The following is a 140,756-nucleotide window of genomic DNA, read 5'->3' as shown; positions in this document are numbered from 1 at the left end:
AACAGAAGGCGGTTCTCCAAGAGCCGGTTGGGAAGCATGTGCTGCCGTTAAGTCCTTCTAATCAGAACCATTTGCGCGCCGATTACTAGGAGCGCCTCGCTTCTGCCTTCACAGCTCCCCAAAACACCTGCACCTCACTGCCTCAGCAGCACCAACACACCCAAACACAAAGCCAGACTTCATCACATTCTCACAGCTGCCATGAAACACGCCCCAATGCATTTGATATAACATAGTCAGAAGAGTATGTGACACCTGTCATAACATGTAGTGACAGATTATAAAAATTTTGCCAATTGACATAACCCTGCAATTGTGATCCATTTAATGTTAAACAAAGATTCAAATGTTTCATATTTCGCAGTGATGCATGTGTCAGGTGGTGTCATGACTGATAGATCCTCCATTCTCATGAAGTGTTGTGCAGGAACTAGGAAACCAACTTCAAATGTGGTACGCCATAAATCCACATTGTGATTCATACAGGCTGCAGTTTATTCATTGATTTGAGATCCATGTGGGTCAAGCTTGGGAGGTCTACCCACATTGGTGAAATGTAAAGGCACTGGTATGAATGACTAGAGGTCATGCTCTCAGTGGGTAAAGTTGACAGGGGACACGTGGATAACATTTCTATGATATATTTGCCTGAATTTTGGAACATAATGGTCTAAGCACGTTTCGGTTTACCACACATAAACTAGTTGGAAAAGTGTGTTGTCAACCAACAATGATGCAGCACAGTTTGTCACGTACCCTGTTGTGATTCCCCCGTCTAAGCGCCATAATGCCTGATCAGGGTTCAGTGGGGGGCCAGTTGCTACAGATTGAATTAATGGTGTCCACCTGAAGGCATAAGGACCCTACTGTTGTCAACAAGTTGTTACATTTAGCAGACACTCTTATCCAGAGTGACTTACAGATGCAATTAGGGTTAAGTGTCAACACTGTGGGCCTATACTACTATACATTTGATGGGTGACAACCAAGTGTAGAGTATAACTATTTAAGAATTGTACAATGATGTAACCCTCCACGTATATATCTTTAGAGGCTGCTAATGTCCAGCGTGAGATATGTGACACTTGTCAGGATTTGGCCAGGGTTGTTCCGGGTTTTGGTCAGTAGATGCCCCCATTGTGCTTTTTGTCCCTATGTTTTTCCCTTGATCCCCATTATTATTTGCACCTGTGTCTCGTTTCCCCTGATTGTATTTAAACCCTTTGTTTCCCTCAGTTCTGTGCTCTGTGTTTGTATGTTAGCACCCTGCCCTAGTGTTCTGTGTGCTCTTGTCGATTCCGGGTGACGTTCTTGTGGTATTCTGTTTTTTGTTTTTGTTTATTTTTTGGTGAGTTTCTTGAGTTCTTTTTGTGTTTTACCTACCACCTTTTGGATTTGCCATTTTTTGTATTTTAGGATTTTTTCTTTATTAAATACACCGTCTTAAGTACTGCTGTGTCTGCCTCATCTTCTGGGTTCTGCTGTCTATTCGTGGCTCAGTTGGTTAAGTGACTGTTTCTCACTCCGGAGACCCAGGTTCGAAACCGGGTCCTGACAACACTTTTCACAGAAATGTATCACTATATTGTCAAGGCGCTAGATGACAATATTGATAAAGATCTGGGTTAACCAACTGACTCCTCAACGATGTGCAAATTGTTCAGAAGTTTAGCACTTCTAAATCTGTCAGTCTACGGAAGTCTTAAAAGGCTGAAGGTCCATTCGAGCTTCTTCGATTGCCATGTCAAAGGCTGCTTTGTACTGCATTTTGACCTAAACATAGTGAGTAGCTTCTTATTTTTAATAGTGCAAAAATGAATCATCTGTTCAACATAAAATGTGAGGTTAGTACCTTACAATTATGTTGGTGATGTTTGCTCGGTATTCAACACCGGTGGATAAGTTGAGAACTTAGACGTGGCCTGTTTGTAATGGTTGGAGGAGAAAAGAGAAGCTGAGGTAATGTCCTGGGGCACTAACTTGCAGCAGGTTGGCCTGAGAGCAGGGAAGGAGAAACGGCGGCCTCTGTCCCGGGGGCTCATGCGTACGCCTGGGTGGCCTGGCCGCCGTGTCTCTCAAACTGTGGCCCTCTCGCCATTCGTGTCAACATCGATGACTTCAATGGCATGTCCTTGTGAGCTCACCTTCCTAGGAGAGATACAGGAAGCTGACATTAGAGCAATGAAAGTGTGGAGGGGGAGAACTGCGTAATACCTGTACTGGGGAGAATTCTGTGTATTAGTGTGTGTGTGTGTGTGTGTGTGTGTGTGTGTGTGTGTGTGTGTGTGTGTGTGTGTGTGTGTGTGTGTGTGTGTGTGTGTGTGTGTCTGTGTGTGTGTGTGTCTGTGTGAGTGTGTGTTATCTGTTTCATCTGTGTTTATCATAGAGATCTCCTCTCCGAGCAGAATTGACAGAAGTGCCTGTGTTCTCGGAACACACTGGGACAGTTGTTAAGTGCTGAGTCTGTTGCTGGAGGAGTCAGTCACAGACAATTTCAGTCAATTACGGCTCTATTTCATCTTCTAGTACAGTATTCTACACTGTTACTGAGCTAACATGTACTGTAGCAGTGATATCACATTGTTTTCACAGAATTATTAGAAATAACTCTTTATGGAATCAACTAAGGTATGATATTTACTTGATTCCTTGTGGAATCAATGTGTTTATGTGGCCCATTTTACAGAAAATATCACAGATTTGACCAATTTAGGTTCAAAAAGGAAACTGTTAAAGATTTCAAAGTCAGAGATAGAATTCAAATTTGACATTTCCCGTTTTAAGCAATCAACAAATGATCATGTACAGGTTCATTTCAATTAATCGCATAATGATGGGTGACAATGACTGGTATTAGATTACTGCAAATATATTCCTCCACAAGCCCTTATTTGCTAGATTTAAAAAACATGACTGAGTAAATACTAATGCACTATCATATTGGAAATGTAATTTTATTCGACATTCAAAACTCTGAAACGGAATCGTTTACGTTGAATCCTTCCCACTGGTTTTGTTACCCAAATAGGCACTTTTTCTACATGAAATCAAAACCTTGTGGGTGTGCGGAAGCTTGTATGAATTCTCCCTCCCTCGCGATGATGACTAAAATGCTGACAAAAAAATTGTGTTTAAATGGAATGTTGTATGTTGGTAAGAAAATGGATCAACTCAGAGACAGTTGAGAAAATATTGATCATAGAGTCTGGTGTCAGTGTGATCCTGAACGTATTGCGCACGCCTGTGCACGCTGTAAACGCTTGTTATTACAACATTTGAATTATGGAAATACAATGGCCACACATTTGAATCTTGTACAATCAAAAGGTTATGAATAAAACGAAAGACTAACCATTAACTTGTTTTTGTTTGTTTGTTTGTTTTTAAACCAAAAGGGCAACAGATTGTGGGTCAAAATTAGGGAATAGGCTATCAAATAATAGGATCACAACAGTTAGTTTTATCAAGCTATATGAATCATTTACATCTGATTAGCAATACACCTACACTGAGTGTTCAAAGCATTAGGAACACCTGCTCTGTCCATGACATAGACTGACCAGGTGAATCCATGTGAAAGCTATGATCCCTTATTGATGTCACTTAAATGCACTTAAAGCAAACTCTGCTGGGTTTTTTTCACGCTAAACAGTTTCCTGTGTGTATCGAGAATGGTCCACCAAGTTCATCTAGCCAACTTGACACAACCGTGAGAAGCAATGGAGTCAACATGAGCCAGCATCCTTGTGGAATGCTTTCACATGCCCCCACGAATTGAGGATGTTCCGAGGGCAAAAAAAGGAGGGGGGGCTGCAACTCAATATTAGGAAGGTGTTCTTAATATTTTCTACATTGTATATATGTTTATTATCTGTCTAATTTCTCCGTATGCTGTATTCCAAGTAGGCTATACTTTATCGTTAGAATATTAGGCCTATAGTAGCATTGTAGTAGTTTACTACTAAGTAATCATAATAATATTGTTAATGTTGTTATTATCATTATCATTTTGAATATAGTATTTTCATTGCCTACTTTCATATACCTGCCACTGAAATAAAATAATGAATATATTTTCATAACATGCAATTCCAGTAACCGATTCATGCACGTTATTATTTATATTTCCTAAAATGTGTTCACGACCAGAAGTAATGTGAGAAACTGTTGCACTCATAACCATTTCAGAAAATGTTCAAAATGTTTATCTTCTTGTCTGCCTAGTTAGAATATGCGCATGAGCAAGTCCTCCGGGAACAGGGAGGGTTCTTGCGAAATGGAAACCTATCACGTCTAGCTTCGACATTAAACCCACCTCCAACCAATTACCAGTCGCTAAATGTATATATCATAGTTTATGAACCTGGGCATGTGTTGGAGATACTGGTAGGGACTCTTGTTAAAAGAAGACAAGACAATCGAAGACCAAATATAAAATAATTAGACAGTTTATTTTTTAGAAATAGTAGGCTATTTTAAATGATTGCCAATTTGTTGGAATATTTAAATGTAAGGTAGACTTATTGGTATAGGAACTTTAGTCAATTGTACTTAGCTCGAGTGAGAGAAAAAAACATCGGTAGGTGGACGAAATGTTTCAGTTTGTGCATTTATCTCAAAATCCGTAAACGCGCTTTCAATTCACTGGACGTGAAACGGGGGCACCGTGAACCTATGACATTGCACATACACTGAGACTGGGGCTGCAAATGGGCGGCATAGGTGGCAATCTTTACCTCAGTATGTTGAATGGGACTGATACGCAAACTTTCGGAAAAGACACCGATTTCAACAATCACCTTCAACGCAGCAAGAATTCCGTGGATTTTAAAATGGGAATTCAGGACACCAGATTATATTACCAAGACTCAATTCAAAACGGACAGGACGGATCGGCACTGCCGTACCACGCAGACCAAACTGTAGCCGGATTCGGAGCGCAACCCGGGAGGTTTTACTCACCAACTCCCCACAATAGCTGCCACTTCAGCAGTGTCAGGTCGCCGACTAGAAACGGAATGGGACAGACTTATTTACCAACGGGAAGCGAAGGTTTCTCGACAACTAGCAAAGAAGTTTACCCTGCCTCTGCGGAGAGTTATCCCGCGCCCGTTCAACATGGGTACTATCGCGCGCCACTCTACCCATTACCTGGGCTACAGGTGTGCGGAAAGACGCAGGCTCTCCTCAACAACTATCCTCTGTGGGCGAAGTTCCACAAATACCAAACCGAAATGATCATAACGAAACAGGGGCGGTGAGTAGAAATTCAAATTCCGTCAGAGGGAAACTTATTGCCTATTTATAAGCCTACATCTTATTTAGCCAAAAAATGACAAAGTAGCACGATTTGTACCATAGGTATGTAGGCGAGCGCTGAACGTTGTTGACAGGTGCCAAGGACAGGTATGAGCGCTCGTGGGCAAATCATTGGTGAGGGGAAAGTTCCTTTACTGCCTTGCTCTTGTTATCCTCGAAATCATTCCTAAACAATGTATTTGCTTATGATGGCCTTATTATGAAGTTTCAATTTGTGCCAAACTGCCAATGCCGAGTCTGTCACGCGCAAATTAATTAGGCCAATACGAATTAATCCAGACAGGGCTTGAGTGTATCGATACGCTACACAGACTAACGAAGTGCTCCAAAAATATGTATTAGATATGAAATGAGTGTTAAACTCGCTGAAAATCTATAGAGCAATATTCCTAAAATGAAAACTGCATGATATTTAGGCTAAACTTCAAATAAACTAACTCCAGCATTAAGAGCTTCTCACCTCATATTTTTCTAGTTTTCCTTTGCGTATTTACATTTTATTTTACCGTTATATCGTAATTGATTTCACTTGTGTAACTAATCATGAAAATAATAGGCCAAGCAATCCAAGTTCTCATGCGTCGGTTTGAGTCCAATGTGTTATGATGACGTGCATAAATACTAACCACAATATCAGAGAAATATTGTTTGCTGGAAAACATTATGACACTTCAGCCTGACCCCCTGAAGTGCATGCAGAGGGTATCACGACGGTGGCATAAGCCACTGGCTCCCAACCCACCCAGCAACGAACACAAGGGAAAGACATTGCTGGAGGCACTGTCGCATAGGTCACCGAGCATTAAGATCCAGTCATGTCGATGATGATTAATTTACTAATATGCGACACATCCATCTGACATAAGGTTTCAGGCCATCAGTTTCTCGTGATTCTGATCTGTCAAAAGACCAAGTGCGCTGTCATATAATATGACATTGGTATTTTAAATGAATTACATGCGTGCCCTTCCAGTTACCACTGTATTTACTACCAACATGGCGCTTTTAAAATTATGTAAATACATCATTTGGATTAATATTTTTAAGATACAAACAATTGTGTCATAAATGTGTTATTAGTCTACCTGTGTTTGTCATAAAAATGTGATTATTCTAAAATATATGTACATCAATCACAACAGCGTGCACAAAACAGTATTGATCAATGAAAAGTCTACTATTTGTTTTTAAATAACATGTACAGTATTTTCATAGGCTACTTTTCATATTCACATGTTGTATACCCAGAATGTGTCCAGTTACTTATGTTCACCCTTTATAGGCTAAACTGTGTCACTGTGTCATCTCTCGCTCTTTCTTAAAAATGAAATGAACATCTATGAGAGTCAAAAATTCCACTTCTTTCCAGTCTGTCCATTACATTGTACCGAGAAAGTTCTGATGCAGAGAGTTCTTCAAGTATAAGCGAATTCTAAGACCTGGCTTTAGGACTACAGCTGCGCATCTTATGTATGCATTTGTGAATTTTTGTGTGACGGTCTTGTTCGCGACTTCAAGAAGTCCTGGACACTGGCGCATTTTAATCCTTGCTGTATTCTTGCACTGTCCCCTGGGACTTTGGAAATGTATGGCCATGTATCAAAAATTCATTTAGGGCCAAATGAATTATTTGTGGGCAGGCTGTGTGTGTGTGTGTGTGTGTGTGTGTGTGTGTGTGTGTGTGTGTGTGTGTGTGTGTGTGTGTGTGTGTGTGTGTGTGTGTGTGTGTGTGTGTGTGTGTGTGTGTTGTGTGTGTGTGTGTGTGTGTGTGTCAGTTTTTGACATAACATCTTCTGGCAGATAACCCTGTGGAAAATGACAGTCTGGTCATGGTCATCCCAGCTCATGTAATTAAAGTAATTAATACATCTCTTAAAATACACATAATGTCCCCCCCCCCACACACACACACACACACACACACACACACACACACACACACATTCAAAGAGGCACTCGCCAACATAGCACACACAATAGTAATATTTATATGCATATTGAATTGAAATACTGCATGTTATAAACAAAAACTCTTCTCATGATGGATTTTTCCACTTATAGTGAAAGAAAAGTCTTCGAGCTCTTGGGGTACGGGATGCTCATCTGTTCCAATGGAACTTCTGTAAAGCTGAGAGAGAGAGACAGAGAGACAGAGAGAGAGAGAGAAAGAGAGAGAGGGAGGGGGGAGAGAGAGAGAGAGACAGAGAGAGAGAGAGAGGGGGAGAGAGAGGGAGAGAGAGAGAGAGAGGTGGGGGGTGAATATGCGGACCGAGCACCAGCCAGGCTTCAGATGGCCATACACAGAACAGTGGTGCAAGGCACCTTTGATGTTTAGCTTGGAAGCCAAGGTGTGTTTTTTTCCTTCTTCACCCTCACCTCTTCTCGGATACAGTAAGAGTACAGCGAGTGAGGATCCCATTCCCTCAGAAGAACAAGTCTGGCCTTTGAAATGTGCAGCAATGCCTGTGCCAGGGGCCCTAGTTCTCCTGTTCTTTTCAAGTTTTCCTCTAAGACAAGACCAATTCGTTTAACATTGGCTTGGCTCATCCATCTCCTCCACCACTGAATCTCTGTTTGACTCATGGCAGTGGCAATAGTAACCTCAATGAAACCTTATCTGTTGATGAGAGGTTTGTATATTTTGATAGTGGTCTGCCGTGCACTAAGATTGCTCACAGCAACATAACTAAGGAGAAGATGTCAGATGATGGTTATACGTGATTCGAATTTGACCAGGACATGCATTTTTTTTTTAGCGACAACTGCGTTCAGCCATTGTTAACGTTTCAGAAACATCTCTTGTTAAAGAAGGCATCTTGTAAAGAAAAAGACAATCATTATGTTGTTGTGTGCCTTCTGGATTTTTACTTTGTTTATATCTTTAATGTTCTCTAATTCGATTCTGTTTCGAACTGTTATTGATCTTTAGCATTATTTATTCTTAGAAGGAGATATGCTTCAGTGCGTTCTTACAGTGTAGACAGCCTCCTTCAGAGGAAGAGATTTGAGCTAACTTGAGACGCAGGAATCATGGTTACCTGCTCAGAGTCTGTTTCTGGTTCATTGAATCTTGTTAATGTTGTGAGAAACACATCAAGGATATATTTCTCACTTAATATGTTACAAAAAACATTTCAACATTTAAAAATATATATATATTTAGGATCAATCAATCACAATTCAATTTAACCATTGTGTTATAACTGTTTATTACCCATGTATAAACTATCTAGAAACTAATAATGAACATGTCTGAAGTAGAGTATGAGGGTGAAGGATGAAGTAGAGTTTGTTTGTTGATTGGTTTTAAGCATCTTTGGTCCTATAAAAGTGTTATATAAATCCATTGTTTGTATTATCATTTTTACAGCTCCAGTACATGGAGTTGGCTTTTGAAACTGTAGAAGAATGTGTAGCGGAAAGTGTCAGAGGGCTGTTTTATTTACTGTAGCTGTCAAGAGGTGTTCCTGAAAACTGGCATTGAATAAAAATGCACATTAGCATTTGTAGAGATAGCAATTAGTGGTTGTAAACATCAAGTGCAACCTAGTCTGTGTCTGGGTAATTAATGCATCTACTAAACAAAAATAAAAATGCAACATGCAACAATTTCAAAGATTTTACTGGGTTACAGTTCATAGAAGGAAATCAGTCAATTTAAATAAATTCATTAGGCCCTTATCTATGGATTTCACATGACTGGGCAGGGGCACAGCCTTGGGTAGGCCCACCCCTTAGGAGCCAGGACACCCACTGGGGAGCCAGGCCCAGCCAATCAGAATTTGTTTTTCTGGACAAAAGGGCTTTATTACAAATACTCCTCAGCACCCCGTACTGCCAAATTCTCTAAAATGATGTTGGAGGCGGCTCTTGGTAGAGAAATTAGCATTACATTCTCTGGCAACAGCTCTGTTGGAAATTTCTGCAGTCAGCATGCCAATTGCACACTCCCTCAAAAAAGTTGTGTTTTGTGGCATTGTGTGACAAACTGCACATTTCAGATTGGTCTTTTATTGTCCCCAGCACAAAGTGTATCTGTGTAATGCTCATGCTGTTTAATCAGCTTCTTGATATGGATGTATTATCTTGGCAAAGGATAAACGCCCCCCCCCCTCTCTCTCTCTCCCCCCTCTCGCTCTCTCTCTCGTGAAGCAGAAGTAGGACTATTTCAAGGTTTTAGTGTCTTAGGATTTTTAAATGACTTGTCACATCCTGTACAGCTGTTGGTGAGTGCATAGATAGAGGATGCAATGTCTTGCAGAAACGTCTAATGCAGACTCTTCAGAAAGAACTCACCCAAGTACTTCCTGTATGCTCTGATGTTTAGGTTCTTCACGGATGTGGAGAATACGGAACATGTACAGCATGGTGGTGTCCACTCATAAAAACCGTCTCTCTCGGCACACACGTCAGTTCAACAATTAGTTTTTAATTTACATTTGGTTGAGTTGTCAACTCACGTGAATTCAACGTGAAATCAACCAAACAAATCACCATGTCATTGTATTTAGGTTAAAAGTGGGGGGGGAAAGACAAAATGCCCTTATGTTGATGACTTTTTGCAAATCCAATTAGTTCTCCACGTTGATTCAACATCATCACATAGATATTTACGGTTGAAATGACGTGGCAACAACGTTGATTCAACCAGTTTTTGTCCCAGTGGGTTTGATTTGAGGTTCATGGTTGCAGCAATAATATGTTTGCATATATTCAGTGTATTTTAATTACTGTGCAGCCAATATTTGAAGTCTACTGCTTTACCGATTAATCCAATGCCAACAGTGTCCTGTATCATCAATCACGTCTTCAATGTGTATCAAATAACATAATCTGACTGTATATTCCAATCGTTGCACCTGTACTGTTTTCTATGTACAGAGAGGTTATCTATACTGCACATTGATACAGTGGACAGAGAATAGATGCCTATAAATAGTGTGAAACTCTGCTTGTGTCCAGCAGCAGCTGTAGACTGGCATGTTTTCATCAGAGTTGATCAAGTGTACTTGTGTGGTGACACAAACTGGACCTGAACTCCTGTCCTGTTGAATCAGTGGGTGCGCTCAAGCATCAAAGTCTTCTCCCCGGTGAATATCCAGCTTCTGCTTCACATCCCCAGGACAAACCCTCCTTTTTCTCTCTCCTTCTTTCTCTCTCTTTCCCTCTACCCCGTTTTTCCTTGACTGTGTTGCTCTCTCTTTCTCTCTACCCCATTTCAACGACAATCCCATTTTTTGTCATTGACATTTTGCTTGTTAACCTCACCCACATTTTAAATGAGTGGCAGTCTGGCAAGTACTACAGGTACAGCTATGACTACATATGACGTAAATACGAGGATTTACTCAGAATGGACACTGCCTTTACCACCACAGGCCCTGTCATACCAGACAGGTTTCGCCTACAGTCCTAGACACTAGTGCAGGAGTCACTGGACATTGAATCATGGCATGGCTAGGCCATTCTGTCGTTGTCCCATCTCAGTCAGCCTCTCTGCCCTTCAACTTCTGCCAGGGAAGTTTCCAGACCTCAGCCTGCACTCTCAATAACGAAAACCCCGAAACCTCCTCCACATGTCTGAGGCTCCGTCGTTGGTTTCCCCTCGACAAGTTCTGATTTCTGATAAAAGGCCTCACTTTAAATAAGTCTGATAATACAAGTGACAGAAAATGTCAACTTTCAGTGTTCTTGTTTTCTGTTAATCTCATGGCGCAGGGTTAGTGGGGTTCTGCTCATGACTCAAACAGCCTGCCGCCAGTTTCTGTTTTCACTTATATTAAATGCCCAATGCAGCTGGTTTTTTTTTCAATATCAAATCATTTCTGGGTAACAATTAAGCACCTTACTGTAATAGATTTCCATTAAGAAAACAACTATTTCTAAAGTATGAATTTAGCTAGGACTGTCTGAGAGTGGTCTGAGTGGGGGAGGGGACAACAGAAAATTAGCTGTCATTGGCAGAGAGGATTGCAAATCTCTCTATAAATCAATTGACGCGAAAGCCGAAACTCCCGCCCATGCAAATCTGCTGATTAGAAGGACCTGTATAGGTTGTATTTTCAACCAGCAACTATCAGGAAATAATACTGATAAAACATGTTCACACTTTTACAATGTTAGTTTCATCAGCTGTTGTACAATATAATACAAAACACAGAAAAAAATGAATTTTGACTCCACTGGACCTTTAAACACAGACCTGGATGGAGAAACCTATCACCTGTTATTCGTTAGCAGCTAAGGAGCTGCCACAATACTTCCAACCGTGTAGGGGTTTACTGTGGAAGGAAAATATGGCATCACCTAATTAGATTTTGTACAAAGGGTATATGATGTGTGTAAGGTCTTGTGAGTTTTGTCAATGAAATCAGTTAGCACATTATCTCCTACAGACACAGTATATGCCAACCGCTTCCATCTTGTCACAGAAGCATGCAGAACAAATGCAAACAAAATGTATTCTATAACAATTGCTAGGTTTTCATCCAATTGGCAGCAGATTTTCATGTGAATATTCTCAGATCCGCATAAATAAAATATGCTCATTTTCCCACCAGTGGTTTCCACCAAACTGACTTGTCACAGATGAAAACCAGTACGTGATGACGTAGTGTACACAAAATTGACATTTTCACTTAAGTTTTCATGGACCGAATAAAAATAGAATGTTCAATGTGTTTCGATTGCATTTTCATCTCTACACAAACTGTTGCGTTAAATAGCAAATATGCCTACTAACAGCTCGCAGGTACAGTGTGGGTATGCTGTGCGGGTAGTCTAGTCTACATGATGAGATTGTTATGGATAAGAGCGAGACTCAATATTTATTGGAAAGGAGCATCAAGATCACTGTGCACTTTCACCACCCTGTGTGAAGTTAATTATCATGTATTTCATCTGTAAACTGCATTGTTTCCCCGAGTTGTAGTGGGAGGACCACACCACACATCATCACGTGACTCCAAGTTTACTTCGATTTGATGGTTGTTATATCAATATTTGCTCTTAAAGGCGTTTCCTCCGGCATTTCTCCAATAACCATGTCGAACCTAAAAATGATCTGTTGGCTTTAAAAAAAAATAATCAGAGCTGTCGGGATTTATTTGTGTACGGGATGACTTGTCTCGCAAAAAAACTGTGGATGGAAACGTGGTCATTGAAGAGGAAACTCTGTTTTGTATCAGCAGATTACAGGTTGACTTGACTAAATGACTGTGGCACTGAAATCTGTGAGATACACACAATACACACCAATACACACACACGCACATATACACACACGCACATACATACACTCCCCCCCCCCAGTGGTGTAGGAGTTACCCTCCAGAGTGAATGCCCTCTGTCCACACACACACACACACACACACACACACACACACACACACACACACACACACACACACACACACACACACACACACACACACACACATACACACACATACACAATTTCCCCCAAAAACAAATATCTCTTTATACACCTCACTTGTTTTACACTGCTTAATGCTGAAACAGCTTGAGGGTTGAATAGACTGAATTTAAATGAGCTGAATTTATAGGCTCACACCAAGTGGAAAAGCCCATGCCCCTTCTATCATACCGAGGCAGACGGGACTGTCAATGTAAAGAGGCAGAGCATCTCTCTCCCTCAATCTCTGCTATAGTATTATAGGACTAAATACTTTACCATGGCTTGAAGAGACCAACATTTCACCCTCTGAAAAGTCAGCGCCTGCAGTATTAATTATTAATTTTGTTGCATTATTTTTCTCGCCATAGTTTATATTATTTGGATAGGGACACAGTACAAACACATTGACACACTGAGCAGGTTGTCAGGTTGCATTGCTCTATGCTGTTTCTAGCTCATGCTACATTTTAAAACCTGTCTCCAAATGGACTGCAATGGATAATAATAGTCATTTCTCGAGTTGGCTGGTTGGTGGCGATGAGAGTATCTGTAAAGGAAGTGTCTTTTTAGCACAGCTTCTAGAACTTAGAACCACTGCAAATGAATGGTCAAAGCCTTATCTGATCAAGTATCTATCCGTCACTGAAGCACACTATCTCAACGAATGTATTGTATTGGCAGCGCTGTAGCCTCAGGTACTACTGAGTGTAAAAACAACGGACCAAATGTCAAGCGCGCCACGAGGATTTAACGCCACATACAGCAGCAACCTGCAGTATCATAATGAAGGCATATACAACCCAGTGTAAACTGATAGGTGTATATATAGTATATATGGCAGTGCGCCTGAGGGCAAGGGGTTATGTAATGTATTCGGGAGAATCCACTCCAGCAGAAAGCAATCCTGTGGTTGTGTTGTGTACGTGCTCCCATACACGCGCGCGTGTGTGTGTGTGTGTGTGTACTGTACAATATGTATGTGTGTGTGTGTGTGTGTGTGTGTGTGTGTGTGTGTGTGTGTGTGTGTGTGTGTGTGTGTGTGTGTGTGTGTGTGTGTGTGGTGTGTGTGTGTGTGTGTGTGTGTGTGTGTGTGTGTGTGTGTGTGTGTGTGTGTGTGTGTGTGTGTGTGTGTGTGTGTGTGTGTGTGTGTGTGTGTGTGTGTGTACTGTACAATATGTATGTATGTGTGTGTGTGTGTGTGTGTGTGTGTGTGTGTGTGTGTGTGTGTGTGTGTGTGTGTGTGTGTGTGTGTGTGTGTGTGTGTGTGTGTGTGTGTGTGTGTGTGTGTGTGTGTGTGTGTGTGTGTGTGTGTGTGTGTGTGTGTGTGTACTGTACAATATGTATGTGTGTGTGTGTGTGTGTGTGTGTGTGTGTGTGTGTGTGTGTGTGTGTGTGTGTGTGTGTGTGTGTGTGTGTGTGTGTGTGTGTGTGTGTGTGTGTGTGTGTGTGTGTGTGTGTGTGTGTGTGTGTGTGTGTGTGTGTGTGTGTGTGTGTGTGTGTGTGTGTGTGTGTGTGTGTGTGTGTGTGTGTGTGTGTGTGTGTGTGTGTGTGTGTGTGTGTGTGTGTGTGTGTGTGTGTGTGTGTGTGTGTGTGTGTGTGTGTGTGTGTGTGTGTGTGTGTGTGTGTGTGTGTGTGTGTGTGTGTGTGTGTGTGTGTGTGTGTGTGCGTGTGTGTGTGTGTGTGTGTGTGTGTGTGTGTGTGCGTGTGTGTGTGGTGTGTGTGTGTGTGTGTGTGTGTGTGTGTGTGTGTGTGTGTGTGTGTGTGTGTGTGTGTGTGTGTGTGTGTGTGTGTGTGTGTGTGTGTGTGTGTGTGTGTGTGTGTGTGTGTGTGTGTGTGTGTGTGTGTGTGTGTGTGTGTGTGTGTGTGTGTGTGTGTGTGTGTGTACTGTACAATATGTATGTGTGTGTGTGTGTTTGGCCAAACTTTAGCCAGCATTCCCCTACTTTATTGCCTGGGGACAGGCTGACCTCCCCTTTAACTTCACGGCCCCGGTGCTCAAAATCTGTTCACCAAAGTAAAGCTGCAGCAATCAGACGCTGCTTTCTGGTCCATCTTTTATTAATGGTCATATTAAATTTTTACCTCCACTACACTCATACCCCACCCCCCACCCCACTCTGCCCCTCAGCCCTCTAACCGCACCCCCCCCAAAAAAAAACGCACACTACACCCAGAAGTCCCCTCTTTATCTTGCTCGCTGTTGTTTCTGACAAAGATGCCTTAGGATTGCTTCCGACTACAGTACAATATGGAGCTAAAAGTAGATTTTGACATTGTGATGGTAGTGTTGTAAAGCTGTCAAGTCAGGAAATGTTAATTGCATTCATATATTTTTACTTCAATTGTGTGTATATATCCACATTGGAATAATGGTAGTAAAGCAATAACACCACTCATTATATGGCTTTTATAAAGAACAATACTGCAGAATTTTTGTGTACTTAAATTCAATCTGGCTCTATAAGAAAACGCTACAGTCTCAGTGTATTTTAATCAACTATATTTATCTACTTCTTCTCTCATCTTCTGATGACCTTTTTTCCTCTCTTCTACTCTAGGAGGATGTTCCCCTTCCTGAGTTTCAACATCAGCGTTCTGGACCCGTCAGCCCAATACAATGTGTATGTGGACGTGGTCCTATCCGACCAGCACCACTGGAGGTACCAGGGAGGCAAGTGGGTCCAGTGTGGCAAAGCAGAGGGTAACATGCCAGGTATGATTACCTAGCGGTTGAGAACGTTTCGGCCAACGTTGGACCAGTAACCCGAAAGGTCGCTGGTTCTAATCCCTGAACAGACGAGGTGAAAAATCTGCCCTTGAGCAAGGCACTTAACCCAAATTGCTATTGTAAGTCGCTTTGGATAAGAGCATCTGCTACATGACTTAAATGTTAAAATATCATAAATATATATTGCCACACCACACTCTCTGTCATCCATACTGCTCCAATCAATGACATACAATGGTACAATTAGTGAAACCAAAGGATCCCTCCAGAGTAGCATTGAGAGTTTGAGCATCAACGTGACCTTAGCATTTATAACCATGCTTATCGATTGAATGGAACACGGATTCAGTCTTTTCCTCAGTGGCTAATCATCCCTCTCACTCTACCCCATTCGTTTCAATTTACCCAGTGTGAGTGAAATCACCAAAAGACGCAACCTAAGGCAGCTACATTGTTTTGTGAACGATGACAATTTCAACCCGCCGTACAGCACTGCAGTCATTGAAATAGGTCAACCTGTGTCATACACTAACATGGATTGTGGCTGTGTGGCTCCTGACTAATTACAGTGCAGTGGTAGCCGTGGTAACATTGTTGTGGTAGCTATGATTCTTTAGTAACATGCTAGTAGGTCGTTTTGCTAATGTTAAATGGAGCTCTGATTGTTTAGTATGGCATTTGCTTGTAAACGATTTGTGAAGCATTAACCTCTTGAATCGCCCCATCCCGGATCCGGGATCGTGACTAAAGCCTCAGGCTCATTAGCATAACGCAACGTAAACGATTTCTGAAAATCGCAAATAAAATGAAAATAATGCGCCTGCTCTCAAGCTTAGCCTTTTCTTAACAACACTGTCATCTCAGATTTTCAAAATATGCTTTTGAACCATAGCAATTGACTAATTTGTGTAAGAGTATGCTAAGCTAGCTTAGCATTTTGAGTAGCATTTAGCACGCAACATTTTCACAAAAACCAGATAACCAAATAAATAAAATCATTTACCTTTGAAGAGCTTCGGATGTTTTCAATGAGGAGACTCTCAGTTACATACCAAATGCGCAGTTTTTCCTGAAAGCGTCTGTGTGTAGGAGAAATCGCTCCGTTTTGTACATCACATTTGGCTACCGAAACGAACCGAAAGTTCAGTCACCTACAACGTCAAACTTTTTCCGAATTAACTCCATAATATCGACCGAAACATGGCAAACGTTGTTTGGAATCAATCCTCAAGGTGTTTTTTCACATATCTCTTCATTGATATATCGTTCGTGGAAGCCTGCATTCTTCTCTAAATTCCATGGAAAAATACTTGCAGCTGACTTTTGCGCACCAATTTCGGCGCAGGACACCGGGCGGACACCTGGTAAATGTGGTCTCTTATGGTCAATCTTCCAATGATCTGCCTACAAATACGTCACAATGCTGCAGACACCTTGGGGAAACGACAGAAAGGGCAGACTTACTCCTCTCGCATTCACAGCCATATAAGGAGACAATGGAAAACAGAGCCTCAAAAATCCTGCTCATTTCCTGGATGCCGTCTCATCTTGGTTTTGCCTGAAGCTCACGTTCTAGGGCACGCACAGAAAATATCTTGGTAGTTCTGGACACTTCGGAGTGTTTTCTTTCGAAAGCTATCAATTATATTCATAGTCGAGCATCTTTTTGTGACAAAATATCTTGTTTAAAACGGGAACGTTTTTCATCCAAAAATGAAATAGCGCCCCCAGAGCATCAAGAGGTTAATGTAGGCCTATGTAGACTTGTAAAGGGCTTCAGGAAAGCTTCATTGACGTTGTTTCTAATTCTTTCCAAAAGGGAACAGGATGTATATGCACCCAGACTCTCCCAACACAGGGGCTCACTGGATGAGGCAGGAGGTATCGTTTGGCAAGCTCAAGCTCACCAACAACAAGGGCAGTGCCAACAACGTGGGCCAGGTAACGTGGGGCAGATATGCCTCAGAAACTCATTTAAAGATGTCATCAAATCCAAATAAGATTTTCCATTGGTGGTACTTTTCATCTTTTTTTTCATGGTCGCTAATGCCCTTCTAGGACTAACTCTCCGGTGCTTTTTCCCTCTTAGATGATCGTTCTGCAGTCACTTCATAAGTACCAGCCACGGTTGCACATCGTCGAAGTGAAGGAGGATGGTTCTGAGGACCTCTTCCTCACCGCCAAGGCCCAGACCTTCGTCTTCCCAGAGACCCAATTCATCGCCGTCACAGCCTATCAGAACGCAGACGTGAGTCACCTCGCCGGACCTCAACAGCTCATTTGACTAGCCCTTTTCCTTAGCATACCATAGACCAGGGGTCACCAACCGGTCTCCAAGGCATTTCTAGTCGATCGCCAAACATTTCTGTAAAAAAAACAACGATAAGGCCTTGTGTTCCTATTTTTTTATTTATTATTATCGGGTTGTTGGTGGCAGGTGCAGTCAATTCAGCTGCGCTGTGCCCGGGTAGGCAAACTGTTGCCATTTTATGTGTCTGAAGGTACAAACTCTGCCTTCCCGGTGGGCCTGGAGAGGAAATCAAGTGCACTATGCCTCCGCTGGCCAATCAGATTGCTCAGATGACCGAGTCCGCAGTAACGTAGCAGGCATAAAAGAAAGCTATGGAAAAATTGATACTGTGAGATTTCAAAACGTTTAAAAACCATGACTAGAGAGAGACTGTCAACGAATACAGCAAAGAGCTGCTGTTTATATGAGTGAGTTCATGTTTAAGTTCTTACTCAGCACTGTCAACACTTTGTATTCAACACTTTATTCACCCATAAAATGTGTGCTCTTCCTATTTCCACTCAGCTCTACAACAAGCAGTGCAGCAGTAATGAATGAGTAGGAAAGTGTATCTATAGCAGCTTGGGTCTTTTTTTAAATCAAGGAACATTTCTCTGTTCATAGGAGTAACAACCTGAATTTGTGCATGAGGCAGAAGCAATCCGATGCGACTCGAATTTCGCCATCAGCTGGAAGACGGTGTCCCTTTTTGGTCAGTGTCAGTGGAGGAAAGGGAGAGCGGAGGGATGTTGAGAGATGCTGCTCTCTCCCTCCTCTGAGACTGACCATCAGATGCAGGCACCATCAGCCCAGTAAAATAAAAAGCAAATGATTTAAATGTATGCTCACTCAGCTGTGCCTCGCAAGTAATACAACAATGGATCTATTACCGGTGTGATCATATAGCCTACCTCAAATTTTGAAATATATATTTTTTTAAATGTCCCGAACAACAATTCATTGGCAGGTCAATTCAAGCAAAGCCAGTATGCGGGGATAATGTATTGGGCCTATTGCTTACTGCACATACCTCACTGGTACAGTACTGTCTTTAATTGGTTAATGTTGCATAGGCTTTTTTAAGTCATGTTAACAAAAGTGGTAGATCTCGGCATGCATTTTGACTCAGAAAGTGATCTTGACTCAGAAAAGATTGGTGACCACTGCCATAGACGTTTATAACGTAATTAGGAATAGAAGTGTACTCAAGACTTTCCCACGATAAGAAAATAAACTGTGTGTAACCCTCGTTAGTAATTTCATGCAGTCAGTGATCTCTCTTTCTCTCTCTCCCACTCTCTCTCCCCCTCTCTCTCCCACTCTCTCTCCCACTCTCTCTCCCCCTCTCTTTTTCCTATGCGTCTAAGCTCTCACACTCTCTCTCCTCAACGATCTGTCTATCCTATCCTTGCCCCCTCTCCCATCCTGTCTCCTGCTATTTCTTACACAGATCACCCAGCTAAAAATAGACCATAACCCCTTTGCGAAAGGTTTCCGGGACAATTATGACGCGTGAGTATGCCAGAAAATAACCAAATGAAGAAAGAGAAAACAAAACCCCTCAAAAACATCTGTAGTCTTGAATGAGAACGTTTGACATTTTAAACCAGCTCTATGTCTGTACAAGCGGACGCTGAGGCACAGTGCTCACACACGTACTCAGTCCTACCATATCAACACTGGATATATCCAACTAATAAATATACAATTGTTAACCCTAATAGGCCAATGTATTTCTATCTCACAAAGATGTGTTGATATGAGGAGGTGTGAAAGACCTGCTAGATGGTTAAGAGACATTTGATGTGACACATGTTTTGCCAGGAAGTAACAAGTCTTCTTGTGTTGCGCCCCCTCCCCCGTTCCCCTGCCTAGGCTGTACGCACCACCTGACTCAGACCGCGTCACCCCCTCTCCCACCGAGGGCCAGCAGCTTTTGGCAGGTACCTGCTATACCCAGGGGTACCTGATGGACCAGTACATGAACCCCCTGCCCCAGAACCGCTTCTACAGCCGGGAGCACATGGCAGCCATGGGCCATCAGACCAAAGACCCCTCAGCCAGCCCCCACAGCCGCTGGTACCGCTCCCCCCAGCAGAGTGTCACCTCCAACCGGCTGGACTTCAACTCCTATGAGGGTGACTTCTCCAGCAACAGCTTCTACAAGCCCTTCCCCCTGCAGACGTCGGCCCACCACACGCTGAGCTACTACGAGGACAGCCCGTTCGCCACGGCCAGCGTATCCGTCTCAGGAGCCTCCTCGGCAGCCTGGAGCACCGGCCGGCCCTCCCCTCAGTACCTCAACCATCCCTGTTCCAGTAAAGTCGGCCCCAGTCTAGGCTGGTTCAGGCCTGTGTCCTCTACCTCTCCAGGTCACCCCAGGCTCCACCCCCCATCCCTCCTGGAGCCGCTCCGCCCCCCACCTTCACTGCAGGACAAGCCCAAGGAGGCGGGGGTGGGGGGAGAGGACCTCTGGCTGGAACCCCCCTCGGTCAAATCTGTGGACTCGGCTGACTCCGGCCTGTTCGAGGGCGGGGCAGAGGGCAAGAAGCGACGAGTGTCACCCTACGCTTCCAGCACGGAGAACTCGCCGCCCACCCGCAGCGTGGAGGTCTGTGAAAAGGACTGCAGTAGTGATGCCGGCTACTACGGCTTTTATACCCACTGAAGCCGCCCCCCCACCACGTAAATACCCTCTCCCAGTGTCCCCCTCCTGTCCTCTTTGTGCTTTGGTATCTCCCACATGGCCGTGTCTCTCTGCCTGTCCCATGAAGTCATGTAATGGCGCTGGACTGAAGCTCCATTGGTCACAGAACGCCAACATCACAGATGGGCCAGGTAAATGGCACCTCAACCATTTTGACACATACAGACAGACTGGACCTCTCGACAGCCCAAAAGGGAGACTTCTCTAAGGTTGTGTTTTGGGTACGTGTTTGAGGACAAGGACCTCCTAAGGTCAGGCAGGAACACTTTGAACATGACTGTTAATGTGTGCGAGGGCCAAAGTGCAAAGGCAATATGATTGGGTCCACAGACACAGCCCTAGAAACATACAGACACACAGACCTTTGACTTAAGTCTTTTTAACGTTTGGGGATTCAAAAATAAGACGTCTGCACACCTGCTGACAGACCCCTGCAGGGACTGTCCAGTCTTCCCCCATCACACTCACACACAGACACACACTCTCTTTCACACACACATGCTCACACACAGACACACGCTCTCTCTCACACACACACACACCATTCTCCAGCTCCACTTTTAGTATATGCTCGCGGTCACATGACCCAATGTACTGAGACGCAGACACGACTGGTTGTATGCTAATAACAAAACGGAATCATTTCTGTCTCATCCTCTGTCTAAGGAGTTTGGAACTCCCCCTTGTGACAGCAGAGAAGAACTGCAGGCTGATGGCGAGTGTGCAAGCGAGAGCAGAGGCCAGCGTCAGGTGTTAGAGGTGAGGGGAGCTTAGCGAGCACATGACCTGAAGGGTCAAGGCTAATTAGCATCAAGGCTGACGGGCCAGTCTTCCTGTGACCTACTGTCACCTACATCAGGTCTGTCATTTAGAACAACACAGCCTTAGCAGCCAATCCAAAGACTCACAACACAATGGAAGTCAGCATATCTCACAGACAATCTGAGGCAACTACAAAGGCGATGAATTAAAACGTGAGCCAGTCAGACAACACACAACAGAAATCATTACCAGCAGGATATATGGTTCTTACATAGAGGAAGTCTCTGGGGGTGACTCTGTGGGTGACAGGCAGCCTCTCACTCAGAGGACCCTGGGATACTGGTGGTCTAAAACCACATATTGCTGGGTGTGTGTGTGCTCCAATTGCGAGGCCATAAGAAAGGACAGGAATATAATCAAGGCAAGGCCTCATTATTTATTGCACTTATGATTACGGTATATCGTACACAGAGTACAGTCAGAAGACACATGGCCTGTCACTTATTAAGTGACAGGCCAGCCATGAAAACATGACTCACAAACACAGTCACTCACTCACACTGGAAGGTGACCAAAACAAATCCACTTTTGAGTTTAAAAGAAGACAATGGGTCTGTGTATCTACAGTCAGCCCTACTGGCTATGATTGAATATACTTCATGTATGATATTTAAAAAACAACATTTTTTATCCTACTTACATATACTGGATGTTCATTTTGTTTACCTCCTCAAAGTGTTTTTATATTATTCATTCATGAATTGTACAGATGCCAACTTTCAAAGGGAAATTCTGCCATTTTGTGTCAGGCTAAACTGCCTTTCTACAAACAAACAGAGAAGCTGGTTTTCCTATTGGAAGGCGGAAGAAATCAGTGATTCTCTGACATAAAACTGGAGCAATAGGATGGAGAAGACAATCAGATGTGTGGTATTGCAGAAGTCTTGTAAATGAAATATGTTCGCAAACAGAAAGACACCTTCCCTAAACAGAGCTTAGTATAATGTGACTTTTGCTGTGACACCATCATAATGCAATAATGCCACAGCACAGTAAAGGTCATTGGACTGACTTCATGTACTACAAAAAGGGGAAAGGGAATCAAATGGAATTTAAAAAGTCTAGCTATAGATGTTTTCTTATGTAGAGTTGATCTTATGCTGGACACTATAGAAATGTATTGCTGACATGAGTCTCTTCCTGAAAAGTTTATTTTTACCCCTTAAGCAGTTTAAATGAATGAAAAGGGGGACTTCATTATTACAGTTGTTTGTTAAGGGGTGGAAAATTCGTTGTTATTTAAGTGCAATTAAAATGAGATGTGAATTAACGTTTTATTTATAACGTGTTCAGTATTGCAAAGATGAAATGAAAAACATTGATTTGATCAAATGCTTGGAAAATGTGCAGAAATGTTTTACTCTGTATCTTGTGCTACATGATTTTGTATGTGACGCTGTCTGGCACCGTGACCTGCATTAACATGACTGCTAGTGAGTTGAGAGATATAGATCATTCTGTCTGTATGTGGTGTAGACTCCTCAGGACGGCCTCCTGGTGTACATCTCCTTACAATAAACAAAAACTCCTGCCAATAGAAATCTTCTATAAACAATCTATAACCCATGATTCATTGCCATCCTTTTATTAGAATTAAGTTGTGAATGGGAAATGTCGTCCCGCCTTGACTTAAAATGCTCAAAGAGGATTAGGATGGGGTAGACTTGAAAGGTCAAATTCTCCATCCAACAGTTGGATAGTGAAACATGTTAATTTGTGTTTAATGTGGACTGTTTGTCTCCGAGGTAGGGCACCTTGCCTTCAGTCTGTGAAATGGCCGGTCCTTAAATTATCGTAAAGGTGTATAAATCAGTGATTAACTCAATAGGTCCGAGGAGGCTGTAAAGGATGAACATTCTGATGATCCAGGAATGCAGTAGAGAAATGCAAAATATTGTACTAAATTAAGATTTTTAAATTCTAATGTAATAAAGACTCGATTAGCAGAAAACAGTGAAGGACAAAACATGTTTAATTTATTAAAAGGTGGCTTTAATTGTCTTTTACTGTGTTTTATTCATGAATTAACATTTCATAATCACAACTGTTTAAATTGAATCTCAAACCAATGTAAAAAATAAAATAAAAAAAGACAACCTCAAGATTATAAACAGAATAATACCCACATAACCATTGTACTGTATATTAGACATGTTGATATTAAGTCTAGCTTGATTATAATTTAATTATACTCAATCATAAAATATACTTTATTAACAGACTCATTATGCAACCAGTTGCCTTGGTAACCCCTTTCAAGAGCAAAATGTTAAATCACAAGTAACAGCATTATTATTGTTCACTAAAAATCTAATCAAAAATACAACACTTCCATTATAAAAAGTAATTTATGTGCACCCTAAAATGACAGACTGTTATAGGTTACATTCCTATGTCAAATTGTCCTACACTCAGGTAGGAGAAAGGAATGTTTGAACACACCAATGCCACTGAAATAAATAGATTCAACAATAATTCATAAATGGGCTTAATCCTAACTTAGGATCCACAAATCATGCATAGATGACTTAGAGAGACGTGTGGAAATTGAGTGATGAGTTGGAGCTCCGGGAGTATTAAATACACATTTTTCTACCTTTACAATATCTGAAGATTAGTCACAGTAAATGTCTTGACCTGAGCAAATTAACCTCACACTTCCAGCCCTCTAGACAGCAATTACATCTTGACAGGATAACATAAATGTACAGAAATGGGGAATGACCATAAATACATTGCAATGGACTAAATACGAGTATGAGAGAAAAGTCTATTTATCCTTTCCAGGTGGCGGAACAGGTGACGCTACACATTCTGGGAACTATTTTCAACTTGACGTTTCAGTGGATCCAAGTCGTTTCCAGACTTTCCCCAGAGGTTTCCCATGAAGCAGCCAGGGAGGGAGTGCAAATCAGATGGCAATGATGGAAGGTGGGGCCTCAGGACGGTTCATCGATGCCTTCACCAATTCCACCAAATGGCCCCAGTCGGTCTGTTGATTCACCATAGTTCCAGGTTGTTTGTGTTCGCAAAGCCCGGGTTCTCTCGGACTTTCCAATAAGTTCCATTGGTCAGCCACACATCCCTCCCAGACGAATCCATGGCTTTCCTAAAGATGGAAAAGGATTCAATTACAGAAAGTATACCTAGTATTAAACCAGTGGAGTCTGATATGATCTTACTGTATATCACAATTGAAGTTTGGTATTAAAAAAAAGATTTGGGGGTATTATCCTAGATATAAGAGTACCACTGAAGACTAAAAGAAAAGGGACTTACTTAAAGAAGCGTGGCGTGTGCTCCTGTCCTTTCTTAGCCAGTTGTTTCCTCCGCTCCCTCTGCATGTCTTCCACTTCTTCTTTAAACTTGTCACACTCATCCACCCTCCCATCCTCCAGCATCCTGAGGAAAATAAAATAACAATCATCAAAAACACACCTATCCATCGAATCCATCATATCTACGAGAAAGGCCCTGAGTTTTTCCTGGTTTTGTCACCTAAAACAGGAAAATGTCATATATATATATATATATATAAATGGTGGTATTCCATTTCCTAATCAAGCCCGACCCATGATGGCACCATTCACCTCTGGTCAGGACGAAGGCGTGAGTCTGTGGGGGGCAGAAGAGGCTTCAGGCCTGGGGTGAGCTCGTTCAGCTCTAGTGTGAAGCTTGAGAAGCCGTAGTACAGGTAATAGTCCTTGGGCTGGGAATCTGTACAGTGAAATAGACCACTGAGGTCAGCTACAGATAATGTAACCACAGCCTCAAACCACAATGTCTTTCTTTAGATAACATATCGCTAAACAGTTTAAAAAACTTTAAAAACTTTAGGGTTTGTAGGCTTTTTTGATACAAGAATTCTCAGTTTTGAACTTTTCAGACTATTTTCCTTGGGTGGGTGGGATACTCACTTGGCTTCCAGATACACTGTGGAGTGGGCAAGGTGTCACAGAAGATGCCCTCATGCCACAGCCCCCCAAACCGGTGGATAACACTCCCAGTCTGGTCGAGTACGGTGCCCTGCACTTCATTCTTGTTTGTGTCCGACCCCCAATAGCGGGACTTAACAAAGGTGATCTTACAGGTGCATGCGTTGCCGTTGAGGTTACGGATGATGACCTCCCCATAGTGCTCCAGGTAGCGCTGCTGGCTCAGGACATTATGGATGCAGGTCACCACTTTGTTCCACTCATAGTGGTCCCCAAACCTAAAAGAGTGATGTTCATTTCTAACAGTTCGAGTGAGCATAGTAAAGAAATGGCCACCAGCAGCAGACTCTCACCTTGGGAGAGTGACATTCACCATCCCTGTTGGCATGATCTCCAGTGACTTCCCCCAGAACTTATTCTTCCACCGCTGGTCTGTTTAGGCAACACAAATAATGTTGTGCTTCATGAGAAACACATTAATGATCAAAGTTTCAGATAGTATAGTTTCTAAATGTTTAGAAATGGTTCGAAACAAAAATGTCAATACACTTGCTAACACTAGCAGACTAGAATCAAGGTGTTCCTCAGTTATAGATCAGTAAAGCTCACCCTGCCAGAAGGAGAAGTTATCTGAGTCTGCGTGACATGCAGAGATGGGGGGGTGGTGGCAGACCTGAAGAAAGACAAGAATGGTTTAGTCTGAACACAACAGAACTGGTCTGACCTGGTCTGCTGAGGAATGTTAGAGAAGATTCAGTCCTCCTACCTGCTCACTGATGTAGCGGAAGCCCTTGTCTTCTCTCAGACATTCATAGGTCTCCCCCAGGAGTGGGTTGAAGGGCTTGTAGCGGTTGCGGTAGTGAGCTGTAGCATAGCCAGAGATGGCAAAGGCACCTATGTAGACCTGCACAAGACCAGAGAAACGCCTTCCGTCTTCTAATCTAACATACTGCGAATCACTAGCATAGCTGTCGTTACGTGGTTTCATTTAAACCGTGAGGCTTTGTGCATACTGTATTCTAGCATATACATTTGACACAACGGAAAATTTTAATCATAGTTTAGTGATGTGTCCAGATGCTGCTAACTTGAGCACTTTTCCATTCCGTGTTTAAGGTGGCTCTTAAAGCCTTACATCCTTTGAGTTACAAAATTTGAAGACATTTAAGAATCCTCACCATCCTCTGGTAGGGGTCTTGTGTGTTGTTGGCAGTGTCCAGCAGCTCAGAGTACTCAAGCTCCTCACACAGTCTTTGCATCAGATTGATGGGCTCGTTGAGAGCAGCAGGCATGGAGACACGGGACAGGTCCTTGCCTATGTTGTTATAGAGGATCTGCATCAGGCCCACCTGGGCGTTGTCCGGGCAGTGGGCGGCCAGGGTGGTACGGCGGCCCGTATTTTTGGGCACGACACAGTTGGGAGTCTTAGAGATGCTGGCACGGTACTCACGAGTGGCTGAAGCTGTGGGGGAGAGAGATCAGTTTCAATAAATTGGAGAAAAAAAATGCTAATTGCTAACTGGTTACAGAGCGTGTGTATGTGTGTTCACCATGTCCTTCCTCAGGTTCAGAGTTGCTGGTTGTCCCTTCACTCAGACCAGACTCGGACTCAGAGAAGCTCCCATTCAGGACACCGTCACTCGCATCAAAATACTCAGCTGCAGAGTCTGTCACCGATGGGGTGTGACGGGACTCGTTCCCAGATACAGTCTAAAGAGAGGACGAGTGACAAACAATAAAACACCATGAGAAAGACAGCCAAGACAGTCGGTGAGGAAAAGCACCCGCACACAAATAAATACACACATTTCGAAAAACAAGCCTGTCTCCATGAAGGCATATACCCTCACCTCAGCCAGTGTGGTTGATTGATGGTAGGTATCCTGCAGTCTCTGACGCTCCTGGGCCAAGGCATCATGCACAGACTTGAGGGACGCGTGTACTGACAGGGACAGGAAAATAAAGAAATTCACATTTAGCATTAGTAGTAATGAACGCACCGAACATGTGAGTCCATGTGTGTCTTGACTCTGACCTCTTTGGGACACGCTACAGATGTCCTGCTGGATCTTCCTGCCTTCTGGAGAGGTGTTGGTGGTAGGGGACAGCTGGGAGTAGACATAGTCCGGGACAGCGGGGACATAGTCTTGAAGGGAGGGGACAGATGCACCCAGTTGGGACGAGCTGTTCAGGTGACTAGAGGACAGCTACAAAATGGAGGAACGATGGAGAATGAAAAAGTAGAACAAACTGAACAACCATTTTCTATTTGTCTGAGAATTATTTGCCAGTCACTGATTCCCCACATTAGTGAGATGTCAAATATGTTTGTATGTAGAAGGAAAATGAATAAGAACTGTGTACAAGCCATGCAATATAGATACTATGGAAGATTAAAAGCTATTGTTTAATTTTTTATTTCATGAAAAATTAACCCCTTTTTCTCCGCGATTTTGTTATTACGATCTTGTCTCATCGTTGCAACTCCCTAACAGGCTCCGGAGAGCCGAAGGTTGTGTCGTGTGTCCTCCAAAATATGACCTGCCAAGCCACACCCGCTCGCTTAACCTTGAAGACAGCTGCACCAATGTATCAGAGGAAACACTGTTCAACTGACAACCAAAGACAGCCTGCAGGGGCCCGGCCCGCCACAAAGGAGTTGCTAGAGCGTGATGAGCCAAGTAAAGCCCCCCCCGGCCAAACTCGGATGACACCGGGCCAATTGTCCGCCACCCTATGGGACTCCCAGTCACGGCCAGTAATGACACAGCTTGGGATTCGAACCCCTTAGACCACTGCGCCACTCAGGAGGCCCGCTAGTGTTCAATTCTACTGTACGAGCATGTATGTCCTACAAGGAATTAACCAACGTCTTATTTCTCAAACATATATAGCACAGCTACAACTTCCATTCAATCTGATAGCAGTCTGTAATTGTAAAAGATAATTGGTTTGCTCAGTCTGAATCTAAATCTGATTTGACCTTACTTTCCATTGTACATTTGTTTTTACCCCTGTGTCTGTGTGACTGTCAAGACAACATGGAAGAGATCAATTAGACAAGCTAGGTGTTCCTTGCTTTGGCAGTCTGCCTTGTTTCCTGGTGTTGACTCACTGATTTAGTAATCCCACGAAAAGATTTTGGATTAAAAGGAAGCCTAAAAGTTATCAGATGATTGGGTTAGCTAATACTCAAAACCAACACATACTCTTTACAGGTTGGTTAGTGGTACACAATCAACTTTTGGAATTTTAGTATTAAAAAAAATATGTGAACATTAATGCCAAATCAACGGGGAAATGCACTGGAGCAAATATCCATGAGTCAAAATGTAAAAAGTCAGTCTAAATCACCTGCACATTTAATCTAAGAACCACAGGTAAAAAAGAGAATGTATGTTACTAACCTGTCTTACCATTCCAAGGGCCTCTACCCTTGACATTGTGCGCGAGTGACCCCATATCTTACAAGACCTGGACTTCTTGGGTTTCTCAAGAGAGAGATTCTTGGTGGAATAAAAATACATTTAAAAAACAGACATGAGCCATTTATCTCATTACATTACTTAATTCAAGCATGTCTCACACCCTTGTCCTGCAACTCCATGTTCACTTGCCCCTAGGAAAAGTCACCCCTTACCGCTAGGAAAATGAGTAGACCTGAAACAACTGGATAAGTGTTGATATTTGATCCTAGCCAATGTGATGGCTGGAGTGGAACCATTACCACACTGCTAAACCTATACTAGGAAGGGTTGGTTTGGAGCTGGGCCGTAGTGTTGCTTCATCTCACCTGCATGCTGATGATGCGCTGCAGCTCGCCGTCGGTGAAGGCCTGCTGGCCCCCCTCAAGCAACTGCAGCCTCCGGACCAGTCGGTTCAGCTCAGACAGTTCCAACTGACAACGGTTCAGCTCTGAAGAAAAAAGAAGAAAAAAAAAAACACAGACTCTTAGGGAAGATCCCAGAACAGTTCTACTGGGGAGTTAAGACCTGGAGCGAAACATTCGTAGATCTCATCAAATCACATACACATGGTTAGCAGATGTTAAGCATTTCCCTACACTCGCGCTGTGCTTCTAGTTCCGACCACGCAGTAATATCTAACAAGTAATCTAACAAGTTCACAACAACTACCTTATACACACACAAGTGTAAAGGAATGAATAAGAATATAGACATATAAATATATGGATGAGCGATGGCCGAACGGCAATCGGTAAGATGCAGTAGATGGTATAGAGTACAGTATATACACATATGAGTAATGTAGGGTATGTAAACACTATATAATGTGGCATTGTTTAAAATGACTAGTGATACATGTATTACATCCAATATCTTATTATTAAAGTGGCTAGAGATTTGAGTCAGTATGTTGGCAGCAGCCACTCAATGTTAGTGATGGCTATTTAACAGTCTGATGGCCTTGAGATAACCATGGTTGTCCATGAAGCGCCATTTATGACAATTAGAAGCTAGGCGATTTACGTGAGTGCAACAAAAAAGAAAACTTTGGCAGCCCTAAAGCATTTTGGGTTTACTTTGTATACGAGTGCAGTACCTTGAGCACAGCTGTCTGGGTCATGAGTCTGTTGTAACCAGGCTGACACCTTCCCATTCACCCCCGGGTTGACAGAGGGAAACTCGGACGGTGTTGGTGCAGCTATCTCACCCACGTAAGAGTCTGCAGTGCTATGGTAGTGTTGGTAGGAAGACTGGTATACAGACGAGAGAGGGAGACAGACACTGACAAGTCAATACAAGACTATAAACAACGAACAGAGACTGGACCTGTACAGAGCGAGAGGACTCACCACGTCCTGCATGCCGTTCCTCTGTGCTAGTCCAGGCACACCGGTGCCCTGGGACAAGGCCTGGAAAAAGCCATTGTGCACTTGAGCAGCCTCATTCTTCTTGAACATGCGATGGGCACTCAGCTTGGCCACCCAGATGTAGAACAAGTCATGACTATTGGCCTAGGAGAGGAAAGAATGGGAAGAGTGTCGCCAAGTTCATTTGTATTACTACAGGCCTCTAAAAACGAATCCAGAAAACCTAATCCAACTGTTCTCCAATTCAACCTTAGTAAACAAAGTTCAATGTTGTCCAAGTTACTTAATTATAATTTATGTAGTGAAGTTGGCCAACAAGCTGAAGTAAGTGAAAGGGACTGGGCATACCTTCATATGATATAGAACATCTCCTGCATCCAAATCGATACGATTGGATTTCTTGTTGATAGACATGACTGCAAGGCCGACATCTAATGAACCATGAAGCTTTCCCCTTGTGATCTTTAAAATAGAAAGTGCTTCCCATTATATTATTATTGCTGGGTTTATCATTTAACTAAAATACCTAATATAGTGAATGTACACTTACATCTTGTTGGGTTTTGGAATATCGTAAGATCCCCGTTTCCAACACAAAGTACCTCTGAAAGTAGGATCAAAAACACATTAATTAAACTAATTTCTAATTAAACTAATGTGAAATAATTTCCAAAATAGTGACCAAACACACTGGTGGATTGGATTAATGGGCAGTTTGCTGACCTTGTGCCAGCCTTTCAGTGGCCATTTTCTCCTCTTGAGGAGGTATCCTTCACAGATGCCTGGGATGGTCAGGTCCTGGGAGTTGTCACCAGACATTATTTCCACCTGAAGGTCATCCATCACCTCCCAGTCTTTAATGTTCTGAGGGTGAACCAACACCATAAACACATCAGCACCCATCTGGAGACATTGTTATTTGGATGTTTTGTTTGGATATTTGATATTTAAAAACAGGTGCAGAATGGGTTTAAAACTCCTTACCTATTATGTACAGAACATACTTTTTAGTTGTGCTTATTGTTAACTGAATGTGTTGATGTTGATTCTTTGTCATTGTGACTCTCTCTTGGTGGAAGAGACATACCGTACTCACCCGAGAGTGACGGGAGGAGGCGGTGCTACTGCTCCGAGAGTGGGTGGGTTTATTCAACGTGGGAGGGGTCTTCTCCAGGCCACTCATCAGAGATTGGCTGCGGTTGAGCGTGGACCCGTAAGGATTTTGAAATGAATCCATTTTTAAATGATAATGTCAGGCTTCCCTCCCTTGTGTTATTGGTAGATTTTTCAATAAGACTGTTCCACTACAAACTCCCAGTCATCTCAGAAGTATGGGTCTGAGAAAGAAACACATGAAAGAATACAAATATAGATGGCTACTCTTTGCAAACATGTTTCCTCCTGTCAACATGTATAAACTGCTGTTGAATGAGGCTGTGCAAGATTTTGTAGCTTCCTATGAATAAGTTGCATATTCTAAATTATTAAACTTGTCAATTGTTAGTTGAAATTATGTGAATAAGGGTCTGAAGAGTGGACAACCTTAGGTTGACAAATGTCTTGTCTGAGGTCATATGAGGCCTGTATTCATAAATTCTGGGCGGGTGTTATTTCAAAAAGACTCAAAGCACATCTAGCTCTTGGCAAAGGTTTGCACAGGGGCTTGTGATAGAACCCAAGATTCCTCTCACCCTTCCCCAACATGCATTTGTGATACTGAGCCATTTAATATCAATGTCAGATTTTCCATCCAGTGTAATTTACACATTTTTCCATTTGAATGTAAAGGAAGAAACATGACATCAGAGGCCATTACCTGTCGGGTGATAGGGTTGTTCTCACTCCAACAGACTGGGAATCTGAGGAGAAGATTACTAACCTCCCTTCTAATTGGCTTAACCTTTTTTAGTAAGACCTCTCCTGAACATGCAGTAATGAGATCACAAGGCAGAGAACACTGAAGATCTGGCGGTGACAACAGAAAAGGTTTGAGGCCTGGGTATGGGAGTGCTAGGCCTATGCAAAAGTTACATCTACAGCCATTGAAAACACAACAGATAATGTGTATGACTTGAATACATTATAGGTTCCAACAGGGGGCGCAACTTCGGGTATTAGAAGTGGAGGAGACATTGTTATTTTTTATCCATTAGGAAAACACTCCAAACAGTCTACCCGCCCAGAGGCGTCAGCGTGTTCCCAAAGCACACCGTTGCCTCGTTTTGTATCGCATTCCAATGCTAAAACTGGGGAAGACAAAAAAAATGCAATTTCAGAATGTAAAAGTTGCACCCCTGGCTTCCAAGTGTTTTGAGCTCATGAATGTATCCATGTGCATCCATGCAGGCTTTCTTGGTATTAAATAAGGGGTGATGGTTGAGGACAGAGGTAGAGAGGGAAGCCTCTCTGACCTCTGTCAGGGAAGCGTGTGGCAGAAACAGGATAATAGGATTTGCTGCTAACCAAGCTTCAAGCTCGCTTACTCAACGCAGAAAAATACAGAATTATCTATAGTCGCCAATTACAGTGTAAACCCTCCACATCATGCTCTGTATATGGGCCTGCTTGGCATATTGAAGTGGGCAATCAATCCATTGAATTATGAATGCTATGTGGGGCAGCAGAGTAGCCTAGTGGTTAGAGCGTTGGACTAGTAATCAAAAGTTTGCAAATTCGAATCCCCGAGCTGACAAGGTACAAATCTGTCGTTCTGCCCCTGAACAGGCAGTTAACCCACTGTTCCTAGGCTGTCATTGAAAATAAGAATTTGTTCTTAACTGACTTGCCTAGTAAAATAAAGGTTAAAAAAATAATAATAATAAGTTGATGTTTAGGCCCGAGTCAATGCAGGTTATTCTAGGCAACATTGCTAGTGTGACCAAATGTAATCTTATATTACGTTTAAGGGTGACCACTATTGACAACTTACAACTAACTGAATCAATGAAGGATTTATGTCTGCCAAAAAGAGGCCAGACTGTAATCATTGCATCAAATGGGAAATGGTGTCATCTCTCTACTCAACATTGCTCTAAATCCTCTGAAGTTTCCCCTGGTGAAATTCTGTGGGCAGTGCACAGAGGAGGTTGATCCTGCCTCCAACTGATAAGTATAATGGTACTGAAGAGATATGAGAAGTCTGTGCATATTTCAGGGCTCACCATAAGATATTATTTTCCAGCACAACAAGGATATGAGGTGACTGACGCATATACAGTGTACAACCACAGACAGGTTGTTAGTCATAAACCAGCAGGTGAGTAAAACTTGCTATGTGGTTACATACAAACTACGTGTTATTCTCAAGAAAGCACAATGCAAAAAAAAGGCATAACCTTAGGCCCCATCACAATGGTTAAATTGGGGCAAGGAGGCTCTTATCGAAAGCCCATTATGAAATGACTGTGCCACACAAGTTGACTCATGTCCTGAACTAAACGAACCATTTTGAGCATGACGCATGTTAATTTGGGAATTACCTTCAACTAGTATCTATTTCATAAAAATAAAACAAACATTTAGACAAAGGGGCCTAGTCCAATGAATTATGTGCTTAAGAAAGTGTCAAAAACATGTATTCTATAAAAGCCAAATGTACAATGATCTGATATTGCATTATTTGCCAATTAGCAACATTTTGAAAAAGGTAAACCCAATAAATAATGTAGTTTGTTTTGGTTATGTGGTTGTTTGTTTAGTTGGTTGAAGTGGGCATGTTGAAATTGCATCCATATCAACTACACATTCATCAAACGAAAATATTCACTCTGCGAGCTTACCTGAAGTTCATGTGTGACCGCTCTCATCGCGGTAATAAATATATTTTGAAATGTCCGACAAAACCTCGTGATTTCCCATTTGTTTAATAAATCACACAGCTTTACCCGATTGCGGGACCATGTCTTTCTCAACACACGTGCGGAAAAACAAGACACGCCGTCAAAAAGTATTGTAGAAACTGCCAATGTCTGCTTCGCTGTGCACGTGTAATGAGTCAAACGCATCACCCAAATCCACGGATAGCTGTGCCACTGCGCAATATGGCCAGGGAATTATCCGCATTAGCCTAAGGAATTACATGTGCTCATTGGATGTTTGTTGCTAGACATGTAGGCCCGACAACTGAGGGTGCACCTAGGCCTGTCTGTCTCTATATCGCCATTGGATTACTGCATGTTTACAATAATTTAAATAAAGACTCGTCAATGTTCTTCTGACACAAAGAATACACATGATCCAATGTTTTGACATCATGAGAAGATCTATAGTTAAATCAAACAAAAAACAATATGGCACACACAACCATGTGGGTTAGTAGTAATAATAATATTATTGTAGGGCTTGCCCTGTGACATACTGATATTGAACTGAGATGAATATGGTAGATTCCCTCCCACAAACTCAGAATAGCAATTGTACTAGACTAACTGACCCAGATTAACATGTGGTAATCCCCAGATTAGCCTTTATCAGGATCTCCAAGACCACTTGTGTTTATTTTTGTCTCGTAAGATTCTCATAATTATTGGAGCATGCCTGACTATTGGCACTGACTTTTACAAATGTCTACCCACATATTCAAAAAGGATCAATGCAGAGGATTTCCTCAACCAAGAAGGTTGGTCCATTTACTTTGAGCTTTTTGGACCAATCACTTCAAATCAATAACAAAACACTTGCCATTGGCTAATACAATATTTTAAACATCATTTATTTTTGATATGGTCAAAGAGGCCTTAGAACAGAACATGAGTAGTAATCAAAATAATGAACAAAAGGAACAAAAACATGTTTTCTCCAAGAGTTGCTCTCAAGAGGGGTTGTAGCGGTTCATGTTGTACTGTACATTGTATGACCTCCAGGTCAGAGGCAGACCTTAAATCTGCAGACATGACCTCCCAGTAGCCATAGTGCTGCCGACATCCTTCCCCTCCCCCGCGGGCATGAATCGTCTAGACCTAAACAGTCTCCTCTGCCTTGGGGGGGCTCTCCCCTGGGGTCCCGTTGGTACTGCCTGCGGGAGCCTGCTGTTTTAGGTACTGCTGGAGTATCAATGAGAGGTGGGCGGGGTGGCGCTGCAACATTGAAGCTGTCTGCGAGGTCAGCATGGTCAGGCCACTCACCAGCTCTCCCTGGACCACGGTCACTGACGGCAGCTTGGCATAGTTCAACACCCCCTGCCGACTCAGCAATATCTTCTCTATACAGGCCCCTGAAACAGTGAGAGGAGAAGTAAGGGATTACACAATTGCTTGTATGATAGTAGCTTTAGTCAGGGAATAACGTTTTGCTATACTGAGAGTGGGACCACCAGATTGCATTGAAAAAGTATTTACTTACCCAATAATACCATCTGGGGGCTGGTCCTCAAACTCAAAAGCATTTCCTTCACCTTTGGCTCTTTACTAACAAATAGAACTGTTTGGCCGATGAATAGAGGCACCATGTTAATGTAAGGGCTGTCTGCCAGGTAGGACCTCATCACCTGTGGAAAAACAAGATTTTAAAAAACATCATTAACATCTTTCAAGATGCAATAGGTGATACAATTTGCATCATAGTTACAATATGACCTGGTTGGGGATAAACTTGATTTTGATGCCATGCTTGTGGAGCCTGTGCTTGAGAAGCAGCATGTCCTCTGAATTGGTGGCGTTGTTTTGGATCACAGCGATCATCTTACAGTCCTGGAACATGGTCTGCAAATCCTTTTTCAACAGCAACACCAGGCCACTTTCCTGTGAATAAAGCAGTATTCATAAATCAGCCATCATCTCGATACCAAGCCAGCTCACACCACTACTATTCCTAACCGGCTGCTGGGTGGGTGGAGGAGCTCTCCTTTCAGCAAATATACATGTGTTTCTGAAAAAACAGCTCCAGTACACACACTGACATTGACGGGTTGCTTGTGCTTGTTTTTGAGTTATAAACACATGCACTGGACTTCACTGACCTCCTGAACTGGTTTGACACGGGGGGTCAGAGCCCCGGGGGGAGCTGCAGGTTTGGGTGGAATGTATTCTGTGATAGCCATCAGCTTCTGTTTGAGGATGTGCATGGGCTTCCTGTGACGCGTGACTGCCTTAGAGCCATGCCGGACACTCTGTGTCAGGGGAAGCCATCCTGTAGACACACGTTACATTAACAGTGGGTTTATAAAGAAGAACTGAAAATAATACATGTTTCTATGCAGACATTAAAACCTGATCATTATTTTTGTTCATGCAATGCAGTTAACTTGTGTGTGCATACATTCCAATAATACAGTATCATGTGTAAGTGATTCAATACAACCAGTCTTTTACAACCCATCTTTCTGTCAATGTGACTATCCTTGCACAATGATGGTCTTTGCTCAGGTTTGACATCAAAGAAAGGATGTATTGCAGCAGGGCTATGCAACAGATTTGCACTTATCGTGTACAGATCATTCTGTACATCAAGCTCTCTGTTATAACCTTTCACCCAAGAGCAAAAGCATGAAGTTGCAAGGTTTGAGTCCTGGTGTATGTTGAATGGCTGCTGCTGTTGTTGCAATGTTCTGCTTGTTACAATGTAGCCATGCAATTGCTACAATGTAACTAGCTTATTCTAATGTAGTAATGTACTACTTGCTACAATGGAGCAACTTACAATGTAGCTAACTAATGAAGCCTAGCGCTCTAGGAAGTGACTGAATTCGCCCTAATTTTAGTCATATTCAAAGCTAGCTGTGCGCTGTGTACTACAACCGAGAACATGGGCTCGTGCTCCAACATGACTTGACATGTAGCTATATTTATAACGCTTTTACAAAAGCGAGGTACGTTACCTGTTTTGGTAAAAGCCTGCCGCACAAGGTCGCCGCCATCTTTGTCAGGAAGCGTTGGAATGGGGGGCGTGCATCATACGTCAGACACCGATTACAGTTCCTACGTTCAAAACAACTGGGAACTCGGAAAAACATACGAGGTCAAATCATGACGTCTTGATTTATAGATCGGAGCTCTAGAAATGTCCCGAGTTACTTGACAGCTCAAATTGAGTTTTCCCAGTCAGAGCAAGTCCCAGTTGTTTTGAACGCACTGAAGTCGGAGGTTTCCGAGTTCCCAGTTGTTTTGAACGCGGAAAGTAGTGTCGGTAGTTCGACACTTTCAATGCCGCGATCAAAACAATTAAAAGAACCACAAGACAACAATGAACACGTAAAAAACATGAAGTCAGTGATCTTCATGTCGGAACTCAAGAGACAGATGCCCAAGTGTCAGACTTCAGCATTCTGGGTAGATTTTTCCCATTCGGATATCGTTTGTTTCCCCCAGGTTCCCAGTTGTCATCAACGGACTGAAGTCGGAGATTTCCAATCCCACTTGTTTTGAACATGTATGCCTTTGAAGTCGTAATTGTACCATCTGTGAAATTACGGATAAATGCGAAGACAGTGTACAATATTCCGATTGATTTTCATTTGTATTTATCGATAAAGTAAAAATAATAATAATAACAGAGAAAGAGGCGAAGCAACAGGGTTGACTCCGCCACGAAAATAAGACCACGAAGTAAGGATTTTCTTTCAATGAACGTGTCGAATTTGGTCAACAAAATATGTAATTGCTATTTAAAGTTATTTGATCGAATAGACGTTCGTAGTGGCTATGTGGTTAAGAATGCAGTGGTATAAGTGGACGCACGTGGCATTTCGTTAAAAAAACTACTTTATATCGGAGTTGTGCATTCAGATCGCTTGAATGATTGCTACTTTGCGGAACGGTTTGTACTGAACGACACATTTCCTCAAAACGTTTTTGAACATACTTTAACCTCTTGATACTCCCCATCCCGGCCTCAAAACGTTTTTGAACATACTTTAAGGTACGTTTGCTCCATTTAGACATTCTGTGTCATTAGCGTCTGTGACCGTTTGTACAGGGCCGTTGTGGCTAGAACCCATAGTGGTTCCAACCCCAGGTGACTACTTTAAAATGGTGGAAGTCTTCAATGGCGTTGCGCATGCTAAAACGTCATTTTGGCCACTAGAGGCCTCTTTCCTTCTGTATGCTCCTGTTTGGTGGGTGTGGCTTGAAGCAATGATGACGTAATTAAAGGGGAGTGGCCATGATGACAGCGTTCTAAAACAACAACTCAACCTCTCCCCGTTTTTCATCTGGACGTTCAGTACAGCGCCATTTCCATTTAATTGAACGCAGCCCTGTTGTTCACACGCGTATCTGCTCTCTCGTTGGCTCGAACGGTCCCACCTGATCTAGCCTTCTCCCACCTGACATATTTAAAGACATGTAATTCCGATGTTAGAGCGGTCACTCGACTGTCTTGACTATATATTAAAAGGTCTTTGAGCGATTGTTTGCATAATATTTTACGTAAAACAGCGAGCGTGATTGCGTCTGCGTGTTTGTTGCAACGCATGAGGCGCATACTCTGTTGCAATACGTTGAAGAATATCAGGGAAGTAGGTAAATACTTTTAATCCCCAGGTTTCTTTGATAGCTTGCTGTCGAGCCTTATTTTATCAGTCACTTTCCACGAAAACTACCAGGGATTCTACAGACATGGATCTCAGTGACATGCGAAAAAAATACAAAGGAGACGAAGAGGTGAGAATTGACGAGTTTGAGTCCTTAGCTTTTTGGCTATGACACAAGCTACCTCACCGTTCTAATTTGGTGAATGGCTATAAAGATGTCAATGGCAGGTGCAAATACATGCATATTCCAGAGGCACAACGATGTCTAGCCAGTGTGCTTGCATTGTTTTAATTGTGTATTAATGACCTGTTTTGTAATGTAAATTACGTTGACGACCCCAACATTTTCATTGCATCAAGTATACAACGTAAATTCAATGTACTTTAGTCATACGTTCAATCTGCTTACGTCCAGCGTCTTGTGATCTAATGAAGGGGCTTCTCTCCCCCAACAGCTCCTCCACTGGAAAAGGGAACATACGGCCCCTATTATATATCATGGGCCCAATCAGGTGGTTGCAACATGACAGAGCTTGTTGTAGAACAGATAGATAGTGTAGTCATATAGAACAGAGGTTTGTGGCACTTCTAGTCATATTATATTTATCTACGTTTTGACGTTTCACCTCACTGCGTAGCCTACACCCCAGCAATTTGAGTGATCAGAACTTCATTGAAGATGTCATAATAAACATGGGCCAACCTTGGGTTCCCTAAATGCTTATGACTTCAATGTAATGTGCATTTTGATGTAAAAGCCTCTATCTTAACTTGTTTTAGTGCTTTGAAGAGAATCATCTTGTTTCTCTGGACCCCATCAAGCAGTTTGGAGATTGGTTTGATCAAGCCACAAAGTGTCCTGAAATCGGAGAGCCCAATGCAATGTGCATCGCCACGTCCACCAGGTGAGTAACCCCATAAGTAGTCCCTCAAGCACAATGCTTGCTTGCTTAAGCTAAATTGTAACACATTTTCTATCAATCTGTCTGTTTCTTCATAAAGAGATGGACGTCCATCTGCTCGAATGGTCTTGTTAAAAGGCTACAGTGAAGAAGGCTTCCGGTTCTTTACCAACTACGAGAGCCGGAAAGGTGGTGAGCTGGTTAGTACCTACTACTGCCACTAGGCAGGCATCTTCCTCCCTTTCCTCTCAAGTGCATGTGTAGCACATGGGGATGTGCAAAACTTACTCCTTAGCCTGAAGTGTCCCCACTTGCGCCAGTGATTAGCTAGCTTTTCACGTGACGTCGACTGGTAAGACGCTTATTGAGGTCGTGAATGCTAGCAAGGCAGAGGTCCTGGGTTCGAGCCTCAGTGTGAGCCGATTCAGGGGGAAGTGGTACTTGCTAAGTAAACAGCGTGACGTCCTGTGCACCTGCACCACTAGATTATGTCGTACTACTTCTGTTTTCCGATTTTACATCGGATATTTTCATATCCCTTCCTGTAGGAGAGCAACCCTTATGCGTGTCTGTGCTTTTACTGGGAGCCTATCAACAGGCAGGTATGTGCTTCATTTTACCTCTTAAAATGTAGCATACTTGTTTACCCATTGTTTCAATATCTTTAAATGTCTTTGATTTGGTATGATGAATATGTTGTGATTTGTTTTTTTTAACGAATTAAAGGGCAATTCCATCACTTCAACCTAATTTCATTATCGCCAGCACAATACCAGTGTCTACATATGTGAAGACGGGCGCATTTCTATGTTTGGTTTAAAAAAAAAAATAAAGAAGTTCAAAAGTTTTACCCGATGACATCATCAAAATGTGAAACATTTTTAAAAACAGTGATTTTCAAACTCTATGAGATGTGTGGTGATGTGGAAAGAAAGAAAAGACCCTCCATTTGGCTAGAAACTCATTGCAGGTTAATCCTAGCCCATAATGTCACAGAGAAGTGTTATTTTTTAAACATTTCTTGTCTTTTTAACCACAGATCATAGAAATATGCTGGTTTCTCATGTAGCTGGTGCTGGAGGTAACGAATATGGGGTTGAAAAGTGGTGGAATTTCCCTTTAACTAATGCAGGATGACACTGAATTTGCTGTACAGTTAGTTGGCGCTCACTTGAGAATGTGTGTGTGCAGGTCCGTATCGAGGGCAACGTGGAGAGAATCCCTTACCAGAGCTCCTGTGACTACTTCCACTCCCGGCCCAAGAGTAGCCAGATCGGGGCCGTTGTGAGCAGACAAAGCACTGCAGTCCCTGACAGAAATGTGAGGACCACCATTGTATTATAGAGATCCACCGTTGGATTTATTGCCAAAATGAGGGAAATTAATGAAAATATGTGAAATCTGCCGGTTTTATTTCACTCTGCAGTACCTGAGACAGAAAAATGCAGAGCTGAAGGAAAAGTATAAGGACACAGATGTCCCCATGCCCGACTACTGGTTAGTATATTAAATCACCAAACCGGTGCACTAAGTTGTCTATCATGTAATCTCAGTTAACCCAGAATTAAAATCTGAGAAATATGGTCAGATGCTATCCACGAGAGATGATCTATCACGTAAGCCTGTTCTTGTTTTTGCACATTGTCACTTTTATCTTCCAACAGGGGAGGCTATATCGTCAAGCCTTACTTGATAGAGTTCTGGCAGGGTCAGACCAACAGGCTACATGACCGCATCGTCTTCACGAGGCTGAAAAATGGAGAGAGTGTTCTAGAAGAGTATGAACATAATGCTGAGGCGGGCTGGGTCTACCAGAGGCTATCCCCTTGAGGTCGGTTACATTAGGGGAAATGGACTAAAGGCAAGGCTGGAGATTGGGCCAAGAGTACAACTCACTCATGATGTCATCATCGTCAACCAAATGACCACCGTCATCTCAATGCAGTAGGAGCCTCTCATGTTGATGTTGAATAACTACGTGCTATATGTGTGTCTTTAAAAAAGCAAATTATGGCTTGTTTTCTCCAATCGTTCTTGTTTAATAACAAATCAAGGAGTTTTTTTTTTATATTTTTTTTTATATATATATATATATATATTTCCTTCTGGATGGTTAGGAGGCCTGATTGCCTGTTGTCTCCAGGACAACAATGGGAAATGATCAACGTGATGCGACTAAACGGTCTAGCATGTAACCTGTGACGGAAGGTTTCACTAATCTCAATATGCTGAATGGCATACTTTACATTCCCTGACGCTTGATGTGCAAAGTCTGTCTTGTACAGTAGTTAATGTTAGATAATTATTGACAGTTAACCGGTTATCCAATGAAAATGCATTTCCGCGACCTCCACAACCCCTGGAAACTCTGTACTTGTAAAAAGTACAATCTCCAGTAGTGTCTGTTATTTAACATTTGTACCGGAGTTCCACTGTATTGGATGACATGTTCTGTCTAGCAGCTAATATGTCTTCTGAAGGCCCAAATCCACAGCAGTTTCTCTGTCATGTAATACAGATAGCTTATTAGGCTGTAGTCCCTGTGTTGAATTTGTTATGGATTGATTGTCATGTCTGTGGCTCAAACTGCCTTTTTAATATAGGTAAATTAAGATTAGAAGAGTTGGCGCGAGTTCAGTTGTGCCAAGATTATTCAGTGCATAAAGTTAGTCATGTCTGAGAATGAGCTTGGTTGTTCACTTGATTTTCTTGGTGTGTGAAGACCTCTGCGTTCGCGACAGTTGAAATGGCACATCTGAATTGTGATCGACTGAATGGATGTGAAAATGTTTTAATCTGCAAGTGAGTATTCCGTGCTTTTTCTGGCCAAAAGATGTTGGTGTTAGTGGTTAAGGGCGCTGTACTGCAGCACCAGCTGTGCCATCAGAGACTCTGGGTTCGTGCCCAGAGTCCGTGGGGCGACGCACAATTGGCCCAGCGTCACCCGGGTTAGGGAGGGGTTGGCCGGTAGGGATATCCTTGTCTCATCGCGCACCAGCGACTCCTGTGGCGGGCCGGGCGCAGTGCACACTAACCAAGGTTGCCAGGTGCACTGTGTTTCCTCCGACACGTTGGTGCGGCTGGCTTCCGGGTTGGATGCGCGCTGTGTTAAGAAGCAGTGCGGCTTGGTTGGGTTGTGTATTGGAGGGCGCGTGACTTTCAACCTTCGTCTCTCCCGAGCCTGTACGGGAGTTGTAGCGACAAGATAGTAGCTACTAAAAACAATTGGATACCACAAAATTGGGGAGAAAACGGGGTAAAATAAATTTTAAAAAGCTACATTTTACCTACCACTAAGTATGTTGCCATACACCTTGACATTTTGATGTTTTTCAATCAACTTTATTTCATGCAGACCTTTTTAGCGTGTTAGATGAAACAGAACTGTATATAAATAAAATAATCACTGGATCACATTATACTCTGACTTGTTCTTATGGCTAGACATGCCCTTTTCTGTGATCACTTCAATACCATGTATCCCTCACATCTCCTTTCTGACTCCATTTGCCCAAGCCTCGCCACCAACCGGACTCCGATGAAGTGACAAACTGGAAGATAAATCCCTGACGGAGGGCCCAGTTTACACATTCTTACATCGCCATGTCGTAAACGAGACTTCTTCATATCATTACAGGTCATTAAATATACAAAATATGTGGAACTAAAATTTATAACAGATGAACCTTTGCAGCTAAACATTTTCCATAATTTATTTATCTAATTAATACTACAGTGAAAAATTCCCTCCAGGTTACTGGTCATGAGTCCTTGTAAAGACACAGGCAACATATTGCCATATTCTTGGAAATTTTCAGTGTTGTGCAGTGAGCTCAGGAATGAACTGGTGAAAAATACCATCCATTCTAATATGTTTGCATCAATGAACCTTGAACAGTGTTGTTTATGTGGATGTGCATGATAATTCAGCTGGTTACAGTATTATCGGTGTACTTAGGTGTGGAGCCCACCTTGGGAGTGTATATGTTTTGTACCAATAAGATTATGGATGTGTTGGTGTTGTGAATGGTGAGGCTGTCTGTAATGCATGATTTAAAAAAAGAGCCTAAAAAGCATGCACCTGGTTATGTGCTATTTCTCTGCCCTGTGGTTCTCATCCCTGAGACTGTGTTCAGAGAACAGCAGAGGGTTCTCAGCCAGTGTGGCACGGATCTTCTTCTTCTCCTTGAAGCGACCAGAGTGGGACACCTTAACATGGCGACCCTTAGTGGCCGACTTATCCACCATCTTCTCCAGTCTGGCACTGAATTGGTTGTCCATTGGGTCTGTGGGGAGCTGAGGGCTGTTGTGATGTTCCTTATTATTATTACCATACTCTTGAGGGATCTCGTACAGAACCTTTGCCTCAGACTTCGTAGGTGAGAAGGTCAGCTTCCACCAGCTAGAGTCAGCCATGGCACAAACAGAGACTGGAGGGGGGATTGACCTAGGGAGGTAAAGGGCACCTGGTTATGTCAATCAGTAACGTGGGTTTTTGTGAGAGTTACACAGTAAGAGGTTTCAAGTTGAAGTTCAAGAGACACAAGCAGGGGGGTTCTTGTGACAATGGTGACATGTTTCTTGTAGTTGATTGCCTGACTAAATTGACTCATTCCTTACATTCCAGGGCAAAAAAAGTGAAAATGATCCAGACCTTTAATATAATAGCATTCATTAGCTGACAATGATCAACTTTTATCTTGAGAGTTAACACACTCCAGCTGTAACACTTTTCCTGTTGAAAATCACAAGTATACATACAGTAATGTACACACAGTAACACACTTAATTGGGAAACATTTTTTGGAAGCAAAATAGGGTTTTTAAGACAACTGAAAATGTCAAGGAGATGGTCTGATGTAATGTCATTGGCCTCCCCCTTGCTTGTGGGAACAATAGAAGAGACATTGGAACTACGGGTCAAGTGTAAATGCAGTCAAAGTTGACATTTTTGAGGTAATGATAGATTTTGGCCATATTGACTGAATATAAAGAAAACATTTTAAGCAGGGATTGACATTGAGGGTTTCACTGTTGCCTGGGACAAGTGAACTGAGCCTGCTTTGAGGTTGCCCCATGGGGCATAAAAAAAAGAAGAGTGAAAACAACCAACAATTCCATTAGCCTAAAACTTATCTAATTCCTCCCCATTGTTTAAGATGTTTACGTGAAAGACAGAAAATGTATGGGATTCATGGCAGTCGGGCAAGTTGAGCCTGCTCTCAGAATTGTTTTACTGATAACCAAAATACAAACATTTCCAGTCCTGGCCTTTCTCCCCTATGTGAAGGCAAATGCTTTCCATCACATTTTCCAGGTTGGCTGGTTTACTTTCTGTGTCTATATTCTGTGTACTTATCTTATGAGTGTGTATTTACCATAGGATTCATGCTGTAAATTGTTCACTCCCTTGTTTTTTTTTGTTTTTTATTTAACCTGGCAAGCCAGTTAAGAACATATTCTTATTTACAATGACGGCCTACCCCTGGCCAAACCCTAACCCGGACGAAGCTTGGCCAATTGTGTGCCGCCCTATGGGACTGCCAATCACAGCTGGTTGTGATACAGCCTGTAATCAAACCAGGGTCTGTAGTGACGCCTCTAGCGCTGAGATGCAGTGCCTTAGACCACTGCCACTCGGGAGCTCTTGTTAGCTGTATCTATCACATCACAGTGATAAAGACTAATCAAGGAGATGACTCATCTGACATCTGATACAGGCTCTCAGCTAATAAATTAATCGACACATTGAAAGGATCTCGTGTCTCTTCCATGTGATCTGATATCAACTCAGAAAAAACCTTTCGGCTGATGAGAAAGCAACTTGTTTCCTGAATCCACTCTAGATACGACACCAACTCAATACAAACTGCCAGGGGCACAACTTTCACTGCTTTTTTGCCCCCCCCCCCCCAGATTTATCATTGAAATGTGATACAAAACAAGGCAACTGTATGCTTTAGGACCATGTGGACGCCTGTATATGTATATATGTATGTATGTATAATTATGTCCCCCCCACTTCTAAAACCAAAGTTGCACCCCTGCAAACTGCATCCTTTTCCATTTTGGATTTGCGTGACACAAACCAATGGGCGCATAAATGCAAACAAGTAGCAATTACAAGAGCACACATATTGAGCCCAGGTATTGTGATGCTTTGTTCTCCACTGTCAGTATGAGGTGTGCCCCAGCTCAGTCACCTGGCAACCTTTTAGCCAACATCCGCTCCAGTTGAAACTCCAGTAGTAATAGACTCACCTTTTTCTGATGATCATTTTAGCATGGTGTTGTAAGATTACAGGCATACCACAAATCATTTTTAAAATGTGAGCTATTTTGGGTATACCACATTACGGGGTTAATAGATGTATCATGTTATCTAACATTAATAGCATTAGAGCAGGTTATATTCAGGTTTCCTTGAGTTGTTTGGTGCAACATACAATGGAGATGGCAAGAATGAGACAATGCCAAGTGTCCGGGAAACCAAGCAAGTGAATGCCACAGAAACGTTCTTGTTGCAGTCTATCATAGTCGAAAAATAAAGCAATATATTTATAAGTTGGGTTGGTTTTGTGGGAACTCTCTCTATAGAACATGTTTATTTGCTTAAAACGCCCATATCTATTCTGATATGGCTGTAGTCCACAATTTATAATTTAAATGCAACAAGTAACAGATTAATTTTCATTGCCCTTAGTTTGCCCAACCCCATGGCATGAAGTATACTCCAGCAGTCTTGACAGTACAGCTTGCTGTGGGTTTGATATCACACCCATGCAAATGTACATGTGAATTACATCGCTTTCTTATCTGAAGCACTTGGCATTGGCAGAGTTTGGTGCTTGGCATATGCCTATTTACTGTAAGCAAGAAATATCCATCTGGGTCGGCTCATAGTAACTTCACTTTGTCACTGTCATGTTCAAAGTAATTGTGTAATTTCTTTGATGCAATCCTTGTTCTGAGCTTGTTTTACTCTTTGAGTTAATTTGCATTTTCTAATTGCACTTATTTGTGACCTGGTTGTTTACAGACACCCAAGAAGTCACAGACACCCAAGAAGCAGATGCAGTTGCTCCGGGGGAAATGAGCTTTTATGGCTTTGTAGTGTTTCTAAAAAAGTGCAGTTACCCTCCGGGCTCAGTGCTGGACTCCTGTTCCCTGCCAACTTCCTGACTAACTATGACATAATGATTTATAGGGGTTGTAAATAGTCAATTAACTGATTATTAACCCTTTATTTTCAATATATATAAATGTTTCAGAAATGGTACCTTAAAGCTAGAATCTGCAGTTGAAAAAGGTGGTTACCCCGCCTCTGTTTACGTAAAAAGCTGAGAGATGGGCCTGAAGAATGTAACCACTCTCAAATTCATAGACAGAGCTTTGGATGCAAGAACAGCCCATATCAAAATTATAGTTGTAACCATGTTTTCAAGCTATTCAGTGTTTGTTTACATTTATGAGGTTTACAAACCTTAGATTTAAAAAAAAATGTGTTCTGATGGAGTATGACAGTTGAACTAAGCTCACAAGGCATTTATAAGTTATAAATTAATGATATTATACCCATTGATTCTTGAATAATATAAATCCAAGTATGGATGTAGCAACTAAGGATTCTAGCTAATGGCTAATGGCAAGTGCTACCTGAAATAGTTGAACCAGGTTAGATTGATAACTTTGACCATTATTCTACCATCTCTCTGCCATCGTTGATTTGACCTTTACAAAGAGAACTCATATGACTCATTTGGGGTTCTCAGTAGGTCCTGTTTAATAAGTTACTCTGTGTTCTGCGAAGCTTCAAAGATCACAGTGAAGGAACAGCATGTTCACGCTGAACACTGAGAAATCACTAATTGAGTACAAAGCCTTGATGATACATTGTTTGTGCTTCTGAAAGGTGGGTCCAAGGACGTCTACTGTACTGTGTGCCTGAGCTTCCTTGAACACAGAGCTGGAATGTTGCATCAGTCTTGGGTTTCACTTTGGATGCCAGGTTTCCTTAGCCTGGTTGCCATCTCTGTTCAGCTATTGCATTCCACTCCTTGTCACTCCTATAATTTGCCAAAGAGACTGGCCTATGTCTTTGGCAAATGACAGGAATGGCAGGGAGTGTAATGTTCGCTAAAAATACTGGTAACCAAACTAAGGTTCACTGTTGACCATAGGGGTTGGGAAGGATGCTCGCAGGGCACACTGATTTCTCACATAGCTGTGGCCCTCGTGTCTCTTCATATTTCATGTTTATCAGTTGTGACCTATCTGGACAGTTTGAATCATTATTTTTGCTATGTCAGAAGGGCTGGCACATGGCTTGTACCCAGTTGATTTGGCATTTTTGTTTCCCACCATTGTTTGTTTTTTGGGGAGTTTAATTAGACACTATCAACTTGATGCCACGGAAATGTAAAATGTAAGCAAATGTACTGTATCAGGATATTTAGAATTGTATTACATATAGTGACATGCACACAATAAGAAACTGTAAAATACATAAAGGCTAAAACACATCCTCTAAAAACATAAACATAACACAAGTAGCACATTGACATTCCAATTATAAACATTCATACTAGAAATAATGGTCCCTTGACGAATGTACAGTGTGCATGAATGTAATGCTTACCTTGTTGATGGAGAATTGGTCTCTGTCCTGGAGAGGGAGTGGATTTCAGATGTGACAATGTCCAACCATATCTTAGTGCTCTCCTAGTTAGAGGTTCTGCATTAATTTCTTATACTTTATTATTCTTTCTTTCTCTTCCTGTTCTCTTTTCACATTCACTCAGTTTCTCAGTCCTCCTTATGTTGACACTCAGGTGTTCCGTCACAGGTGCAGTCTCTCTCTCTCTCTCTCGCTCTTTCTCTCTTGCGCACGCACACACAAACACACCAGTGGAGGCTGGTGGGAGCAGCTATAGGAGGATGGGCTCATTGTAATGGCAGGAATGGAATCAATGGAACGGAATCAAACGTGGTTTCCATTTGTTTGATGTGCTTGATACCGTTCCATTTATTCGATTACAGCCATTACAATGGGCCCGTCCTCCTATAGCTCCTCCAACCAGCCTCCTCTGACACACACACACACACACACACACACACAAAGACAGCCAAATACAAGCAAGTAAATGTAACAACCATGCGATTCGAAGTGGACTTGTTGTCAGAATGCCCAACCCCTTTCAAGAGTACTGTTAAGTTACTGTCCCACTGGGCACACACTGGTTGAATCAATGCTGTTTCCACGTCATTTCATTGTAATGTGGAATAGATGTTGAATTGACGTCTGTGCTCAGCGGGGTCTTACAGTGAACTTGAGAGGTGTGCAGCTTTCCAGTTGGTTAATGAATGCACTATTACAACCCCTCTCTTACCGCAAAACTGGATCTGTTTCCAAGTGGAATGGAGTGGAAACAACTTGTTTTAATTGGCCTAAGCCATTTCTCATGGCTATAGCCATATCATTGGAATAATATGCTAAAACAAAACACTGACAAGTGACGTGGTAATAATTTGTCTTCACTAATGTGATTGGATCATTGATATCCTTATGTTTGCAACAATGTTTTTCCATTTTCCATCCCTGGGTCGCTCCTCTTTTCAGTTCGCTGCAGCTAGCGACTGGAACGAGCTGCAAAAAACACTCAAACTGGACCCTTTTATCTCCATCTCTTCATTCAAAGACTCAATTAGGGACACTCTTATTGACAGTTGAAAAGACCTCAACAAAAATACATGTTCATTCAACTTTTGAATTAATAGCCTGTCCACAGAGGAGAAATACAATGTGTCACCATTGCTCAAAGTCAGAGGGGAAATCACAGACAAGGAATTCATTCCCAGGCCTGCTTTGCAAGTTTGAATAACATTCAACATGACTTGGGAAATATTTGCTTACAGTAAACTATGACCATATCTAGGCCACTTGGTGATGTAGATCATGTTTGGGTAGATTCATCAATGCTGGTAGGCTATTAAATAATAAATTCATTGTTTCATTCCAATGTCCTGCATTGAGCCCGTGATTGAGCCCTGATTAATATCAGCTCAAGACATAAATTAAACCTGAGGGTACAACGCCCTCTGTTGGTAGACGTCATCCAATCCGGAACTAAAATATGTACCTATTAGAATCAGTCCTAAGTATGGTACAATTCCATTGGATTATGAAAGTTCGCTTTCCTACCATCACGTTTTTCTATTGGTCCTTCGTCTGGTAACGTGTCGTTTTGGGTGTAAATAGTGTAATAGCGGATTAACTTGAAGAAGTCGCAGAAATATGACTGCAATGTGCCAAGAATAATAAAAATCCAACATTTCCACAAACAGTTGAAGAGGCAATGGAGGTACATGTATGAATATATGTTGTTTTTCTTCAGAACAAAGTGGCTGTTCCACTGGATGTCAGAAGGTGAATTCACCAATTTGTAAGTCGCTCTGGATAAGAGCGTCTGCTAAATGACTTAAATGTAAATGTAATGTAGAACAATGGTTTGAAGACTGTTCAGCTTGGCCTGCATGGTCTCCAATTACTTCTGCTGAACTGTCGACCAGTAAATATTTTGATGAATTGCTCTCCATTATCTTGTTCTCGCAGATTAATTCGTGCATGGTAGTGTCAGTAATTTACACGAACCCGCTACTATATATATATATCTATGCATATTGATAACAAGCTAACGCATCTAGTTAGCTGTCAATGCTCACAGATTGTCAAAAGCACTCCTTTCCATCCATATGCGGTTGTTTATATCTAGACTTTCACTTTGACCTTTCCTATGCTGCCACTGTTCACGTGAAAATGTAGGAGCTACAATTCCCCTTTCTTAAATGCAGCTGTACAAGTAACGTTATTAGGCTAACATTTAACCTCATCTTCTCAACAGAATCTTCAAAATCTTCCTATTGACATACAGACTAGTAAGCTTTTAGGTAAGATTGGATATAGTAATGAATGGGACATTTTTCTACGAGTCTTTGGATTTCTGTAGCGGTACATTAACCAGCTATCCCCTGTAGACTGGCTGGTGGACCGACGACACTGCAGTCTGAAATGGCAGAGTGCTGTAATGAGCATCCGGGAGAAGATCAACGCTGCGATGCAGGACATGCCAGAGAACGAGGAGATCAAGGAGCTTCTCTCAGGGTCCTGTAAGTCCCTCACTCTCCTGACTGCTCCACAGCGACTATTCAGATAAACACAGATGTCTGCCATTGACATACCAAAATATAATAGTGCTGTCCTTTTGTTATTGCAGACATCCACTACTTCCACTGCTTGAGGATAGTGGACATCCTGAGGGGGACTGAGGCCTCTTCCAAAAACATCTTTGGCAGATACTCCTCTCAGAGGATGAAGGTGAAGTGACATACAATGTCTGACAGTTGTTTTTGTCATCGTTTATCCCCCAAGTAGCCATCTACAAACCAGTGTTCTCTGTTTTGTTGCTGCAGGACTGGCAAGAAATAGTGTCCCTCTATGAGGCAGACAATGTTTACTTGGGTGAGTATGAGATGAAATACTGGGCTCATCTATGAGGCAGACAATGTTAACTTGGGTAAGTGTGTGATGAAATAGTGGCCCTCTATCCTGGTCGTGGGGATCCACAGGGTGTGCAGGCTTTTCAGCTATTCAAGGGTTGAATGATTTGTAGTTTAGTGGAATTGATCCATGCTCAAGACCGGGATGGAGGAACACTGATGGATGTATGAACTAAGATTTGAATATAGACTGAGTGTGACTGAGTATGGACTCTTCCCCTTTGTGTGACGCAGCGGAGGTGGCCAGCTTGTTGAGCCGCACTGTGAGCTATGAGGGTCCGGCCCTGAGGAAGCAGGTAGCCAAGGCCCAGCAGCTTCAGCAGGAGTTGAGCCGGAGAGAGACTGAGTGCCAAAGCTCTGCCGCGGACCTGAGGGAGCGCTTCTACGCAGGCTGCAAGCAGTACGGCATCATGGTGAGGACACACAGAGTGAAACGCTGTGGTATGCATGTGGTGAAAACAGAGGTACAGCATATGCATATGTGTTACGCTGATGCATAGGTACACTGATCCATACCTCAAGGCAAGGGTACAGCGTGATATTCTGTATTTAAAATGGTACACTTTCCCTGTGCCCGGCTGACACAATTTATTTCTCTCCCAGGGGGAAAATGTGGCTCGGGAACTGCAGGCTCTGGTGAAGGATCTACCAACGACTCTTGTGGAAGTGGGGAGGGAAACAGCCAAGCTAGAGGAGCAAATCCAACTTTACACAGCCTTCACAAACTTTCTCTGTGACTGGTGAGTGTGAAATCCCTTCCAGGTTCTGTGGAAAACACTGGAAAACACTTTTTGAATGGCATCAGTTGTTGAGTAAGAGTGTGTCGTCCTGCCACAGGGATGAGCCAGTGCTGCCCATGCTGACTTTCGCCCAAAAGAGAGGTAACCCCACTTTCTATGAGTGGCGAACTGGAAAAGCACCAGCGGTCATCGAGAGGCCTGTAATGGAGGAGGCGCCCCCTGATACGGTCACAGAGGAAACGGTTTGTTGATCTTACACACTCTCTTATCATTATAAGTTGGTCTAAAAGATGACAGTGTCCGGGCTGCATCTTGAAACTAGTGTAAAATACTTTTAGGGCATTTGAAAATATCCTCTTAACTTTAAATTCACACACAATTCATCGTTATAGTAAGACGTCGTGCTGACGGTGTCTCTATCTCTATGTCCATTCAGATTGACTGGGGTGACCTGGGGTGTGGGACAGGGGCAGAAGGGACACACGATGTGATCACGGTGGAGGATGGAGGAGTGGACTGGGGCATCAGCCTGGAGCCTGGCTCTGAGGTAAGAGTTAAGAGAACATACATTTTGTTCTTCATACATTTCTGTATGAACATTTTAGTGTTTGCCATTCTATTTTCTTACTTACTTTCTAATCCTCTTTGTGGCTTGAGGCACATAAGATGCCTTTTATCTCTCCATGTGTTTTTTCCCTCCATAGGGCACAGATGCAGGTGTCATTGATTGGGGAGAGAGTGAAACCCCTATAGAAATTGAGATCTTAGATATGGGCACGGACTGTGAGTATTCTTACCTTTTTATAACTGTCGCTGTAGACAAAAAAAAAGTTTCATAAATTCTACTGCGCAATGTATCTTCCGCATGGTAGCAGCACATTAAGAATGTGAAATGTGACCGTAAACTATGGCCGTGTGACCAGGTCCTGAGGGTGTGGCCAGGGGGGAGGATGCTCTGTCAATATTGGAGACCCCACAGACCCGCAGCCAGTACATCGACGAGCTGATGGAGGTAGGTAACCATCCGGCTCTCATGCACAACCCTCTGGTGTTGTATGACAACTCTATTGAAAGATTTTGACAAGCCAGTCTCACTGTAATTGTGCATTTATCAGATTATGCTTTGAAATGCGTGTTATTGAAGTGCGTAGTATTACCTTTTTCCGTCTTAAGATTGCAATGTGCATGGCGAGTTGATCTTAGCACACCATTGTTTACTGACTGGAGATGAAAGCGCAGACTGAGCCAGTGTGGTTGTGTGTTGGGCAGTTGGAGGTATTCCTGACCCAGCGGCAGAGTGAGATGGGAGAGGAGGGAAATGTGGTGGCCATGTGTCAGTTCCAGCTGGCCCCCTCCATCATCCAGGGGCAGACCTGCCAGCGCATCCAGGAGATGCTGGCTGAGGTGCGCCACCTGCTGGAACGGCTGACCAACCTACGGATGCAGCACCTCTTCATGATCCAGGCCTCACCACGGTGAGTCTTCGCCACAACACTACAACTGTCAGCTTCATCAGTAGCATACCACCCTGCTTTACCAGCAGCATACCACTGCTGGCTTGCTTCTGAAGCTAAGCAGGGTTGGTCCTGGTCAGTTCCTGGATGGGAGACCAGATGCTGCTGGAAGTGGTGTTGGAGGGCCAGTAGGAGGCACTCTTTCCCCTGGTCTAAAAAAAAATATCCCAATGCCCCAGGGCAGTGATTGGGACACTGCCCTGTGTGGGGTGCCGTCTTTCGGATGGGACGTTAAACAGGTGTCCTGACTCTCTGAGGTCATTAAAGATCCCATGGCACTTATCGTAAGAGTAGGGGTGTTAACCCGGGTGTCCTGGCTAAATTCCCAATCTGGCCTTCAAACCATCACGGTCACCTAATAATCCCCAGCTTACAATTGGCTCATTCATCCCCCTCCTCTCCCCTGTAACTATTCCCCAGGTTGCTGTTGCAAATGAGAACGTGTTCTCAGTCAATTTACCTGGTAAAATAACGGATAAATAAGTAATCTCTATCATCTTCTCAGACCTCTACAACAACCAGAATTGCCATTAGCTGGTTCCTTGTAAAGGGTATTCAGGGGAACTTCCCATGCTGAGGCGGTGTGTGTGTGTCCCAGGTACGTGGAGCGTGTCTCGGAAGTCCTGAGGCAGAAGCTGAAGCAGGCAGACATCCTCGTGCTGAAGCGGGCCACACTGGCCGAGAAGAGACAGGAAGCTCTGGAAGAGCAGGCCACCCTGGAGCCCCGCATCGACCTCCTGGCTCAGCGCACCCACCAACTCCACAAACTGGTACTGTCCATCTGTCTCTCTCTCTCTCTCGTATGTCTCTGTCTGGTAGATTACAATGACGACGGGCAAGTGTGGGACCCACCTGACCTGTGACTTGTGTTGTGTTTTACAGATCGAAGCGGACATTTCAAAACGCTACAACAACCGGCCTGTCAACCTAATGGGAGTCAATGTGTAGCTGTTGTAGTTCACCCAGATTTGTGTAATCGCCATAGCTCCCTAGAAAAAAATTAATGTTTTGATTTGATGTAAAGGTGTGTTGTTATGAATACTTTTTTCATTATCTGCTGTAAACAACTCTTCAAATAATATACTGACATTGTTGTACCTGTTTTTAAACCGCTCCTAATTTTGCTAGGCAAGATAGATAGTAGATGTGAAACAGAAATAAAAACACTCGGGAGTGAGTATACACAATCTGCACTTGAATGAGATGCACAATGTCAACTCCCCCTACTGTTACACAATTCTTGATCTAAACCTCAGCTTTCTCCTTGAGCTCTTTGTTACTGCAGCCTAAAATTCTAACATGTTGTGATCTCCTTTTCACCCCTGGGCAGCTAGCTGCATAATCACACTCCCAAAACTCATGACGATCGCAAGATTGAGAGGCTAATGGCCAGTATCATTGAATCTCAACAGATGGATAAAGGGGAGGGAGAGGAGGGTAGATGTCCTTAGAGGGGTTTCTTTTGATATCACACAGACAAAGAACACCACTTATGGATAACGCTGAGGCAGTATTGTTGAAATGATCTGCACTGTATCCCAATATCGATGCATGTTATTGTCATGCAAATACCCTAGATGGTGGTGATAAGCAATGTGTACAGTTCCCCAGAAAAATCCAATGGAGACGAGAATTGAACATTTATCAAACCAATCCCACATTAGAACAATATCTCAATTTCATGGAAATATGTTAAAGTTTCTCATTAGTTAGCTAGTCAAGTTTGATTATTTTACAGAAATCAATTTTAATCAGCCTCCACAACAATGTTAAGGACCCTGGGACTGAACACCTCCCGCTGCAACTGGATGCTGGACCTCCTGACAGGCCGCCCGCAGGTGATGACGGTAGGAAATAACATATCCTCCACGTGGCCATGCACGACTCCAACCCCATTAAGTTTGCTTACGATATGACGGTGGTAGGCCTGGTCACAGACCACAATGAAACAGCCTATAGGGAGGAGGTCAAAGACCTGGCAGTGTGGTGCCAGGACAACAACCTCAATGTCAGAAAGACAAAGGAGCTGATCATGTACTACAGGAAATGGAGGGTTGAGCACGCCCCCATTCGAAACGACGGGGCTGTAGTGGAGTGGGACGATCGCTTCAAGTTCACTAAAGATCTATCATGATCCACACACAGCAACACAGTTGTGAAGAGGGCACGACAACGCCTCTTCCTCCTCACGCCTCTTCCTCCTCTGGAGGCTGAAAAGATTTGGCAATATTTGGCATCTACAGCTGTACCATTGAGACATATTGACTGACTGCATCACCGCTTGGTAAGGCAACTGCTTGGCATCCGACTGCAAGGCACTACAGAGGGTAGTGTGTGCTGCCCATTACACACACCACTGGGGTCAAGCTCCCTGCCTACTATTTTTGTTCAGCATAGTTAGTCCATGTAGCTATTTGGCCATCTGCATTGGCCCTTTTCCCACAAGCTTTTTTTGACTCGTCACATACGCTGCTGCTACTGTTTATTATCTATCCTGTTGCCTAGTTACTTTATTCCTAGTTATATGTACATACCTCAGTTTCCTCATACCCCTGCACACCGACTCTGTACTGTCTTGGTGTGCAGGGACCATGTTAGTTTGTTGTTGATGTGGACACCAAGGAACTTGAAGCTCTCAACCTGCTCCACGACAGCCCCGTTGATGAGAATGGGGGGCGTGCTCAGTCCTTTTTCCTGTAGTCCACAATCATCTCCTTTGACTTGATCACATTGAGGGAGAGGTTGTTGTCCTGACACCACACGGCCAGGTCTCTTACCTCCTCCCTATAGGCTCTCGTCGTTGTCGGTGGTCAGGCCTACCACTGTTGTGTCATCTGCAAACTTAATGCTGGTGTTGGAGTTGTGCCTGGCTGTGCAGTCATGAGGGAACAAGGAGTACAGGAGGGGACTGAGCATGCACCCCTGAGGGGCCCCTGTGTTGAGGATCAGCATGGCGGAGGTGTTGCTACCTACCCTTACCACTTGGGGGCGGCCCGTCAGGAAGTCCAGGATCCAGTTGCAGAGGGAGGTGTTTAGTCCCAGGGTCCTTAGCTTATTGATGGTGGCACTATGGTGTTGAACGCTGAGCTGCAGTCAATGAATAGCATTCTCACATAGGTGTTCCTTTTGTCCAGGTGGGAAAGGGCAGTGTGGAGTGCAATAGAGATTGCATCATCTGTGGATCTGTTGGGGCGGTATCCAAATTAAAGTGGGTCTAGGGTTTCTGGGATAATGGTGTTGATGTGAGCCACGACCAGCCTTTTGAAGCACTTCATGGCTATAGAAGTGAGTGCTACGGGTCGGTAGTAGTTTAGACAGGTTACCTTAGCGTTCTAGGGCACAGGCACGATGGCGGTCTACTTAAAACATGTTGGTATTACAGACTCAGACAGGGAGAGGTTTAAAATGTAATTGAAGAGACTTGCCTGTTGGTCAGCGCATGCCCGCAGTACACATCCTGGTAATCCGTTTGGAACTGCAGCCTTGCCAATGTTGACCGGTTTAAAGGTCTTAATCACATCGGCTGCCGAGAGCGAGATCACACAGTCTTCCAGAACAGCTGGTGCTCTCATGCATGTTTCAGTGTTATTTGCCTCGAAGCAAGCATAGAAGTTGTTTAGCTCATCTGGTAGGCTCGTGTCACTGGGCAGCTCTCGGCTGTGCTTCCCTTTGTAGTCTGTAATAGTTTGCAAGCCCTGCCACATCCGACGAGCGTCGGAGCCGGTGTAGTTCAATTTGATCTTAGTCCTTTATTGACTCTTTGCCTGTTTGATGGTTCGTCGGAGGGCATAGCGGGATTTCTTATAAGCTCCCGGGTTAGAGTCCCACTCATTGAAAGCGTCAGCTCTGGCCTTTAGCTTAGTGCGGATGTTGTCTGTAATCCATGGCTTCTGGTTGGGGTATGTACATACGGTCACTGTGGGGACGGCATCATCGATGAAGCCAGTGACTGATGTGGTGTACTCCTCAATGCCATTGGAAGAATCCCGGAACATGTTCCAGTCTGTGATAGCAAAACAGTCCTGTAGTATAGCATCTGCTTCATTTGACCACTTTTTTTATTGATCTAGTCACTGGTGCTTCCTGTTTTAATGTTTGTTTGTAAGCAGAAATCAGGAGGATAGAATTATGGTCAGATTTGCCAAATGGAGGGTGAGCAGGGAGAGCTTTTTGTCTGTGTGTGGAGTAAAGGTGGTCCAGAGTTTTTTTTCCCTCTGGTTGCACATTTAACATGCTGATAGAAATTTGGTTAAACGGATTTAAGTTTGCCTGCATTAAAGTCCCCGGCTTCTAAGAGTGTCGACTCTGGGTAAGTGTTTTCTTGTTCGCTTGTGGCAGAATACAGCTCATTCAATGTTGTCTTAGTGCCAGCCTCTGATGGTGGTGGTATGTAAAACAGCTACGAAAAATACAGAAACTCTCTAGGTAGGTAGTGTGGTCTACAGTTTATCATGAGATACTCTACCTCAGTTGAGCAATAACTCGAGACTTCCTTAGATATTGTGCACCAGCTGCTATTTACAAAAATACATAGTCCGTCGCCCCTTGTCTTACCAGAAGCCGCTGTTCTATCCTGCCGGTGCAGCGTATAACCAGCTAGCAGTCGTCGTTCAGCCACATCTCCGTAAAGCATTAGATGTTACAGTTTTGAATGTCCCGTTGGTAGTTTAATCTTCCGCATAGGTCATCTATTTTATTGTCCAAAGTTTGCAAGATTGCTAGCAGAATGGAAGGAAGTTGGGGTTTATTCGATCGCCTACAAATTCTCAAAGGCAGCCCGCCCTCCGGCCCCTTTTTCTCCACCTCCTCTTCTCGCAAATCATGGGGATCTGGGCTGTTCCCGAGAAAGCAGTATATAATTTGCGTTGGCCTCGTCAGAGTCGTTAAAGGGAAAAAAGGATTTTGCCAGTCCGTGTTGAGTAATCGCAGTCCTGATGTCCAGAAGTTATTTTCGGTCATAAGAGACGGTTGCCAGTGGCAACATTATATACAAAATAAGTTTTAAAAAACAAGTTACAAACAACGCAAATAAACAAACAAAAAAAACACAATCGGTTGGGGGCAAGTAAAATGTTTGCCTTCTTCTCCGGTGCCATCTTACAAACCGTGAAGAGGGCACGACAAAACCTATTCCCCCTCAGAAGACTGAAAAGATTTGGCATGGGTCCTCAGATCCTCAAAAGGTTCTACAGCTGCACCTTCGAGAGCATCCTGACTGGTTGCATCACTGCCTGGTATGGCATCTGCTCGGCCTCCGACCGCAAGGCACTACAGAGGGTAGTACGAACGGCCCAGTACCTTACTGGGGCCAAGCTTCCTGCCATGCAGGACCTCTATACCAGGCGGTGTCAGAGGAAGGCTCTAAAATTTGTCAAAGAGTCCAGCCACCCTAGTCATAGACTGTTCTCTCTGCTACCGCACGGCAAGCGGTACCGGAGAGCCAAGTCTAGGTCCAAGAGGCTTCATCTATGCATAGTCACTTTAATAACTCCACCTACATGTACATATAACCTCAACTAACTGGTGCCCCCGCAAATTGACTCTGTACCGGTACTCCCTGTATATAGTCTCGCTATTGTTATTTTACTGCTGCTCTTTAATTACTTGTTCCTTTATTTCTTCTTCTTATCTGTATTTTTTAAAACTGCATTGTTGCTTAGGGGCTCGTAAGTAAGCATTTCACTATAAGGTGTACCTGTTGTATTTGGTGCATGTGACTAATAAAATTAGATTTGATTTACTGGTACCCCGTGTATATAGTTATCGTGTGTATATTATTACCTTTATTATTATGTGTTATGACTTTTCTATTGTTTATATTTTCTTTCTCTCTGCATTGTTGAGAAGGGCCCATAAGCATTTCACTGTTAGTCTACATCTATTGTTTACTGAGCATGTGACAAATAACATATGATTTGATTTGAACGTATTATAAGCATACTGATAATTCTAGCAGTGGAGTGGACAGATGTTGGTCCTCTGTAGCCCAAAAGACTAGGGTTGCCAAGGCAACTGGCTCAGTGTCCCCTGCTGTTGTCACTTTCCTTGGTCATTGATCACCTCTCATCTCACCAGCTCTCTCTGCTGGCATTGTCTGTGCACATACATGCCCTCTTTAAAAAATAGTAAATGTATTTTATTGATAATGCAGGATAATGGAAAAACTGCAAATTTCCAGATACATTTTGTTCAATCCAATCAACTATCAGGTTGTCATTGCAAAAAAACAACATTAACTCATCATGGGGCTCATCGTACAGTTAATTTTTAAAGGCATTGAGAATGTGCTTAACACTCGTTCAGCATTGATTTTGCAAGGTCCAATGTTTTGCAAATGACTATCTTAAAAATACAAAATTCAAAAACAATTGGCATTTATTTATAATCGGGACATAAAGTTCACATATGCTACAGTATTATGCTTTATCTAGATCTACAGCAACCAGAGGCCAGGGTAAATGCAAAGTTTGAATTCATGTTTGACTGAACTGAGGATAAACTTGCGTTCTGCATGATCACCTATTCAAATCTCAACCTCTCACAAACGTCAGCAGTCGAACATGGTTCATTGAAGTAAAAAAAAATGACCTCCATGCATTTGTTAATTATCCATAATCAGATATTTCACCTTTGATCCTTGACAAAATCCATGTTAACACTACGTTCTGGGGCAGGGGAGGTCAAAGCTGGAATCCATATTACCCAACAGTGGAGGCTTCTTCCTCAGCCTCTTCGCCTCGTTCTGCAGTTTCTGCCGGATGTATCCTTTAATTTCCACATCTGTCTTTCCAGGAAAAAAATACTGAACTGTCCCTGTGGAAATAGTCACATGAAATGTACATTTGCGTGCGGAACTCCCTTAAACAGAAATTATTACAGTTGTGCATAACACATGTTTTTTTCTCTCATGTACGTCAATTCTTAGAGGTGGTTGAAGGTTAGAAAACTAGGTCAGGAACAGTTAGGAAACATTGACAATACAGTTATTATGCAAGTCAAAACCAAAGTCTACAATGATTGTAGATATTTATTTAAGACATTCCAACTACCTTTTTCAAACAATAATCAAATAAACATTAGCCTAATAATGCATTTTGCACTGAACCTCAGTGTTCTGTGCTGTCTTTATTATGTCTCCCAATAAGGTATGTTGAGGGAAAGACTGCTTACTCAGTATGGCCTGGACCTCCTCAGTAGGGAGAGCAGGTTTGGTCTGAGACCTCTTGTGGTACACCAGCCCTGAGATGGAGTGGGATGCTAGGCAGTCCCTCTCATACAGCCCTCGCAACAGGTCATTGGTCAGTTTCTGAGCTGTAGTGCCAGTGTTGCACCGTTCCAACAACTCTGGGGTAATGAACTGAGGGCAAAATAAGATGTGTATATGTAAGACTTGGGGACTGACAACCAGTTCAAAAGAGGCAGGGTTTAGGTCAAGTTTTTTTTATTTTTACACCAAATATTCCATCAGGAAAATGAAAATAAGTGTTATTTCTAGTAGAACCTCATCCATTTATTTAAATGTTTTATCCCATTTCGTGCCTCTTGAACATGACCAAAAATCAGTGTAGTGGTTTATCTGTACCTCGGTGAAGAGTCCATCCCTATGGTGCCTGTGTAGTTTCTGGGGTAAGGCCCCCTGTTTCTCCCACTGCCCATTCATCCCAGTTGGGCAGGCCAGTAAATCTGGGGTCATGGCATCTCCACTGACAAGTCCTACAGTTAGGCTAGGACGTGATGCTTGGACAGATGTCTTGCTGTCCTCATTCGACCACCTCTGGGTCTTTTCTATCAGGGCTTTGAGGTTTCTGGACAGCTCTCCACAAGCTGTCGAGTCATCCACACAAAATGTCCTAAACATTTAACTTCACTCTGGATCAAATGTGTAAAGTTTCAAGAGGATTTCATTCATTCATTTTAATCCCCTCACCTGTAAGGCACTGAATTTGGTCTTTCAAGCTTTCCATCTCTCTTTGCATGCAAATCACCATAGGAATGAGTTTCATCTTTGAGTATGACTGCAGAAACTCTGACTCCTGCCATGACAAGGCAAAATCAGAATTGGATGTTGGATATTGGAAGGAATGTTCAAGATAACATCACATCACAAATTGTCCACACCTGTACAGAAAGAGTGGGTTGTGTGTGTGTATAGGCTTACCTCTGTATTGGAATTGCTGTCCCTCAGGTGATACAAGTTAGGACTGCCCAGCTCAAAAGCCTGTAAAAAAATAGGATTTCAAAGTTTGTATACAATCATCCAAAGTTTTAACTATTTTATTACCATTACGAACTTTCTCTGAAATAAGAATTGACAAGTAACTTTCAAAGCCTATTTCATGAGATACCCATTATAACAGGAAAACATAAAAAATGACTACTTTGAAGTTGTGACATAAAGTAACAAAACATATAAATGCACACTACACTCAGTCCAAAAAAGAGCCACCTTTTGTTCAATTGAGAAGCAGTTCATTTAGTACCATGTTTTACCCCGTTGTTCTCCATGCTTGCACCCCAAGCCTAGTGTCCATTGGTCAAATCACAGCTAACAACAACATATGCCATACATGGTGGTGCATGTATTATAGAATAGACATGGTTCAAGATATACAGTATGTAACTGTATAAGTAACAAACCCGTATCCACTTCTGGAAGCCGGCTGAGGATAAAGAATTTTCTTCGACTGTCTCTTTATCAAGATACATCTGTTTTCTTCTTTTCTGCGCCCCATGCTGTTAGACAGTTATGGCATGATATAGTTAAAACACCTTTATTCAAACTCACAGCACAGTTGTTAATATTTTAAGATCAAAACATTTTATGACAATAGGCAACTCTTACAAAGCTTACATCTACTTTTTGAGCCCCGTCTTCATCTTCTTCACTTTCGTAGTCAAGGACTCGTTTCGCCTTTGATTTCCTTCTCATATTTCTATTCCATTAACTGCCTTGCAGAAAACCTGTGCCCAGCATACTGCACGTGTTCAAAATATTGGGGAAGACTGATAAGTGAAAGTGTCCTGGGTAAACGGAAGAGGGTAACGCAGGATGGGACGCTTGCTGTCTTTCTTCTACTCCAGAACCATCGTGCGAAGACATCCCCTTTGATGCCAAAACAGAGAGAGGGAGTGAGGATTTTATACACTGAGGCGTAACGTGGCACTGTTAAATTGTAGCCGTGAATGTTTCGATAATGATTTGTATCCCTCTCAAAGTTACATTGTACCTTTTGCTACCTAATACGTCACTTTGGGTGATGATAATCAGAAAATTACTTTTAATTTTACCAATAAGAATTGGAAGAGTATTTTCATTACTTTTTTCTATTATAATTATTGACACTATCAAAGCATACTTTTTTGATGCATGTATGCATTGCATTAAACAGTCAAAGCAATACTTTTGTTGAGAGATGATATGCTTGTGTGGCGATGTAACTGAGAAATTCGTCACAGTTTCAGTTAATTTGCTACAAATTGATAGTTCATAAACATATTTTCTTGAAAAGAAGATGCATTCTTTGAAATACTGGTCGATTGATAGTTTAGAAAAAGACCATTACATTCACAGAAAAGACTAAGAGAAATATGTATTCATAGTGTATTACAATGGCTTTACTGTATGTGCCACAAAATACAAAGAGCATGTATGCTCTCCAAAAATAGATTTAATGACACATCATGATGCATTTGAGCAATGTCTGCAAGCCAAATTGAAGTTGATAACTGTGATAAAAATGATATTTTTCACAACTTTTTGTCCACATCCTGGATATGTATCAATCCAATCTTAATTAAACTTTTAATAAATTGTAAAAACATTTTTTTTTTTAAAGTTAATTCAACAGTGGATGTTTTGCCTGCTTAAATGTGCTCTCTTGTGATCTGGTAGCATCCATCCATCATAATCACTCACAAAAATCCATTATCCTTTATTCAAATACCGATTTTGTCTCTGTGGAAATTAACTGGAGGTCTCTTTGAGTAACAAAACCTATGAAAGTATGAATTATCCCAATAAACGTCATAAATTGGAGATGGTGTGGAGATGAAGATTGGGTTATTCAACCAACTTGGACAGTCCTGGACTGCTCTTCCTGTTCCACTACCTCGCTGTTGGGTTAACCCTTACCTGTCACACCCTGATCTGTTTCACCTGTCTTTGTGCTTATCTCCACCCCCCTCCAAGTGTTGCCATCCTCCACATTATCCCCAGTGTACGTATACCTGTGTTCTGTGTTTGTCCGTTGCCAGTTCGTTTTGTTTCGTCTAGCCTTCCAGTGATTTACCCGTGTTCCTGTCTTGCTCTACTGTAGTTCCTGTTTTCTAGCTATCCCAGTTTTTGACCATTCTGTTGCCCTGACCCTGAGCCTGCCTGACGTTCTGTACCTTGTCACACCACCCTGGATTACTGGCCTCAGCCTGCCCTGACCCTGAGCCTGCCTGCCATTCTGTACATTTCGGACTCTGTTCTGGACTACTGACCTCTGCCTGCCCTTGACCTGTCGTTTGCCTGCCCCCCTGTTTCTGTAATAAACTTTTGTTACTTCGAAACTGTCTGTATCTGGGTCTTTTCCTGAGCCTTGATACTACAAAGTTGTGCTATGCACTGACTGCCTCAGACTCAGAGTGATAGTTGGACACGAGAGCAGGATACATGGCAGACACTGTAAAGACATACAGACAGTAGAGTTAGAAACATGTATTTACGTGTCACTCCACAATGATACAATAATACAAAATGCAGATTTTTGTTCCCCTTTATTAAAAACAATCATAGTCAAACACGTTACAGACGTCATCTATATTGCATTACTACATCTGCGGTCACGTCTGACTCAGTTGGTAGAGCATGGCGCTTGCATCGCCAGGGTTGTTGGTTTGATTCTCACGGGGGACAGTAGGAGTTACTGACTGTTCATTATTTTATAGCTCTATGCTCAATCTACCTAGTAAAAAGTAAAATAAAAATGTAAAGAAACAAACATGATATAAAACACATGCTGTTACACAGGCATAATATCCTATGCATAATTGTGAAACCAGTTGTTCACTTTCTGTGTGAATTATTATATAATTAATAGGCCGAGCCCCATCCTATTTCTGAAACGAATTTGACGTTTAGCCCACAAAAATCGATTAATTGTATAGAAAGGGCTGATTGTTGTATTCGATTTCTATTTTAAATCTATAATATGATATGAAGTTGACTTTTTTCAGTCTAAATCTAATTAATAATTGATTTGTGAAGCCAGGGATTAAATTCGGTGATTTTCACTGCGGTGATGAAAACATGCGCCCTAGAATATTCTACGCATGCTCTGTGGGAAGCCTTGTTTTGGCGTCAGACGCGCTGCTGCTAGCTAGAAAATTGGAAATATTGCAAGTCATGGTGGGCCATTCAATGGGGGGAAAGGGTGGATAATGACTTTGGGTAATGCTTATAACACATATGAGAGAACTCTTCTGGATTCAGATAATGGTTATAGAAGTTGGCCGACTTGTGGGCATACAGGCAAATGTATAAAATCTTCACGCGTAAGTATGAAATAGGTTTTAGCTAGCTAGCCAACTAGCTTTGTTAGCTATCTACAGAACGTTAGATTGCGTCAGTTTGTAGCTAATTGTGCTTGTGTTTTTTGACAAGCGACTTAAAGTTAGCAGATGGATTGTCTGCTTCTTGTGTCTACATTTATTTGAGTGGCAATACAAAACATTGTTTAAAATACATTGTAACCGTTACGTTAGCTAGCTAACTAACGTTACATTTTAGCAATTTCTCTTTGCCCGTTGCTGTCACATCAACATCCCGCCCCAATCCTTTCCCATTGGCAAACATTTGTGAGGATCCCATGTTGTGCTTGTGCCCTTGTTTTGTTAATGGTTCACCAGCCTGTCTGTTGTCACTGCGCCACTTGTTGCTAGGGAGGTTGCTTGATAGCGGAAGTGAGCGCTATGAACACTTCCCACTGGAGTCTGGACGATAAATACCGTTGGATGCTAGCTATGATTTTGTTAGGTTGCCTACTTTTAAACACTATTGATGTATAAACTGATGCATCGTTTTTATTGGTATTAATTTAATGTTATTTTGTATACATCGGTAAACTGGAGATCTTGAAAAGAAAATGGATGAGAGGGAGACTGCAAGGGATGGGTGAGAGGGAGAAAGCTAGGGATGGGTGTCAGGAAGCGTAGCTACTGGAGGAGAACCCAAGAGACCCTCCCTCTTTCACCTTCACAACTATCTATTCCTGCACTGGCCTTGATGATCCATTTCAGTTGTTCTGCATTGTCAGGTTGGCTTGTCTATTTGGTCTTCATCTTAAATTGGGGTTGAGGTGCAGTGTGTCCTCTAGAGACAGTGGCCATTAAACCTTTCCGTGGCGACCCCAGTTCACAATTTAGTTGTAGTCATGAACTAGCTCCCCTGATTTACCTAGTCAAGGGTTTTATGATTAGTTGACATCTGGAATCAGATGTGAGGTCCCCAGGAGGAAAAACCACTGCTATAGAAAGTGAAGATGTAATGGTTTGCTGCTAAGAAGTAGGGTTCTAATTGTTCTCTCCCATAGAAATATGTGGAATGTGAGACTGTTTGTTATCTCATTTATTGCCTCTGCACTGGCAGTGCATATGATTGGTTTATGGTTATGAGTTCAGTGTGCATTTTACTTGGCAATTCCTGTTGGTTTTATCGGTGATTTTGGTAATCTTAAATCATGTGTGGCTGACAAGCCTGTTTGTTTCAATTTACAAGGCCATACTGACATTTCATTTGGCCTAAACAATGTTTGATGCATTCTGCAGCTGTTATGACATATTATTTTGACATTATGTAATGTATTTTTTTTTTCTGTGACTAAGTGAACTTTGATGGTAGAACACAGGCTCAGGTTGACCTAAACGTATTTACTCAACAAGTTCATATTTTTTTTAAATCTTGTCATTACATTTTAAAGGCATCAACACCTAGAAAAGGATGTTTAATTTGTCCTTGATCTCTCTCTCTTTTTCTCTCTCTGTGCAGATATGGGAGGACTTACTAATGGGGAAGACCAAAACCTGACCTAGAAAACAGTTCAGCCTTTGACTGATATTGGACTCCCATACAAGACCACAGAAACCCTCTACATTCTATTCACATAATAAGCAAACTCCAAAAGTCGCTCTTCACTTCTGTCATATCTGCAATTTTCATACTTTCATTCTTTATCAGTCAATCTCAATATCAACTATTGTGGAACTCAATTTTTCTGTTGTTTCTATTTATTTTTTACTTATTTTTTTTACTTTCACTTTTTGTTCCTTTGTAAAGAAATGCTTTACCTGAAAAAGTACTTCACAGAGGGCCTGATTCAGTTCACCATCCTCCTGAGTCTCATTGGGGTGCGGGTGGACCTGGACACCTACCTGAGCAATCAACTGCCCCCACTGCGAGAGATCATCCTAGGCCCCAGCTCGGCCTACACCCAGACGCAGTTCCACAACCTCCGCAACACGCTGGACGGGTATGGCATCCATCCCAAGAGTGTGGACCTCGACCAGTTCTTTACCACCCGCCGGCTGCTGAATCAGGTGCGCCAGCTAGATCGCCTGTCAGTGCCCAGTCCAGAACTGAGCACGTGGCTGGTGCACCGCGACCCTGAGACTGTGGTGTCCGCCGCCAGCCAGCCCAGCCCCAGCATCACCCTGGACAATGGGACCGGCCTGGAGGACGTGAACAACTCCGAAGCCCCGGTCATGAGGGGGGGCGGCGGCGGAGCGCCTGAGTCCACCTACAATCTGAGTGGAGAGGACCGAACCCTGGGAGCTGTGGCCCCCGAGGACAGCCAGGAGCAGGGCAACAGGGAGGGCAACGCTGACCTTACCAAAGAGGTAAGAAAGCATGCAATGATCTCACCTCTACTCAGGATCACAAAACTAGGGCAAGCTGAGGCATGGCATGTCTATCGTAATGTACAGGGATATATTACTAGGAGCTTACTGTATTTAGCTGTCAATCAGAGACCCATTGTATGTCTGAACCTTGATAAAACACAATTGTAATCAAATGGACGTTTTTTCTGGCATTGTGTAATCTGCATTATTATAATGTAATTTTTCCTACATTAGAATCATTCTTTGCCGTAATAGTCACAGGGCCACCACTCAAGACGCAGTGTGGTTTTGGGCCAAACACTAAGCCATTGTTAAAGCTCTAGAATGAACAGAGTCTCCCACTGGAGTGGAATCACATGCTTTTATGGTAATTAAGTGGCTACAGTTGAATCAGTGGGCTTAGCTTCAAGTTACATGATCTGAAGTTTAAATCTTATGTATATCACCACGTGTTGACCTATCTGCGGATGAAAATATCATGTAAAGCCAACCATATCACAGCTGAAGCCATCTTTTGGCAATTGCACCACAGTCAAGTAGTTCTCTCTCCTTGAAGTGCTTTTGATTTAGAATTAAGTTGTGTAAGACAAGATGGTGTACAACTCAATCAAGAGGGCTCTTTTCTTTGTAGTCCTGACATCTTCCTCATCTGACATGTCTTTTTCAGGACATTGATTTGATTGACATCCTGTGGCGACAGGATATCGACCTTGGCGCAGGACGGGAAGTGTTCAACTACAGCAGCCGCCAGAAGGAGAGCGAGGCGGAGAAGCCCAGCCCAGAGGAGAAGAAGGAAGGGACAGAGGCACAGGAGAGCTGGAGGAACGGAGTGAACCTTCAAGAGGCTCAGCCTGTGGATGGAGAGACAGGGGAAAGCATACCAGAGCAGGTAGCTAAGGGCACAGATTGTGTTTCATGATCCTGTGTCCACTGCAGTTGATAGTTAAGGGAGTGACCTCTGTGCTGTCTGCCCCTCCCCCTCAGCTCACAAGCCTTGGCTCTCAGACCTCACTGTCTCTGCAGGAATGCCTGAGGCTGCTTGAGGCCACCTTCCCTTTCGGAGAAGAATCTCCTGAGGTAAAGACATTTGCAAGTTGTTTCAGGAGACAGAAATGTCTTCATTTAAATTAAGTTAAACAAACCATGATATTACAAAAGGTAGATTGCCTTTATGGTCTATTATAATCTCAACATGTTTGTGAGATAATTTTTAAGGTAAACATCTTATCAGTTCGTAGCCCCTGTAGTCACTGCTGAGCTTGCAGTGGCCAATGAAGAAGCTCCATCCACATCTCAGGGGCTGCCACTGCCTCCCCCGTTGCCCCAGCCTGTGCCCCAGTTGGACCTGGAGCAGCAGTGGCAAGACATCATGGCTATCATGGAACTACAGGTTTGTACTTGTGCTTTAATCACAACTGGTTCTCCCAATAAATATATATTTTTGTTATTAGATGTTCTCTAACCAGGTTTTTCCTCTTTGAAGGAAATGGAGGTTAACAACACCTCTGAGAACTCCTTCCTCAGCACTACTTCAAACAGTGCCAATACCAGTGGCAGCACAACTGAGTCAGGCTCGGTTGAAAGCTTTGGACTTACTCGTTCCTCCACCCTTATCCACCAAGATGTCAGCCTTCACCAGGCCTCCCTCCCTAGCTGCAGTCAGGATTTTCCCACGCTTTTCAATCCAGAGATTGATGGCACTGGCACCCCACGCCCTCCCTTGCTTAGAATGTCCTCCAGCTCCAACTCCTCCAGCGTCAACTCTACATTCGGAGCCACCAACCTGACTGGACTCTTTCTCCCACCGCCTCTAAACAGCACCAACAACATCACTTCGACCCCAGTGTTGCCTGACCCCTTCAGCAGTCTGCTGGAGGAGTCTATGCTGGATGAGATCAGCCTGCTGGACCTGGCAATGGAGGAGGGCTTCAGCCAGGCCCAGGCCTCTCAGTTGGAGGATGAACTCGACTCAGACTCAGGCCTCTCCCTGGACTCCAGTCACAGCCCGGTCTCCCCGAGCAGCTCTGAGACCTCCTGCTCCTCTGCCGCCTCCTCCTCCACCTCTGCCACCTTCTCAGAGGAAGGGGCTGTGGGATACAGCACTGACTCTGAGTCGGTCACCGTGGAACCAGAAGAAGGTGCTGTGGGGGGCTACCAATCCGAATTCAACAAGCTCTGCCGCATGAGCTATCAAGACCCTTCCCAGTTCCATGGGCTCCCTCAGCTTGACAACATCAACCACAATCACACTTACAATTTACCACTGTCTTCCTCGTTAGATGAACACCCAGAGCTACCGATTCCCACTGGCAAGAAAATGGGCCGCGAGAAGCAGTCGAAGCTTCAGCCCCAACAGGACTTCCTGGACAAACAGTCGAGTCGCGACGAGCGCCGGGCTCGGGCCATGAAGATCCCCTTCTCAAATGAGAAGATCATCAATCTGCCTGTAGAGGAGTTCAACGAGCTTCTGTCCAAGCACCACCTGAGCGAGGCCCAACTGGCCCTCGTTCGCGACATTCGTAGACGTGGCAAGAACAAGATGGCGGCCCAGAACTGCCGGAAGCGCAAGCTGGATACCATCATCAACCTGGAGCAAGGGGTGCACGACATGCGTCGTGACAAGGCGCGACTTCTGAAGGAGAAGATGGAGTTTATTCGCTCCATCCGTCAGATGAAGCAGAAAGTGCAAAGCCTCTACCAGGAAGTGTTCACCCAGCTTCGGGATGAGGAGGGCCGGCCCTACCCCCCCAGCGAGTACTCACTCCAGTACAGCGCCGACGGCAGCGTTCTGATCATGCCCCGCAACATGACAGATCAGCAGACCCGTAAGCCCGACAAGAAACAAAAGGACAAAAAGAAGTGAGGAGGAAGCTGCTGCCCTTTCTTTAATTTTGCTAAAATCACTAAGAACGATTTCTGCAGACGCAAGAGGTCTTTTTTTCTTTAAGAAGATTCTTGTGAAGAGAAACATAGCATTGTTGACTACTCTTCCTGCATTAGTTTTTTTTTCCTTTTCTTTTTTGGTTCCTGCGTTTTCTCTGGAAAACGACTTTGAAGCAGTTCTTCATTTGAGTACTGGATTTGTTTAGGTGGGGGAAAATGAATAAACTAGGAAAATATGGGGTTGAAAGGATTCTCTGGATCCTATGGCACCAGCCCAGTGAAGAGGAAGTTGATAAATCATGTTGTGGAGTGAAGGGACTGGTATCAAGTGGAGTTGAAGAAAAACAAACATTTAGTCAACATGAAATGGGGTGTAAATTCCAGCCCATTGTTAGTCAGCGTCAAACAGATTGTTAAACCAGAGTTCTTGCTTGGGCCTTGACATGATTGGTGGAGTGTTTCTGGAGTAAGTAGAAGAGGAAAGCCAAGAGAAACTTGAGATAAAAAGCAAGTCCATCATCTGGGATACCATTATCGTATACCGCCGATAATAACCAAATTTGTATGGTTCACTTCACTTGTTTTCTAGGCAAATGTCTAGGTAGTCTTGACACTGCACTCATTCAAAATGTTTGTATTACAAACACCACAGTTTTTGATTGACCAATGTCATTGACTTTTGAGTTTCTTTGACAGAACTAGGACACTGGAACACAAAAAAAGAGAGGCTTGGAGAGTATTCTTGGGCTAGCCATGATGGTGGAGCATGATGGGTGTAGGAGATGGGACACTGAGGAAGAAGGCACACACTGCATAACAAATGTAACAGCTTCTGTATATCTATACATAGCACTGTAATTTGTCCTTCTAAGGCTTGGCTGTATGCATCGTGCCGTGTCTCTGGCTATCCCTCTGCCACAGGTTTAAAGGATGGGCTCTTCTGGTCATTTTGTTTTAGTTTTCCACAATTTCTCATACTCTCCAGAATAAGATAGGTTAGAGGTCTTGCTTGATATCATCTTAGGTCTACTCCCTGCCCTTATTGCATCACACACCGTGTGTTGTGCCTGTAAACCACGTTGCAGGACAGGGAAACTCACAATATTGATTTGTGATAGGCCATTTTTTGCAGGAACTACTGCATGAACTGCAGCCCTGTGGAAGTTTCGCCTGTTAATTACTAATCATATGCACCCATCTTTACTGTCATTAACATTAAGTTGGTTGGTTTTCTTGTAAGGTGACAGAGATAAGCAGTTTGTCTGTCCAGTAATTACAGAGTGGTAGTCTTTGAAAGAGTAACTTGGGGATGTTGTTGTCATTCTATTTGATAGTGATCTGAAGCAATGGACAAGATTCAGTTGATGAATAGCCTAGATGTCAGCTGCAATAGTTTACGGGTCATTCATTTGTGTCGGAGAAGTCAATCAATTGAATCGAACTGACAAGAAGAATGTGTGAAGTGAGCACCTTGTTTTCGAATGCCTTTGTTTCACAAGCACATTTTATACATTTGTTGGTTTTACAAACAAAGGTTATTGGACTGTTTTCATTATGTTAGAAGTGCTATTATCTGAGCTTGTGTTTTATTAGGGTCAAAAATTGTGTTTTAGCATGTACCCCTAACAACAAAAAGATGATTAGTATTCCATTTAATGCAGCAGAGATGGCTGTTTTAAAGAGAATTTGAGTACATTTGAGAGCCCCAGATCTACAGTAAAGGGGGGAAAAGAACTAAGTTGCTGCAATGATGAGGATGACCTATGTTCTTATTCATTCACATAACTTACATTGTTCTTGTCATCACTAACCTGAGAGGGGAGCCAAGTAAAATACATTGCTTTTAATCAAATGTTTCATGCAGTACTAATACTTTTAGCAGGAAATACATTTGGGGCATCTCAAAATTTAAATGAAAAGAAATGAGACAGCTGTTAAGTTGTTAGTTCTTGCACTTGAGAAAACGTTTGACATATTCAGACATGCAATGTTCACCTGCATTGCAACACAATGCTAAACCCACTAAGTTATTACTACTCTTAGCGCACTGCATTTGTTTGTTCTGTAAATATTTAAATGTTTCATGTTTTGTCATTATTTCTGTAGTTTGTGTGTTTTGCACAGCCTTCTCACCCCTGCTTTGGGTTTGGTTGTGCAGTTTCTTTGGTTTACTTTAAAATATTTGCTGGCAATCTGGGATTGTTATTTTATTGATTTAATAAAGTGTTTTTATTTTCATCTGACTGTGCATCATTCGCGTTATTAATAACAGAGTGAAATGTGTCCATAAGTATACTTTGGGGGGGGGGAATAGGATGTCCGTTCATTAGGTTTTGTGAAGATGAATACATCAAGCCTTTCTAAATGTAGCTATCCAACTATTTACACAAACTTGTAGTTTTGTCAGAATGATACTGAGACAACTGTAACAAAAAGTTGTTTATTCTCCAAAAACAGACAAGCAAGTTCTGTTTATGAAAATGTTAGAATGATAATATGGACGAATGAGCAAAGTAAAAAGATATGGTTTTCAACAAGTCACCTTAATACACGAATAAAACCGTCACAAAATGAGCACAGATTAACATCGTTTTGCACTAAACGCTACAAAACATTTACGTTAAAAGACAAAATGGCACTTCTCTTGTTTACAACACTATGAATGATAACATCTCCACCAGCCTATACAGTAATGTCATAGCAAAAAGGTCTGGACCTCTTACTCAAGGGTGCAGTGTGAAAATGATCTTGTAGTATCCAAATAAACCATCACTGAAGTGAATCTTTAAAAATTAACACTGCATTATATATTTCTTTCAGGGTTGTGTTTCAAGATAACCCATAGCCTGTATTGACTGATCATATCCAGATAAGAGTTTAACCTGATGGGTGATATTAAGCCAAAAGGGAGTTCAAATGCTATCTTGCTTTTTCAGACCCTCTGCCTAGAACCCATATGCCCTTGCACTACCTCTATAGTCTTCAGAACCAGCTTGACACCAAACGGCTAGTTCTTGTCGTCCTCCTTCTCCTCGGTGGGGTAAGAGTGCCACGTAAGCCGCTCCTCGTAGAAGGATATGACCACCTGTGGACACTTCACGTTTGCCTCCTTAGCGGGTACCAGGTCTGCTTCATCAGAATTTTTCCTACAAGAACAGGCCGTGTGGAAAGAACCATGAGTTGGATGAGTACTTAAGTGGAGGGTTGTGGCTAGTTCAGGGATTGTAGTGACGCCATGAAGCATACAGATGCGGTCAAATATATTGGCACCATTGTATGATTCAGTTTGTTCTAAAATAAGTTGGAAAAAAATTTGTGTTTACACGTGTATTTGTTTGATTTACAACCGCACAGGACCAAGACATTTTTTTAAATTAAATTTAGATTTCACTTCAAATGTCCTGGACTAAATTATTCCAACTAGGTTGGAGGCAATGATTCTCGTTAATTTAGCTTGCATGTGTTAAATTGCAAGTAAAAAGTTCCATTGCAAAGTGCAAGGGTAACAATATCACATCCGGCCATGATTGGGAGTCCCATAGGGCGTCGCACAATTGGCCCAGCGTCGTCCGGGTTTGGCCGGGGTAGGCCGTCATTGTAAATAAGAATTTCTTAATTGACTTGCTTTGTTAAATAAAGGTTAAATTTCAAAATGTAAAATATATTTGACCGCATCTGTAGGTCAGGATACAGGGAATGGGGAGATGAAAGCAATGGATTATTGTAGTTTTCATTGATGCATACCCTGCTGAAAAAAACCCAGCATAGACCAGCACATGCTGGTGACTAGCCTTCATTGGGTTTTGGACACTTTGATGCTGGTGACTAGCAAAAACAAGCATCAAAGTGCTTAATTATTTATGACATCCCACTGGGCACCAGCTAGTCGAACTAATGTTGTTTCAATGTAATTTGACAATTTATTGCGATGTGGAATCTACATGGAAAATACAAGGACTAAATCAAATCAAACGTTATTTAAAGTGCTTTTAAAGTTTGATTTAATCCTATGACTTTGATTTTTGGTTGAGATGGAGACGTGAATCCAACATGTCAATTATTATTATTATTATTGAAATACAATAAACAGCCTATTAACTTGTCGACAAGTTAAATTATATATTGGATTCATATCTCCGACGAAACCAAAAATAAAAAAGTTCAAGACTGGGATTAAGCCTGCGGCTCAGACGGACCTATCCAAGCTGTAGATAAATCTCCTCGAAATGTTGATATTTGACTGTGTTGTCAACCAAACAATTCAATATACATTTTTGTAATACAGTAAATAGTCATGGTCACAATGAGATTACTGTAATTATACAGTGCATTCGTAAAGTATTTAGACCCCTTGACTTTTTCTACATTTTGTTACGTTACAGCCTTATTCTAAAATGGATTCAATAAAAAAAAGTTTTGCACTTTTTTTCTTTACAAATAAACAGAAATACCTTTTTTTACATAGGTATTCAGACCCTTTGTGATGAGACTCAAAATTTTAATTTTATTTTTATTTTACCAGGCAAGTCAGTTAAGAACAAATTCTTATTTTCAATGACGGCCTGGGAACAGTGGGTTAACTGCCAGTTCAGGGGCAGAACGACAGATTTGTACCTTGTCAGCTCGGGGGTTTGAACTCGCAACCTTCCGGTTACTAGTCCAACGCTCTACCCACTAGGCTACCCTGCCGACCCAATTGAGCATCCTTGAGATCAAATCAAAGTTTATTTGTCACGTGCGCTGAATACAACCTTACAGTGGAATGCTTACTTACAGGCTCTAACCAATAGTGCAGAAAAAAAGGTGTTCGGTGAACAATAGGTAAGTAAAGAAATAAAACAGTAAAAAGACAGGCTATATACAGTAGCGAGGCTATAAAAGTAGCGAGGATACATACAGACACCGCTTAGTCAGGCTGATTGAGGTAGTATGTACATGTAGATATGGTTAAAGTGACTATGCATATATGATGAACAGAGAGTAGCAGTAGCGTCAAAGAGGGGTTGGCGGGTGGCGGGACACAATGCAGATAGCCCGGTTAGCCAATGTGCAGGAGCACTGGTCGGTCAGCCCAATTGAGGTAGTATGTACATGAATGTATAGTTAAAGTGACTATGCATATATGATAAACAGAGAGTAGCAGCAGCGTAAAAAGAGGGGTTAGGGGGGGCACACAATTCAAATAGTCCAGGTAACCATTTGATTACCTGTTCAGGAGTCTTATGGCTTGGGGGTAAAAACTGTTGAGAAGCCTTTTTGGCCTAGACATGGCACTCCGGTCTAGGCCAAAGAGAACAGACTATGGCTGGGGTCTTTGATAATTTTTAGGGCCTTCCTCTGACACCGCCTGGTGTAGAGGTCCTGGATGGCAGGCAGCTTAGCCCCAGTGATGTACTGGGCCGTACGCACTACCCTCTGTAGGGCCTTGCGAGCAATTGCCGTACCAGGCAGTGATGCAACCAGTCAGGATGCTCTCAATGTTGCAGCTGTAGAACCTTTTGAGGATCTCAGGACCCATGCCAAATATTTTTAGATTCCTGAGGGGAAATACGCTTTGTCGTGCCCTCTTCATGACTGTCTTGGTGTGGTGGACCATTCTAGTTTGTTGTTGATGTGGACACCGAGGAACTTGAAGCTGTCAACCTGCTCCACTACAGCCCCGTTGATGAGAATGGGGAAGTGCTCGGTGCTCCTTTTCCTGTAGTACACAATCATCTCCTTAGTCTTGGCTATGTTGAGGGATAGGTTGTTATTCTGGCACCACACGACCAGGTCTCTGACCTCCCTATAGACTGCCTCGTCGTTGTCTGTGATCAGGCCTACCACTGTTGTGGTAGACCTACCAGATGTTTCTACAACTTGATTGGAGTCCACCTGTGGTAAATTCAATTGATTGGACATGATTTGGAAAGGCACACACCTGTCTATTTATAAGGTCACACAGGTGACAGTGCATGTCAGAGCAAAAACCAAGCCATGATGTTGAAGGAATTGTCCGTAGAGCGCTAAGACAGGATTGTGTCGAGGCACAGATCTGAGGGACCAAAACCTTTCTGCAGCATTGAAGGTCCCCAAGAACACAGTGGCCTCCATCATTCTCAAATAGAAGAAGTTTGGAACCACCAAGACTCTTCCTAGATCTGGCCACCCGGCCAAACTGAGCAATCGGGGGAGAAGGGCCTTGGTCAGGGAGGTGACCAAGAACCTGATGGTCACTCTGACAGAGCTCTAGAGTTCCTCTGTGGAGTTGGGAGAATGTCCCAGAAGGACAACCATGTCTGCAGCACTCCACCAATCAGGCATTTATGTCCAGACAGAAGCCACTCCTCAGTAAAAGGAACATGACAGCCCACTTGGAGTTTGCCCAAAGTCACCTAAAGGTCTCTCGGACCATGAGAAACAAGCTTCTCTGGTCTGATGAAACCAAGATTGAACTCTTTGGCCGGAATGCCAAGCGTCACGTCTGAAGGAACCCTGGCACCATCCCTATGGTGAAGCATGGTGGTGGCAGCATCATGCTGTCTGATGTTTTTCAGCGGCAGGGACTGGGAGACAAGTCAGGATCGAGGGAAAGATGAACAGAGTAAAGTACAGAGAGATCCTTGATGAAAACCTGCTCCAGAGCACTCAGAACCTCAGACTGGGGCGAAGGTTCACCTTCGAACAGGACAACGACCATAAGCACACAGCCAAGACAAGGCAGGAGTGGCTTCGGGACAAGTCTCTTAATGTCCTTGAGTGGCCCAGCCAGAGCCTGGACTTGAACCCAATCAAACATCTCTGGAGAGACCTGAAAATAGCTGTGTAGCAACGCCCCCCATCCAACCTGCAGAGAATGGGAGAAACTCCCCAACTACAGGTGTGCCAAGCTTGTAGCGTCATACCCAAGAAGACTCGAGGGTGTAATCGCTGCCAAAGGTGCTTCAACAAAGTATTGAGTAAAGGGTCTGAATACTTATGTAAATGTGATATTTCCATGTTTTAAATGTCTAAGTCTGTTTTTGCTTCGTCATTATGGGATATGGTGTGTAGATTGATGAGGGAATTAAAAACAAATATATTTTAGAAAAGCCTGTAATGTAACAAAATAAGGAAAAAGTCAAGGGTCTTAATACTTTCCAAATGCACTGTATATTTCTTTTTATGTAATCATATAAAGCATGAATGTTGAAGATAGCATGCATAGGTAATAGCAGGTCTGTGGAGATCTTCACAATTACTGTAATAATCAGTGGAGAATCTTGAAAAGCATTGATCACTTACATTTTTTACTTTTAATGTAATCGCAACTGTTATCCAGGTCATTTGGTTCTGCTGTTAGATGAAGCCTGCACGGTGATATCACATTAATCTGTTCTATAAATAAACAAGATATCTGACATTGTATTCCAATTTGAACTTTGCTGAGCTTTTAAATTCTAAAAAGGTCATTGCTATACGGGATCCTTGGAAAGTCACCCCATTTAAGTTGAAATTTAAAATGGTTACGGTAAACGTTAAGGGTTTTTGGTTTAGTCAGAAATGACTAAAATCACCAGGAATTTGGCTAAAATGTGTTTATTTAAGAAATCTGTTCCCAAGTATTCCCACGAGAAAAGAAAAAAGAGATGATTGTGTCTCAATGTAATCAAGGTATGAATGATTGGATTTGAAAATAACAATCTCTTTATGGGCTCAGTTGTGGTCAATTTGCAGTTTACAAATGATTAGGTTCGGCCATCCTACAAAAAAAAAAAAAAAAAAAAAAAATCGACCAACGGCTTAATCTAGTTGCCTATTCCTGAGCTAGTCCATGCTCGTCAGACCATTTTGACCAGCATCAGACTAGCTTGAAATGTATGCTGATCTACGCTGTTTGGGAATTAACAGGTAGACAGTATGCACAACAGGAGTTAACATGCTACTGCTCCATGATTAGGTCTAGTAAGCAGTATAAATAAAGGTACAAATAAATTCCAATGAATAGGGCGATTAAAGGCTATACAAACCATTTCATGAGGAACATGAGTTCTCCAGTGGAGTCAGTGGCACCAATAATCCTTTCTGGATCCAAACCTCGAGCGAAGCCCCTTAGTTTCTCTGGCTAAAACACAGTGAATCGCAGTCAATCAATGTGACAGAGCAAAGACAAATGATTGCATCTGTGTACATGCGTCGGTCTTTAGGACTTACGTCATCTTTTCTCTTCTTGGGTCGACTTTCCTCTCCTTCCACACTAGTCTCTGCAGACTTCCTCTTACCCACAGACTCATGGGCCGATTTCTGTTTCTGCAGAAACTGTGCAATCAGGTCGGGGCAATCCAAATTATCCTCTGGTTCCCATGTGTTGTCGTCACTGAATAAACATACAGGCAGGTGTTAATCAAGCCCGAAAACGGCATTGGAGGGAAAGTGGTGTTTTGATTGGTCAATACAAGCAATCCACACACTAGGGATATTGTGGAAACTCACTCCGAAAAGCCTTTCCACTTGAGAAGATACTCCACTCTTCCTTTCACGACTCTTCGATTCAAGACCTTTTCCACCACATATTCTTCTTCCTCCTCCTCTTCCTCCACAGGCACAACATCCTCTGCCTTCTTCTCAGTCGGCGTCGTCATCGTCACCTGAGACTGGGTGGGGGCTGTGGGTGCAGGGGGATTGATGTCTGCAGGTGCAGAGGGATTGATGTCTGCAGGTGCAGAGGGATTGATGTCTGCAGGTGCTGGGGGATTGATGTCTGCAGGTGCTGGGGGATTGATGTCTGCAGGTGCAGGGGGATTGATGTCTGCAGGTGCTGGGGGATTGATGTCTGCAGGTGCAGGGGGATTGATGTCTGCAGGTGCAGGGGAAATGTTGTCTGCAGATGCAGGGGTAATGTGGGCTGTGGGTGCAGGAGCAGCAAATCACGGCTCCAGAAAACGGCCACTCTGTTGAGGTGACACTTATACTGAACTTTTCACTAAAGGGGTAATCCGCAGTTGAAACAATAACAAAGCGAATTCCCTGCCTCTGTTTTGGTAAAAAAAAAAGCTAAGGGATGGGCCTGGAGAAATGTAACCACTCTCAAATGCATATACTACAAGGACTGAACAACCAAGATATGAAAAGTATAGTTAAGCATGTTGATGTGTTTAATAACATTTACAATGTTTACAAACATAGGAGTAAAACAAGCTTATATTTTGGGTTCTGAGGTGGTAAGACAGTTTAAGTTAATGAGGCATTTATAAGTTATTTTCTTTAAGAATCAACAGGTATACAGTAGGATCATGACCTAAATTATTGACACCCTTGATAAAGATGTGCAAAAAAGACTAAAATAAATAATACAAATACTGAGCTATATTGTATGCTCAATTATTTTATACTAATACACTTGCTCAGAGGAGATTTTGTTTGACAAGTAATAAAACAAATCTAAAAAGATACGTCAAAGTTATTACCACCCGTTTTCAATACTCTGGCATCCTCCCATTGCGAGTATAACAGCACTGAGCCTTTTGAAAATAAAGCTCTTTGGCCAGGCACACCCAGGAAATAACCCTTTATTTTAAATTACTTGTTAAATCAATTTCTGAATAATTGTACTAGTATAAAATGTTCCCTTTTTTTGTTGCATACAATATAGCTCAGTATTTGTATTATTTATTTTATAGTATTTTTTGCTCATGTTTACCAAGGGGGCCAATAACTTCAGTCATGACTGTATAGCATTCCTTTATAAGTCCAAAAATGTATGCAGCAACTGCAGATTTCCCTTTATAGCCTAAAGATACTAAGCTCTATGGCGTCTTGTGAGAGGTAGCATCACCTTTTGAAATGATATACTGTAATTCAGTGAAACACAGAGGTAGATGGGAAACTCACAACATCACGGAGTGCCACACATAAATGATAAACGCCTATGTTTACCCACTGCTGCAGAAGAAGATTTGTTAGTAGAAATAGCAGCTTGACTTTTGCAAAAACATCTACTCCCTTTACCCCTTACACAGACAAAACAGAGAAATGGCTTGAATATTTGAAAAATGTTATAAGACCTTCAGTGAGAGTGGGAGCATCATTAGAAGGTTCTGTAGACTCGCTCATACTCATCAGGTAGACCGTGGGACCAGCAGTTGGTTCCTGGTCAACGTCAAGAGTAGGGGCGATGGGGGTCAGGAATCAACAAGGTAGACAGGAGTTTTTTTTAAATAGCATTGGAGAGAAAGCGATTCATGAATGTCTACATGTCTATACCATTTTTTACAGGGTTCTAACATGGGCCCTTGACGTAGTTGGGCAAAATAATTGTGAGAACTTTGGTGAGTGAATGGTATTTACAGGTTTACTATGCCTAAATGTCACAGTAAGTTGTTTATTTTTTGTAGATACTGAAAATGGATGTGAATCAAGAGAACCCGTATGCAAATTTCTAATAGCAAATGAGTACAGTGCTGGAGAGAAGCACAAGAATATGGACAGGGATGGCCTCCGGGCAGCTACATTTTTTTTGTTGGGCTCAATTGACCACAGATGTTGCGATACCTCGCAAAATTACTGAGGCCATCATGCAGGAGATGGAGTATAAACACTTTCTTCAATCTGTGCAACAACTGGAGGACAAGTAACCACTTACAATACGAGTAGGCCAACCGGTGATGGCGCTATTATTCCTTTTACGTTGTTTGTCATTTTACTACATGAGGAAAAACGACGCTCACTAGGGGGTCCTAAACTAGAAGGCATACAGCTTTTGAGGTATTTTAACTAACCCTAACTTAAGTATCCTAACCTGCTACGTTAATTATTCTAACTTGCTGCATGCGTTCACCTAACCTATTACGAAAAGTCAAATCTGGCAAAATATGTATTCAATTTAGTCAAAACCCTTCTAGGGGCTTATTTAGCGACATCGTCGCTCTATTTTTTTTTCAGATACCTTCGGCGGCTTCTATTGGTAAAAGAGTCGAGCGACAAAATGCAGCTACCTTTCAGATAGCCTTGGGATAGCTTTAGCAAATTTTCCCAAACAATTATGCCCCAAACGAGAGTGCGAGAAGTTGTCCGCACACACAGGCAGAGAATCACAAGGGCAGGAGGTGTGCGGTGGGAAAGGGGACAAAAACGCTACACGGGGAAAAATCAGCTGTGCCGCAGCAAGACAAATTGGTGCTGTGACGTTGTCGTGGAAACGGTCCTCTAGCGACAAGGCAAGGAGCCAATACAGATTCTTACTGAAAAATAGTTTATTTATTTTATTTTTTATTTAACTAGACACGTTAAAGAGAACAAGAACAAATTCATATTTATAATGACGGCCTATGAACAGTGAAAGAACGTCAGATTTTATCCTTGTCAGCTCGGGGATTCGATCTGCAACCTTTCGGTTACTTGACCAACGCTCTAACCACTAGGCTACCTACCGACCCAACTGAATTATTGTTGGCAACACTGGCTACAATAAGAGGTGAACCAAAAATCGTTTAGAAACTCTGTGGTGATACGGCATCATGCTTGACCAGAGTACAAATAATCAGTTAGCCAAAAAATGGTTTAATATCGTTTGAAAACTGAGCTAGCGGTCTAGCTACTAGTGTTCCCTGTTATTTACAGAGCCACGGTTCATCCCCGATTCAGACGAGCTCTCGAGTACTAGTTACACACGCCACTTTCCTCCATATTGGTTTCAATAGAAAACAAAAGCATCGCTAGCATGCACATTCTGAATGTGTTAGCTAGCTAGTTAATCCAACAAAGCGCATTGTATATAGAAATGCATTCTTATCGTTCTGTAGTTGGCAAGATACTCGCTGTAGCTAGCTATAATTACATTATTTCCCAACACAAACGTGCAGGTAGTGAAGACTAGCAAGGATAGAATGCAACTCACCTCAAAACGAGTATTTCAAGAGGAAAAACAGTGTCTGTTTTCAAATGTTTATATGATTAGCAAAATAATATGGGTTATAATTTCTTATAAATGTGTTTAGTTTATTATCAATCAAATATGAGCTTGTGTAAGCTAAATATCGTGTCCGCCCCCTTCGTCTCCGATCTCAAAAATTCTTTGTACACGTGCATCGATTCTACATCGTGTGGATTTCCCAACGTAACCAAAGTTATCTCCATGTAGGTGTCTCAGATGATTTAGAGATTAGCTAGTCGGCCGATCTGCTCAGTGAGTGTACCAACGCGGTATATGTCCGCTCCCGTTCGAACATGTTCGATTTTAACACAACATTTTCTACTAAAGGTGTATGATTTCCTCCTGTCCATAATATTTTAGCTACTAAAGTCAAAAATATCGGTGCTGTAACATTTATCATGAAGGGAAAATGGCGACTGTTTATTTATTTATTTAAAGGGTTTGAGTTTGCCCGGAAACGGAAATTGCGTCTCAATTGATGCCAAGGCATGATTTTAGTGAATTAAAATTTCGTCGAAACTGCACCGAGTTCAGCAGATCTTTGTATTGATTGTAATTCGACACTTTAGTGTTTCTAAATATCGGTCGAAGCGCTCAACTCTGAATCGCTACTGTTAGCTAGCCAATTATTTGTGGCTCTTTCAAATCACATTTTTAAGAAGACGTTACAAATGTACTGACTTCATATGAACGTTACCAGCTAGCCTAGCCCAAGTTGTCATTCCAAAACACGATTCATCAGTTTGTTAGGCTAGCTAGGAAGTGTGGGTAAACAAACGTTAGTGTCAGTGACTTTTGAATTGTATCAACATTTATTTTTACAATGTGCCTACAGTCAAATACTTTCTTTTACACAGGAGTGGTTGGTGGTGGAGTTAAACCTAATTGCGTCTCTGCTATCAAGACGAGGAGGGGGGATTATCTTGAGGGCAAATGGCAAGTGAAGGAATTCCTCCCCAATCTTCTGTTCCCATGGCTAACAGCAAAGAGAAGCAAAATACTAACTGCATTTGAGATATTGATGCGTACCTTTTTCACAAAGATTATTGCGGCCCTGAACCGTTGTCCTCATGTGACTGAGTGCTTTAGTGAGACTTGAGAGGTGCCACCTGTGGACGAGAAGCATTGGCAGTTTCCACCTTTTTTGCTGACTCGTTGATATTGTGTTTTTTTGTGGTTTCTTCTTTGTTTGGCAGATGTATCATGTGCAGCGTAGTCTACGGAACGATTATTAAGAATCACGAAAATATGTAAATTAGAGCCCGACCCAAATTAGATTTTTGCTTCCGATTCCAATACCTCTTTTACGGAGGCAGCAAAGTCACCGATATATCTGCCGATATATTGTTTTTTTTAGAGGTGGAACTAAAAACATACTTTTTAAAATTTATTTTTTACACAGATTGTTCTTCACGGGATTAACAGATACTCTGAATGATGATTAAGAATCACGAAGAAGACGTAAGTTACCCTCATTCTCTCCCCATTTACTCTGACACTTTTCTCCACTGTATGCTCTGGTAAACAAAACTGTTGTGTGAAAAAAGGATACACAGTTGTGTCGCGCAATCATGGGAGAATCTCATTTGCATACTCCTCACGTCCTGTCCTCAGTCCTGTCCTCGCCTCCTTATCTAAATCCAATGATGAGAAATCTAATTGTCCCGCCACTCTGACCTAATCCTCCAATGGGTTTTGAGAAGGAGGCGAGAAGAGGACCCGAGGATGCTCAATTGAGATTGTCCCCATGACATGGAACCATCAACACCTTGTTGTATCACTTCCTCCAAGCTTTGCAAGCTGTTGATTCACCAATTTAGCTACACAAACTGCCTGCAGCTGCCTCTGTTAGTGAAAGCAGTCTTTTGTTTGTCTCTGCAGGAGTTTGTTGCTGTACGGGTCCAAGATCCTCGGGTTCAGAATGACGGGTCTTGGAATTCGTACGTAGATTTCAAGATATTCCTACATGTGAGTGTCCATTCACTGTCTAAACTTGACAAAGAAGCAGTTGTCTCAATGTGTGCGTAAGTCCTTACTAGAGCTGTAGATCCGAAGTAATCAGGAAGGGCTAGTTTGAAATTTCTTTACTCATGATGTGCATTTATCATAGATGAGGCAGGACCAGGAAAAACAAATTACTACTCCTATCACCAAATTAACCTACATGTCACTAAAGTGGATGGCCTGTGGGTTAGAATGCTGGAGTTGAATGAAGGATAAATCTTGTACTCTATTCCTAATCATTTTCCTTTTAACAGAACCAGAGACAAAACCTCTGACTTTCAAAAGTTTATAAACCAGAAGTGTCATAAGAAAATGCACTAAAATATGAATGTTACAGAAAGTTCTATATATACTTTCCAGCCAGCACATGACTCCCACATAATAACTGGTCATTTTCCATAGCTGTCCATTATCCTCTTCACGCACTGCACAAATGTGATTTGCTGCTGGCTGCTTATCATTTCGGGACAAGAGGCCCAGCTCAAGGCCAAATTATTTTCAATTCACATGACGTTTCCCATTACATCAAAGTTATATTTCTAAATACTAAAAAACACCGAAGGTTCAACTAGACAAATTACACTATGAATATACTTGATTAACTGAATATGCTTTACAGAAGTCCTCAGAGGTAAACATGTTTGTTATGAATTCTACAACGATCATGTGCTTTTTGTTAATCTCTGCAATTCACTTTGCTCTCGCCATGATGTTTGACTCATGGTGATGAATAGCTAAACCAGCATCAAGCTATTTTGATGGAGACTTATTCTCGAACCCATAACAACATTTTGTGCTGGCTAGCTGGAGAAACTGGATGCTTAAAAGTAGACTCGGCGACATGATGTCGATGCAGAAAGTAAACCGCAGTGGGTAAATTTCCGCAAAAACTAAGAGCGTTGAAGTGCGAGTCTCAACTTCTCCACTGTTTTGGTGCACTGGCTACCACGCTGTAACAGTATGAAGCGAACCTGTGCACATGCGCAGATACTGTGTGACTGTGAGAGCGAAGTCTTACATCTCGCTCATCTCAATATCTGCGCTGCTGCTCGTGGCAAGGTTATTTTGCTGAGTCTACCTTTTAACATTGGACGGCTTTATTCAAATTGCATGACAATCTAGTGTTGACCTTGTTCTCTGTAAACACAATGGAATCCTGCAGTTCAAGTTCTTAATCTGTATTGTCCTTGTCCCTTCCTGACATTAGCCTATGTGCTTGATTCAGTCATCAGAAGGACATGATGCAGAACATTTTTTAATGTGTTGAATACAACAGGTGAAATATTTACTTACCAGCTCTCTTACAAGGAATTGCCAGACTTCAGCCACCCAAGCCATGGACTGTTCTCTCTACGACCGCCTGGCAAGCTCTATCCACGTACTCACATACACGCAGTCGCTACTTTTTACTTCTATTATTATGTAACCTGATGCCTAGACACTTTACCCCTGCCTGCCTACTTACCTCAATTACCACATATTACTGCACGTTGATATGCTATTGGTACGCCTTGTACAGTGGGGCAAAAAGGTATTTAGTCAGCCACCAATTGTGCAAGTTGTCCCACTTAAAAAGTTGAGAGGCCTGTAATTTTCATCATAGGTACACTTCAACTATGACAGACAAAATGAGAGAAAAAATTCCAGAAAATCACATTGTAGGATTTTTAATTAATTTATTTGCAAATTATGGTGGAAAATAAGTATTTGGTCACCTACAAACAAGCAAGATTTCTGGCTCTCACAGACCTGTAACTTCTTCTTTAAGTGGCTCCTTTGTTCTCCCTACTAATTACCTGTATTAATGGCATCTGTTTGAACTTGTTATCAGTATAAAAGACACCTGTCCACAACCTCAAACAGTCACACTACAAACACCACTATGGCCAATACCAAAGAGCTGTCAAAGGACACCAGAAACAAAATTGTGGACCTGCACCAAGCTGGGAAGACTGAATCTGCAATAGGTAAGCAGCATGGTTGGAAGAAATCAACTGTGGGAGCAATTATTAGGAAATGGAAGACATACAAGACCACTGATAATCTTCCTCGATCCGGGGCTCCACGCAAGATCTCACCCCGTGGGGTGAAAATGATCACAAGAATGGTGAGCAAAAATCCCCGAACCACACGGGGTGACCTAGTGAATGACCTGCAGAGAGCTGGGACCAAAGTAACAAAGCCTACCATCAGTAACACACTACGCCGCCAGGGACTCAAATCCTGCAGTGCCAGACGTGTCCCCCTGCTTAAGCCAGTACATGTCCAGGCCCGTCTGAAGTTCGCCAGAGAGCATTTGGATGATCCAGAAGAAGATTGGGAGAATGTCATATGGTCAGATGAAAACAAAATAACTTTTTGGTAAAAACTCAACTCGTCATGTTTGGAGGACAAAGATTGCTGAGTTGCATCCAAAGAACACCATACCTACTGTGAAGCATGGGGGTGGAAACATCATGCTTTGGGGCTGTTTTTCTGCAAAGGGACCAGGACAACTGATCCGTGTCAAGGAAATAATGAATGGGGCCATGTATTGTGAGGTTTTGAGTGAAAACCTCCTTCCATCAGCAAGGGTATTGAAGATGAAACGTGGCTGGGTCTTTCAGCATGACAATGATCCCAAACACACTGCCCGGGCAACGAAGGAGTGGCTTCGTAAGAAGCATTTCAAGGTCCTGGAGTGGCCTAGCCAGTCTCCAGATCTCAACCCCATAGAAAATCTTTGGAGGGAGTTGAAAGTCCGTGTTGCCCAGCAACAGCCCCAAAACATCACTGCTCCAGAGGAGATCTGCATGGAGGAATGGGCCAAAATATCAGCAACAGTGTGTGTGAACCTTGTGAAGACTTACAGAAAATGTTTGGCCTCTGTCATTGCCAACAAAATATTGAGAAACTTTTGTTATTGACCAAATACTTATTTTCCACCATAATTTGCAAATAAATAAATTAAAAATCCTACAGTGATTTTCTGGATTTTTTTTCACCCCTCATTTTGTCTGTCATAGTTGAAGTGTACCTATGATGACAATTACAGGCCTCGCTCATCTTTTTAAGTGGGAGAACTTGCACAATTGGTGGCTGACTTAATACTTTTTTGCCCCACTGTATATAGCTGACATTCTTGTGTGTTTTTCTTTCCCTTAACTTTGCATCGTTGTGGAAGGTCTTGTAAAAGAAAAGAAAACACACAAGAACATCAGCTAAATACAAGGAGTACCAATAGCATATTTAAATCTATTCAGCCTGAGGAAGAAGAGGCGCTGTTGTGCCCGCATCGTGAGTGTGGACCATGTTAAGTCCTCAGTGATGTGGACACCTGAGCAACTTAAGTTATTGATCCACTGCACAACAGCAGTGGATGTCATCCGTCTTACAGGCTCCTGACCAATTCTCCTATTTAGTGTTTATTTTTTTTAATGCTGATTTTTAACTTTTGGTTTTTACATAATGCCTCTGCCATCTTTTCCTACGACCGAAACAGATTCTGGACATCAAAACAGCCGTTATTAACCTCAATTTGGATGAACATTTCTACTTGAGTTGGCAGCTCTAGACAATCTGCTTACTCCGGACCAGGCCCTAATCCCTGGACTCAAAAGAGGAAGCGGTGGCAAAAAGAGGCAGGGGTGTTTGATGACTCAGCAAAGGTCGTTGCGGGATGACTTGTCTTCATCTGTGTACCATCCTTGAAAAGCGGTAACTCTAGCCTTTAGCATAGTGCGGATGTCACCGTTAATCCAAGGCTTTTTGTTCGGGTAAGAACGCACTAGGGGTGACAACGATTTAAATGACAGGGATTTTTTTCAAAAAGTTAATCATCCCTTACTGAAAACTTTTTTTTAAATCATTTTATTTTGCAAAATTACACAGAACACAAATATAAACACAACAATTTCTACGATTTTAACGAGTTTCAGTTCATATAAGGAAAAGAGTCAATTGAAATAAATCTGTACCACAACCTCACCGTCACCATGGGGCATTCTGTTTACCATCAAACCGCTCACCCACACAACGCCATACACGTTGTCTGCAATTTGCCCGGTACAGTTGAAACCGGGATTCATCCAAAAAGAGCACACTTCTCCAGTGTGCCAGTGTCCTTTGAAGGTGAGCAATTTGCCCACTGAAATTGGTCACGACACCAACCTGCAGTCAGGTCACAGGCAATCCCGCAGGTGAAGAAGCCAGATATGGTGGTCCTGGGCTGCCTTGGTTACATGTGGTCTGCGGTTGTGAGCCCGTTTGGACGTAATGCCAAATTCTCTAAAAATATGTTGAAGGCTACTTATGGTAGAGAAATCAACATTAAATACTCTGGCAACAGCTCCGGTCAGCATGCTAATTGCATGCTCCCTCAACTTGACATCTGTGGCATTGTGTTGTGTGACACAACTTCCCATTTTAGAGTTGCCTTTTATGGTCCTCAGCACAAGGTCCACCTGTGTAATGAACATGCTGTTTAATCAGCTTCTTGATATGCTACACCTGTCAGGTGGATGGATTATCTTGTCAATGGAGAAATGCTCACAAACATGGATGTAACAATGTGTACACACAATTTGAGAAAAATAAGGTTTTTTGTGTGTATGGAAAATTTTGTGAATCTTTTATTTTAACTCATGAAACATGGGACCAACACTTCACATGTCGTGTTTATATTTTTGTTCAGAGTAAAATCATGGTGCAGTTACCACTAACTACCACAGGCCCTGCTCATCAACATCATAAAGGGAAAATTAAACAAACATCTAATGCAACAATGCTTTTTGTGTTTAGTAGGAGGAGATATGCGTCTTTCAAGTGATTTGCCTTGGATATAAAGCGCTCCGCACGTCATAGTCATTAACAAATAGAAAAATGGTAGAGCGAGAGACACAGGGAAGCAACAGCAGTGAAGTCGTGTATGGCAATAGGCTAGTGGTTAGAGCGTTGGACTAGTAACTGGAAGGTTGCAAGTTCAAACCCCCGACCAGACAAAGTACAAATCTGTCGTTCTGCCCCTGAACAGGCAGTTAACCCACTGTTCCTAAGCTGTCATTGAAAATAAGAATTTGTTCTTAACTGACTTGCCTAGTTAAATAAAGGTAAAATAAATAAAACTTTGAGAAGGTGATGATATGCAAACTGCGAGGTGGACTTGCGCTACAGCGGCAGTACAGGTGCAGTGCTGAACAGGTTGACCCAACCCATTGCTGGCAGGATGGAGTGAGAAAATCACAGCACTGATTTACAGAAATGATTGAAGTTGATATGCAATGGTAGAGGATGTCAGCTTCAGAACCCTAATGTAGCATTTCTCTATCCTGGTCCTGGGGACCCAAAAGGGTCTTTGTTTTTGCCCTAGCACTACACACTTGATTCAACTCATCACCAAGCTAGCTTGACTTGCTATAAAGTTAGAGAAACAAGTTGAGGAAAAAGTAACTAAAGAAAATAACATGTTTTATTATCATCCGAAACAATATATTTATCCTTTCTTGAATGAGAAGGTCATATTTTGCAATCTGCCAAAATAAATGCATTTATAAAAGAACTAATGTCCGGGCCATTAGAAATTCTGTTTGGTCCAGTAGGTTTGAGTAAATATATGTAAATCCATGTAAGAACATGCTAATGTAAAAAATGTCTAGTTGTTATTAGCCTGCATCAAATTTTATTTGTCACATACACACGATTAGCAGGTGTTAATGCGAGTGTTGCGAAATGCTTGTGCTTCTAGTTCCGACCATGCAGTAATATCTAACAAGTAATCTAACCTAACAATTTCACAACTACCTTATACACACAAGTGTAAAGATATGAATACGAATATGTACATAGCAATAAATAAATGAGTGATGGCCGAACGGCATAGGCAAGATGCAGTAGATGTTATAGAGTACAGTGTATATACATATGAGATGAGTAATGTAGGGTATGTAAACATTTATATATAGTGGCATTGTTTAAAGTGGCTGGTGATACATTTATGACATCAATTTTTCCATTATGAAAGTGGCTGGAGTTGAGTCAGTATGTTGGCAGCAGCCACTCAATGTTAGTGATGGCTGTTTAACAGTCTGATGGCCTTGAGATAGAAGCTGTTTTTCAGTCTCTCGGTCCCCACTTTGATGCACCTGTACTGACCTCACCTTCTGGATGATAGCGGGGTGAACAGGCAGTGGCTCGGGTGGTTGTTTCCTTGATGATCTTTTTGGCCTTCCTGTGACATTGGGTGGTGTAGGTGTCCTGGAGGACAGGTAGTTTGCACCCGGTGATGCGTTGTGAAGACCTCACTACCCTCTGGAGAGCCTTACGGTTGTGGGTGGAGCAGCTGCCTTGCCAGGCGGTCATACAGCACGACAGGATGCTCTCGATTGTGCATTTTTACAAGTTTGAGTGTTTTTGGTGACAAGCTGAATTTCTTCAGCCTCCTGAGGTTGAAGAGGCGCTGCTGCGCTTTCTTCACCACGCTGTCTGTGTGGGTGGACCATTTCAGTTTGTCCGTGATGTGTACGCAGAGGAACTTTCCACCTTCTCCACTGCTGTCCCATCAATGTAGATAGGGGGGTGCTCCCTCTGCTGTTTCCTGAAGTCCACTATCATCTCCTTTGTTTTGTTGACATTGAGTGTGAGGTTAATTACCTGACACCACACTCCGAGGGCCCTCACATGCACCCTGTAGGCCGTCTCGTCGTTGTTGGTATTCAAGCCTACCATTGCAGTGTCGTCTGCAAACTTGATGATTGAGTTGGAGGTGTGCATGGCCACTCAGTGGGTGAACAGGGAGTACAGGGGAGGGCTGAGCACGCACCCTTGTGAGGACCCAGTGTTGCGGATCAGCTGGGTGGAGATGTTGTTACCTACCCTCACCACCTGGGGGTGGCCCGTCAGGAAGTCCAGGACCCAGTTGCACAGGGTGAGGTCGAGACCCAGGGACCCAACAGCATTCTTACATAAGTATTCCTCTTGTCCAGATGGGTTAGGGCAGTGTGGTGGCGATTGTGTCGTCAGTGGACCTATTGGGGCAGTAAGCAAATTGGAGTGGGTCTAGGGTGTCAGGTAGGGTGGCAGTGATATGGTCCTTGACTAGTCTCTCACAGCACTTCATGATGACTGAAGTGAGTGCTACAGGGCGGTATTCATTTAGCTCAGTTAGCTTTCTTGGGAACAGGAACAATGGTGGCCCTCTTGAAGCATGTGGGAACAGCAGACTGGGATAAGGATTGATTGAATATGTCCGTAAACACATCAGCCAGCTGGTCTGTGCATGCTCTGAGAACGCGGCCGGGAATGCCGTCTGGGCCTGCAGCCTTGTGAGGGTTAGCCAATTTGTAAGTCGCTCTGGATAAGAGCGTCTGCTAAATGACTTAAATGTAAATGTTAACACGTTTAAATGTTTTACTCACGTTGGCTGCAGTGAAGGAGAGTCCGCAGGTTTTGGTAGCGGGCCTTAACCCGGAAGGCAGCCGCACCAATCTGTCGGAGGACAAACTGGCAACCGTGTCAGCGTGCATGCGCCCGGCCCGCCCGAGTCGCTAGAGCGCGATGGGACAAGGACATCCCGGCCGGCCAAACCCTCCCCTAACCCGGACACCGCCGCCCCATGGGTCTCCCGGTCACGGCCGGCTGCGACAGAGCCTGGACTCTAACCAGGATCTCTAGTGGCACAGCGATGCAGTGTCTTAGACCACTGCGTCACTCTGTAGGACCTAACATGTATTTTTTTTATTCGGTACATGGAATTTTATGTGCACTACGGCGTCACGCATAGCCTTATACCTCCAACAAGGACATTTGATGGAAACACACCTCTGGTGGGAAAATAGTGGACATTGGTTTTATGCATATTTTATGTGCATTTTTAGAATATTTGCATAAATCTGTCGCTAATTGGATGGAAACCTAGCTAATGAGAAACCCTCAGTGGTAGCCGTATTTCTAGCCTTTGCCATAGTGTGGAGGTCACCGTTAATGTAAGGCTTTTGGTTTGGGTAAGAACGCACAGTGACTGGGGATGTTGTCGTCTAAGCACTACCTGATAAAAGCAGAATAAGTCCTAGGATAGATGTTAATATTTTCTAGAGCGGAATGTTATCAATGAGAAGCCATCAGTTCAATGGGTAATTGATTATGGCTCAAGACTAAATGGCTTCTCTGAAGCAGGCTGTGTCTCGTTCTGCGGCAAGACTGGCTGACACTTCAGATTTTCTTAAATGCTAAATTGTGGTGATTTTGGTTGGGTAAATGCTGCTATGTTGTTGTGTACTGTCAACAGCAAATGTACAACAATGACAAAATAATATACATTGAGTATGCCAAACATTAGGAACACCTTCCTATTGGTGAGTTGCCCCCCACCCCGCTTTGCCTTTAGAACAGCCTCAATTCGTCGGGGCATGGGCTCTACAAGGTGTCAAGTGTTCCACAGAGATGCTAGCCCGTGTTGATGCCAATGCTTCCCACAGTTGTTTCGAGTTGTTTGTATGTCATTTGGGTGGTGGACCTTTTCTTGACACACACTGGAAACTGTTGCGTGTGAAAAACTCATCAGTGTTGCAGTTCTTCAGTCAAACCGGTGCTCCTGGAACCTACTACCATAACCCTTTCAAAGGCATTTCAATGTTTTGCCTTGTCCATTCACCATCTGAATGGCACACGTACACAATCCATGTCTCAAAGCTTAAAAATCCTTCTTTAACCGGTCTCCCTCCCCTTTATCTACACCAATTTGAAGTGGATTTAACAAGTGACATCAATAAGGGATCATAGCGTTCACCTGGTCAGTCTGTCATGGAAAGAGCAGGTGTTCTTAATGTTTTGTATACTCAGTGTAAATGTCAATTTTGTTTTCCAAATAGTTATCAATACTAGGGACAAAGGTTGTTGGGCTAGAGCTGGGATGATAAAGCTAAAATTACTGACACAGACATTACCCTCTTACCGAAGCAATTTTGTTTACCATTATTTGGTCAACAGTAGTCTCGCTTAGCCATACCTCAAATTCACCCCTACTTTGAAGGTCAGGAGAATTTTGCATTAGCCGAAATGGCTATAATTGTCTCCTGGAATTTAGATTGAATGTTACATTTAAAGAACCCTTCCCCCACATGCCCGTAGAAGGGGTGCTGCGTGCTCGTCACTGTTTTCCGACCGGGTAGGACACATTTTGCAGAGTTGTTGCGTGTGCAAGATTGATTACAGAAAATGGAAGAAGTGAAAGGAGAGATGCATTCTGATAAGCACACACACATGGAAGTTGAGAAGCATTTAAACAAATATAATTGGCAAAACACTTTTAAAAAAACTTTTACTGCTAAAGATACAAGTCTCACCTTTCTGTGAGTATAAACATATTGTTACTCTCAATATTGAGGAAATACCATCACTTGGCAGAGTATGTAATGGAGATGAACATTTTTGTAGGACATTACAGTTACTGTTCGATCAATTAAATGGCTATCCAGCACCAATGTCATATTTAGTTAGCAATCTAGCTCATGTGTTTTGAGTTCCCGCTTCCTCAGGTGGGTGAAGTATGTCGCATTTATCCTAGACCAATATGCCCCAAAAATATGCGGGCATATTGATCTGTAAAGAGCCTAAAATAAATCAGCTCATTCTGAATCATATTTTGACATGTTGCACATCAAAACATCCATCGATGTTCCCTGAACATGTTAGATAAATAGCAAAATTCTTTCATGTCTTACTTGGTACTGGAAAAGGTCAGTCTAGAGCCCTGCCGCTAATGGAAAGTAAAAAAGTTGTATTTATTGCTATTGTGCAAAATGTATCAATTTATCACAGTATGACTTTTTGTCCATATCTCCCATTGGTATCGTCTGTATCCACATGACATTATGGTGCACCCTCTTTTTACTCACAGACCAACAGCAAGGCTTTCACGGCCAAGACGTCATGTGTGCGCCGTCGCTACAGTGAGTTTGTCTGGCTCAAGAAGAGGATGCAGAAGAACACTGGCTTGGTGTAAGTCATAGCAATGTCCCCCAATGTGCATGGCTTAACTCCCCCTTTTTTATTTGTTGTAGAAAAAAAATAATTTGAAACTTTTAATGTGAAGTTGTCCTGTTCTGTGAGCTTTGGGTTATTCTCTGTCCTATAGACCTGTCCCAGACCTGCCCAGCAAGCCCTTCTTCTCCTCTAGTGGTGAGGACTTCCTGGAGAAGAGGAGGACAGGCCTGCAGTCCTTTCTGGACAAGTCAGTTCCTCTCCTAAGTTAATAATTAGCTACGACTTCACCTTTTCAATTATAGTGCTTGGTTGTTCCCTCTATTGGTCATTATATTGTCACACCTGAAATGAGCACAAAGGAAACTTTTTTTTAAACATGACTAATCAGATAAAATGAGACCCCAACATTGAGCATGACATTGGCGTACGTCGTTTGTCTTTCTTCAGAGTGTGTAGCATGACAGTATGTCTGTCAGATAGCCAGCTCCACCTCTTCCTGCAAACCCAACTGCCGGTTGGTCACATCCTGGACTGTGTGCAGGGCCACACCCCCTACACTGTGACAGAGGCCATCCTCACCTACGGCTCATCCAATCAGGGCCAGGTTCCAGAAGAGGACTTAGCCCAGGACCCGAGTCTTACTCCAGTTCCTTATGAGTCCACGGAGAGGTAAGACTGGAGTGTCAACAGATCAAATAGCACAACTGTCCACACAGACACATATGAGTTGTAGTTTTGAGATTAAACTCCTGGTGTGCTCCCGAATAGACTTGATTGTGTTCAGTAAACACAGTGTTTTAGGCCAGTATTCAATCCGGTCCGCATAACTAATTTCCGATTGAGCCAACATCTGCAGCGTTCACTTTGAATGCGATCTCCACGACCTCCTTTATGGCGCCTAGCCGAAAAGGGCCGATTGGATTGAATCCCGGCAGATGCAATGTTTGGTAACAGAATGGTGGTTTGCGCTGTTTGTTCCATCATTCTGTTACCAATCTTTGCATCTGCACTGTGCTTCAAGTAAAGGGCTTTTTGTGGAAATTGTTAAGTAGTCCTTATGCATAGAGTTTTATGGTTTGTTTAACTTTACAATCTTAGTATTTTTTTTTATTTACACATTGTATTTTAATTTTATTTACATACATGTTAAAGTGAAAAATCAGTCTTGGCGTCAATTCGTTACCCAGACTTGCATTTGAGGTTTTACATGTCAGTATAAAGGTCTTGTTGAGTCTTGTTACTTCATGGCCTTCTCGTTCCCCACAGCCCTGTTCCTCATCTACCTACCCTGCGATGTGAAGAGCCCCTCACCCCTGTGAACCTCACCTCCAGTGAGCCGGAGGGCCTACGGACTGAGAAGTTCCTAGCTGACCCCCATGACATAGACGCTGTAGAGTTACAGCTCGGTGAGAACCCTTCCTCAGAGGTCACCCAAGAGGACCACGATGTAGTCCATGTAGAGGCCGCCCTGGAGACACACGGCCCAGTGGAGACTATCTTTAAGTGGGACGGCCATGAAGACTCTACCCCAGAAAGGCTCAACCATGAAGAGGTGATCCACCACCAAGGGGATTGTCAACAGCAGACACTTGTGGACGCGCACTCTGAAAAGTACACCGGCTTGGAGGAGGAGTGTGTAACGGAGGTGAAGAATGAGAGGGTCATTGAGGAGACCCATACAGACACGACTACACAGACAATCCCTCAAAAACAGAGTAGCCCAGAGCTAGACATCCATGAGGAAACCCCTCAAGATGGCCTAAGGGAGACCGTTCTAGAGGACCTTAACCCTGCGGAGGAAGCTCAAAAAACAACCTCAGAAGGGGACAGTGACAAAGACACAGTAACAGCCATTGAGCTGGACAGCCAAGGACACACGGATGAGATCAACTCCCACGTAGAGATCAGCCTAGAAGTGGAAAGTGTTGATGACTCAACCCAAGAGGTAGAAAATTGAAATGTTGCAACCCAAAAGGTAGTAATCGATGACTCATCTTGAGGTGGAAAGTGGCGATGAGGCAACCCAAGGGAAGACTCCCTTGGACATTCAACAAGTAGATAATCAGCTGGACACAACAGAAGAGTTTGATAGTGACGAGGAAATTAATGGAAAGGACGGGGAGAGTCTTGGGAATGGGGAGACATCCGATGGGTGTAATAAGGAGAGCGACAACAAGGACACGAGACAAATGGCTACATGGAGTCAGCTCCTGACAAGGGACATCAAAAAACAGACCACACAGAGGCAGAAGACGTCCTCCTCCACAACAGACATTCTAAAGCCCGAAACTAACCAAGATCCCTCACATGAAGAAATCACACCTGAGGTAACCAATGCTCAGCGTACCAATGGTGTCAGTCAGAGAGGGAATTAGTCTAACTCAACCGGCTGTGTTGCCCCAATGGCATTAATGTGGCAAATAATTTGGCAGTTAATTCACATGCCTTCTGAATGCTGTGTGATCCAGAACTGTGATGCTGTTAAAACGTGATTACGTGAGTTTGGTGTGGGTGAATGTTACTCAAGACACTTGCAACTTATCATGCAATCAACTTTGACTGTGTTTTATTCATAAGTTCTGGGGGGAAAAAGTGTCATCCTGCATGCGTCCCCTTAGGCATTCTGTGTTGCTGTTGTGGGGCGGGTTTCTGGGTTCAGCTTGAACAAATGGGGATGAGTGTCGTTCCACCTAAAAGCACAAGAATTGTGCTGAAACAGGTTTCATTCCAGAAACATTATTTTGTGGAAATATAATTTGATCTCTGAGAAATAAATACAGTACCTAACATCCTATTTGAACCATCATTCTTCCTGACAAATGAGTAAGATGTGATCCAAATCCACCCATGGATCCCCCCACACTATACCAATCCCACCCCAATAACCAGTATACAGTATCAGTTTGCTATCTCTGACATGGAGCTGCGCCTTGCAGTATTGCTTTTTCATATTATGTAAAGTCGCTGTTCCTGACTGCCACACCATGACATCAGTTTGGCTAGTCTCCTGTGTTTATTAAATGGATCGCAACATTTTCTTTGCAACTTTGGGAAGTAAACCAAAAGCTTTTGCTCATGATCATCCTCCCAATTCAAGCCAGTCCTTCAGTTTGTCCTTCTCTTCGGCTTAATCTGTGTCCAGGAAATGAACCGTGTGTGTGGTTTATTCCGTTCAGAAAAGGTCTGGATTAGTTAGAACATCCCTGTTGAAAAAGCAAACCATCAGGCTACAGCAGTTCTACTGGTTTCAATGTTATGGTCTAATTGTCTTCAATGGTAAAAGTCCCAAACACACTGTACAGGGGTTTGCCATGTTGTGGATGTTTGTTCTCCATATTCAGCCTTTTAACAGTGCATTAGTTTATTTAAGTGGCATAGCAGTTGTTTGAAGTACCCCTTTTATGTTATGTAGATGATTACCAGACAGTTTTTTCCACTTAGATCATATAAGGATGTACAAGGGCAATATACCTAACTAAAAATAGTCAAAAATAAACTAGGAATGCACCTATTGATGACAATATTTCTGTGGAATATAATTGTACTTGGAAATAAAATGTTAGTGCCCTCCTAATATTGGCACCCTTGGTAAATATGAGCAAAACGGGCTGTGAAAAAATGTCTGCCTTTAGAAATATTCACAAAAATCTAAGTAAAATTATTGAAATTTTTTACTCTGAAACGTGTCACAATTATTGGCACCCCTAGAAATTCTTATGAGTAAAATCTAACTGAAGTTTAAAGCAACTGGAGATGTTAACAATCAGCCTGGAAGAGGACGCATGTCTATATTGACCCCAAACACAGTGAGGAGGATGGTTCGAGTGGCCAAAAAATCTCCAAGGAATCACAGCTGGAGAATTGCAGACGTAAGTTGGGACTTGGGGTCAGAAATTCTCCAAAACCACAATCAGACGCCACCTACATAACCACAAGTTGTTTGGGATGGTTGCCATAGAAAAAAGGCATTTGCTGTCATCAAACAACAAACCCAAGCGCCTACAGTTTGCTAGAGGCGTCACAACAGATCCCGGGCTGTATCCCAACCGACCATGATCGGGAGTCCCATAGGGCGGCGCACAATTGGCCCAGTGTCATCCGTGCTAGGGGAGGTTTTGGCTGGGGTAAGCCATCATTGTAAAATAAGAATTTGTTCTTAACTGACTTACCTAGTTAAATAAAGGTTAAATGTAAAAAATATTAAATCAAAACCTGACTGCCTCTGCTAGAAAGCTTAAACTGGGCCGTGGTTGGGTCATCCAGCAGGACAATGATCCAAAGCACACCTCAACACAAAAAATGTTCACTGACCAAGAATCAAGGTTTTGCCATGGCCATCCCAATCCACAACCTAAACCCCATAGAAAACCTTGCCGTGTCAGCTGAAGAGAGGGGTCCACAATCATGGACCATGGAATCTGAAGGATCTGGAGAGATTCTGATCCCTTACCATGTGTTCTCCAACCTCAATATGCATTATAGGAGAAGTCTCAGAGCAGTTATCTTGTCAAAGGGAGGTTGCACAAATTATTGAATGAAGGGGTTCCAATAATTGAGGCACACATATTTTAGAAAAATATTTATTTTATGAATTTATTTTCTTATTTTCAATTATTTTACTTTAATTAAAGGTTAGATTTTTGCGAATATTTTGAATGAAGGACCAAGAGGATAAACAAAGACATTTCTTTCACAGCCAGTTTTGCTCATATTTACCAAGGGTGCCAATATTAGTGGAGGGCACTGTAGTTTTTCCCCCCACCTGTACTTTGCATCTGAGTCTATTTTAGTGCATGACATTTAGACATTTATATTAGCTATCACCTCGCCTAAATAGGTGTTTCTTTCGTTTCCAGACATGTATATTGCCATAGACTTTCATATGCACAGTCAAACAAGTTCTTATGTACATCATATTGTGGAATTTAAATATCTAACAATATTTTTACAGGCTCAAAAATAAAAAATAAATATGTTTTCTTATTGCAAATGATCAGGTATTCCAATTTCAAACTCTTCATTGAAAAATAATTAAATTAAATTAAATTGCACCCGGGAGCATGCCTGACCCCTTGTGGCCTACATATTTGAAGTCAGCATCAAAATAACAAGCACTGTAGCCTCAGACACAAGGCTGTTGAAGGCACCATGCATTCGTATGCTTCATAATATGGAATAAACAGCCCCCCAGTTCACCAGAAGTGAAGATTTCCTATTTTTGTCACAGGGGCATAATGTTTCCTCAATGTCTGGCAATTTCCATTCACTCACATGGGCACAAATACATTGGAAACAATTGAACAGAGGAAACCTTTTTGTGACATCAGCATTATCCAGAATTTGATGTATACACCAAACGCCTCAGAAAGAACCATGGTAATGTAATTTATGCATGGAAATGAAGCATATCTTTACAAAACCATACAACAACAATGACACGAACAGCATAACGCTATATTACGAAATAATAAAAAAGGTCAATCTGTCATCAATCTCGAAGTGTTCGGTGTTGGGGATTGAGAATGTAGTCGGTCACATCACTCAACTGTGGAAGTAAGGCACAATACAAAGATAAACTGTCAGAGAGAAACATAGTCAAATCAAATGTATTTATAAAGCCCTTCTTACATCAGCTGATATCTCAAAGTGCTGTACAGAAACCCAGCCTAAAACCCCAAACAGCAAGCAATGCAGGTGTAGAAGCACGGTGGCTAGGAAAAACTCCCGAGAAAGGCCAGAATCTAGGAAGAAACCGAGAGAGGAACCAGGCTATGAGCCAGTCCTCTCCTGGCTGTGCCGGGTGGCGATTATAACAGAACATGGCCAAGATGTTCAAATGTTTATAGATGACCAGCAGGGTCAAATAACATATTTCCTGTAGTAGTGCAGTGTGATACTGTATGCTTTATCTGGCGTATAGTTAATATCACTACGGAGTCATATTTCCTGTAGTAGTGCAGTGTGATACTGTATGCTTTATCTGGCGTATAGTTAACATCACTACGGAGTCATATGTCCTGTAGTAGTGCAGTGTGATACTGTATGCTTTATCTGGCGTATAGTTAATATCACTACAGAGTCATATTTCCTGTGATAGTGTGATACTGTATGCTTTATCTGGCGTATAGTTAATATCACTACGGAGTCATATTTCCTGTAGTAGTGCAGTGTGATACTGTATGCTTTATCTGGCGTATAGTTAATATCACTACGGAGTCATATTTCCTGTAGTAGTGCAGTGTGATAATGTATGCTTTATCTGGCGTATAGTTAATATCACTACGGAATCATATTTCCTGTAGTAGTGAGGTGTGATACTGTATGCTTTATCTGGCGTATAGTTAATATCACTACGGAATCATATTTCCTGTAGTAGTGAGGTGTGATACTGTATGCTTTATCTGGCGTATAGTTAATATCACTACGGAGTCATATTTCCTGTAGTAGTGCAGTGTGATACTGTATGCTTTATCTGGCGTATAGTTAATATCACTACGGAGTCATATTTCCTGTAGTAGTGCAGTGTGATACTGTATGCTTTATCTGGCGTATAGTTAATATCACTACGGAGTCATATTTCCTGTAGTAGTGCAGTGTGATACTGTATGCTTTATCTGGCGTATAGTTAATATCACTACAGAGTCATATTTCCTGTAGTAGTGCAGTGTGATACTGTATGCTTTATCTGGCGTATAGTTAATATCATACAGAGTCATATTTCCTGTAGTAGTGCAGTGTGATACTGTATGTCATAGTTAATATCACTCCAGTCATATTTCCTGTAGTAGTGCAGTGTGATACTGTATGCTTTATCTGGCGTATAGTTAATATCACTACGGAGTCATATTTCCTGTAGTAGTGCAGTGTGATACTGTATGCTTTATCTGGCGTATAGTTAATATCACTACGGAGTCATATTTCCTGTAGTAGTGCAGTGTGATACTGTATGCTTTATCTGGCGTATAGTTAATATCACTACGGAGTCATATTTCCTGTAGTAGTGCAGTGTGATACTGTATGCTTTATCTGGCGTATAGTTAATATCACTACGGAGTCATATTTCCTGTAGTAGTGCAGTGTGATACTGTATGCTTTATCTGGCGTATAGTTAATATCACTACGGAGTCATATTTCCTGTAGTAGTGCAGTGTGATACTGTATGCTTTATCTGGCGTATAGTTAATATCACTACGGAGTCATATTTCCTGTAGTAGTGCAGTGTGATACTGTATGCTTTATCTGGCGTATAGTTAATATCACTACGGAGTCATATTTCCTGTAGTAGTGCAGTGTGATACTGTATGCTTTATCTGGCGTATAGTTAATATCACTACGGAGTCATATTTCCTGTAGTAGTGCAGTGTGATACTGTATGCTTTATCTGGCGTATAGTTAATATCACTACGGAGTCATATTTCCTGTAGTAGTGCAGTGTGATACTGTATGCTTTATCTGGCGTATAGTTAATATCACTACGGAGTCATATTTCCTGTAGTAGTGCAGTGTGATACTGTATGCTTTATCTGGCATATAGTTAATATCACTACGGAGTCATATTTCCCAATTCAATTATGTCAATGATGCTATAATTAAGCATTGCTGATAAAATGACACACCTCGGGTCTATGCAGTAATTGCAGTTCTACTTTCAGCCACCAGATGTCTTAAATGGCCAGTCCACCGCTGTGAATATACACCTCTCCTGCTATTTCAATGGTTATCTCAATGGGTGTCAGGAGGCCTGTAAGGTACATTAGCCCATTATATCAGTCTGTAATCATAACAATATGAGAGTGCTCCAGTACCTCTTGGGAGCTCAGAGGATGTAGGCAGGATGGAGGAAGTCTTTAGGGACAATACCGACGGTTCCGTTCAGCTCTCCGACCCACCAGCCATTGATGTTATACTCCTGGAACAGAGCGACACAAGCAGGGTGAGGAGGAGGAACAAGCACAACGATGCACAGTATACCATAGGAGAATCTCAATTGCATTCTCTTTGCGTCCTCTCTCCTTTCCTCACCGCCTCCTCAAAATCCACTGGAGGAGAAAGCCAAGAGGTCCTTTCCCTCTGAACTTCTCCTCCAGTGGGTTTTGAGGAGAGAACCTGAGGAGTATGCAAATGAGATTCTCCCTGTGTCATCATAGGTTTATAACATAATTTAGCATGGCCTCAAAATGGCCCTTGATATCTTGTGTTGTTCTTATTGGGGTACAGCATCTGAAACCCCAAGGCTAGCTTATATTGATCAGTCAATTTGTATGGGGTTTACATTTATAATGCATGTTTGTCAAATCTTTGCCCCCTCTCCTGGCTGTCTCTCTGGGCACTGCTGTGATAGATCCCACATCCTCTAATACAGAGAGCTCTGACACCTCACTACAGAGCCAAAGGAATGAGAAACAGACCTACTCCTAATGTCCGGTGGCTGGACAGAGATGATGTATGGACCAGTTAGAGCTCACTGAGCAGAGTGATGGCCCAGGCCTGACATGTTCTTAGAGCAAGTGAATTTAGCTATGATAAGCTGGCTATCCATCCAGATGTGGCGAACAGAGAGAGCATTTTCATTCTGTCTGCTCGCCCACACAGAGCCCTGATTCAATGGAATGACAGGCTAATTGAAGGTGGAGTACTCCACTCACAATGGCTAATTAATGTGCTTGCTGATTTTAAGACAACTGAAGCAAGTATACACATGTTCTTCTGGAAAGGTACATGTTCTATTACCTGTGTGCATTTCTAAAATATGGCCATGATACCTGAAGTCATAAAAACAAGTTTTATTGTGGAAATCTAGCTTGAATAGTAATCTATAAAAGGAGAGAAACAGACAGATTGGGGCATCAGAGAGAAGGAACGAAACAGTTTCTCTCCCACGGGGCTGTCGCAGATCCATTCCTCCAACCCCAGTGACAGAAAGTTGTATTCATCTCCCTGGCCCATCTGTGCAGCCAGACAGTCCAACGTCCTCCCTGAGAAAGCTCTTTTTGATTATCAGCGCCGCCATTTTAATACAACAGCTACATCGCCAGTGTTCCAATGGCAGCGAAGGTCTGTCAAGCGTGCCAACTCCATCTTCTTCGCTGCTTACTACGGGTTCATCCAGAGTACGCCTGCTGGATGGGGAGGTCTCGCATAGAGAGAAGCACAGGGAGTAAATGTATTCTGATGACAATGCCCTAACTTCAATCTCTCCTACCTCCTACAGATTTCCCCCCTTTAATTTGGTGTAATGCGTATCTGAATTTTGGATAGAATGATCTTTAATTCTCAGGAGAAAATACAGTGGGGTTATGGATAACACATTTCTGTGGGCACCAAGGATGCCATGCCATTTCCATACCAAGACATTGTTCTTCAATTTTAAAATAATCAAGAGGCCCTTCATGATGTTTTCTGTGCAATGGTGTACTTACCATTAGGCAGAAGAGGAATTTCCCTCAGGCCTCACATCATCAGGGGCCTCGTGAACTGGGCATAATAAAACCCCAAAATACTAGTAACAAAATATATATATTTTTTGTATCTCATAACAGCTGCCTATGAATGACATGCATGATTTATTGAGATATGTTGAAGTAAGTAACATTAAGATTAGAGGAGGCTGGTGGGAGGAGCTACAGGAGGACAGATGGAATCAATGGAATGGTACAAAACACATCAAACACATGGAAACAACGTGTTTGACTCCGTTCCATTGACTCCAATACAGCCATTACAATGAGCTGTCCTCCTATAGCTCCTCCCACCAGCCTCCTCTGGTTAAGCTAGATAAAACAGGATTCTCACAGCTCGGCAGTTGATTATATAAAGCCTTACTATAGCCTATACCTCAGTCATGAGCAAAACAATACAATTGATTTAGGCTACAATAATTATTATTACATTAATTATTGCATGCTAAATGTTTCTGATCGGTGATAGATGAGCAAACTAATAAATTAACTACCAACTCCACTTATTTGCCCAGACAGAGAGCAGTTAACCGAATATACAGACGGAGATTCAGTGAAACAAAATCACATTGATTATCAGACAAATCGGGAGTAGGCCAGGCTACAACGCGAGTGAATAGCAAAATCCACTTGTTAAACTACATAACATGCTAGCAGAATGTTCTGATCATTATATATAACAGAATAGAGACAACACTTTAACATAGCTAACATTTTCCCAGGGTAATTGTAGGCTAACTAAATATGCAAACAGACATTCAGGGAAAACTCAAATCTGACACTATACGTCTGACATCTGACTTATCAAGACAAGTCCCCAACGCTTGTCTCAAAGCAGGCAACGGCGCTTTGCCAATCAAAACAGTGCTGACATTTTCATCTAGTTGACCACACACGGGTATTACCTCCATTTTAGCATCACGATTGGATATGACTTTGGGAGTTTCAGTTGGCCTATACGCAACAATTTGATACATGCTTTCAATTGCATTAGCCTACTTTATTCTAATTATTCCAATATTGAGTTTGCTCCCTCACTTTTCCAAGACAAGTGCTGTTTCATTTTCTCCTCACTCCGCTGCCGCCCGCCTCTGTGGCATTGTTCTCAACACCATCAACAGGCCTATTTTTGTGGAATTCTGTAATTTTTTCCGGTTCGGACTTACATTTCTGTGATGTTGGATCGGGCTCAGACTCTGCCTGGGGCCTCCAAATCGCTAAGTCTGCCCGTGTTTGAGTGCCCTGAATGTGTATCTTATCAGCTACTGTGTGTTGGGAGGAGGTGAGGGAGGACAAAACAGCGCCATATTGTGGCGGTGCGTTGACTCGTTGACCTCCCTTTGACTCCTTCACCGAGAGGGAGCAAATGAACGTGGGCAGAGCTAAGAAAGAGAGGGAGAGAGCAAGTTGCCATGACAACACCTGCAGTACACCAGCAGCATCGTTTATTTACCACTCAAGGGTCTGGCTAATGGTGGCAGGAGGACAGATTGACTGCTAACGATGCCTGAAGAGGGAGAAGGTTGGTTTGACTGTCTCTCATGAAGGAGAAGGAGCACTTTGTATGCCTGCCAGGTCACCGTGACAGCTACATTACCCTATTCCCTAACTCCTCCTCGAGCTATGCATTCAATCCTTTTGTAGAACATCAGGTTCTGCTCACGCTCCATAGTCATATTCTGCCTTTTTACAATTTCTCTTGATGTATAAACAACACATAGACACGGACGCGCAAGCAAACAGACATTCACACACGTAGACGCACACAGACACACTTACACCATCACACACGTACGCAGGAGGATTGCTAATAAGACTGACACATGAGGCATCTGCCCTCCGCTACCAGCTGACTGAAGCAGGCCTTGGGCGTGATGGAGCACAGGAAGTCTCTCATTGCCCTGCCGCTGAACCCGCCGCCTGGGTGTTACAATCTCTCCCTCCTCACCGCCACCCTCCATCTCCCTCCCTTCTTTCTCTCTCTAACTCCCTTTCCCTCTCTCTGTTTCGCTCTCATCCACAAGAGAAGTCATGAGGCACACACTGCAGTGCTGCGTCTCTCTCCACTAGCCACCCTAACAAAGAAACAGACACCTCTAACAAACCTCAGCTCCTGATCTATTCAACACCATATCGAGTCGAAGAATTTTGCTCACACAGGTGGACTGGAGTTCCTTAGGTGTTCTGGAAATATTGTTGTACACACACAAATCCGAACGTTTGATAAATATGAATATTCAAAATAAATTCCAGCAATGCCTGTTTAGAGATTTGGACACATTGTTTTTTAGAGTTGGTGATTTCTTTGTAAAAATCTTCAAAATGTTTTGATCCCTGTAATAAACAGGCAATCTAGTCATTTAATCAATGCGAGGGATTCAAAATCGAGAGATGACTGCGCATCAGAGCCGTCTAAAATATGAAGGAGCGAATCAAAAATAATTGAAAAAATAAACAAGCCGCTTCTCTTCTAAGGCCGTTTTGGGATTACAGGATGGCTCTTTAACTTAATAGCAATTTAAAATGGATTTGTGTATGCCACTGAGTGTCTGTAATGATAGCTGTTTACACCGCCCCTCATTTATAATAATTAGGCAGAATGGATAGGGGTTGCTCAGGCACAATTCTGGGCTATTGGCTGGGCCTGAATAATGACCTTACTGTAGTTGACCGGTAGATGACCGCTGCCTCCTACATGACCCCAAACCCCAGACTCTGCTCTCTCTCCCCCTGCTACTTTGGGTGGTAAATAAGACGTCTTTCCCTGTCTATAGCCACACAAGCAGCGAGGGAATTTAAAGGGATGTGTGAAAGAGAAAATGATATACAAGGTCACACAAAGGGATAAAAGGTTATTCCTTTGTCTCTTTCTTGCTTGACTTTTCCATCTGATTGTTTTTCCTCCCTCTCCCTTTTCTTCCACCACATTCACATGGTGGGACCGACGGGCAATGGGCCAACTGGGGTTGCCATGGGTTTGAGGCAGTTGAGGATATGAGAATATGGTCCTATGGAAATAAGATACTCCCATATTCCCTACACTAATCAAATAACATTTAATACAAACGAATATAACTTAGGTAGGCTACAATTCCATGTGTGTAGCCTCGCTATTGTTATTTTACTGCTGCTCTTTAATGATTTGTTACTTTTATTTCTTGTTTTTTTTTTAAAGGCATTTTTCGTAAAACTGCAATGTTGGTTAAGAGCTTGTAAGTAAGCATTTCACTGTACACCTGTTGTATTCGGCGCATGTGACAAATACAATTTGATTGGATTAATTTTCTCTAAATTTACAACAAGATAGATGTAATGAGAATAATCCAATCAGTTGGTTCTGCTTTAATTGCATTAATAAGGGCTTTTAATTAACTTAATCAATTCTAAATTGTGTTTGTGTTTTTTCCTCTAGATGCAAAATTCAACATAATTGATAGCCATTTACTTAGGGTAAAGTTCATGTTGATTTAAGAGTGGGACATAGCCTACTAGCGTAAATCAGTCTCAGAGTGTGTGTTGTCAACTGTGAAACGTTCTCAGTATTATCAGTTACTGAAGTCAGCCACAAGATGTCCCCAGTGTCCATGTTCTTGATGGCGCTAAACGAGCCATTGAAGACTGGAGGAGGCCGGCATGGAACAGTTTCTCTCTCTCTCTCTCTTGCTCTCTAATTTCAATTTATGGGCTTTGTTGGCATAGAGAACATATGTTAACGTTGCCAATGCAAGTGAAATAGATAATAAACAATTAAATGTAAACATTACACTTACAAAAGTTCCAAAAATAATAAAGGCATTCCAAATGTCATATTATGTATATATACAGTCTTGTAATGATGTGCAAATAGTTCAAAGTACAAAAGGGAAAATATCTAAACATAAATATAGGTTGTATTTACAGTGGTGTTTGTTCTTCACTGGTTGCCCTTTTCTTGTGGCAACAGGTCACAAATCTTGCTGCTGTGATTGCACACTATGGTATTTCACCCAATAGATATGGCAGTTTATCAACATTGGCTTTGTTTTAGAATTCTTTGTGGGTCTGTGTAATCTGAGGGAAATATGTGTCTCTAATATGGTCATACATTTGGCAGGAGGTTAGGAAGTGTGCACATAGCCTGTCTTCTCTTGACAGCCAGGTCTGCCTTTGGCAGCCTTTCTCAATAGCAAGGCTATGCTCACTGAGTCTGTACATAGTCAAAGATTTCCTTAATTTTGGGTCAGTCATAGTGGTCAGGTATTCTGCCACTGTGTATTCTCTGTTTTAGGGCCAAATAGCATTCTAGTTTGCTCTGTTTTTTGTCAATTCTTTCCAATGTGTCAAGTAATTATCTTTTTGTTTTCTCATGATTTGGTTGGGTCTAATTGTGTTGCTTTCCTGGGGCTCTGTGGGGTCTGTTTGTGAACAGAGCCCCAGAACCAGCTTGCTTAGGGGCTCTTCTCCTGGTTAATTTCTCTGTAGGTGATGGCTTTGTTATGGAAGGTTTGGGAATCACTTCCTTTTAGGTGGTTGTAGAATTTAACAGCTCTTTTCTGGATTTTGATAATTAGCGGGTATCGGCCTAATTCTGCTCTGCATGCATTATTTGGTGTTTTACATTGTACGCTGAGGATATTTTTGCAGAATTCTGCATGCAGAGTCTCAATTTGGTGTTTGTCCCATTTTGTGAATTATTGGTTGGTGAGTGGACCCCAGACTACACAACGGATTCAAGTATTTTTAGCCAGATCCTAATTGGTATGTTGAATTTTATGTTCCTTTTGATGGCATAGAAGGCCCTTCTTGCCTTGTCTCTCAGATTGTTCACAGCTTTGTGGAAGTTACCTGTGGTGCTGATGTTTAGGCCAAGATATTTATAGTTTTTTTGTGTGCTCTAGGGCAACGGTGTCTAGATGGAATTTGTGTTTGTGGTCCTGGCAACTGGACCTTTTTTGGAACACCATTATTTTTGTCTTACTGAGATTTACTGTCAGGGCCCAGGACTGACAGAATGAGTGCAGAAGATCTAGGTGCTGCTATAGGCCCTCCTTGGTTGGCGACAATGAGGGCCTCTCTCCCGCCCCCGAGTTCTCTCTCTGCTTGTGAGGTGCACTCCCCGGGTGGACAGAGCAGAGTGGGGAAGCGAGATCAGAGAGAGGGGTAGATAGATAGATAGATAGATAGATAGATAGATAGATAGATAGATAGATAGATAGATAGATAGATAGATAGATAGATAGATAGATAGATAGATAGATAAATAGAGAGAGAGAGAGAGAGAGATAGAGAGAGATAGAGAGATGAGAGATTGAGAGAGAGAATGTGAGAGAGTGAGAGAGAGATAGAGCAGAGGGAGCAGAGAGATTGCAGTGTTTGCTAAAGTTTAAAGGAGCCTGGATGGGTTTACATCGTAAATCTCTCCCCACTCCAACCCTGCCATTCTACAAGAGTGCCTCTGGGAATACTGGAATGTGGCAGCTGACCTGTGGAGCTGTCTTCTGATTCCAGCTAGCTACATAAATTATAGTTCTGGAATGCAGGGACAACCCAATGGAGTAGTGAGAAACATGCTTAGGAGTCAATATAAGCAATACGGATGTTAGGAGAGCAAAGATTTACTAATTGCAGACATTTTGTCTGCAAATTCATGATATATTGTACATGTACAATAAACAGGCCCAACCTGTCAGTTCTGCGTAATGAGAACTCAAAACAGTTAGCATTTTCATATGAATAAGTAGGCTCTATCCAGTAGTTAGTATAGTATATCCAAAAATGATATAAAAATGGTAAAGCGTAAAATAGTATGGATCTTTATCAGGAGAATCTATAACAAACAAAAATCCCACGCTCTAAAATGTCATTGCAAAGCCAAAATCTATAGAAGACAGTGTAAGCTCTCAGCAATAAAAGGCCAGTGCAAAGACAAGATAGTTGCTATGTGTTTCTTTGCGGACGGGAGACTGGGAACCAAGTTCATCATCCGTGAACCCAGCGGCAGACTCTGCCAGATTAATCTAGTAAAACGAATGGAATGAATACGAGTTGTGGCTTTACTCATATATTTGCTTTCCCACTGACACACACACACACACACACACACACACACTCTCTCTCTCTCTCTCTCTCTCTCTCTCTCTCTCTCTCTCGCCTCACACAAAAAAATGCACCTCTTTACAGTAAGTTCTCGCTAGATCAATAATGATTGATGGGGGCTCTTTGTATAATCGTCATGTTCTACTCAGTTCACAGCCATACAACACAGTGCCTGTGGCTAGCCCCTAGCCTGGTCTGCACTCCGGTAGTCAATCAAATCGCAGCTTAAAAATAACAGTTTGTTAGCACCATTGATTTAGCACTTAGAGTGTGTCCTTTCTACCTTGTAATTATGGTCAGTGTTGACATAGAGCCCATACACTCAGCCTCCCCCCAGCACCCTAAGCCCCGGTTCAGGAGAATTTATGGGCCTTAGTTTTATATGGCCATTTTATGTCTGTGTTCCCCAGTTAGAGCAAGGCTTGAGCTGCAGCCAAGGGCCTGTATTTCATTCCTGGAGGTCAGGGTTCCAAGGAAACCCCCGTTCAACTAAATAGTCTGCTCCACTGTTGAACCAGGGGAACAGGGATTCCCCTCCCTTAAGGCTCATTAAAACACACGATTGCCATGTAGTGTCCTAATCATGTCATTAATGTCATTCATGAGGGAAATATGATACAAGCTTATGACTCTGAATGGGGCACGAGTGGACTCATGTCACACTAAACCAAAACCTTCCATTCAGAAACAGACAGGAAGGAATTGCCTCTAAATTAATTACAATGAGGCCCTCACTTTTAATCCATCAAGGGACTGTTATAATGCTCTGTAGACTATCGTGTTATTATGAAGACTAAGGGGAAAAGCTTGACAAAACAAGAGTAATCTGTGTCACTAAAGCTGTGTACCAGACAGTACAGCTACAACCAACCAAGAGTTGGTCTGTTACAGTGATAGGTAACCCAACACCTACACCGAAAGGTAATACTGTAGAACTCTGGTAACCTCTTCCTGATACACCTCCAATAGATTCAAAGCAGGTGGCTTTATTCTTCTTCTATGAAAAATGTAATGGGTTGCTTTGACATTCCCCTATAAACTAGTACCCATAGGGCTCTATTTTGGCTGGTGTTAAACCACACTCGTTAGCAATTTCAACCTGTTAAAGTCGTCACTCTGCTATTTTACAACCCTTGCACCAGGATTGGTAGTTTACCTGTCATATATCAGCTCGCTTGCGCTGAGGTGGAAGGGGTGGTAATATCTGAGATGTGTGCTTAAAAAGTGTCAATTTCAGGAAGTGTTGGTGGGGATATTTAAGACCAAACAAAGGCTGATCTTAGAGGTAACGTTGGTTATGGTAAGGATTTTGTCCTGCGGAAGTGCAACCTATCTACCCGTGACGCACAGTGCCCCTATGCTCATGGAAAAAGAGAGGAGATGTGCTTTTTGTGCCGGTAACCCTTGTATATGTCACACCCTGACCATAGTTTGCTTTGTATGTTTCTATGTTTTGGTTGGTCAGGGTGTGATCTGAGTGGGCATTCTATGTTGGATGTCTTGTTTGTCTATTTCTATGTCTGGCCGGATATGGTTCTCAATCAGAGGCAGGTGTTAGTCATTGTCTCTGATTGGGAACCATATTTAGGTAGCCTGGGTTTCACTGTGTGTTTGTGGGTGATTGTTCCTGTCTCTGTGTTTGCACCGTCCACGTGGCACCGTCATAGGATGCCACCTTTCCAACAAGTCAGTTCGTCAAATTTCTGCCCTGCTACAGCCACCCAGGTCAACTGTTAGTGCTGTTATTGAGAAACAACGGCTCAGCTGCAAAGTGGTAGGCCACACAAGCTCACAGAACGGGACCGCGGAGTGCTGAAGCGGTTAAAAATGGTCTATCCTCTGTTGCAACACCCACTAGCAAAGTCAGCAACATTCGCCATTTAATTCTGGAGCAGTGGAAACGTGTCCTATGGAGTGATGAATCACGCGTCACCATCTGGCAGTCCGACGGACAAATCTGGGTTTTGCCTGATGCCAGGAGAACGCTACCTGCCCCCAATTTATAGTGCCAACCGTAAAGTTTGGTGGGGAAGAAATAATGGTCTGGGGCTGTTCTTCATGGTTCAGGCTAGGCCCCTTAGTTCCAGTGAAAGGAAATCTTAACCCTAAAGCATACAATGACATTCTAGACGATTCTGTGCTTCCAACTTTGTGGCAACAGTTTGGGGAAGGCCTTTTCCCGTTTCAGCATGACAATGCCCACGTGCACAAAGCGAGGTCCATACAGAAATGGTTTGTCGAGATCAGTGTGGGAGAACCTGGCTGGCCGACACAGAGCTCTAACCTCAACCCTATCGAATACCTTTGGGATGAATTGGAACACCGACTGCGGACCAGGCCTAATCACCCAACATCAGTGCCTGACCTCAACAATTATTTTGTAGCTGAATGGAAGCAAGTCCCTGCAGCAATGTTCCAACATCTAGTGGAAAACGTTCCCAGAAGAGTGGAGGCTGTTATAACAGAAAAGGGGGGACCAACTCCATATTAATGCTCATGATTTTGGTATGAGATGTTCGATGAGCAGGTGTCCACATACTTTTGGTCATGTAGTGTATTTCTCAAGGAAGAATTTTGCTAGGACTGTCTGGGAGTGGTCTGAGTGGGGAGGGAAAACTTCAAACTAGCTCTTATTGGCAGGAAGGTTTGGAACTCTCTTTGTTATTGGTCTAATTAACCAATTAACAGCCTGGCGATGCCACCAGGCAAGCTAAAACTCCAGCCCATGAAAATCAGGCTGATTAGAAGATCCTGTGTAGGTTGTATTGTCAACCAGCAACTATCAGGAAATAACACTGATCCATTTTTTTCGCTCACACTTTTACAGTGTTAGTTTCATCACCTGTTGTACAATAGCATACAAAACAAAGTAAAAATATCATTTTGACTGCACTGGGCCTTTAAAAAATTAAGTTTGGGAGCAGAAAAACATTGAGCTGACATCCCCGTTTTTGTTGTAGCCTATTGTACATTATTTGAGCCATTATTTCATTTCTCTTGTTCAAATATCCATCCCCATTTCCATAGAGCACCTCTCATCTGGTTACCAAAGACGGGCTGCTCCAAACATATTTAAATGATTCAGTTATATAATGCCATATCAACTGTTGGCCTAGGCTATATCTTGCTTATTGAGAACATGCCTCACACATACAGTACCATTTGCAAGAGCCTAGTATTTTTATTTGAGGAGAAGTGCGATGCGTAAAGACCTGTAGGCTTATACCCATTGAAGCCAATTACAACGTTGACTGCCAACACTCCAAACATTTTGAGCCAAGCCCTCCTCACACCGAAAATGTTTTTTTTTCATCAAAACCCAGCCCTTTCGCGCCACCGCCAGCTATGAATATAGCAACAAATATTTCAGACACATCCCCTGTCCTAAATGTACCATTGTGTTAGGTTTGTTAAAGAAACTTCTTAATCTGACACTGCAGAGGAGACCACATTGTTCAACTAAGAGTTAATTAACTATTCCACTAGAAGACTGGAAATGATCCTTAACTCTTTCTACAACATGTCAAATAGTACCGCTTATGTATACTGTAAAAAACAGGATATATGATGACACACAAATCCAAGCCTTCCAATACTGCTTCAATCTGCAAACAAGGTCCTGAAAAGCTTAGAGGGCGGCAATGCCCAAATTGCAACACATTGATTTCCAGTAGAGTGGCTGTAACACGTAGATATACTGCATGTTTCTACACAATGGCCATAAAACACAGGGAAATAGATTGAGGGAAAATAGCTGAGATGGGGGATGATTCACCTGCAGTTTGTGTTCAACACAGCAGTGGTTTTGCATGGCTGCTCTCTCAATTAACCCTCATGATACAGATACAGACTCAGTAATGAACCCCAATCCCATTATAGAAGATCTGATGGGCATTTCTCCCCCAGTGGCTCAAGGATAGACAATTGAGGGGTTGGAATAGAATAGCATTGATTAGAATAGAATAAAACAGAATTGTTTAGAATAGAATAGAATCTACACGTAACTACCAAAATAAAGGAAACACCATGAATTGTCTTAATAAGGTGTGGGGCCACCACGAGCCAGAACAGCATCAATTCACCTTGGCATTGATTCTACAAGTTTCTGGAAGTCTAATGGAGCGATGCAACGCCTTTCTTGCACAAGAAATTCCATAATTTGGTGTTTTGTGGATGGTGGCGGAAAACACTGTCTCTGCAAATGCTTCAGAATCTCCCATAAGTGTTCAAATGGGTTGATATCTGGTGACTGAGATGGCCATGGCATATGGTTTACATACTTTTTATGCTCATTAAAACATTCAGTGACCTCTCGTGCCCTTTCGATGGGGGTATTGTTTTCCTATGGGAGCATGGCTATAGTAGGCAAAATAATGGCCAGCCCAGCATTTTTATACATGACTCTAAGCATGGTGGGATACCAGTTGCTTAATTAACTCAGAAACCACACCTGTGTGGAAGCATCTGCTTTCAATATACTTTCTATCCCTTGTTTACTCAAGTGTTTCCATTATTTTGTCAATTACCTGTATATAGCATGTTGATGAAGTGCATGAAGGAACTGTGACTGGCCTTGTTGATGCTGACCTTACTGACGATGTAGATGAGGTCACCTCTTTGGAAGGCCAGCTCGTCAGTCTCGTCTGCCTCACAGTCCCACAAGCCCTGGTAGTAATTGGCATAGTCTATGGACCACACTGAGCAAAAACACACAATGCTGTTACCTAAAATATTACACTTGAATCGAAAGTCTAAATATCAAAACACTTTGAATAACTTGAATAGTGAGTACTACCCCTATCAATAACTATATTTATCTGAAAGACACACCTACACACCTCCTCTCTAGAACAGCAGCTTGCTGATATCATATGTCCTTCCTGCCCTCATCAATCTTGTATTAACATAAACAGCTGGCAAATTCTGACAAAGATGGCTTTGCGAAAGAGGAAAAGTTGATACAGATCATTGAAGGGTCATCCAAAATGTTTTCTTTTAAATGTTTTAAAACCTTTTCCTATTTTGCTGGTCAGTGAATGCTGTGAGTGGGATTCAGACCTGGTTTCGTGCTCTTCTCACTGATCTCCTCAATGGATCCTGGAATGTCATCCTCTGGAAAACAGAATGAAAACAAAAGAGGCGAGACATTTTAAAAAACTTTCCTTAAACAAAATCATGCACTTTCTGTGTTGTGGAGATGTAGGGTACAGCCTTGCCACCACCTCCCTTGGCCCTCCAGTGCCTTTTAAGAAAATCTGAGAGCAACCAAAGAAGGGGAGAGAGATTTATTGGTGACAGGGTGAGAAAGTGAAGAAAAAAAAGAGACTGTCATTCGTTACACCATCTGTGGTCAGGGTCTACTCTGTACCCATCACAGATGGCTTTATTTGGTGAAAAGACAGTTGGCAAGGCATATTTCTCTCCAACCAATGATTTCAGCAAAGGCGAAACAGAACCTTGTTGTATCTCAAATAGAGGTATGGATGATGACACGGAGAAGTCACCCACTTTGGTCGTTCTCGGGACCCATTGAGCCCCCCACCTGCCTGTGGGACAGTCCTGTACTTCCTCTATAACAACAGCCACGACTCTGACAATCTTATTAGGATAACATGATTTATAATGTGTAATTAGTCTTTGAGTTACAGTGATAGTGATACACCTCCAAGGGGTTATGGGAACGTGTGTCTGTGTGTCTGTTCTCATACCTGGGAGCACCTCGTAGATATCATCCTCTTCCTGTTCCTCCCACTGGCTGGGCCTCCCTTCCTCCTGGCTACTGAGAGAGGCTTTGACCTGTTGGGGCAGGACCGGGAAGGGGGCGGGCCAAGGGGGACGGCTGGCCACCACCGTCACCCCCTCAATGTCATCATAGGTCTCATCCTCAAAGGGGATGAAGCTGGAACTCAAATCTGCATAGAACACAGGCACGGCATAAATCATGAGCAGAATCTCTGTACAGAGCACAGTATGAGTCACATCCCCTTGAGTACCCATAGGACCCAGAGTAGTAGATGGCATCTGACTTCCCCATTTGATTGTATTTTCAAAAGATCTGTGAAATATCTAGTCATTCTGATGGACATTCATGGACACCTTTGATGACCAGCCGGGGGGGAAAGGAAGTGAACAATCTCAAATTCACCCAGCATAAACCAACAGCAAACAGGGAGAAAAACCTTTGCCTCCAACTCCCTGTATATCTGGGTCTTGTATAGTAGTAAAAATGGACAAGACAAATGATGTGGTGTCTGTTACTTCCCGTAAGTCAGCCCATTTCAGAGCAGCCGGTGCAGCCTGCCTTTCTCAGACGGAGCAGCGCTGTGATTGCTGGCGACTGGGCACTGCAACACAGGGTATCGGGTCCTCTGTGATACACCATTGGCCAGGAAAAAAATCAATGCCGCTCGAGGATAACCAGAACGTCTACCAATAAATTTCCCGTAAGGGGGAAATCGGTTGGGGGTGTGGCCTGCGTGACATGAAAATTCCTTGTGATGTGGTGGATGAGGAGGTTCGGAAGGCATCTGGTTGGTCAGTTTGGGGATGGATATATTTGGGAATGGATATAAATGGTTTATTTCCTGCCCTTTCAGGCCAAAAAGTCAGTGAGGCGGCAATACCAATCTAACAGAGAACAAGAAAACGTACACAATCATCCTTTTCTACTACTGTGTCTTTGAAATAGATTTGGAAATATGTTGACATACCTTTCAGGACAAAGTTGATCTGGTCCACCCATTCCCTGGCTTCTCGCACACTGCTAGCAGTGAACTAGGGAGGATAGCCACCATCATACAACATGATCGTTAGGTAAGACTGGTATGCTACGAAACATCACTGTGAGGAGTCCCTTGTATTGCTTTTGTACTGCACACCCACCTGGAAGGAGTGTCGGCCAGGGGCACTCAGCTCAAAGCAGGCATTTTTCTTGGAGTCTTTACGTAGGTTGGCCACCATCTCTGCACTGTAACCCTTGACATAGAAGGCACCTTTCTGCTGCTTGTCTGAAGGAAGAACCGTGTTAACTCAATCTCCTCACCCAAATGTTCACATGTATGAGTTCCAGGCATAAATAACTGTACATGGATAAATTGTATGCCTTAGTGTGATGTGAGCGGTTCAAACCAACCTTTGTCACTCCCAAAGTAGTAGAATATTGTGTTTTTGAGGACACACCATCGCTTTTGCCATTCTAAGCTGAAGAAGCTGTGATCTGCATGGAAAACAGAATGAAAACAAGCTTTTGAATGAGCCCTCAACGTGACATATTTGCAACATATCTGACTCCGTAATCTTACTACCTTGTCGTTTCTTCTCCAGGTAGCCTTGTTTCAAGATGTTGCTGAGATCCTGGGCTGCCACCATTTGGATCTCCTCAAAGTCTGTGGAAGATCACAAAGTAGGATGTAAACAAAATCATCAAATCAAATGTTATTGGTCACATACACCTGGTTAGCAGATTTTATTGCGAGTGTAGTGAAATGCTTTTGCTTCTAGTTCGGACAGTACAGTAATATTGTCATGTCTTGTTATGTCTGTTCCTGTCCTTTCTCTTCATTCTCTCTCTCTGCTGGTCTTTTTAGGTTACCTTCTCTCTCTCATCCCTCAGCTGTTCTACATTTCTCCTAACTAGCTCATTCTCTCTTTCCCCACCTGTTCTCTCTTCCCCCTCTGATTAGGTCTCTATTTCTTTCTCTGTTCCTGCTACTTTCAGTGTCTGATTCTTGTTTGTGTTTTTTGATGCCAGAAGCAAGCTGTCGTCTCGTTTGCTTCCACCTTGTCCTGTCCTGTCGGAGTCTGCATGGCAGGTGCAACCTGCATTATACTACGTTCTTTTGTTCCATTGACTACGTTGGAAGAGGATTTATGCCATTCCTGTTTTTTATTAAAGAACTCTGTTTTCTGTTAAAACCGCGTTTGGGTCTTCACTCAAGTTCATAACAGAAGAATCAGACCAAGAATGGACCCAGCGGCTCCGGACCCTTTTCACTCCGCCGTCGAGATCCAGGGAGCGATGCTAGGCAGACACGAGGAGGAATTGTCTGCTGCTCAACATGCCGTTGAGACCCTGGCCGTCCAAGTCTCCGACCTCACAAGACGGGTTCACCAACTCCACCTCGATCCACCGCCCACTTCCAGGGTTTCCGAGTCTCCGGAGCCCAGGATCAACAACCCGCCGTGTTACTCTGGGAGCCCACTGAGTGCCGCTCATTCCTCACTCAGTGTGATGTGGTGTTCTCTCTCCAGCCCAACACTTACTCCAGGAGCGCAGCCCGCATCGCCTACGTCATTTCTCTCCTTACCGGACGGGCGCGTGAGTGGGGGCACGGCAGTCTGGGAGGCGAGGGCTGAGTGTATTAACCAGTATCAGGACTTTAAGGAGGAGATGATACGGGTTTTTGACCGTTCTGTTTTTGGCGAGGAGGCTTCCAGGGCCCTGTCTTCCCTATGTCAGGGGAATAGATCCATAACGGATTATTCTATTGAGTTTCGCACTCTCGCTGCCTCTAGTGACTGGAACGAGCCGGCTTTGCTCGCTCGTTTTCTGGAGGGTCTCCACGTCGAGGTTAAGGATGAGATCCTCTCCCGGGAGGTTCCTTCCAGTCTGGACTCCTTAATAGCTCTCGCTATTCGCATAGAGCGACGGTTTGATCTTCGTCGCCGAGCTCGTGGAAAGGAGCTCACGTTCTCCGTTGCTCCCCTCTCCACATCACTGCCACCTGCCGCATCACTGCCACCCTCCCCCGCCGGCTCGGATGCTGAGCCTATGCAGCTGGGGGTATTCGCATCATCTCGGCCAAGGAGAGGGAACGGAGAATCACCAATCGCCTCTGTCTCTACTGCGGCTCCGCTGGTCATTTTGTCACCTCATGTCCAGTAAAGGGCCAGAGCTCATCAGTAAGAGGAGGGCTACTGGTGAGCGCAACTACTCAGGCCTCTCCTTCTGGATCACGCACTACCTTTCCGGTCCATCTCCGCTGGCCCGGTTCATCTGCTTCCTGCAGTGCCTTGATAGACTCTGGGGCGGAGGGCTGTTTTATGGACGAGACCTGGGCTCGGGAACATGACATTCCTCTCAGACAGTTAGGGAGCCCAGGGCCTTGTTCGCTTTAGATGGTAGTTCTCTCCCCAAGATTCAGCGTGAGACGCTGCCTTTAACCCTCACTGTCTCTGGTAATCATAGCGAAACCATTTCTTTTTTAATTTTTCGTTCACCTTTTACACCTGTTGTTTTGGGTCATCCCTGGCTAGTGCACCATAACCCTTCTATTAATTGGTCTAGTAATACTATCCTATCCTGGAATGTTTCTTGTCATGTAACCTGTTTAATGTCTGCTATCCCTCCTGTTTCCTCTGTCTCTTCTTCACAGGAGGAGCCTGGCGATTTGACAGGGGTGCCGGAGGAGTATCACGATCTGCGCACGGTGTTCAGTCGTTCCAAGGCCACTTCTCTCCCTCCACACCGGTCGTATGACTGTAGTATTGATCTCCTTCCGGGAACTACTCCCCCGGGGTAGATTATACTCTCTGTCGGCTCCCGAACGTAAGGCTCTCGAGGATTATTTGTCGGTTTCGCTCGACGCCGGTACCATAGTCTCCTCCTCCTCCCCCGCCGGCGCGGGTTCTTTTTGTTCAGAAGAAGGACGGGTCTCTGCGCCCATGCGTGGATTATCGAGGGCTGAATGACATAACAGTTAAGAATCGTTATCCGCTTCCTCTTATGTCTTCAGCCTTCGAGATCCTGCAGGGAGCCAGGTTTTTCACCAAATTGGACCTTCGTAACGCCTACCATCTCGTGCGCATCAGGGAGGGGGACGAGTGGAAGACGGCGTTTAACACTCCGTTAGGGCACTTTGAATACCGGGTTCTTCCTTTCGGCCTCGTTAACGCTCCAGCTGTCTTTCAGGCACTAGTTAACGACGTCCTGAGAGACATGCTGAACATTTTTGTTTTCGTTTACATGGATGATATCCTGATTTTTTCACCGTCTCTCTCGATTCATGTTCAGCACGTGCGACGCGTCCTCAGCGCCTTTTGGAGAACTGTCTTTATGTGAAGGCTGAGAAGTGCACTTTTCATGCCGCCTCTGTCCCTTTTCTCGGTTCCGTTATTTCCGCTGAGGGCATTAAGATGGATCCCGCTAAGGTCCAGGCTGTCATTGATTGGCCCGTTCCTAAGTCACGCGTCGAGCTGCAGCGCTTTCTGGGCTTCGCTAATTTCTACCGTCGTTTCATCCGTAATTTCGGTCAGGTGGCAGCTCCTCTCACAGCCCTTACTTCTGTTAAGACGTGCTTTAAGTGGTCCGTTTCCGCCCAGGGAGCTTTTGATCTTCTTAAGAATCGTTTTACATCCGTACCTATTCTTGTTACACCTGACATCTCTAGACAGTTTGTTGTTGAGGTTGACGCGTCAGAGGTGGGCGTGGGAGCCATTCTTTCTCAGCGCTCTCTCTGACAGCAAGGTCCATCCTTGCGCGTTTTTCTCTCATCGCTTATCGCCGTCAGAACGTAACTATGATGTTGGTAATCGCGAACTGCTCGCCATCCGCTTAGCCCTAGGCGAATGGCGACAGTGGTTGGAGGGGGCGACCGTTCCTTTTGTCGTTTGGACTGACCATAGGAACCTTGAGTACATCCGTTCAGCCAAACGACTTAATGCGCGTCAGGCTCGTTGGGCTCTGTTTTTCGCTCGTTTCGAGTTTGTTATTTCTTATCGTCCGGGCTCAAAAACACCAAACCTGATGCTTTATCTCGTCTCTTCAGTTCTTCTGAGGTCTCCACCGACCCCGATGGGATTCTCCCTGAGGGGCGTGTTGTCGGGTTGACTGTCTGGGGAATTGAGAGGCAGGTAAAGCAAGCACTCGCTCACACTCCGTCGCCGCGAGCTTGCCTAGGAACCTTCTGTTCGTTCCCGTTCCTACTCGTCCGGCCGTTCTTCAGTGGGCCCACTCTGCCAAGTTAGCCGGCCACCCCGGCCTTCGGGGTACGCTCGCTTCCATTCGCCAGCGTTTCTGGTGGCCCACTCGAGAACGTGACGCGCGTCGATTTGTCGCCGCTTGTTCGGTCTGCGCGCAGACTAAATCTGGGAACTCTCCTCCTGCCGGCCGTCTCAGACCGCTTCCCATTCCCTCTCGACCGTGGTCTCACATCGCTTTAGATTTTATCACCGGACTGCCTTCATCAGCGGGGAAGACAGTTATTCTTACGGTTGTCGATAGATTCTCTAAGGCGGCTCATTTCATTCCTCTCGATAAGCTCCCTTCTGCTAAGGAGACGGCTCAGATCATTATCGAGAATGTTTTCCGAATTCATGGCCTTCCGTCTGACGTCGTTTCCGACAGAGGCCCGCAGTTCACGTCTCAATTTTGGAGGGAGTTTTGCCGTTTGATTGGGGCTTCCGTCAGTCTCTCGTCCGGCTTTCATCCCCAGTCTAACGGTCAAGCCCGAACGGGCCAATCAGACTGTTGGTCGCATTTTACGCAGTCTTTCTTTTCGTAACCCTGCGTCTTGGTCAGAACAGCTCCCCTGGGCAGAGTACGCCCACAACTCGCTTCCCTCGTCTGCTACCGGTCTATCCCCTTTTCAGTGTAGCCTCGGGTACCAGCCTCCGCTGTTCTCATCTCAGCTCGCCGAGTCCTGCGTCTCCTCCGCTCAGGCTTTTGTCCAGCGTTGCGAGCGCACCTGGAAGGGGGTCAGGTCGGCACTTTGCCGTAATAGGGCGCAGACTGTGAGGGCCGCTAATAGCGTAGGACCAAGAGTCCTAGATATTGTTGCGGTCAGAGAGTATGGCTCTCCACTCAGAACCTTCCCCTTAAGACAGCTTCTCGCAAGTTGGCCCCGCGGTTCATTGGTCCGTTCCGTATTTCCCAGGTCATTAATCCTGTCGCAGTGCGACTTCTTCTCCGCGCTATCTTCGTCGCGTTCACCCGGTCTTCCATGTCTCCTGTGTTAAGCCCGTTCTTCGCGCCCCCGCTCGTCCCCCCCCCATCCTTGTCGAGGCGCACCCATCTACAGGGTTCGTAAGATTTTGGACATGCGCCCTCGGGGCCGTGGTCATCAGTACCTAGTGGATTGGGAGGGGTACGGTCCTGAGGAGAGGAGTTGGGTTCCCTCTCGGGACGTGCTGGACCGTTCGCTGATCGATGATTTCCTCCGTTGCCGCCAGGTTTCCTCCTCGAGTGCGCCAGGAGGCGCTCGGTGAGTGGGGGGGGGTACTGTCATGTCTTGTTATGTCTGTTCCTGTCCTTTCTCTTCATTCTCTCTCTCTGCTGGTCTTTTTAGGTTACCTTCTCTCTCTCATCCCTCAGCTGTTCTACATTTCTCCTAACTAGCTCATTCTCTCTTTCCCCACCTGTTCTCTCTTCCCCCTCTGATTAGGTCTCTATTTCTTTCTGTTCCTGCTACTTTCAGTGTCTGATTCTTGTTTGTGTTTTTTGATGCCAGAAGCAAGCTGTCGTCTCGTTTGCTTCCACCTTGTCCTGTCCTGTCGGAGTCTGCATGGCAGGTGCAACCTGCATTATACTACGTTCTTTTGTTCCATTGACTACGTTGGAAGAGGATTTATGCCATTCCTGTTTTTTATTAAAGAACTCTGTTTTCTGTTAAAACCGCGTTTGGGTCTTCACTCAAGTTCATAACAAATATAGAACAAGTAATCTAACAATTCCCCAACAACTGCCTAATACACACAAATCTAAAGGGGTGAATGAGAATATGTACATGTAAGTATATGGATGAGCGATGGCCGAGCGGCATAGGCAAGGTGCAATAGATGGTATAAAATACAGTATATCCATGTGATATGAGTAATGTAAGATATGTAAACATTATTATAGTGGCATTATTTAAAGTAGCATTGTACATAGTGACTAGTGATCCATTTATTAAAGTGGCCAGTGATTGAGTCTCAATGTAGGCAGCAGCCTCTCCGAGTTAGTGATTGCTGTTTAGCAGTCTAATGGTCTTGAGATAGAAGCTGTTTTTCAGTCTCTCGGTCCCAGCTTTGATGCACCTGTACTGACCTCACCTTCTAGATGGTAGCGGTGTGAACAGGTAGTGGCTCGGGTGGTTCTTGTCCTTGATGATCTTTTGGGCCTTCCTGTTACATCAGGTGGTGTAGGTGTCAAGGAGGGCAGGTAGATTGCCCCTGGTGATGCATTGTGCAGACCGCACCACCCTCTGGAGAGCCTTGCGGTTGAGGGCGGTGCAGTTGCCGTACCAGGCTGTGATACAGCACGACAGGATGCTCTCGATTGTGCATCTGTAAAGGTTTGTCAGCGTTTTGGGTGACAAGCCAAATTTCTTCAGCCTCCTGAGGTTGAAGAGGCACTGTTGCACCTTCTTCACCACATTGTCTGTGTGGGTGGACCATTTCAGTTCGTATGTGATTTGTACGCCGAGGAACTCAAAAATGTCCACCTTCTCCACTGCTGTCCCGTCGATGTGGATAGGGGGGTGCTCCCTCTGCTGTTTTCTGAAGTCCACATTCATCTCCTTTGTTTTGTTGATGTTGAGTGGGAGGTTGTTTTCCTGACACCGCACTCCGAGTGCCCTCACCTCCTCTCTGTAGGCTGTCTCGTCATTGTTGGTAATCAAGCCCACTACTGTTGTGTCATCTGCAAACTTGATGATTGAGTTGGAGGCGTGCATGGCCACGCAGTCGTGGGTGAACAGGGAGTACAGGAGGGGGCTGAGCACGCACCATTGTGGGGCCCCAGTATTGAGGGTCAGCGAAGTGGAGATGTTGTTTCCTACCTCACCCACCTGGGGGAGGCCCGTCAGAAAGTCCAGGACCCAGTTGCACAGGGCGGGGTTGAGACCCAGGGCCTCCAGCTTGATGATGAGCTTGGAGGGTACTATGGTGTTGAATGCTGAGCTGTAGTCAATGAACAGCATTCTTACATAGGTATTCCTTTTGTCCAGATGGAACAGGGCAGTGTGCAGTGTGGTGGCGATTGTGTCGTCTGTGGACCTGTTGGGGCGGTATGCAAACTGAAGTGGGTCTAGGGTATCAGGTAAGGTGGAGGTGATATGATTCTTGACTAGTATCTCAAAGCCCTTTATGATGACAGAAGTGAGTGCTACGGGCGGTAGTCATTTAGTTATCTTTTCCTTCTTGGGCACAGGAACAATGGTAGCCATCTTGAAGCATGAGGGGACAACAGACTGGGATAGGGAGCGATTGAATATGTCCGTAAACACACCAGCCAGCTGGTCTGCGCATGCTCTGAGGATGCTGCTCGGGATGCCGTCTGGGCCAGCAGCCTTGTGAGGGTTGACACGTTTAAATGTTTTACTCACATCAGCCACGGAGAAGGGGTGGTGCAGTCCTTGTTAGCGGGCCGCAACGGTGGCACCGTATTATCCTCAAAGCAGGCAAAGAAGATGTTTAGTTTGTCTGGAAGCGTGACGTCGGTGTCCATGACGTGGCTGGTTTTCTTTTTGTAGTCCGTGATTTCCTGTAGACCCTGCCATATACGTCTTGTGTCTGAGCCGTTGAATTGCGACTCCAACTTGTCCCTGTACTGGCATTTCACTTGTTTGATTACATTGCGAAGGGAATAATTCCACTGTTTATATTCAGTCATATTCCCAGACCTATTTCCATGGTTAAATACAGTGGATCGCGCCTTCAGTTTTGAGCAAATTCTGTATTTGTCATGGATATTTGTCATGGGTATTTGTCATGGGCTCCATGTTGAAAACGGTTCTCTCCTGCCCAGAGAGCAGTAACAGGCCACACTGCGGCAGGCCCGGAATCAAATACACCACTGCAGCTTTGGGGAAACTGGGATCAATACATTTACAGCACTTCTGCTGCTATTGCTGTTGTGCTGCAGATGAGCAATGCAGCAGATACGGAGAATGACCAGTATGGGTCTCTGTATGGCTCCCTGGCCTGGAGCTTCAGTCATGCATTGACTATGCACCTCAGAGGCCTTTAGGTGTGTGCTATTAACTGACCCGGAATCTAACAAATGTGCTACAGAGAGCCGTACCATGTTACAAGTGTAGCAGTGTAAATTAAGGGCATTTAAACATCCACTACATCTTAAATGGCCATTCCTTGTCTCACTTTAGGATTACATGTAGGATTCCACAGTTGACTGGAATTCAACCAAGGTGCCTGTCCTCCTGAACATGGCAAAACAAAGCTCAATCCTGATTCTCAATTCATCTTTCTTCGACCTAGTTACCAAGGAGGGAGGATGGGGGAACACGTGGCCTCCTTTGGTTTGGAGTGCAGGAGCCGTTTAAAACCCATTTATACTAGTCTGGGTGACCTTTCATTCAGACCACTGATGACAGGGAAAGAGGCCTGGAATCCATCCCCTTTGAACCAGACCTTGACATCCTAAGAACAAAACCAAACATGCCGCGCCACAACTGTGTCTTCTTGTCCAAACAAAGTATATGTTTAGCCAAGAGGAGCCTCTCTCTCGTTTATTATAAAACCCAAAACACGAGAGAGGAGGAGAGAGAGCTGGTAGCCTGGAGACTGCACTGGTCGAGCTGAAATTCTCCCCTAGCCAAAATGTCAGTGCCTATCTGCTCCTGTCGTTTTAGTGTAGGCAAATTAATCTGGTCCAGAGTGCAATCAAAGTGATATCTGAACGTTATGCCATATAAGAACCATTAGAGAGTCATGTTATAAACCAACGTGTAACAAGGTAACCCTTCACTGTCCGCTGTACCTCGCAGGTCCTACTGAAATATGAGGCGGTCACAGCTCAGAGTGAGGCCCCAGACACCTCGTGACAGTAACACACTCTCATACGTCACCCTGCTTTGTGGATGACTGACACGTGTCAGCATTTGGTGCTAAGCCGCTACAGACTGTTTTGTCAAAGAGAACCTGATTGAGTCCATCATAACAAAAGGCCTGTCGTTAGGCTTCCCCCGCCTCATCCATCCAGTGCTCTGTTCATTTATCTAGGCCTGCTTCCCGGTCACGGCACCTTTCATCTGTCTACTTCCTTCCATCTTCATTTATTTCAAAGGTCATGCCCAGTTAATAGTCAAGGAGATATATAAAGTCAACACAGGGACGGGACTGTTAGATCTGCATGTATCAGTAAACAACACAGCTACGGCTTGACCAAAGAGAGCTCTTTGACCAGGCCTCATGGTATAAAGCATGTGTTTCATACTGGGTTTCAAAGATATCGGAACGGTCAGGGAATTGATTGTAAGAATCAGAATCAGCTTTATTCAACCAAGTACATTTACACATAGAATTTTACTTGGCAATATGGATCTGCTAGTGATAGACAGCATTTCGAGACAGAGTTACAGATCGAGGACCAAATTTGCCAACAGTTAAGGGGCTGGGGTTTTGATCCCACCCCTCCGTATGACATATGCTGATTGGCCAACAGCAAGCAATACCTCATCTTATGAAAATACTTATCAACAGCTATAACAATGTATCTACTCTTGGTTTGAGTCAAATGTTAATAAGACTGATTAAAAACATGTATGATTCACATAAACCCTAAATACAGAATCCAACATGTTTAAATTATGATTTTTCTTAACAGACGAACACATAAAGAAGCAACGAGATTATATTTTCTCCAAACTGAAAGCTTATGAAGGCATCACCAAAATTCCAGATAGAGGCTGTTCTTCTATCAACCGTAGATTGCATTATCAATTATTCAGCTCTATGCATCTACTTCATTTTCATTATTTTCTGTTTTAATTAGTGTCATTCACATAATTTATATTGTTATTAATAACCCAGCTATACACACCTACAAAAATCCCATGTTAACCCCTAAACCAACGTGATATAGGATGCATGTGAGCTGCCTTAGCAGTGTCAAGGCCACTCTCTATCATTTGGTTATTCCCCCCTCAGTCTCAGCATGATGCTACGAGCTCAGCAGTTGATCCAGCAAGAAACGCTTGATTTATGTGATAATGACCAGAAAGAGTTAATGTAGTCACCCATTAAAATCCACTTTAGTTATGCTACAAGTCAATCAGAGGCTGGCTTTATAGTGAATCAAAATGAAGGCAAATGGTAGGTGGGAGGACTAACATTTTATATCTATACAGCTATAACGCAACAAATATGTTGGGAAAATAATACATGATTTAAAGAGGCTTTTGTTGCTGCAGGATGAGGAGAAATCACACCAAAATGTAGGGTATTTGATGTTCCCACTTATTTCGCAATTTTTCTTTCATCTGTAAAAAAAAAAAAAAAAAAAAAAAAAAACATTACCCATCTGCATGAAGCATTGCTAATGACAGGGTGTAGGCAGAGGAAGCGAGATCACATGGGGTGAGGGCAATGCTACAACAGACAGGAAGATTTACATTGAGTCACATGAAAATCTGGAGGTAGGCTTGCCTGGTGTGCAGGGTGCTGCCCAGACTCAGTTTGTCGGCTCAATCTGAAACCACCCTGAGTAGGTGTCAACATTAGCCTGGGTTAAATTACTCATCATTACCTGGAGGGCCATGCCTTACACAGCTGCCAACAGGGGAGGACTTTTTCCTGTTCGCTTTTAGGTGAGCCAAAATGGGTGTGTCCCAGACCGGTCCAAGCTGGTCCAGGTGGGTTAGTAGAGCAGGTGAATTGATGACACACCTCTTTACAGATTGGGTAGGAACCATACTGTTTCTTCTCAGTTTAGTCCTTGAATCTCTGGCGCCAGCCTCTTCCCCTGTGTCTTTTGCTGTGGGAGATACTGCATTGTGTTGGAGCGGAGATACAACGGGGCCAAGACCTGACCTCCGTGTGAACCCTGGTGATGAGGTGAACAAGAAGGCACAGGGAGCCCACCCCCACCAGGGCTAGGGGGGCTGGAGTAGGAGGGAAGAATGCGGCTTTGGGAGACACAGCGAGTGTGACTGCGATCCCTTCCGACGCTGTCCTTGATTAGGAAAAAGGGTCTACTAAGTGCACCCTCACCCCGCCCAGAGCTCCATCTGCACACAGACCAGGCTAAATGGAGACATTTCTCCTCATTACACGAGAGCCTCCTCCTTGCCTGTGTGTGCATCTCTCCACAAAGACACCATCAGGGGGGAGTAGGAGAGAGACAGAGAGGCTCTGAGGTTAAAGACCAAATGTCCTCCCTGCCCCCTTCTCCAACCAGTGATCTGATTATGATTTCACTCATCGATACGTAAAGCATATAGAATTCATCTTGTAATGCACGCATCTGAGCAAAAGCATACATTACATTAGTAGAGGTCCATGTTTTTTTTATGTAAACGGAATGTATGTCATGTATCTGTACTGTGACGGCAACGAGAGGTCGAATAATGCAAAGGACGAAAATCTTCGCCCCTGTATGAAGATTCCTCCTCCCAGTGGCTCTGAGAGGGAGCAGATCGCTTGTCTTTGTGTGTCTCTCTGCAGGGTAATAATATTATGTCAGTCCTGCCAGGCGTTTGGTGCTTTCACATTCCCCATGCCAGTGTTCAGGCCGGGGCCAGAGGGAGAAATATTACAATGTGACATCGGGTTCCCCCTGAGTAGCAATAAGGAGTGACTGCAGCGCCCTAAATTCCCTCTCATAGATTAACAACCACTATTCAAATACTTAACTGCAGATATAAGAATCCTCAAATCACAGGGAATGGCTTTCAGCTGCCTCACTGACACTTGGAAAAAACCTACAGTGGGGATATAGACCTCAACAACAGAGGAGCACAGCCAACAGGAGAGCTTGTCTGTTTGTGATAAAACACTGGTGATAGTGGCAAGTCAATGAGGGAGCATTGGGTGAAGATGTACAAGTCTAGGTCAGCATAGAGTGGGAATAAAAACTAAAATAGGGATTGAGATGGATTCACTACATACTTGCAGTTGCCAGAAAGTTCTCTGTAGATAAAGTGCAATTGTTTTGTTTGAACATTGTGGGTAGCTGAGAAATAGTTGTGAAACAATCCAAACAAACAAAACATGGGATTAATGTAGAATTGTATCTAAAAAATGTCAAATAAATCCATATTTGGATAAGATAATAATTCATTGCCCCACTAATTGTATATTTTGATATAGGCTATTAAATTAATTGAGTGGTTTTATATTTAAAATATAGCTTACGATCACAGCTTTAAAATGCAATACAATGCTTTTCTCTGAAAATATAAAAGACTATCGTTTTTTTTAAACATACAAATCTAAATTAAGATTTATCAGCCAGCCAATATGGGAGGGAAAGGTCTAGAACGTTAATGTGTCCTTGATCATGTCATTGGTCTAATGACAATCTCAGTGATTCTTAATTTTGTGGGGAAACATTGATAATTATTAACCATTATAATGTACCAATAGATTTCATTTGATGAGAATCAAGAATTAACTGGTGGAAGATACTATACATAGTTCTGCAATAAATAAATAGCAAATAAACAAGAGTAGGTCTTAAACACATTTCCATCAATGTTTTCTTTTTGCCAACAAGGACATTTTGACCTCAAATTTAGACCTATTGATTAAATAATAATTCAAAACAAAATGAACGGGCTGCTGCTATCTGAATCACGAATCTAACATGTCAGTTTGTAAGTCGAATGTTGTAGTAGGCAAATACTGTATGAATTCAGAATTAGAAAATAATATTTATAGCATTTGCCGAAGGAAAATGTAATTTAAATGAAAGAAAATTAGCACGTGTCTGCTGTCAGAAACAGCCTACACAATCATTCTTATCACATAGCTGAAACGGAATGCGATGGGTTCGTATAGTTGACAGTCCACATTTTAAGAAGTAGCCTATACGGTATTTGAGCATGTTCTAATATAAAATCAGTTTTCAACGGAACGAAATAAAACAAATGTGATTCAAATACTATGCTGCCTTGTGGTTGATTATTTGTACATTAAAATAGGCTCCAGAAAATGTGTAAGGATTATAGAATATTAATATTTCTTAGACATACTATAGGCTTCACTGAATAAACAACGAAGGCATTTGATTGTTTTAATCAATGTATCATGAATGGTAACATAACTGATCATTTATGAGAACAATAAACACAACAAAACATTAAACATAATTTAGAATATTAGTGTAGAGACAAAAAGCAAATCAAAAAGCTGCTTTTGTATAGAATAAGCCTGGCTATTTTATTAGATTCAGTCCATTATTTTAGCATTGTGGTGTGCTTGCTGATTAGTGGGGGTTTTACCCCCCAAAAACATGATTTTTAAATACATTTAACCTATGGGGCGGCAGGTAGCCTATTGGTTAGAGCGTTGGGCCAGTTGCTAGATCGAAAGGTAAGATCCCCAAAGTAAACATCTGTCGTTCTGCCCCTAAATCATTGAACAAGGAACAAACCCACTTTTCCTAGGCCGTCATTGTAAATAAGAATGTGTTCTTAACTGACTTGCCTAGTTAAATAAAGGTTTAAAAAATGTATCAACATCATGGAAATATAATGTTGACAGTTAAATCTATCCACATAGGCCTATTTTACACTGAATTGAAATAAAATATTTGACATACCCATTTAAGTCATCTTTTCTCTTATCCTCAGCAATTCTATGCACACTGGCAGATTTTTCACCTAGTCTGCTCGGGGATTCGAACCAGCAACCTTTCGATTACTGACCCAAAGCCTTATCTGTCTTTTAGAAGACAGACAGACGGGTCTGCATTAGGAAAAACTCCCAAACTCAGGATGAATCCTCTCATGACTATTATCAGTAGAACAATCTAATATTACCACTGTGTTGTTCCAGGATCAGGTGTGTTCTTTTCCACATGCACAGAGTAATCACGTATCATTTCCCTGAGATAAGGGTAAGTTACAACACAGGCTACAATAAATCATTGGAGATCATTTACATTGTAAATAACACTCTGCTCACAGGCACATGGTTCCACACAGAGGCAACGCTGTCACCCTGGCACACACAGTGCGATTGGCTCTCCAGAGCTATCCCTGGTGATCCAGAGGTATCCCTGGTGAATAAGAGGGATGCTTCTTCCTCAGCATCCTCAAATAACTCCACACGGGCATGTTAATGACTTCAAATTGCTACATTACAGCCACAATTAAACAAAGGAATCCCAGAGGTGTTGGGAGCTGTTGTGTCACTGTCTGTACAGGCCAACACGTCTCTCCAATCTCCATTTATTTCCCTAAGAAATCAGCGGGGCCACCTTGGCTTAGCATCGAAACTTCATTCATCTCCAGAAATAGATTCCGGTGGAGAGCAAAATCAAATTCTAATTTGCAAGGCAGGAGAGAGAGGCACGGGAGTGAATGCAAGAGGTACATGGGAAGTTTAACCTCTGGGTGAACCCAGTACATCTGATAGTTTTACTATTTGTCTGTGACATTGACAGCCTAGAGGGAGATTAGAACCACCCAGCCTGGGCTTCCCACTCTGCATGCTGTCTATGTAGACTGTTACCAGCCCATTTTCTTATGGAATACGCCAGGAAGGGCCAATTATGCAGGTCCTAGATTACATTTCGACCTGGCGAAATGTGGACGCTATACAGTCCATTACGGGCAATGTGAGCGCCTATTACGTCTAGGAGACTTGCTAGTGCGTTGTGGATCGGTATGGTTAACGGGCGTTTATTAAACCACAGACTCCAGCTCCGAAGGTCGCGTTTCCAATCCTAGTGCCGCTTTAGGAACATAGGAACGCGACATTTTCACATATGTTTATGTTGGGGTGGTGCTAGAGGTGATGAATATGAAGTCGAACATTTAAATTACGCCGCGGGTTGGTGTTTTGTTCGAGAATGAGTGGACTGTTACACATCGATATTCTCAATGCCTGTTTTCACTGTGTGTTTTACCAAATACTTACACCAGAGGGGAGAGGTACTCTAATTAAGAAAAACAATTAAACAATGGAAGTTAAGGAGAAAGCTGAAACAAAATAGATTTTTACAGGAGGAGACAGAAAACAACATGGCAACGCTTGGAGTGGGGGCGAGGAGACGTGAGTGATGGATGCCCCTCAGTTAGACAGTCAAAATCCCCCCTTCAAGCAGTCATCTCCTCTTGCTAGGCAGCATGAGTGCGGGAGCGAGAGAGAGAGTTGGAGATTAATAGTCTAAACAGGGAGAGAGGGTGCAGAGGGAGAGCGAAGATGGAGAAAAGGAGCAGAGAAAGAAACGACTAGCATCTGCAGCAGCACAGTAGCCCCGGGGGAACAGCGTGAACCTTTGAACCCCGATGGCTGGGCCAGCATGATGGCGAGCCTGTTCCAGTCTTGTAATGTGTTTCTCAACGACTACAGCAGAGGAGGAGAGTGAGGGAAAAGGAGAGTGAAGGAGAAAGGGGGAAAAAGACGGTCATTAACACGTTATGTGCTCCTGCAAGTGCACCAATGAACACTGGAAAATTAATCTCCCAGCAGCTCTGTTTTCTGAAGGGTGGGTATTTCCAAGTCAAAGAAACATAGATCTATGGAGTTTCCATGGGCAGCCAGATCAATATTCTAGACAGGGTTACTCTAGACCAGGGATGGGCAACTTTGATGGAGGTGGAGGCCACCAAAAGTGTGAACACATCGTTAGTGGCCGCAGTGGTTCACGGGTCTGCGTATCCACATCCATAACCACACATGCAGTCAGAGCCGGCCCTAGCCATGTTTAGATAGCTGGCCGCTAGACTAATTCACCAATCCAAAACATTTTGGCTGTCAGTGACTGGCATAACCAGAGAAAAACTGCTTATGCCCAACCGAATTTCGAAATTGCACCTTGTGTTTTCTACTATTCTAACTCTCCACAGTAAATTGAGACCACGACTCAGTTCCCGTGGGCCGCAGGTTTACCCAGCCCTGCTCAAGACAGGTTCGGAAGTTTGACAGGTCGACCAGCTAAGAAGCCAGGGGTCAGAAGTTCACTCAGTGGATAGGTAGCATGGCCACTTCCCATACAGGGAGAATTCAGGGTCTGTTTCTCACCGAAGTGCTGTGTACTGTATGAAATTCAGCGAAGTACCAGCTAAAATAAAAAATTATCTGGATCTGAGGTACAACAGCTTCCTCCACTAAAACCACAAACTATACAGAGGCCATTCAAGGTCTTGCTACAGCCCCACATATCATTATTTATTTCTGTTCTGTGTTACAGCTTTGGGTCAGGAACATCTCTAGATATACAACCCACGAACCTTTCTTTTTTTATGTTCTTTAATGTCATTTTGTTCTCAATAGCATAGTTAGAATATAATTGAAAGTACACCTGTTGAACTCTCTCTGCACTAAATTAGACCAATCAAAAACTCAAACAATTTTATGCCGGCACACTCTTTGGAAATGAACATTCTAGATTGATACGCTAATGACCCAATTGAAGAAAAATGAGATACAACTGAACTAAAATGGTTATCTTGGCCTTTTTCCTGTTGGACGTAATCGGTGCAGGAAATAGTGTTGGCACTGGCAGAGCTGGAGCCTGCTGCCCATTGTCTCTGATATCTGTCACAGTCAGCAGACACAAGGGCCCAACGCCACCTGTATTCTCTGATACCACACAGTACCTCTGCCTTCCCCTGTTTCTAACACACATATCTTTCTCACCACTCAGACGTGTTTATCCATAGATCATACCCATCAAATGGATCAACAAACAGACACTAATCATCTGGTGAGATACCAATTTGGGTGATGGAGTTGGTTTCCGCTTGAACTGGTCATGTATGCTTTCAACAACAAATATGTGCACTGTGAATCGACGTTAGGTGTTTTATTACTAAATTAATAATTGAGACCTTTTCTCCACACCTGAACAAATATGGGAGATAACAATGTATGAAAACAATCTTTATGACCACAAAAACGTTGATATATAAAAAATAAATAGAAGAACTGACTGCTCCTGATACAATGCTCCTGCAATACCGTTATCGCCTCGGCTACCACACAATGGCCACAAAACAAACGCACCATCCCTATACTTCTTTTAAGACAGATTGTAAACTTGACCCTGCAAAACGGCATGCCAAGGCTCATAGCACTTCGACCCCCATCTACTGCTTCCCTCCCTCCACTTTGCAAGTCCTCCTCACACTGGGGGAGTGCTGGGTGGGGATGGGGGCTGTTGTCAACCAGACTGGGGCTGGGGTGAGGCTGCAGGCACGGTCAGGTCAACCGTGCAGTCGATGGGTGAAACACAGTTCACATTACCATGCAGACACAGAGGAAAACAATGGAGGATCCATCTGTTCCTGTCAGCCATTACAAATCTGGTGTCAGCCAGTCCACTGGACCCAGCTTTTCAAAAGTTATCTATCTGGATTTCGGCTATCGGATAGGATTAAATGTATAGAAATATACTGAATAGAACGGGACTCCCCATTCAAGTCAATGACTTGTCCGTTCTATTCATTCTATTTCTATGCATTTAATCCTATCCAATTGGTGAAATCCAGATAGAGACCTTTTGAAGAACTGGGCCATGGATAAAACAGGCCAGGCCATTTAGTGAAATAACAGTAGGTGTTATGTTTCCTACCTGGTTTGAACACACTTTTTCAACACAGGTTAGGGAGCAGAGAATTTGAGAACAGGAACTGAACCCATATCATCAATCTTTTCCTATTCTTACTTTGATATTCTTTCAATCATTGTACATTTGTTCAATTGTTTTAGGATAAAGCTTATCTTGTTTGATATCATAAGGCTAAATAGAAAACGTTGGGATTGTTACTGAGGCAAAAGCAAAAGTTAACCTCCTATAGGCAATTGTGACTAGACTAGAATGGGTGACTAGAACGGCAGTACTCCTAAAATCAGTCATGCATATCCAGCTTCTGTAATTAAACCATTAATACATTTTCTTCCTAAAATGTAAAATGATTCCATTGGCTCATCATTTCATTATTTTCACACACACCCTCTTCCTTTAAAATGGACTGCCCTGCAAAGCGGGTAAAGCCATATCTGTAATTTACTCTGGCTAGTGAACAGACAGTGAACTAAGAACTCCAGCTGCCCTTTGGTGCAGACAGTTAGTTCAGGAAGCAACGGTGTACAACCAATGAGGAAAAAGCACAGTCAAACAGACCTTTGAAAATAGATATTGCAACATGCTAAATTCACAAAGTGGAGAAGTTATATGTAGGAATGCCCATCATCATCATCGCATGACACCCACTGAGAGCATGGGACACCCAAGGCTCTAGGTGAGTCATTGTGTCACTTCTGAACAACCAGTCAAGTACTACCATGTCTCATAGAACCAGAGATAGTGAAAGAGAGAGAAAGAGAGAGAGAGAGAGAGAGAGAGAATGGAAGACAGAGAGCCAGACAGATAAAGGGAGAGAGATGGAACACACATGGCCCCTCAGGTACAGTGTTGTATTTCAAACTGAATTGGGAGAGGAGACCAGGGTTAGGGTTAATCAATCAGCTAATTAGCCTCGAGCTACAGAGCACACTCTGTGTGGGCTGATCTAAGAGAAACTGACTAGGGCCTATGCCTCCCACCCTGTACACACGGATGGATCCACTGAGGGCTCCAGACTACTCTCACCACTAGAGAGAGCTCTAGGTCACCTATCAGGTCTGTGTGAACCTCCCCCCCCTTTAGTATTCCCACCAACACTCCATCCATTCAGCAGACCCAACCACTAGAGGGCAAGCTGTTACTTGACACCCCTTCTATGTGCTGATATCTTTCAGGTTAAACGCACAGTAGGAGTCCCTATGTTCCACTTACAAACCCCAAATATAATGTAGCAAACACCCTCAGACATGCTTAGCACATAAGCATGTTGCATTGAGACACACACACTCACACACGTACACAGCACGCACACACAGAACCAAGCCTTTACTCACAGTCGGGAGAGCCCTCGTCCTGGTAGTCAGAGGCCACTGACAGGTCTTCTGAGGGGGCCGAGCGGCCCAGACTGGAGCTCTGGTTGTCATCTGAACTGTCCTCCTGTCTGGACTCAGCTAGGTGGGTAAGAACACTACATCAGGATTAGGAGGCCAGGGGGAGGACTTTCAACAGCACACAGGAAATGCCCTGATATGGCCAAATGGGTTAGCTGCACAAATGTATGTCAATGGCGCACAAAATAGTTATATCCCAAGTAACGATTCAAACCATTTTATGGTGTAAAATATGCAGTCACTTACATCTGAAGGGAAATGCCTGAGGATTTCTGCAAAATAAAAGTGGGGATTAGTTAAATTTAGACTGCAAATTAGGTTAAGATTCTTCAGGTGCTTACACTTCCGTCAATGACACCAAACACCCTACTTTGGTTTCCTGCCTCTCAGACCACAGGACACAACCTCTCGCAAATAAGTACAACCTTCACCATGCACAGAGTGAAAAGCAGTAAAAGGCTTCCGGTGCAGACATCTCTGATGCAGAGACTATTCATTTCTTCTCATGTGCTTACTTTCATACCTCTTTTCCTTTCAATAACACGTTTCTAAAATCAAATTGTTTACGCTTCTTTCCATCATCAAAAAGGCTTCAGGAAATGTGAACATCTAATGTAAAATTTAAGTGACACAGGTTGTTTCATTATTGTGTGTGTGCATAGGGAGTTAAAGAGGCCAACTAGGAGGAACAGTCTGGTAGGCCTTACATACCTGGAGTAGATCACCCTGAAGTTATTAAGCAAGACGTCCCGTGTTTCCCTGGCATGTTTACTGAGGTTCTCATCCTGTAGGATATCTGATACAAACAGCTCACAGTCTGAAAGACAAGACAGGCAAGTCACACATCTAATAAGTGGAAGAAAAAAGATATACCTGTCCACCTCAATTCTGAGAAGATGTCATATAAAATATGTTATGATTTACTAAGTGGCCATTTAGGATATTTTGTCATTCATTACCTGGAGCATGAACTCTTACAAAAATGCACATTGTTTTAAGTGCCTCAAGCCATTCTATGATACTATGATCTTTTTCCATTACAATTTACACCTTGACATGTAATCACAAACTGTATTCCAAGTCACAAGCATATCAGAAACAATGTTATCTTTCATGCTGGACCAGGAAAAACAAGTTGAACTATAGCGCTTGTTTAGATTTCTTTGTTTCCTATAATTGTAATATTACCAGGAGTGAAAGTACTTAAGTAAAAAATGCTTTAAAGTACTACAGTAGTTTATTGGGTATCTGTACTTTACTGGTTTGCTTAATATAAAGAATTTGATGTATACATTTTAATTTTACTTAAGTATTACAATTGAGTACTTTTTCCACAACTGTACTTAAGTACTTTTAAAACCAGATACTTTTAGACTTTTACTCATGTAGTACTTTACTTGGTGAGTTTTACTTTTACTTGAGTCATTTTCTATTATGGTATCTTTACTTTACTCAAGTATATTAATTTAGTACTTTTTCCACCACTTATTATCACATTAAGGCGTTTGCATTTGCAAATATTTGTCAAAGGGCCAAGTCAGGTTGCTCAGTAGTACATGCAAATACGGCAGATGCCAGTGTTCATGTTTGCAAACATTGACAGTTACTCTACAGTGTGAATCAGATGGCAATCTATGAGGAATATCCATAAGGAACTAAGTAAAAATCTGTAATACTATCTTGTCATAAAGACGATAGAATATGAAATACAGTAAGGCACATGCAGTTATTCACAGAGCCACTGTAGATAAAAGCATAGTAACAAGTCCAGATGGTTCGATCACTTTGAACATAAATCACTGAATTCTGTAGCACATTATAATAATGTTAACAGACATGTGCAGTGCCTTATTGGCATTTTAAGTTGTAGCAATTCAAAACCTATCAGTAGGCCTACATACAGTTATACAATGTGTCCTCTTACAATGATTCTAGTTATAAGACAAATATATTGAAAATCGCACAGTATATGATTTTCTATTCCATCCTTATGATAATAGTCTTACATTAAATCATACTGCTTAAAATCAATAGAAATATATATATAACATTACCATTCAAAAGCCTCCTAACTTCTTCAGAGACTGTCCCCATCCTTCCATCAAAGTGCCAGAGGAATTTTCAGACAAATGTTGATAAAGTCAATCAAAACTATACTTTTTGAGAAGTTATGGAATCTGTGTAGACCGGACGGACTCCTGTCATAGTGTAACAGTTCCCTGCTTGAAATGAAAGCATGTGGATACTCACGCACTATACTAATACACTCATGCAACACCTGTACACTTTTGTTACAAAAACTATTTCTGTGCATGCATCTAATGCAAAATAAGAATTGCAAAAATGGGGCGGAGCATGATGTGACTAAATGCTTCCTCTGAATGATGTTATTCAGTTGTTAGGTCTATATCACCTCGTCACATCAGTTTGTTCAAAGTCCCTGTATGCATCCAACTTCAAGTATGAATAAAGCCTTTGTTCACACTGCAGGCCATAATGCTCAATTCAGGTTTGTTTTCACATTCATTTTGGGATACTGACTGTCCAAACTGAAAGTTAGAAGTTACCAAATCGAATGTGTGTTCAGCCACCAGTAACTCGCTAACATGGATACGCTAGTTGTCATAGTAACGAAGGGTGTTGTGCAGTATTGTAGACTGATTGGGTGGAGGTGTTTGTGCTTGCTACCAAAGACAGTACGATCACGCTTGTAGCCAATATCATGGCGACGTTGATTAGCTCAACTCATGCGCAGAAACACGTCTAACAGAGATTAATATATATTAAAAAACACGTCGAACAGTCGTCTCTCGCTGAACTGCGCGTGTGCAGGCCGTCAAATCAAAGGCACTCCTTCGATATAAAGTTGTTGTTGACGAAAATGAAAACGTGTCAGTTTGTCACTTTCAGAAGTTGGAGTAATAACATGTTCAACTACTAGATTTCGAGAAAATTAACAGCTAAGGAATAATTGTTCACTTCTCTAATTGATTTTATGCAATGTTGCGTCTATAGGTTTAGAACTCTAGCTGTGTTCGAATACCAATACTAACATACTGTATACTAATACATACTTAATGAGTATACACTATATACTCAATTCACGTCACAAATTGTACGGTTACCGCGGTTAGTATGAGTATTCGAAAACAGTTTGTCTTCCTATCACTCAGGGTTGCCATGTTCGTAATTGTCGTAATTTTCCAGATTCGGACTACTTTGAAAACGATGTCACGTGTGAAAATGTATCGGTTGCAGGTTTTTGGTCTACTTTAAAATTACACAGCGGCCGCCATGACATTTCTTTTTAAAAATAAATAAGTGTATAATATTTCACTGTGACCTGCTGCTAATGACTATCAGGCAGTGAGGCACACTGTTACTGCGTGATTGAGTGGTGGCGAGGGCACTGCCGCACGCAGTTTATGTTGCGTTGATGTGCTAGTCAGAACTAGGCAACTCTGGAATGTCGAAGCTGCTAAAACGGTTGTAGTTATACACGTGCCGCGTTCAACGAATCATCAAGTCGGAAATTTCCGATTTTCCTCGTTCCGACTAGCGTTTAACACAGCAAGAGTCCACTATTGGCTGAGTCACGTGAGTGAGAGGAGACAGAGCAGCACGCGCGCACGTCTTGTAAACTTTTTATTAACCAGTTGTAGGCAGGATATTTAGATGGTCATTATGGAGACACCTATTTTCAACCCTTTTTCCATGAAACGTATGAACACGCTAGAACTGATGCGCATCAACAAAATCGGCGACAAAGCACTGGAAAATGACTGGGCGCACTAGAGCGCATTAGATAAATTCGCACGGAGGTGTTCTAAACTCCATTCTAATGTCGACTGCTTATGGAAACTCCTCATGTGCTTCTGTTATGAGGAAAAGTCTCAATGATACTGACATTAAATGTGGATAATGATACATTTGCATCTGTTGGCCATCATTTGCATCTGTTGGCCTCCCGAGTGGCGCAGCGGTCTAGAGGCGTAACTACAGACCCGGGTTCGATCCCAGGCTGTATCACAGTCCCATAGGCCGGTGCACAATTGGCTCTAGGTCGTCCAGGTTAGGGAATGGTTTGGCCTGGGGGACTTTACTAGTAAGTGGCATTGTATAATAAGAATGTGTCCTTAATTAATTGACTTGCCTAGTTAAAAAAGAAGAAGTTGCCTATTAATGTACATGCCATTGTAGGCTATCATTTGATACAATAAATATGTTGAAATGACCATATCACTGGAGTCATTGCAAATCAATTTGTTCCACTTGTGTCGCCTACCTGGAGCTGGCATACATATTTAATAAATAGCCCATAACTTCCGTTTATTGTTGTTGTAGCCTTGTGTTATTATGTGATTATTAATGGACATGTTTAGTTAATTGGAAGTTATCAAAGCTCTATCGTCAAATGTATGCCCTGCTAAAGCTGCCCCGGTCAACTGTAGGTGCTGTTATTGTGAAGTGTAAACGTCTAGGAGCAACAAAGGCTCAGCCACAAAGTGGTAGCCACACAAGCTCACAGAACAGGACTGCCAAGTGCTGAAGCGTGTAAAAATTGTCTGTCCTTGGTTGCAACATTCACTACCGAGATCCAAACTGCCTCTGGAAGCAATGTCAGCACAATAACTGTTCGTGTGGACCTTCATGAAATGGGTTTCTATGGCTGAGCAGCCGCACACAAGCCGAAGATCATCATGCGCAATGCCAAGCGTTGGCTGGAGTGGTGTAAAGCTCCCTGCTATTAGACTCTGGAGCAGTGGAAACGTGTTCTCTGGAGTGATGAATCACACTTCACCATCTGGCGATCCGACGGACAAATCTGGGTTTGTCGGATGCCAGGAAAATGCTACCTGCCCCAATGCATAGTGCCAACTGTGGGCTGTTTTTCGGGATTCTGCTGTTTTTCATGATTCGGGTTAGTTCTAGTGAAAGGAAATCTTAACGCTACAGTGTACAATGACATTCTAGATTATTCTGTGCTTCTAACTTTGTGGCAACAGTTTAGGGAAGGCCCTTTCCTGTTTCAGCATGACAAAGCCCCCATGCACAAAGCGAGGTCCATACAGAAATGGTTTGTCGAGATCAGTGTGGAAGACCTTGACAGGCCTGCACAGAACCTTGACCTCAACCCCATAAAACACCTTTGGGATGAATTGGAACGCTGACTGCAAACCAGGCCTAATTGCCCAACATCAGTGCTCGACCTCACTAATGCTCTTGTGGCTGAATGGAAGTAAGTCCCCGCAGCAATGTTCCAACATCTAGTGGAAAGCCTTCCCAGAAGAGTGGAGGCTGTTATAGCAGCAAAGGGGGGACCAACTCCATATTAATGACCATGATTTTGGAATAAGATGTTCAACGAGCAGGTGTCCACATACTTTTGGTCATGTAGTGTATTTCTCAAGGAAGAATTTTGTAGTGAACTATTAATTCATATTTAATTTAGTGATTGAAATTATGACCCCATCCTCAGTAGCCCATTCCAGCAGGCTATTGGGAAACACAAGCCCCTATTGGCCATATACT

At 42.9% G+C, this 140,756-nt stretch overlaps 11 protein-coding genes across 18 annotated transcripts; 5 read left to right on the top strand and 6 right to left on the bottom strand.

Annotated features, from left to right (window-relative positions):
• Positions 1–4,359: 4,359 nt before the first annotated feature.
• On the top strand, positions 4,360–23,273 carry LOC135505027 (eomesodermin-like). Its single transcript, XM_064924042.1, has 6 exons — positions 4,360–5,257; positions 15,295–15,449; positions 17,284–17,405; positions 17,554–17,712; positions 19,205–19,266; positions 19,630–23,273. Exons 1-6 carry the CDS (start codon positions 4,710–4,712, stop codon positions 20,420–20,422), a joined length of 1,839 nt encoding a protein of 612 aa, XP_064780114.1. The 5' UTR covers positions 4,360–4,709; the 3' UTR covers positions 20,423–23,273.
• Positions 23,274–23,968: 695 nt separating this feature from the next.
• LOC135505022 (oxysterol-binding protein-related protein 7-like) lies at positions 23,969–31,289 on the bottom strand. The gene is made up of 20 exons (XM_064924037.1): positions 31,149–31,289; positions 30,776–30,916; positions 30,603–30,656; positions 30,401–30,514; positions 30,035–30,196; positions 29,782–29,935; positions 29,012–29,133; positions 28,628–28,724; positions 28,334–28,359; positions 27,254–27,425; positions 27,069–27,160; positions 26,769–26,928; positions 26,397–26,680; positions 25,985–26,122; positions 25,828–25,891; positions 25,572–25,650; positions 25,201–25,496; positions 24,874–25,000; positions 24,563–24,685; positions 23,969–24,392 (listed from the first exon to the last, which is right to left on the bottom strand). Exons 1-20 carry the CDS (start codon positions 31,287–31,289, stop codon positions 24,284–24,286), a joined length of 2,655 nt encoding a protein of 884 aa, XP_064780109.1. The 3' UTR covers positions 23,969–24,283.
• Positions 31,290–34,744: 3,455 nt separating this feature from the next.
• Positions 34,745–37,000, bottom strand: mrpl10 (mitochondrial ribosomal protein L10). The gene is made up of 5 exons (XM_064924038.1): positions 36,868–37,000; positions 36,009–36,180; positions 35,626–35,790; positions 35,393–35,537; positions 34,745–35,264 (listed from the first exon to the last, which is right to left on the bottom strand). Exons 1-5 carry the CDS (start codon positions 36,903–36,905, stop codon positions 35,011–35,013), a joined length of 774 nt encoding a protein of 257 aa, XP_064780110.1. The 5' UTR covers positions 36,906–37,000; the 3' UTR covers positions 34,745–35,010.
• A 323-nt stretch (positions 37,001–37,323) lies between these two features.
• Positions 37,324–42,832, top strand: pnpo (pyridoxamine 5'-phosphate oxidase). The gene is made up of 7 exons (XM_064924039.1): positions 37,324–38,649; positions 39,300–39,424; positions 39,522–39,621; positions 39,970–40,023; positions 40,613–40,741; positions 40,848–40,918; positions 41,086–42,832. Exons 1-7 carry the CDS (start codon positions 38,605–38,607, stop codon positions 41,249–41,251), a joined length of 690 nt encoding a protein of 229 aa, XP_064780111.1. The 5' UTR covers positions 37,324–38,604; the 3' UTR covers positions 41,252–42,832.
• LOC135505026 (proline-rich protein 15-like protein B) lies at positions 42,742–48,296 on the bottom strand. The gene is made up of 2 exons (XM_064924040.1): positions 48,060–48,296; positions 42,742–43,868 (listed from the first exon to the last, which is right to left on the bottom strand). Exon 2 carries the CDS (start codon positions 43,835–43,837, stop codon positions 43,514–43,516), a length of 324 nt encoding a protein of 107 aa, XP_064780112.1. The 5' UTR covers positions 43,838–43,868; positions 48,060–48,296; the 3' UTR covers positions 42,742–43,513.
• Positions 48,297–49,631: 1,335 nt separating this feature from the next.
• On the top strand, positions 49,632–54,418 carry cdk5rap3 (CDK5 regulatory subunit associated protein 3). The gene is made up of 14 exons (XM_064924036.1): positions 49,632–49,782; positions 50,323–50,368; positions 50,456–50,587; positions 50,695–50,795; positions 50,891–50,939; positions 51,212–51,390; positions 51,581–51,717; positions 51,815–51,959; positions 52,154–52,264; positions 52,422–52,500; positions 52,641–52,729; positions 52,987–53,192; positions 53,830–54,001; positions 54,114–54,418. Exons 1-14 carry the CDS (start codon positions 49,777–49,779, stop codon positions 54,177–54,179), a joined length of 1,518 nt encoding a protein of 505 aa, XP_064780108.1. The 5' UTR covers positions 49,632–49,776; the 3' UTR covers positions 54,180–54,418.
• A 4,966-nt stretch (positions 54,419–59,384) lies between these two features.
• Positions 59,385–62,330, bottom strand: si:ch211-194k22.8 (uncharacterized). Its single transcript, XM_064924034.1, has 7 exons — positions 62,083–62,330; positions 61,869–61,964; positions 61,390–61,449; positions 61,159–61,264; positions 60,814–61,055; positions 60,402–60,588; positions 59,385–60,044 (listed from the first exon to the last, which is right to left on the bottom strand). The coding sequence occupies exons 1-7, from the start codon at positions 62,158–62,160 to the stop codon at positions 59,890–59,892; spliced, it is 924 nt and encodes a 307-aa protein (XP_064780106.1). The 5' UTR covers positions 62,161–62,330; the 3' UTR covers positions 59,385–59,889.
• Positions 62,331–64,562: 2,232 nt separating this feature from the next.
• On the top strand, positions 64,563–72,238 carry nfe2l1b (nfe2 like bZIP transcription factor 1b). Of its 3 annotated transcripts, none has more exons than XM_064924025.1 (6): positions 64,563–64,769; positions 66,262–67,109; positions 67,780–68,001; positions 68,136–68,189; positions 68,344–68,502; positions 68,596–72,238. In XM_064924025.1, exons 2-6 carry the CDS (start codon positions 66,552–66,554, stop codon positions 69,973–69,975), a joined length of 2,373 nt encoding a protein of 790 aa, XP_064780097.1. In that variant the 5' UTR covers positions 64,563–64,769; positions 66,262–66,551; the 3' UTR covers positions 69,976–72,238. The 3 variants fall into 3 exon arrangements, with proteins under 3 accessions (XP_064780097.1, XP_064780095.1, XP_064780096.1); XM_064924023.1 differs by having other exon boundaries at positions 68,097–68,189; XM_064924024.1 differs by lacking the exon at positions 64,563–64,769 and adding an exon at positions 65,170–65,530 and having other exon boundaries at positions 68,097–68,189.
• Positions 72,239–72,419: 181 nt separating this feature from the next.
• Positions 72,420–82,290, bottom strand: LOC135505020 (chromobox protein homolog 1-like). Its single transcript, XM_064924035.1, has 6 exons — positions 81,850–82,290; positions 80,018–80,102; positions 78,447–78,858; positions 78,168–78,330; positions 77,984–78,078; positions 72,420–73,141 (listed from the first exon to the last, which is right to left on the bottom strand). The coding sequence occupies exons 2-6, from the start codon at positions 80,070–80,072 to the stop codon at positions 73,003–73,005; spliced, it is 864 nt and encodes a 287-aa protein (XP_064780107.1). The 5' UTR covers positions 80,073–80,102; positions 81,850–82,290; the 3' UTR covers positions 72,420–73,002.
• A 60-nt stretch (positions 82,291–82,350) lies between these two features.
• Positions 82,351–96,638, top strand: LOC135505017 (uncharacterized). 4 transcript variants are annotated; one of them, XM_064924027.1, is made up of 8 exons: positions 82,351–82,558; positions 82,743–82,821; positions 83,288–83,346; positions 83,767–83,853; positions 93,761–93,861; positions 93,998–94,093; positions 94,294–94,515; positions 95,113–96,638. In XM_064924027.1, exons 3-8 carry the CDS (start codon positions 83,320–83,322, stop codon positions 95,801–95,803), a joined length of 1,224 nt encoding a protein of 407 aa, XP_064780099.1. In that variant the 5' UTR covers positions 82,351–82,558; positions 82,743–82,821; positions 83,288–83,319; the 3' UTR covers positions 95,804–96,638. The 4 variants fall into 4 exon arrangements, with proteins under 4 accessions (XP_064780099.1, XP_064780098.1, XP_064780100.1 ...); XM_064924026.1 differs by having other exon boundaries at positions 82,351–82,663; XM_064924028.1 differs by having other exon boundaries at positions 82,367–82,437.
• Positions 96,396–137,532, bottom strand: LOC135505018 (src kinase-associated phosphoprotein 1-like). Of its 3 annotated transcripts, none has more exons than XM_064924032.1 (13): positions 137,279–137,532; positions 135,936–136,041; positions 135,471–135,496; positions 135,168–135,284; positions 116,684–116,764; positions 116,512–116,595; positions 116,262–116,386; positions 116,090–116,153; positions 115,088–115,291; positions 114,438–114,491; positions 113,967–114,076; positions 101,652–101,755; positions 96,396–97,049 (listed from the first exon to the last, which is right to left on the bottom strand). In XM_064924032.1, exons 1-12 carry the CDS (start codon positions 137,316–137,318, stop codon positions 101,663–101,665), a joined length of 1,104 nt encoding a protein of 367 aa, XP_064780104.1. In that variant the 5' UTR covers positions 137,319–137,532; the 3' UTR covers positions 96,396–97,049; positions 101,652–101,662. The 3 variants fall into 3 exon arrangements, with proteins under 3 accessions (XP_064780104.1, XP_064780105.1, XP_064780103.1); XM_064924033.1 differs by having other exon boundaries at positions 96,396–96,536; XM_064924031.1 differs by lacking the exon at positions 96,396–97,049 and adding an exon at positions 99,219–99,391 and having other exon boundaries at positions 137,279–137,531.
• Between the last annotated feature and the right edge of the window lie 3,224 nt (positions 137,533–140,756).

Source organism: Oncorhynchus masou, chromosome 18 (assembly GCF_036934945.1).
Source record: "Oncorhynchus masou masou isolate Uvic2021 chromosome 18, UVic_Omas_1.1, whole genome shotgun sequence".
In the NCBI taxonomy this organism is placed as follows: domain Eukaryota; kingdom Metazoa; phylum Chordata; class Actinopteri; order Salmoniformes; family Salmonidae; genus Oncorhynchus; species Oncorhynchus masou.
Note: the sequence above shows the minus strand (reverse complement) of the source record. Positions and strands in the feature narration are given on the sequence as shown.

What these genes read in the sequence shown, in the direction of transcription:
- LOC135505022 (XM_064924037.1), bottom strand. Translation starts at nt 31,289, where the DNA reads ATGGATTCATTTCAAAATCCTTACGGGTCCACGCTCAACCGCAGCCAA. An exon ending in AGCGCATCATCAGCATGCAG is followed by an intron (nt 28,725 to 29,011) that starts GTGAGATGAAGC and finishes TATTCCACCAAG; the next exon opens with AATCTCTCTCTTGAGAAACC. An exon ending in TTCGTGGGATTACTAAATCA is followed by an intron (nt 27,426 to 28,333) that starts GTGAGTCAACAC and finishes TCCATTTTGTAG; the next exon opens with CTGTCCTCTAGTCACCTGAA.
- LOC135505018 (XM_064924032.1), bottom strand. Translation starts at nt 137,318, where the DNA reads ATGGGGACAGTCTCTGAAGAAGTTAGGAGGCTTTTGAATG. An exon ending in TCAGGCATTTCCCTTCAGAT is followed by an intron (nt 135,285 to 135,470) that starts GTAAGTGACTGC and finishes TTACCCACCTAG; the next exon opens with CTGAGTCCAGACAGGAGGAC. An exon ending in CCTGGAGAAGAAACGACAAG is followed by an intron (nt 116,596 to 116,683) that starts GTAGTAAGATTA and finishes TTTTCCATGCAG; the next exon opens with ATCACAGCTTCTTCAGCTTA.
- mrpl10 (XM_064924038.1), bottom strand. Translation starts at nt 36,905, where the DNA reads ATGGCGGCGACCTTGTGCGGCAGGCTTTTACCAAAACA. An exon ending in GTGTCAAACCAGTTCAGGAG is followed by an intron (nt 35,791 to 36,008) that starts GTCAGTGAAGTC and finishes CTTTATTCACAG; the next exon opens with GAAAGTGGCCTGGTGTTGCT. An exon ending in CCCCCAGATGGTATTATTGG is followed by an intron (nt 35,265 to 35,392) that starts GTAAGTAAATAC and finishes TCACTGTTTCAG; the next exon opens with GGGCCTGTATAGAGAAGATA.
- LOC135505027 (XM_064924042.1), top strand. Translation starts at nt 4,710, where the DNA reads ATGGGCGGCATAGGTGGCAATCTTTACCTCAGTATGTTGAATGGGACT. An exon ending in AGCAGAGGGTAACATGCCAG is followed by an intron (nt 15,450 to 17,283) that starts GTATGATTACCT and finishes TCTTTCCAAAAG; the next exon opens with GGAACAGGATGTATATGCAC. An exon ending in CAGCCTATCAGAACGCAGAC is followed by an intron (nt 17,713 to 19,204) that starts GTGAGTCACCTC and finishes TTTCTTACACAG; the next exon opens with ATCACCCAGCTAAAAATAGA.
- nfe2l1b (XM_064924023.1), top strand. Translation starts at nt 66,552, where the DNA reads ATGCTTTACCTGAAAAAGTACTTCACAGAGGGCCTGATTCAGTTCACC. An exon ending in GGGAAAGCATACCAGAGCAG is followed by an intron (nt 68,002 to 68,096) that starts GTAGCTAAGGGC and finishes CCTCCCCCTCAG; the next exon opens with CTCACAAGCCTTGGCTCTCA. An exon ending in TCGGAGAAGAATCTCCTGAG is followed by an intron (nt 68,190 to 68,343) that starts GTAAAGACATTT and finishes ACATCTTATCAG; the next exon opens with TTCGTAGCCCCTGTAGTCAC.
- LOC135505020 (XM_064924035.1), bottom strand. Translation starts at nt 80,072, where the DNA reads ATGAGTATGAGCGAGTCTACAGAACCTTCTAATGATGCTCCCACTCTC. An exon ending in CCAAGAAGAGAAAAGATGAC is followed by an intron (nt 78,079 to 78,167) that starts GTAAGTCCTAAA and finishes ACTGTGTTTTAG; the next exon opens with CCAGAGAAACTAAGGGGCTT. An exon ending in CTCATGTTCCTCATGAAATG is followed by an intron (nt 73,142 to 77,983) that starts GTTTGTATAGCC and finishes CTGTTCTTGTAG; the next exon opens with GAAAAATTCTGATGAAGCAG.
- cdk5rap3 (XM_064924036.1), top strand. An exon ending in ACAAACTTTCTCTGTGACTG is followed by an intron (nt 51,718 to 51,814) that starts GTGAGTGTGAAA and finishes GTCCTGCCACAG; the next exon opens with GGATGAGCCAGTGCTGCCCA. An exon ending in GCCTGGAGCCTGGCTCTGAG is followed by an intron (nt 52,265 to 52,421) that starts GTAAGAGTTAAG and finishes TTCCCTCCATAG; the next exon opens with GGCACAGATGCAGGTGTCAT.
- LOC135505026 (XM_064924040.1), bottom strand. Translation starts at nt 43,837, where the DNA reads ATGGCTGACTCTAGCTGGTGGAAGCTGACCTTCTCACCTACGAAGTCT.
- LOC135505017 (XM_064924027.1), top strand. Translation starts at nt 83,320, where the DNA reads ATGATGATTAAGAATCACGAAGAAGAC. An exon ending in ATTTCAAGATATTCCTACAT is followed by an intron (nt 83,854 to 93,760) that starts GTGAGTGTCCAT and finishes TTTTACTCACAG; the next exon opens with ACCAACAGCAAGGCTTTCAC. An exon ending in CTGCAGTCCTTTCTGGACAA is followed by an intron (nt 94,094 to 94,293) that starts GTCAGTTCCTCT and finishes GTCTTTCTTCAG; the next exon opens with AGTGTGTAGCATGACAGTAT.
- pnpo (XM_064924039.1), top strand. Translation starts at nt 38,605, where the DNA reads ATGGATCTCAGTGACATGCGAAAAAAATACAAAGGAGACGAAGAG. An exon ending in AATACAAAGGAGACGAAGAG is followed by an intron (nt 38,650 to 39,299) that starts GTGAGAATTGAC and finishes AACTTGTTTTAG; the next exon opens with TGCTTTGAAGAGAATCATCT. An exon ending in GGGAGCCTATCAACAGGCAG is followed by an intron (nt 40,024 to 40,612) that starts GTATGTGCTTCA and finishes GTGTGTGTGCAG; the next exon opens with GTCCGTATCGAGGGCAACGT.
- si:ch211-194k22.8 (XM_064924034.1), bottom strand. Translation starts at nt 62,160, where the DNA reads ATGAGAAGGAAATCAAAGGCGAAACGAGTCCTTGACTACGAAAGTGAA. An exon ending in CCAAATTCAGTGCCTTACAG is followed by an intron (nt 61,056 to 61,158) that starts GTGAGGGGATTA and finishes ATGACTCGACAG; the next exon opens with CTTGTGGAGAGCTGTCCAGA. An exon ending in GGGATGGACTCTTCACCGAG is followed by an intron (nt 60,589 to 60,813) that starts GTACAGATAAAC and finishes TTTTGCCCTCAG; the next exon opens with TTCATTACCCCAGAGTTGTT.